Source organism: Clarias gariepinus, chromosome 19, assembly GCF_024256425.1.
Source record: "Clarias gariepinus isolate MV-2021 ecotype Netherlands chromosome 19, CGAR_prim_01v2, whole genome shotgun sequence".
Taxonomy (NCBI): Eukaryota; Metazoa; Chordata; class Actinopteri; order Siluriformes; family Clariidae; genus Clarias; species Clarias gariepinus.
In genome coordinates, this window is record NC_071118.1 from 6,204,282 (window position 1) to 6,335,469 (window position 131,188).

At 38.6% G+C, this 131,188-nt stretch overlaps 2 protein-coding genes across 2 annotated transcripts; one reads left to right on the forward strand and one right to left on the reverse strand.

Annotated features, from left to right (window-relative positions):
- Positions 1-5,996: 5,996 nt before the first annotated feature.
- slc8a4a (solute carrier family 8 member 4a) lies at positions 5,997-110,514 on the reverse strand. The gene is made up of 9 exons (XM_053478716.1): positions 110,057-110,514; positions 109,677-109,743; positions 72,756-74,158; positions 71,627-72,135; positions 20,227-20,333; positions 14,813-14,937; positions 13,656-13,755; positions 11,881-12,153; positions 5,997-7,404 (listed from the first exon to the last, which is right to left on the reverse strand). The coding sequence occupies exons 3-9, from the start codon at positions 74,073-74,075 to the stop codon at positions 7,025-7,027; spliced, it is 2,814 nt and encodes a 937-aa protein (XP_053334691.1). The 5' UTR covers positions 74,076-74,158; positions 109,677-109,743; positions 110,057-110,514; the 3' UTR covers positions 5,997-7,024.
- A 10,229-nt stretch (positions 110,515-120,743) lies between these two features.
- On the forward strand, positions 120,744-124,432 carry bada (BCL2 associated agonist of cell death a). Its single transcript, XM_053478717.1, has 4 exons — positions 120,744-121,292; positions 121,433-121,537; positions 122,853-123,085; positions 123,284-124,432. The coding sequence occupies exons 1-4, from the start codon at positions 121,151-121,153 to the stop codon at positions 123,386-123,388; spliced, it is 585 nt and encodes a 194-aa protein (XP_053334692.1). The 5' UTR covers positions 120,744-121,150; the 3' UTR covers positions 123,389-124,432.
- The last annotated feature ends 6,756 nt before the right edge of the window (positions 124,433-131,188 follow it).

Here is a 131,188-nt window from a genome sequence, read left to right on the forward strand (position 1 = left end):
ATTGGAGCCAACGGAAAGTTGTCCTCACATTGCAGTCGCTGAAAGACAGCGGGCCTACACCTAACACGGCCGAACACAACATCGCTTCTCACTCAGACAGCGAAGTGGTGCTGAAAGAACAGCGCCAGCCAGCACTTTCTTTGTAACATGCTACATTGGCACTCTGTGTCGGTGTTCTGCATGCTACGCTATTTCACGGTACGAGCTGCAAAAAAATATTTGCTTAGAGGGAAAAGACTTTGGTCTGTGTTGCTGAATTCTTGATAAATGCTAAAAAAGAATAAACAATGTAGAAGACCATGATCAATACATAAAGATCCCTTCTTTTGTACTACAGAAAACAGAAAAGGGTTTCAAGAGATCCTAGTCCTTTAATTGATTGTCCTACAAAGCAAAAAAAAAAAAAAAAAAAGCATAGTTCAAAAGCTCTTTAAGTTTAAAACTTAATTAGGTTCCTGTTGCACATTGGTTTCCAAACTCTGGGTCACCATTTTTGCTGTTCATGTCTGCGGTACACCTCTCGGATCTCTACCACTGTCATGGTTTTTGTCACAATTCTGGTTGCAGTTTACAGAGAGTAGGGGAAATAAAAGCAATCAGTCTGTGAATTCTGCCTACAGAATAAATGCATTTGTTTGGTATTACTTGTACAGTTTAGTTTTATTGTTGACTTTTAGGATGAACATGTTTTCAATAAGACACGTATATGAAGTTGCAATTTATTGATTATTTCTCAGAAATCGCTGGTTTACCATTAAAGATAATAAAGTGATGTGTAGATGCCAATTACAAATGATCAGGAATTAAATTTAAAAAAGTGACATACTGTATAAACTTTTCAAATGATTTTTAAATAATGCCTATTATTAAATTAAGTCCCTAGAAGGTGTTTTTTTTTTTGGAGGGGGGGGGGGGGGAACTGCTTTATCAGATCGTGTTGCATCCGGCGTTATCTTAGGATCTTAGGGCTTTTTTACACTAGGAACGATTGATTTGTATCATGCCCAGGAACGATTGCTCCTCCTTCCCCTCTTTCCCACTGGCCAGCGTTCACATAATTATGTTTTGTTGTACTCGGGGACACTTGCAGGTGTATCTACGTATGCACCTAGTTGGTTTACGAGCAACCATTTAATGGAAATTTAATAGACGGGAAGGAGAAGTCAACCTTTGCCCTATGCCAAATATTATTGACTTTTCGGAAAATTGTCAAGAGCAACACTCTCGCATACCTACCTGCCTTATCAGCTATGGCTGTTTGGGGCAGAGGATGAGATTGGTGTATTTTATGTGCACTGAGCATGCGGAGAGGACCGACGGCACTGACTGTGTTGCGTCCACTTCCGTTTTCGGGCTTCCATATCTGATTTAATCCACACTGCTGTATTGTTCTCGAGACCACCTTTTCCAGCAGTCTTGGGCACATTTCCAAACACACTGCTCTCACTGATTAAAATGAACCAGTATTTGAAGTCATGTGTTCTCTGAAATGATCTTAGGGCCTTAAAAATCCTGGGATTCTGTAAAAGCCACCTTAAATTGTTTTAAAACTCCTTCTTTTTCACTCCTTTTCCAAATCCGTAATTTCTGTGTCTATGTAAATGACCTCCTGCTGTAAATGACATCCTGCTGATGACCCCTCCGAACAGTGGAGTTGAGCACAATTTTGTAAAGCTGAAAAACTAACCGGGGGAGGGGCTTTTCGGGTCATCCGAGCATATACAGTATACAGTACATCTGACTGCTCATAAAATCGAAACGCAAACAAGAACACCTTGTGAATGACTAAAAAGTGAATTTTGCATAATACAGTAGGTCTTATTTAATAATGATGAGCTGTTCTAGGATTGGTAGATTGTGTGTATTAGTTTTGGGTCAGTTATTTACAGGGTTGGATCGGCAGCTCGATGCCCGATTGTGTCTGAGCACTTCTAAGGACCTTGCTCAAGAGTCCAACAGTGGCAACCCAGCGGCGCCGGGGCTCAAACCGGGGTCCTCCTGGTCTGCAGTCCAATCATTGCACGTTGTGCCGGAGCACATGTAGACGGAACCATCCATCAATCCATCCATTAGTTTTGGGGGTGGGCTGTAGAGAGAACGCTCCAAAGGAGTGGTGTATTTGTTTAAATTGAACAACAGCTAGCTAGTTAAGCTAAAGTAAAATTGGTCGCTATATATTTAACCTTTATCCCCTATAGCAACTGTGGAATGGTTATTACTAGGTGTGTATTTAGTGACAGGACAAAAAAAAAAAAAGATTTTCAAAGACAAAAAGAAGAACTCACTGTGGTTGTATAATATACAATTTAACTTTAATGTAATCTTCCATAAATAAGAAACCAGTGATTATGCACTACAAACAGACTCGTTCTCCGTTCACATTTACAGAATTGACACAAATTCACGCCGTCCTTGCTCACACACTTAATTACAGTGTTAATTGACATAAATTGTTCTTTTGTGATAATACCAATGCCTGTAGCGCTTCGTTATAATGCGTTTACTCAAAATATCTTTTTGTCTCTTTTGCAGTACCAATCGAACAGTAATATCGTATACTGAAATTAAGAACACTTGGAATTTAAAAAACGATGTCTCATAAAGCAGTAATTTATCAAATAGTAATACATTTAAAAAAAGAAAGAAAAAAATAACCAACACAAAACAATTGCCACTTTTTTGTAAATATTTCCATGTTGTGCTTAAAGTAATGAACCTAAATAGACGGACACGCACTCGCACACGTAGAAAAGACATGCTTTAGATTTGAGGATCACAACAGCACGTGTGACAGACCGAAGTACACACAGCATACATTAGCAAACTGACACACACACACGGCGATGAAACAAGCATGCAAGAAAAGGACAACACCTGTCCTTCTTGTACTCGAAGGATTCGTATGCATGTGTTTGGTAGTAAAGAGTATTTCTGTTAGCATGAGTGTGAAACCAGGAAACATGCTAAATAATGAGCATTGCTTTTTGTGCTTAGTCTATGTGTCGATACAAAACATGGCTTTAGGTCAGCGGCTGCAGCGTATGAAACGGAAAGGAAGAACAGGTTCGTTTTCGTATGTGCTCTATCTGTTATAATACCAGTCTTGATGCAGTGTAGAGAAAGTGTACTAATCTGTACGCGCCAGCGATCAGAGACGGCATATCTGCATAATTCTTTCATCTTCATGCTGTTAGTTCTAATTAGATGAAACTCATTTCCTGCCCTGAAGGAAGGAGGCATATTCTAAGAATAAAATCTGAAGACTACCAACTGTACCACCAGCTCATGCTGAAAACAAATGTTTGATAAAGAGGTCTAACTGAGACAACTTTTTTTTACAATTGAGGAAATGAAAGGAGCTGCACTGGCTTTATCATTCTACACAAATCAGTAACTATCCCACTTCCAATAGAAGCACCTGTGTGCTGATCTAGGATCTGTTTTTAGCGAGCTTAATGTTATGAACTGTTCGGAAGGATGATTGTTCTGAAGCTGATTCAGGATCAGTACTTTATTTGTGCCAAATCATGCTGGAACAGAATCAGATTTGGAGTGACTTCGTTCTTGACTTAAAATATTTTAACAAAAATATAATTTTAATGATGCCCAAATAGATATTACTTGCATTATCACTTAGATTCTTATGAAACTCTAATTTTGCTGTAATTTCTCAATGACCCAATTGGCCCATACTGCTTTATCCCGTATAAAGGAAATTGGGCATTATTCTGCAATATCTTTTGATGTAAATTGTTTACCTTAAATCCATTAACCACTCAAAAAAAAAAGTGAAATGTTGCTGTGTGTTCTAGTGCGCTGACATCAGACTGCATAAATGAAAGACAATGAATCTATGAGACATTGCCTAGCAACAAGAAGCGTTGAAGAATAATCACTCCTGATGCTTTTCTTTTTCTTTTTTGCCTGGCATCATGTACACACATTGTGCTAAAAGCACCAAACAAAGTTTAACCATTTTCATGTGACGCCTATTTCTCGAGCTTGCGAGACAGGAAGAGCACTTTCTGGGAATTCAGTAAATAAATAATGTTGGCTCTCTCTGTCTGTCTGTCGAAAAATGGGCGTCTGAGACAACCTAGCCCTTTTAAATCCACCTCATGTGGATGACGAAATAACAAGCTTTGTAAAATGCATAAATCTAAGGGTGCCGCAAAATGTCTGCAAGAAAGAAAGAAGCAGCGAAATGTCCCAGTCACCTGATGCGGTGAAAGTTTCCTGAATTACTGGAACCAAACCATGTCTCGGTACTTACGAAACAAATAGAAGTAACTAATTTAGAAACCAAAAATGATAATTTATTACAAATTAAATCCAAAATGCATTAAGCATCCGGATAAATCAAATGAAACAGCGGTGATGCAATCTGAAGGAACCAGTGCTTTGCCGTTCGCAAACAGGGTAGGATTAATGAGGGGAAGATCACAGCTCTACATTTCAAAGATTTAAATATTTCAGTCCCCAGCAAAAACTTCTTCACACTGGAATGGCTCCGGCATACTAAAAAAAACTTTCTAACTTAATAATATCCAAGCACTAATGAGACTGTGAGATAAGTGCATTAGTGTAGCAGGGAATTATATAGAAAAAATAAAGATAGTTGTTCTGTATTCTGTTACAAGTTCTGCACGATCAAAAGTCCCAGTTTGACTTGAACGTCACATTGTACTATCTGGAATACTCATGATGTGTTGGTGGGGGCGTATATAGAGCTCTTGCATGTAATGTCAGAACCGTTGTAAATCTAAGTCAGACAATATTTTGTCCAGGAATTAATCAAATGGCGCTTTATTGTACCGGACAGTTCTTGCGCATAGGGAACACTGCAACATACAGATACGGTCAAAATCCAATGGTGGAAGCCAATCCATCACAGGGCACACGCACTACAGTCAAATTGGGAACATCAACTAATCTGCTCTGCATGTCTTTGGATTGTGTGAGAAAAACAGAGTACCCGGAGGAAACTCACTAAGCACGGGGCGAACAAGCAACCTCCACGGAAACAAACCTAAGTCAGGAATCGAACCACCAGCCATTGTGAATGATTTTGGCAACTGGCGTGATGAGTCTTACATGCAGCTCAATGTTTCTTAAACCAAAAATATAATCATGACACAATATGATATGGTGGTCATGACACCATATTGATTAAAGGTCAGACTGTGGTGCAGGTCAACTTGTAAATATACCTGGGAACAATCATTGAGTCCAAACTTTGAATCTAACTGTAAAGCTGTTTGTAAGAACATTGTCTCAGGAAGCTGTCAGCTGTATCGAACTCTGATGTCCATGTTTTATCGAATCAATTTTATCTTAGAGTTTAGTTTCGAGGTTTGGGGGTATCTCTTTAAAAAAGAGGAATACTTTGAACCAGATTATTAAATTGGCAAGCAAGCTGATTGGACGGCAACAGTGGAACCTAGTGTCACTGTACACCAAACAATTATATTGACTAGGGAAGTATTATAAAGGATAACTTACATCCCTTGAATTAACATGTTCAGCTTTACCAATCTGGTCAGAGACTCTCTGTGGCCAAGTGAACAAAAAGGTACAGAAACAGTTTTGTTCCTGAAGCCATCAGTTTTCTAAATAAAGCGACTCTGAAGGCATTCACATTCAATTCAATTGTGAATGTTTGGATTCTGGATCACATGACTGCAAGAGCTTTGTACAGTATAAAAGCTTAGGTATAATTTTGCTGTCTAAATAATCCTATGCAACCCAACAGCATCATTTTCTGGCCCTAATATTTAAATTTGGGTTCAAAATCATTTAAGTATGTATAAAATTCAAGACAATTTATTGATTACTAGATTATGGGTAGACTTTTATGATATTTGTGGTTTATCTCCACCCTATAACCATTCATCTAGCCCCGTCCACTTAGGTAAAAATATATTTAGAGCTCATAAAATTAGGACCTTATATTTGCATGTATAAATTTTGACAGTCATGTGTATGTAGTTTATGAGTGTTTTTTTTTTTTTTTTTAGGTGTGTGTTAATAAGATTGACAATGTTGGTATCATTGTATCATGCTGGTACTAAACACACTGGTATCACTTGCTTTTTCTTCTAAATACTACATTCCTCATCTAACACATCCTCTCTCTCTCTCTAACACACAGATGCACCTGAACACATACTATACAGGCAAGGAGAATAAATAGAAGTTATAATCCATAATATATGAATAATACATAGGTACATCTATGGTAGTTGTATCACTACATCATCTATTTTGATCTCTTGTGCTATGCTAGTCATTTTAGTGGCACCTCTTTTAGGCAAAAATATCAAACACGGTCCGCCATTTAGTTTCTTTTCAGGAATGAGTCAAAAAAAGAAAAAAGAAAAAAGGAAGAACTTCCCCAACACTTGCACAAGACGGGCACATAACAGTAGAAGTTTAATAGAAATATAGAGTAGCTGGAGGGGTTGGAGGGAGATGATGCTGGTTTGCGCAGGTGGTTCTGTGGAGAAAAGATGAGGTCAAAGAGAAGCCTGGGAGGTCTGGGGACTCTAAGGAGCACATCTCAACTGCTGCTAAACCTGTAAAAGGGAGCAGGATGTGGTGGATGGTGAAAATACTAGTGTAAAGAGTGAGAAAGTGACTGGAGAAAAAGACAGACCCAATACTGAATAAGCTGAAGAGACTTCTCGAATTTAAGATTAGCAGGTGCTGGAACGAAGCCATGTAAACTGTGTAGGAAGCAATGTATCTGAGTTCCCTCCAGTTATTAAAAAGAATCTCAAGACCCTCCACAAGCACCGAGAATCCACTTCAGTGGGAGCTGGTCCCGTTCCAACCACACTAATTATGTGCAATAACAAATGTAAACATCAATTGGAACACTTTATAGATACAGTATGTCACAACAGTAGGGAGAATAATTAGGTGGTTGCACAGGAAGGAAATCTCTTTCTCTGTCTTGCTCTCTCTCTCTTTCTCTCTCTCTCTCTCTCTTTTTCTCCCTCCCTTGCCTTCTCTTTTGTGGCTCTCAGAAGCCAGGCACGTGGCAGTAGGCCTCTAGCGAAGCCAGCAGGATGTAGATGAGCCACAGGACGAGGAAGAACAGAACGGTGAGCAGCTTGGCGGTCCGCGGGCCCCCGAGCTCTCCTCCAGAGACTGAGGGCCGACGGCGATACAGCAGTGTGACCACAGTGCCCAGTGCCAGCATGGTGAAGAGCGTGACGGAGAAGGCCAGTGAGCCGGGTGGCACATGGAACTCCTGGCCTTTGCTTTGCCAATAGACAGCGGCGAGGGTCCACGCCACGCCGATACCCAGGAAGACGTTTACGGCATTGCTGCCCGTCACATTGCCGATGGAAGCGTCGGCGTATTGGTCCTGGATGGCCGCCACTTTACTGGCAAAGGTGTCTGGAAAACACATAGGAAATTAAGTTAGTGAAATGTTTTATCAGAGCAAAGAAATAATCATCACTGGTTTAGTCAGGTGACTAGTTAAATCAGTTTCAGATAACACGAGGAACACTGGATAGATTTAAATACATTAAAGCATACCGTATTAACTAATTTTACTATGTTTTTTTATTAATAATTGTATCATACATAATATTTTCTTATTATTAGTATTATTTTTTATTATTTTGCATTTGTCTTAGTCCTTAGAGCACTAGTAAAAAAAGTGCTTGACTTTCACTCTTGACATGGCTCAAACTAAATCACTGTGGCAGACTCCTATTAGCTCTTCCTAATCTCAGTTAGAATCGAGATTAGTTAGAATCTTTCATGTCATTCTATAGCTGCAGTAAAAAATTCACTTCTACATGACATTTTTTATGCATACAACACTTTCAGTAAACACAGAACATCTGCATATGCAACATACTGTAAAACCGATTTGCCCACTAGACAGAAATCAATGACATCCCTTTTAGGCAAAAAAAAAATCCTCTGGGAAGACGTCCATTGTAACCAATAAAATATTGGATTACCCAGATGCCATTTTTTATTTACATGAAACAGCTAACCAGTGACCTGTAACTCGGATCATCAGCAGAGTATCTTTGGGCACTGGGCAATTAGTGATCTATGAACTAGATTATTGGCAGACCGTCTTTAGGTTTCTGCGGCATGTGGATTTCCACCAGAATAGATGCACAGTAGTGGTTTAAGGGTTAAAATGCTACATAAATACAGTGGAATATGGTGTCAAATTACGGCCGCACACACATAATGGCAGGCTGAAACAGAGAAAGAGAAAATGGATCTTTAAACTCTCTAATAAAACTTTCTTTTGCTTTACACATGCGCACACACATGTGCTATAATAAACCGTACACGCCCGCTGTACGCACAGGAGTACAAACACAAAATAAAATATGTTTTACATACAGTACACACACGTGGTCACAGTGCTATGGTAAACAGTACACGCGTGGACGGACATTGATTAAACCAGTGAAAGACGCACACTATGACCCAGCAGGGGAGACAATTACCCACAATTCCACAGCGCAAAAACATTGGCTCAGTCACGTGACGCTCGGCGTCAAAACGAGAAGCTTATGCGTGATACATGATACTCGGTGCTCGTAAACCAGAACCTGTTCATTTTTTAAGTCAAAATCTTTGCTCGTCTTGCATAACACTCACAAACCGCGTTACTCGCAATCCAAGGTTTCACTGTAAGATTCAATTTACTTAGATTAAGTCACAGTTAATTTAATTAAGCATATAAATTAGTTTTGGACCCAAAAGAAAATAGTGGTAAACAAGAAAAACAATGGCATTGATTGGTATCTCGGTACTGCTAACAAATCTAGTCATACTTCTTACAAATCAGAAGCCCGAAACATCTTTAAAATATTCTTCAAACATAAAAGAAAACTACTGAAAATTTTCTTGATCCTGTTCAGACCAATTCTGCAATCTAATCAATGTATCTCAACCACTCGTTCATAAGTCATCAAGCTAACATACTGTACATCAGGTTGATACAACGGTTAACGACACAAAGATAGACAAAAAACTGAATTCATAATGCCTAAAAGTCATTGTTAGTGATTTGACATTTGGTTCTTTTCTATCTGTCGATAACTTTTTCAGTTTTAAAGGGGGAAAGGGTCATTTTGGATGGAAAAAAAATATCAAAAGCAGACATGAAGTTTATTTCCCTCCATAGTTCAGTTGCAACACCCTTAGTTCATGTCTGCAGTTTACCAAACCTTTTTTGTTGAATTGCTGGCTATTGACTGATAGCAGCACCTTTTTTCAGCCATAGCTTCCTTTGTGCCACTATATTGACTAATGATGAAAAAGTAGAAATGCTGCACTAGCAACTTGCAGAAGATGAGAATATCAGAGTCTGGGGAAAATCATGAATAATTCAAACACATACGTACTGTAGGTTTGAGATTGGTTTCTTCCAATCTAAGGGCAACAAGTTCCCAAACCTGAACACGCCATAGAACAATGCCAGGTTGTTTGAGAGTCACTTTTAAACATTTTCCTCTATGTTTAGTTGAGTTTTGCTGACAGCACTAAAACTTGTTTCTCCATGTCATTTGAAACGGATACAGAGATATGTTGCGGCTGTAAACATCAGAAGAGATCACAATGTTTGTTGCAATGCCTGTAACTCTCTAGCTAGCAGAGCAACCTTGCAGCTGATAGAAAATCAAGTCCAAGTGGTATCTTTTAAATGCAGTGTAAGAAAAGAACACTGCTTCTCATAGCCAAATTATTGACTTCAATGAACTTTTGTTGTTAGGATGCAAGCACGATGTCTTACATGATCGTCCATCTGTTTTTTTGCTTGTTTCCCCCACAAATTCTGCTGCTTAGAAAGCTATTAAGACTTACTTAGCATTACATAAAGTCATTTCTATGCAGCTGGTTGGCTTGGCCAGATTTCTTTGCTTACCAAATTGCACCAAGGTATTTTTTTCTGAAACAGAGTAAGATGGCGGTAGAAGAAAAACATTAAGAAGAGTGTGAATAAACAGAGTGACAGGATGTCCATGTAAACACAGACATGTAGTTTTCCAAATGACAATTGTACCTTTAACTACACCATATGGACAAAAGTATTTGGCCAAACTTGTTCATTATTGAATTCAGGTCTTTCAATTAGACCCCTTATCCCCAGATATGCTTAATGTTTCAGCATATCTTGAATAATGCTATCCTGGGCCTCCGAATTGCGCAGTGGTAAAGTGCTCGCCCAATCATCCGGCGATCGCTGGTTCGATCCCCAGGTGATGCAGTTACCCCTCACAGCCAGGGGCCCAGAGAGAGCTGATTGGCCGAGCTTCCTCAGAGGGGAGGGATAAGAGGTACTTAGCGCTCCCACATTAATCACGGCTTTACAGCCAATCAGGGGCGTTTGTGAGCTCGCGAAGGAAACACGTGATAGTCTTCGGCCCTCCCAGCTGAATGGTAGTAGTAGCCTTAATGTGGGAGCCCCCTAGTGACGGGGAGGAATTGGCCACGACTAAATTAGAAAAAAAAAAAAAAATGCTATCCTTCCAATTTTGTGGCAAAATTTTTTAAAAGGCCTTTTTCTACTGTGCACAGAGCCCTGACCTTAACCGCATTGAGCACCTTTGGGATGAACTATAACAGAGATTGTGAGCCAAGTCTTCTCATCCACTATCAGTGCCTGACTTTATAAATGCTCTACGAAATGAATGGTCATGACTTCCCACAGAAACACTCCAAAATCTTGTCTTGGAGACCCTTTGCCTTTAAAAAAAAGTGAAATTTGTTATAGCTGCAAAAAGGGGACTAACTCCATGTATTTGATACAATGTCATTGCAGGTTTTGCCAAATAATTTTGTCAATGTGTACAGTAAAACAACTAAGAGCTACGTGCAAAGTCAAGTCACAGCGTCTAACTTTCTGTCTACAATCAATAACACACACAAATGCTCCCATAACTTGGCTAGTCTTCCTAAATTTTTTTTTTCCTTTTTAAATTTTTTCTTTCCATGTACGATGTGACATCAAATAAACATGGCTGCTCACACTGTAAAGACTGTAAAGCTTCCTACTATTCAAATAGTTTATTACAGTATGTACCTCAGATCAATAAATATACGTACTGTACTGTACAGACACATTTATTGGTTAAGTCTATACCATTGACCATGCTAATTACTAGTCCAAGAAGGTATTAAAATTAAAATTATTATCAATGTTACTGCTAGTATGTTAGCTTGTTGCTAACACCTCTTGATATCTGGGTAAAAAAAATTTTTTCAATGAGTTTGAGATTCAATATTTATTACACAAAATATACAAAATAAACTTTTTTTCTAGCTCTTTTAGTCAGTGGTATAAGTGTGGGGATGAGTTAAAACAACAATTAGCAAGTTTTAATTCTGATGTTTTATTTAATGCTAGCAATATTTTGTCAGTTTAGATGTTGCTTTAGCATTTAGCATATTTGTTTACACACGTTTACCTGAAGCATCAACACAAGATATCATGGGACTCATTTCAAACCAAATTTTTTAGTTTATTGAAAAACTGACCTACTAAGTGATTAGTCCATATGAGAGTTTCCCTTTAAATAACTTACTGACTACTTAAACTAGCATGTTAGCAAGTCCGATACAAACTCCACGAGGTACTGTAGTTTTAGACAAATACGATGATTAAACAGCAATTAGGTAATTGTTAGCTAATTTAGCTAAACCAAGTAACTCTTGACATAACTCATTTAGTTTTACCGTGATCATATTCACTCTGAGGAAGTAAAGAAAGAGATAAAGAAGAGATAAATAAAGAGAAAAGAACAGACACTTACTCACCTCAATACTGAACTTATCATGACATTAAGACTTTCAGACCCATAAAAGAAGGCACACTCTGACACACACACTCACCAGGTACCGAGGTGCCGAGGGCCACGAACACCACAGCCGTGACCGAGTCTTTCAGGCCAATGGTGCAGCCGAAGTGGGAGGCCAGGTCTCCGGTGACGGCAGTCAAAACGCCGATGAGCAGAATGGACACGAAGAAGCAAGCCCAGCCGTTCCAGTACTCTGTGGGTGGAACGAAGGCGAACAGGACCTTCCAGAAGACGGTCAGGAAGTGCATGATGTAATCAAAGCAAGAGGGCAAGCGCTCTTCGCCACTTTCTTCTTCATCATCATCACCTAGGAGGGCCGGCAAAAGATATATATACAGTACAATATATATACAGTATATATAAAAAACGCTAGGTGAAAAAGGTGATAAAAGGTGTAGGGTCACATAGACATGCTGAATGCTGTATTGTATGGGGTTTATTACTTATGCAAGTAATTCAGATTCTAGCATTTTATTTTGTTATGAGATTTATTAAAACTTCAATAAAACCCCAATTAAACCACAGCACTGTTAAACTCTGTAATCTGTTTAGTCAGATGGTGTTGACTAATTTTTCTATAACAGCAGCTCTCACAGCTTTAATTTAAATCACAGGTTTATATTAATGAGCTCATTTTCACATGTTGTTGTATCTAAAGTAATGACTTACACAGCAATTTTCATGGCAGACAGTCCACATAATATAACCCTAATGAGAAATACATTTTTAAAAATGTTTTTATCCCAACAAAAATAATAATTTTTACCTAACATTTATGAAAGGAGTGTTATTGCTTTTCAGTAGCCTTCAGTAGGTTTTTCACCCTGGGAAAGTCTTTAGCGTGTAAGAGTTTGCACTTGCTAGCATAACATCCATAGAAAAAAATTTTCGCGAAGCTATACTGTAGCTGCTATAACATACCTGAATGCAGGAACCATCTTGTTTTTACAAACTTTGAACAACATTACATGTAGATATCACTCATCTTCTATACTGCTTTATCCTGTTTTCAGGGTCGCGAGGGCCAGGAGCCTATCCCAGGATACTTAGGGCATGAGGTAGGGTGCCAATCCATCGCAGGACATATATACATGCAGTACACACACTCATTAATGCACCGTGGGCAATTTGGAAACGCCTTTGAGCCGAGTACCAGGAGGAAACCTACCAACCACGGGGTTAACATGCAAACTCCATGCACAGAGACCCCGAGGCGGGAATCGAACCCAGACCCTGGAGGTGCAAGGCAACAGTGCTAATCACTAAACCACAGTGCTGCCTACATAAAGATATAAATATCTAAAAGGAACACACTGCTGTTCATGAATTAATTGGCAAATCATACTTGTTGTATTAGGGAAATAATCTACTTCTAGTAAATAGTAAAACTTTCTTTTTTGTCTTCCCAAAACTCCAATGTTGTGTATCTCAAACGCTCTGCATTCCCAGCGTTGAGTTAATCATGCGCTCATGTGGTGATAAACAGATGTGAACCAGATAATGAAGCAGATGTTTCTTTGAAATAAAAATGATATCTGAAGCAATTAAACATGGACGAAATTAATGCTAGGTGGACAGTAATGTGTGTCTCTAACAAATTAGTGTGTGTGTTATATTTGTAGACACAAAAAGGAACAAATGTCGTTATAATCATCTGGGGGAAAAATCAAGACTATCATATTAGGTAATTATGTTAGGGTTAGTTTTAGGATTAGTTTAGGTGTGTGTGTGTGTGTGTGTGTGTGTGTGTGTGTGTGTGTGTGTGTGTGTGTGCGCATGTATGTGTGTGTGTGTGTAAAAAATACTGACCTGCACTAACAGTGACAGCACTGACAAACTGCTCTCGCCAGCTACTACTGCCCACGACAAGCGCAAGGTTAGTCTTCTTTATCAATTTATCCACTGTGTTCTGAAACAGCAATTAGAAAAAAAACTCTCATTCTGAGATCTGAGTATCCATGACCTTGTCTCACATCTCTCCCAAGTCCCATGAGTTAGTCCAGTTGTAAGAGTTCTATTGAGTCCCATGAGTTCATCCAGTTGTACAAATGAAAACCAACTCAATCGTCAACAAAGAAAAAGTGACCATAGAGGTTTGGGCCTCAATTTTTGTCTGATATGTCACACACTTATACATCCAATCATATATGACTGGCAATTTGGAAACACCAATCAACCTAAACTGCACGTTTTTGGACTGTGGGAGGAAACCAGAGTACAAGGAGGTAACTCATCAAGCACAGGGAGAACATTAAAATTCTACGCACACAGACAAGACACAAATTACTAACCCCATTCCATTGTCTACATTAGACTAATGAGAAATCAACCGTATTGTACACCCAAAAGAAATGCTGCCAACATTGAAATCAAAGGTAAAAAAGTAAAATGTAGCTATACAGTACAATGCAGAGTTACCGCAGGGACCCCGCTCGGGTGCTTAGCCATCCATGAGGTTTTTCGAAGAATGATTGTTAAAGTTTTTTGCAAGCTGATCTGCGCTGGACAAACTAAAGGTCGAAAGTGCTGCTGCATTGCAGTCTTCGGGTAAAGATAAATTGAGGGCTAAAATCCCGCTGGAACTACAATCAGCAGATGTTTTGTAAGGTCATGTAGTATAGGAAACTGTTAACCAAAGTGAAAATAGTTCAACATGTTGATAAAAGACTTTCAAACTGAATTAGTCATTACAGAATAAAATCTTAAGTGCAATTGAAGATCACGATAATTGTGACCTGTCATATCAAATCGGGTATTAGGTCACACAGGTCAGCTTGCATTATGGTCAAAAAGTAGGTAAAACGTTTCAAATCAGAAAATATGTGAAACTCAAATCAGCCAAAATACAGGATGTTTAATTTGAAGGGTAAAATGAAGTGTAGCCATAGCGATATGTACTGTATGTCAATGCATATAATATATCTAATGTAAAGTAAAAACTGTCTTTTTTTTTAAAAAAAAGTTACCTTAAATTCATAGGACTCTTCAATCACCACTTCCAGCTTGATGTGCTCTCCCAGACTCGGGCAGCCCATCTTCGCCACCTCTTCCTCTCCGATCCCCACTGGTGGCTTGTTGTCATTAGAATCTCCTGTTGGCAAAATCATCATATAACGCGATGGGGTATTTTTAATAATACGTGTCAGCATGTCTCTTTTTTTCGCATTTAAAACTAATGAAAGTATTAAACCAGACCCAAGAGGTGCTTATTGCATAAAATGTCAAAAAAAGTGAGAACAGTAAGGAAATTGTCATTAAAACCAAAAAGAAGTCATCTGTAAAGTCACCCATTCTTTCATTATGAGGGTCTTGTACAGGGACGCACAGCTGTACTGGGTCTTCATATTTTACACTTTATAATGCACCACAAATTTTCAGTCGGAGTAGGCAGGGCAGTCTATCACCGTACTCTGTGTTTAGCAGCCATGCATGTGCAACCCAAGCAGAATGCGACTTATGTTGTCCTGCTGGAAACTATTGGGATGTCTCTGAAAAAGAGAGTGGCATATGTGGCTCCAAAAATACCATATTTTTCTGTATTAATGGTGCCCTCACAGATATGCAATTTACCCATGCCAGGGACACTGGCACACCCCCATACCATGAATGATGCTGGCTTTTGGATTTGACAATGATAACAGCTTGGCTGGTCTTTTTTCTCTTTAACCCTGAGATCCCGACAGCTGTTGTTTCCAAAAACTATTTAAAATGTGACTCATCGGACCATAAAAAACATGTTTCCAGTGTCCCACTGTCCATCTCAGATGATACAGAGCCCAGAGAAGTTTTTGATAGTACCAAAGTGTACTAAATTTACATTGACCTTATACATTATGTGACTGTGACCATACCTAACTATTATCCCGCCTCTGGACAGTATCGAAGTATGGCATTCTTAGTAAGTCTTGGGTTGCATTTGTAAATGCTGCGACAAATGGTGTTAATGGACAAAAGTTTACCAACATGTTCCTGAGCCTACATCATGTTATTCACTACAGAAGCATTATGGTTTTTAAGACAATGATACATGTCTAAGGGATTAGAGATCACGCCTATTCAGAAGAGTTTTTTCGGCCCTTTCTTTAAATTTCTTGATGATATCGTGTACTAACATTGTGAAATGTTAACCTGAAAGTATTAAATAGTTTGCTGGTGCATCTGTTGGTAAATCTATAACCCTCACCTCCTCCATGCTCTAGAAGGACTTGGCCTTTGTTTGAAAATCCTTGTACACTATAACATAAGTGGTTCAACAGCACTTGTTTCTCATCACCTTGTAATTTTTACTTGTCACATTGTTATTAGTCTTGAATTGTCCCTGTCCCATCTTTTTTTGGGGGCCGTTGCAGCTGCAAGATGTGAAATGAGTGCATATTTACAACACACTAATAAATTCACATGGTAAATCATCAAATAATGAGGTTGTTGTACTGTAGTGTTTCAATATAGTACAAGGTGAAGAGACTTTGTTTTCTTTTAATTGCCAATTTCCATACTGTCCCAACTTTTTTTGGAATTGTAGTTATAATTTAAAGGGATCGTCACTAAAGTTGTACACACATTGAATATTCATTTATAAGAGATCCCTTAACAGTAATATAATAATAGGCGGAGATCATGGTAATGAGCCGCCATTGCTTGTCATACACCTTGTCATTGTCTAGACTAACAATGTTTTTTTTAAATTATTATTATTATGCAAACATTGCGGCAGTAGTTGTTCCTCAGATGAGACACTGACAGCTAATATGACTGGGACAAAAGAGCTCTTTTAAACTGATTTGAGTTTAGTGAGCAATGAAGTGAATCATCTGCCAAGTCATATTATTATGTCTTTTATAAGAAAAGCCATAACCAGTCTTTGGAGCCCTAAACCTCAGGCTCAAACAGAATTACATAATATCTGCATTACCAAAACACTGTTTCAACAGTTGCTTTTATTTTTTTTTTGACTAGAATGATTTTTCTGGCAAATCTTTACTCTGAGATCCAAAAATACTTCTATGACGATAAGGTAATGCATAAGCGTATCATTAGCGCATTAGGGATATACTGAAGCATTGACCTCAACAGCCTTAAGGCATACATGAACAATGTTCTAAATAATAGTTACCTATTCTAGCATTCTGTTAATTTATACCTACAGTACGTATGACTTGCAGTATTAATAGAGTTTATTATTCAACAGGTAGTCCTGTCAAAGTAAATTGTTTGGATAAGAGACATTCCATGAGTGTCACATATTGCCCCACGTCACAGCTGTTCTAACAGTTGTTATCCCCTGATCTAGGGCACTACTTGTTATACGGAACAAGGGATTCTACAGCCTAGTTTTCCATATTATGCCATTTGGGATTTAACTCCATAACGGTTACTTAGATGAAGTTATTTAAAAGTGGAATGAGTGCAGACATAGAGAGAAATTTACAGGGCTGTCCACCACCTCCATAGTTCATTCTCTTCGGCTTTAGGTACGTGGTACTGACAATAATACTTCTTTATTCATAAAAATTTCAAGTTGCTAACCACAGCTGTTTTGGGTAGATGATTTTGTGTGTGCCCAAAAAATTGCAATTTTTCTGCAGTATACTGTCTCAATTCAAACAATAATAATTTCAAATGCAAATCATTCATATTTCATGATAAGTATGAATACTACAATTGGTGTAAGCTTCTAAAAGCATATGACTTGTATTGCTTAAATTAAAGCATTCTGGTAAAAGCTTAAAAAAAGCAAAAAAATCTGTGGTGCCTATAACCATGTCAGATTTTAGAATAATAAATTTTTTTAGGCTTATGTTTTTTCATAAATATTTCATTTGAATGACAATTAAGATCATTGGAAGATTTGAATTGCAAAAAGTTACAGGCACTTCATATTGTAAATGGCCATGAAATTGTATTTAGCAATGTGTTTTTTTTTCATCTGATAAAAATGTGTATGCATATTTACAAAAAAACGTTGGTGTTACATGATCCTATCAGAATCCGATCCTACCTAAGTTTACTTTTTCACCTATGTAAGGGAATACCAATACCATGCTTTGGCCGTATACATATATCTTATTCAGAAGTGAATTTAGAACAATGTAATAAAGCAAAATATACAATAAATAATTATTGTTCTTTTTTACTGCCTGAAGCTTTGAAGTGTCTACAACAAAAGACAGCAGTTCTAAAAAGACTTGGATGTATGAAATAAAGGTAAACATGCCTTTTTTAGCAATCAAAAGGCTAATCACTTAACCCCATCATCCAGTTTAAATTTAATCTTCTGTGCTTCCCTACACATGCTATAGCAAGTAATAACAGAAAAAGGAATTTAAGTTAAAAACAAAATCAAACAAAAAAAAACATCAGGAACAACGTTAACAGGATCCTACAACAACTTAATGAATTTAATAGCAAAGATGATTAAATTAGACCAGTATAATTAATATGCCGAAAGTGTCTGGAGATAATGATCCAACATGGCCATGTGTTCTGAGACCACGATTGCACTTACTGTTGGGACTGAATATTCATCAATCAATCTTCAACTCGGGTTTAATTTTTTTTTTTTAATTTATTATTAATTTTTTTTTTACATTTTATGTCTCATAGACATTCATGCTGGGGAAATTACTTCCTCTTACAAACCTTTGTTGAAATCTGGATTATTGGAACACAAAACCATTTTAGAAAATTAGCAATTGTAAATGTAATCAGTGGATTTATAATGTACAGTATGTACTGTAGATACAGTATAATAACCTTCCACTTAGAATTGGTTCAAGCTGGCAGAAAGGTTATTGTAACTCAGATAATAAGCAGATGGGTTATAACATTAGAAAATTAGAAGAAGTAAAAATCTCTAGATTTATATAACATGCCCAGTGTGTATCTACCTACTCCATCTATCAATCTAGGAACCTCTGTAGTCCAACTAGGAAGCAAAGCCAATGATGACTATTGTTTTTATACCCATTTTATGACAGTGATAGGACCTCTGGAAATTTGAAAACGCCAATTAACCTAACCTGCATGTCTTTGGACTGTGGGAGGAAGCTGGAGTACCTGTGGGAACCCACCAAGCACGAGGAGAACATGCAAACTCCATGCACACAGACCCCTGAGACGGGGACCAAACCCGGACCATTTATACCTGCCTATGCTGCCTATCTAAGTATTATCATATACTATAGCTACTGTACTGTACCTGCCAATATTATTATTAAATCTTTCTAAAGAGGTCCTGCAGTCCTAATTGCACCCACTAAGAACATGCTCTTTAACAGGATACACCAGTTGAGATAACTAAGAAAGAATAAAATATTTGTACAATCCTAATCTGGCATACGCGTAACTCATCCCATAACCTCATACTCCAGTACACCTATCCTGAATGGCAACTACGCTAATTCTCTCCATCTTTTCTGTATTTTTCTACCCATCCTGAGACATCTGGAGATTGTGCCAGCTTCAGTAGACAAAGGCCAACCCTGCGAGGTTTCTAAGGCATCTTGAGAAGGACCTGCTCCACCTAGATTCTGCTTTATGATGGCTGGAGCTACACATCCTGCTCCTGTGCTTCCAGTGATGCTGACCCCATCTGCCCTCTGCACCTACTGCTGAACTGAATCTACACAACTTCTGATATATTGAACTTTCACCTGCACAACACACTTGATGTTATTTCTATCTGTTATCACCCAGATGAGGATGGGTTCCCTGTTGAGTCTGGTTCCTCTCAAGGTTTCTTCCTATTGCCATCTCAGGGAGTTTTTCCTTGCCACTGTCGCCGTCACCCTTGGCTTGCTCATCAGAGACATTTCATTCATCATTCATTCATTTCATTATTATTTAGACACATTTTTCTCACACATACACACTTCCAAATATTTTCTTTTCTTTTCTAAAAAAAAAAAAATCTTTAATTTTTTTTTTTTTTTTTTTTTTTGTGAAGCTGCTTTGGGACAATGACCATTGTTAAAAGCGCTATATAAATAAAATTGAATTGAATTGAATTGAATTCAATACAAAATATACAATATATGAAAAATATACGAAAAATATAAGAAAAACCTAGCTGTACAGTATAGAAAATATAGAATTTGTGGAATTTTTGTATGGGAATAAAGTTGTATATAAATAGAAATGTCCTATTACTGAATCATCTTATTTTTGCTTGTGTTATTATGCATGCATCATACAAGTCAGTATAAGTAAACTAGCACCAAAATACATCAAATCTAGGTGGCATTTTATTATGCGTAATCACCTGACACAACTGTCACTACTGTCAATCTGAGTTAGACAGAAATCAGCCCCAGGCTCGATTCATCACGGCATTATTATTCAAGTTCATTCTTCATCTGATCAAAAGAAAACTCCTTCTTACCATGCTTCTGTCCAATCTCCAGCAGGATGGGCTCCCCCAGGTGGATGGTGAAAGTCTTGTTCTTCTCGTACTCCTCATCATCAATAATCTTCACCTCAAGAATCTTCCTGTACAGGACCGAAACAGAGTCATGAATGAGACAAACATCTTAACAGTGCCAGTTTGAAGTTTGGATTTAAATATAAAAAATATGAACAAAATTTAATAAAGATTTCAGCAGTTGTTTTTTTCTTTTTTTCTCCAGGACGAGGGTTAAATTAATAGATGTTGTCAGATCATTTAACATCACATTTCTTTACAAGAATCTCACTCACACAGCAAGGGCACGAGGCGGGCTACATCCTGGACAGGTGCCAATCCATCACAGGGCACACACATACTGTACACACACTTTCCTTTCTCATTCACACACTATGGACAATTTGAGAATGCCAGTTAGTTTAATCTGCAGATTTTTGAAGTGGAGTGGAAGGAAACCCACCAAGCACAGGGAGAACATACTGTACTGTAGAAACTCCATGCACACAGAGCGGTGGTGGGAATTGAACCCAGACCTTGGAGGTGCAAGGTGACAGTGCTAATTACTAAGCCAACGTGCGGCACGCCTCTTTACAAGGAACTGTAAAAGAAAATAACATTGGTGTGTGTATATTACTGTTGATTTCCCATTTGCTTTGAATTTTTTTCTTTGGATGGTCAAAATGATTTGCCGCTAAATATTTCGGAGTGAATACTGAATGCGTTCAATCTATATGGTAAGCAGCCAGCTGAGGTTTGTAAATTCTTTTTAAGCAGATTTATTTTCCTAATAACTTATGGTAGAGACAGTATTGTGTTACTTTAGATTACATTTGACTAAAATTGTTACAAGCAGCCGGTTCCTGCTCCCGTACAGCTCTAGTGTCCCTGGTTGGATCCTATGCTTGGGTTACTGAAGTGTCTCATGTTTTCTCAGTGTTTGGTGGGTTTTCTATGCGTTCTCCTGATTTGTTCAAATGCATGCACCTGTCTAGATTAAACTGCCAGCTATGAATATGTGTGCGTGTGTATGTGTGTGCATGGTGCCTTGCAAAGGACTCAGATTTGAAGTACTGTAAATTCTATCACAGTATTGGCAGGATAGACTCCAGACCTATCCACTGCCACCACGGCTAGGAGAAAGTGGTTACTGAAGATATATATATAAACAAAATTGCTTACAATAAGCAGTAAAAAGCAATACAGCCCAATTTCTAAGCACTGTATTGTTGCTGGTGGTGCTGCTTTAGTCACCCGCTAGCTGCACATTTGTTCTCTCAGGTGGTGCCTATTAACCTGCTAGAGTGTTACTCTGCTTCCCTCTTCCCTGGCATATGACAAGGCAGTCTACTTACTGGGCTTATCAGACAACGCGAAGCAATCCACAGCACTCTGAAGAAGGGCTGAACGATTTCATTGTGATTTTCATTTTTCTAATCAATATTGTGATTGCGATTGAAGTTGCAATTATAATAATAGTTCTATCCAATCCACATTTTGTTACTGGTTTACCCAAAGTGCCAGTCAAAAGTCCGAACACACCTTTTAATTAAATCATTTAGTTGAGTTGTACATTCTAGAAAAACTAATACATATGAAATACAAAATAAGGTCAGCTGGATGGATGGTTGAATGAATTACTTTAATAATTCCAATAAAACATTTAAAGGTTACTATCTCTAAAATAAGCGGAACGGTGGCATAGTGGTTGGCATTCTGGCCTCGCACGGGTTCGATTCCTGCCTCGGGTCTGTGTGCATGAAGTTTGCATGTTCTCCATGTGCTTGGTGGATTTTGTGTGTGTGTGTGTGTGTGTGTGTTTTATGTGCGAGCTCTGAAATGGATTGGTACCCTATCCAGGGTGTACCCCGCCTCATACCCAAAGTGTTCTGGGAAAGGCTCCGGGGCCCTGTACAGTACATGGTAAACAGGATAAAACATTTATATCTCTAAAATAGAAATACTGCTATTAATAATTGATAAACACTTTTGTTTCTGTTGCTCTCTCCCAATTTGTATTTTCAATAATTGATTATGAAAGTTTTAATGTTCAACTTTTAATGTGCTTTAACTGTTCTTTAACTGGTTGTAGAAGCTTCAAGATCTGGGGACGCTGACAATCTTTTTTTTTTTTTTTAAACAGAGGCCATATACAGTATGTTAATTATGTTTGATAATCATCATTTTTATCACTTTCTACATTGTAAAAAATACTGAAGTCGTGGAAAATATGCAAAATGGAATATGCAATACACGATATTCAATTAATGTTGAGATGTGTCTGCTACTTCATGTCTTCATGAGAGCCAGGTTTTTCACGGTGCGTGATGTTTTTTTTTTTTTTTGCAAATGCACCTGACAATACTGTTCTTGCAAGAAATATTCCAGAACTGCTGACCTTTATGTATTAAAATAACAATTTACTCTTCTTATCATTGTTTATTACCAAACTCCATATGTGCTATTTCATAGTTGAAAAATCTCCAGGATTGTTCTAGAATATAAAAAAAAAATAAACCACACACAAAAAAACCATTGAATTAGAAAGTGTGTTCAGACTTTTGACTGGTTCTGTATATACGCATGTATACACACACACACACACACACACACACCATACTGTACTGTCTTACTACTCTGTTTAAATATGATGACACTCTGCAAAAAGCTGGCAGAAGCTCACTCAAGTCCCCCCGTCAGGTCCACCTGGTAGGAGGTGAATTCCAGAACTGTCATTAAGCCATTCAAAGCACTCCTCACTTCCCATGCTATCAGTGCCTGAACACTGCCAGCTCTCCAGCAATCTGGACGCTGTCTACCCCCAGGTCTGTAAATATGCTTGAGGGCTATGCTTCCTGCTATTTGATCTGATCTGTGCATTTCATCTGAATCCCATTCACTGGAGCCACTGCCATCACCAAATCAACCTCAACATCACCTTTAAACCCATTTTAAAATTGGCACAAGCTTTTTTAAAGCAATGCTGATTATACCCTTCTCCCTATTTGAGTTTGTACCTTTCTCTCTTTAATCCCCTGCTTCAGTTCTATAGCTTTTATTCAGAGAACTCTGTGAGAATATATGACACCATACATATTGTACATCCTAAAGCTAACTCTCCTGTATTTCAAAGTGTTCACTGAAAAAAAGACTTTATTTTACAATCCTCCATGAAATTTCACACCAATTATAAGTAAAAAGATGATTTTCTTTTTTCAACTGGCGAAGTGGTTGAGATGCAAGCAGGCCTTCTCTTTGTTCTTGTTTCTGTCAAAAAAGACTAAAACAGGCCGCTCTTTATTTATTTTCTACACTAGTTTTACAGTCTTGGATAAGCTTCAGCGCTGTTACAAGGGAGGCATTTTGCCAAATCCATCCCCTTGGCAGTCAATTCACAGCTGGGGAGAACTAAAATTTTTTTTTAGTTCATTCAGAATCCTCATTTTGCTTTTTTGTCACCTTCATCAAAGAGAGTGTTTACAGAGAAAAGTGAATAATTGATTGATTCTTTCATCGCCAGTCACTGATTTATCCTAGTCAGGGTGGATCCGGAGCCCAACCTGGGAACACTGAGCATAGGGCGGGAATACAGCCTGGACTGGTGCCACGGTGCAACAGTACACACACTCATTCACAGCAAGGGCCAGTTTGGCAGAGCTGGTTCACCTACTGGCATTTTTGTTAGGTGGAAAAGAACACTTGTAGACCGGACAAAACCTGTGCCATTACCAGGAGAACAGAAACAGAAACGACACCTTCTGCCAGCTTCTTAATTTAATTCAGCTGTTGCAAAAAGAATGTAGCAAGAAAAAAAGAGAAGTAAGAGATGTGGAAAATTAAATAACAGAAGGAACTAAATAAGAAGTAAAAAGGAAAGAAAAAAGGGCAGAAGGTAAGGGAAAGAGGATGTAAAAAGAAGGAAATAGGGAATGAAGAAGAAATGAAAACAGGAAAGGAAGGAAGGATGGAAGAAAGCAAGGTAAGAAGAACATAAAAAAGAATTAATAACAAAAAAGGAAAAAATAAAGAAAAGAAGGAAAGTAAGATGAAAAAAAGGAGGAATGAAAAGGAAATACATGAATTAGAAGGCAAGAAAGAATGCAGAACAAAGAAATAAAGAAAGAACAAGAAAAAAATAGGAGAAAGTGAATAGTAAGAAAAAAAAAGGAATGGAAAGGGAAGGAAGACAGAAAGATAAAAAGTTAAGAAGGAAGAAGGGAGGAAACAAAGGAATAAGAAATGAAACAGAAAAAGAAACAATGTAAACAGAAAAAAGAATGAGGGATGAGGGAGGGATTAAAAGGAAAGGTGGGAAAAAAGAAACATTTATGCAAAAAGAAAATAGCAGAAGATATACTTTAAATGGCTAATTATTTTAACTGGTTTTAGTGGTTGAAGGAAGAAAGGAAAGAGAAAAAAGCAGGAGGTTAACTGGCAGGACAAAATGAATGGAAAAGGGAGGACTGAAAAAAAGAAAAGGAAGAAGGAATGGAGAAAAAAGGCAGAGAAATAAGAGAAGAAGGAAAAGAAAAACGCAGGGATAAAGAGAATAAAGGCAGAAGAAACATCTATGCAAAAACAATTATGCATTTACTCTGAGAGAAACAAAGCACTTTAATTACTAAAAATTTAATTGGATTCATTTTTAATCTAAGTTTTGAATTCAAAATATTCCTGCAGCAGAAAAAAAGCTCATGGCAGAACCACACACACACACACACACACACACACACACACACACACACACACACCATCTGCTGCATACACATACAGACGGAGAGGGAGAAGAAGAAATAAAGCAGGGATGGTCGCGAGACTACTCAATTGTGTAAGCGGTTAATGCAGCACATTTTCCCAGCATTCTGAGCTTAACATTAGGCTTAATTTCCTGAGATGACGCCTGGCCCTGGGTAATTTTCTAGCGCATTAACACTGTGCTTCCCTGAAAGGTAAAGCAGGTTCAGTCTAATTACATCCTCCTCATGAAGCCCATTAGCACAACTGCATCAGCACGATCAGGAGAACGGGCCATGTTTGAGTTCTGCAAAGTTTATTTTTGCTATATCTGCCAGCATGATCTCATGAGAAATGTGCAGGAATTCACACGTATCACAGTCGTTTGCTATGATTTGCTTTAATCTGATTGAAATCCTCTGAACATTAACCCCTAACTCTAATCTTTTTGACTTCCTGCGTGACTTGATTTGTGTGGACTGATAACAACTTACTGAGTTTGGGAGCAGACCGTAAGATGAGGATGATCATCTGTTGTTCAAGTTTTTATCCAAAATTCTGCTCCCAATTGCTTACATAACTCGAAAAGGACAAAAGTATGTGGAACCCTCAAAACAATATATAATCTTTCACCAAGTTGGACATGCAGTTCTCTAGAACATCTCTAAATGCTGCATTATCACGGGAACTAAGTGAACTTGATCCAATCTACTGCATCATGAAAGGTCCATAAACATATGGCTTCCTGAGGTTGGTGTGAAACAACTTGATTGTCCTTCACAGATCCCAGTCTTCAAGGCTGTTGACGCTTTGGGTTGCTGATCAGAGGGTGTGAGGTTCGAACCCCACAACGTTGCCACTATTGGGCCTTATTGGGTTAACCATTCGCCCAAGTCCCAAGCTGGATCAGAAAATGAGAGGGTTGCAACAATTATCTTAAATGTTTTACTTAAATTTCAGCATTTCTTTAGATTCAGTTTGTTCTCCTTCTTGCTTAACTTACTGCACTAGAGCTTCAGCTTATGGACTTCACAAGTCAGCATCAAAATCAAAATCATGATGTTAGAGCATTGTTATTGCACTTAAGCATCCTCTGAAAACATTCTTTGATGGAAGGGAACCAGAAGAACTCGAATAAATCAGACCTCTTGTACAAATTAGTTCAAATTGTCACTCCACAAACTTGTTAAACTTTCAATAGTGACCTAGAAATATGAAATCTATTAATTTTTTAAAGTCTGAAAACGTTCTATTTATTAACAGTTTTAAAAGGGAGAAAAAGGTTTTTTCGAATTCTCTGTTTGGTTTAGGATGTTTGGACACCACTGTGTTTGCATAGCATTCAGACAGAAGACTCAAGGCTAATACGTCCAGAGATGCGTATTCATCCATTCAAATCAGGGCATGTTTCCGTGTGAAATCTATTTTCATGTTTTAAATCAATAATGCTCTGTCAGTCTGATTACAACAATCAAGGCATTTATGGTGAATGGACTTACACTTCTATTGCATCAGTTCAATTGTAGACTGTTTATTACAGAAGATAAAAACTGTGGTGTGTGTGTGTGTGTGGGGGGGGGGTCATCAAATGCACAGGCATAAAATAAAACTGCAGTGTGGGAATGATGTCAGAGAGAAAGGGAGTGAGCAGAAAGAAAAGACAATGACACTGATGTCTATCTTTATTCAACAGCAATGCCACAGGAAAACGTGATTTCATGTGGATTCAACACACAATGCGACACATTTACACGTGTGTGGAGAGACACAGTCAGTCAGGAGGACACAAAATCTGGAAAATGTCAGAATTAGAGATGAGACTGAAGCAAGAAACGGGCTAATGAGCTGCAGAAACATGAATCTCGCCTGCATTTTCTTCCCAGTGCTAATTTAGTCTACTAGCTAACTCTCCCCTATAGCATGACAGTTACCAAACATGGAGGGGGAAGGGTAGACACATGCTTCCTCCAAGACACGTGAACACAGCATCCACATCTTTTCTAGCTGCTGCTCAATATTTCACATCACAATCAGTACATACACTCAGAGGAAAGTGTCTTCTTTAACATACATAAGCTCAGAGAGGCCCATGATTGGCTAGTGTCTGTATGATTGACAGAAGAAACCCCCCACCACCACCCAAAGACTGCAGCCAATTTGCTCCTATTGCTGTGGCTTTATTGGAACCATTGGACCACTCATGAACTCTTGCAGAAACAAAAGAAAGGAAGCAAGGGAAAAAATCTGTGTCTCTGCTCGTGCTCTTTTTTACTTTGAGAAGACAAAACTTCAAAGGGATAAAGAAGAATAAATGCCACATACGGGCACTACTTATAATTAGAGCCCATGATTAATGAAGAGCATTAGGGACACACCAGGCAGTGTGAGGAAACACCAAGGAAATCTGCTCATGTACTTAAGATGCACCCATCAACATAAACACTCTTCTTGACACAATTAAAATTGACACAAATCCTGTGTTTAAAATGAAGCCCTAATCTTAGTAGGGTCATTTCCTTTTCTTTTTAGCCTCACTCCCTAGAAAACCTTTGCCCAGGGCATGTGTAATTAAATGCAATACATGTTTCTCATTCATCACATGTCTACACTCTTCTATATCTCCAGATACCAAACTCTCTCTCTCTCTCTCACTCTCTCTCTCTCTTTTTTCTCCCCTCGGATTGTTCTGTAGCTCTTTGATGGCATTTCATTGACACAATTAATATCACGTCTACACTTTGTGTGACAGTGTTTCAGTCGTAGCTCCCAGCCTACTGTAGCTTGCTGACTAACGTGTTTATTTCCACTAAAAGAGGGAAAGAGAGAGAGAGAGAGAGAGAGAGAGAGAGAGAGAGAGAGAGAGAGAGAGAGAGAGGTGGGCTGGGGGTGGATTTTGCTGGAGTTTCCTGACCTCCTTCCCTTTAAAAATACTGTATCTGAAAACAGTCTTTCTGAACCCTTTTACCTTCTAAGACCTAAGGCACCATCTGAGAAAATCTTTATATATATTTTTTACTTTCTGATTTATTGCTTCATAATCAAGTAGGCTATATTATCTGATTCAGCACAAACTCAGCTTTGCAGCTCTGCCTGTTATTGAACTCAATTATTTACAATGCCATGCACTGGTGTCCTTTAGGGTGAAGTAAAGAAACAAAAAAAAAATTCATTCATATTACTGAAGACATGTAGCATGATAAATATCTTAGGTTTTAATATTACAGGTATTCGAACATTATCACAAGCAAAAATGGTAAGGAAAAAAAAACCTTCACTTATAATCAGGGATGAAAAATATGAGGGGTGTTCAAGAATCTCAAGTTTTAAAGAAGGCTGAATGACGAGGACGATTTAGGCTGAGGTGGCTCAGAGAACACCACCTTCTTGAAAACTGACAGATAACTTTTGCTGCCCCCTTACTGTGGGAACTAAATTCAGTTGCACTAAATATACATTCACATTATACATTGTTTGACTCTGACCATATCTACAGTAACTGCCATCTCTCCTCTTCTCCCTGTCTCTCTCTCTTTCCCTCTCCCTGTCTCTCTGTCGAGCTATACATGTCGCTTCTGAGCTGCCAGTGATCCAGACCCCCTCTGTCCTCGGCTGATGCAGACAGCTGTTCTCTGAGGACTCGATGGTTCAGGACTGGAGTTTCCTACAGTCTACCTGAGCCTCCAATAATGAACTGGACTCAGTTTTAACTAACACACATCTCCTATTGTACTAAACTTCCAGTCTCACAAAGTATGATGCTGATTAATCCCTGCTATCCGTTTCCCCCAAATGAGGATAGGTTCCCTGTTGAGTCCGGTTCCTCTCAAGGTTTCTTTCTATTACCATCTCAGAGAGTTTTTCCTTGCCACTGTCGCTGTTGTCCTCGGCTTGCTCATCAGAACCAGTCCTATTATTTTGATTCATTCACATTTCATACAAATTCTTTTGATTGTGTAACGCTGCTTTGCAACAATGTCAATTGTTAAAAGCGCTATACAAATACGGTGGTGTAGTGGTTAGAACTGTCGCCTTGCACCTCCAGGGTCTGGGAGTTTGCATGTTCTCCCCATGCTTGGTGAGTTTCAAAAACATGTAGGTTAGGCTGATTGGCGTTCCCAAATTGCCCGTAGTGTGTGTATGTGTGTGTGCCCTGCAATGGATTGGCACCCTGTCCAGGGTGTACCCCGCCTCGTGCCCTAAGCCTCCTGGGATAGGCTCCAGGTTCTCCGCAACCCTGAATACAGAATAAAGGGGTATAGAAGGTGAGTGAACTGTAGGCACAATCACACGCACACCACTTGGCTGAGGGTTATTGTCACACCCCCCATACAGTTCTGACCTCGGTCTAAGCCATTACCATATGTGTGGGCCAGTAGAAGAGTTCCTGGGAGGCCTGTGTTTCTGACGTGAAGCAGGCAGTCTTATCATGGCTCTGGTGTACTGAAAAACTTTTTACCTTGATGGTATTCGATCATTGGGATAAGTGCATTAGTGTAGCAGGGGATTATATAGAGACATTAAGGCAATTTTTACTCTCATAACTGTGTTCTGTATAATCAAAAGTATGATTGACTGTATTGTGTACTTTTAATTGTGGAGAATAAATACTACATTTACCTTCTTTTTCTTTTCTATTTGGCTTTCAAAGTTCTTGCTATATGTCTTTTTTTCTTAGTAAAATTAATTACCTGCCTTTAAAATTAAAAATAAAATCTAAACAGGTTTCCTGAATTAACGTTACATTCGTTAAACTGGCTTGTTCAGCTTTGTAAATTAGCTTGCTAACCTTCAGTAGCTAACAGCAGGCTAGCTACATTTTGTTTTTATTTTTAATATGCCTTAGTAATTATCCTTGAAATGTCAATAAAGATTAGACAAGATTAAACAAGCTAAATTCAGCTAAATTCTAAGCTAGCAGTATATTTTCCTTATGACTTAGCGAACTAGCTAATTTTGCAGGATCAGGTAAGATAATTCAATTAAATTTCAATTCCATTTTATTTATACAGCGCTTTTAACAATGGTCAATGTCTCTAAACAGCTTCACAAAATGAAAAGAATATTTTTGGAAGTGTGTATGAGTGAGAAAAAAATGTGTTTAGATAATAATGAGATTGTGAGATTATCCCTAGATAAGCTTGTGGTCAGAGGCAGTTCGAAACATTTAAATATTTAATTCTTAAATATTGAAGTAGCTTTAAATGTCAATACTTTTACGTTGACTTATAATAAGTAATATTTTTTGACTCCATGCTCCTATTTTCAATTTTTGACACATCATCTATAATTTTACTGACATGCCGTTTTACCTACCGTATCCATCCCTTCTTATAACAGAATATCCTGCCAGGATATAACTCCAATCTCTTTCGTATTTTTTTAATAGCCTTTGAGTCCTGTAAGCTTTAAATTTTTTCTGTCCTTAATCTGCTGAATCTGCAAACTTCGAACACTACCAGCAATAAGAAGAAGAATGATCCACACCACCCAACTTTATAATTCACTTTAAATCTTGTAAAATTTGCAACATTTTCATTTTATTTCTTGACAGTTTTTGTGCTGTCATGTCTTTAGGATCGATTATTTTTGGATTGGTTTTAGTCAGACTAAAGGTTTTTAAAGTGTACAGTATATTGGTGCCAATTGTTACTAAGACTTCTTGATAGATCTTGGGAACACCAGGCAGACATAGGAAATACACAATAGATAGATTTTGGTTAATTGCAAAACACCATATATACTGTAAACATTCGCAACTAAACTAATGCATCTTAGCCAATCCATCTACCCATCCAATGTCTATATTGCTACGTATCTGAAGCCTATCCCAGGAAATTTAGGCCGCAAGGCAGGGTACATCCAGCATAGAGCATTGTAGTGTCAAACTCATAGCAGGCGACATGCACACATCCTTAATTATAAACTATGGCTAAATTAAAAATGCCAATCAACCTTGCATGTCTTCGAACTGTGGAAGTAAACTTGAGTCACTGGAGGAAACCCACCAAGCACTGGGAGAACATGCATACTACAAGCACCCAGAGTGGACAGGAGATGTGCTAACCACGAAACCACCATGCCACCATAAACAATCTACTGGAATGTTTTCAGGAGCTGAAATGAGAACCAAGAAGAAATGGGCATGAATGTGGAAAAGTAATTTATTTATGTGGAAAAGCTGCTGATCGAATTAGAGATTTCAGTTCCACATGACTTTCCTAAAATGTTAGTAGTATTAAGGGTTGCGTCAGGAAGGACATTCGGCGTAAAAACCTGTCTTAAGTTTTGCGGATGGGATGGTCCACTTTATTGATTTCAATCAGACAGTGAGGTTTTTAGATTGGTGCCAATTGTCACTAAACAATTTATCTTGATGGATCTTGGAAACAGTGGGTGACATACCATAGGAACAGATAATAATAATAATAATAATAATAATAATAATTATTATTATTATTATTATAAGAATAATAATAAACATCTTAAGCAAATGAAGGAATGGAAGTAGGAAAACCAATTAAACATGGGAGAGCAGGCTGGCAGATTTGTACCAGCTGATTAAACAGGTGTTTATACTTCACATAGTGACCCTCAGTGAGCAGACAATACAGTGCTCCCTGGAGGTGCACGGCAGATCAGACACATGGATTTTACACAAACGTATGTAATTGGGGCCAAAATCCACAACTTTCGTTCCGTGTAATGCTTAATTCCAATTTTCAGTTTAGACTCACATGAAGCTTCTAAATTGAGTTGAAATGTTTTGGTGTATTTAGTACAAATTGAACTCTTTTCTGCCCCCTGAAACTACCCTTATGGCTAACAGAAATAATAACAACAATGCATCTTAGTATGGTTAAACAGAACTAACCGTATTGCTAACTAAAAGTAGCCGAATGAGAAAAAAATATATTAAAATTTGTTTTAAATACACCGTAACTTGATTTAAAACCCAAACTTGCTGCATCTTGCTGTGGAAGATGTTAATGTATTATAATCTAGCACTAAGATACAGTCCACCACCATAGCCCTATACCGGACCAGTGTGAGACAGGTTTAAAAGCCTATATGTTTTTTTTTTTTGTTTGTTTTTTTTAAATAAATAAATAAATAAATAAATAAATATAAATACTCTAAAATTTGCTAACCCTGAAAGGTCAGTACAGTATAAATATTCCATAAATATGTCAGTTTTTTAGTGTTAATAAGCATTTTCAGATGAATGAGAACACGGCTAGAGACATAACTGAGATAAGGGGAAATGAAGGTGATGATCAGAAAGCACAAAAACAATTAAGCTTTGGAGTAGTCAGAGAGATTCATGCCAGGTGTTCCAACCTCTTGCTGTGACCCTCATTTATTCATTTTATTTATTTATTCAACAACGTAAATGCTGAACACCCATTTTTAAAATATGTATGTATGTATGTGTGTGTGTGTTATACTGTATATAAAAATATAAAAATAGTCTGACCCTAATTTATTTACACTAATTGTGTGTGTGTTTCAGAGAATGATTTCATAAATGGCATTTTAGGCAAGCTGAGGAAGGAAACAGAATGTAAATCAGGTTTTTGAGTGTGATAATTACTCTTGATGATCTTATGATGAGTACAGATGTCAACAAGACTCCCAGGAGAGGAAGCAGGAAACTAAAACCTTCCATAAGCCCACTATAGCACGGATTAAAACTGGCGAGGCATGTTTAAAAAGTGTGTAGAATACAATATGAACGAAAAATACAAGAGTGTGAGAATTAATATTGCATTCAAGTGTTAGATCCGTGCAACTGCAATGCCATTTTTAAATATTTTTAGTTAAATAAATTGCATTGAGTTGTAAATTAATCTGACTATACTGACACTACTGTGTAAAAGTTTCTTAGACTGTATGGTCATTAAAGCAAACATGCAAAACAAACAAAATTACCATTAAGTTTAAAAGACACAAACCATTTTTTAAATGAACGTGCACATTAAAGTTATTTACATGTTGTTGTTGTTTTGCACAGGTAGAAAAACCTGTAAGCATTCCAAGCCATATGTGTGAACATACATACAGTAGTATATTTCAGCATAAGTAATAACTACTGTATATGCAGAGACCCCACAGAGATGCACTGCTCTGGGCAATATTCAAAATGAAAAAAAATTATGGGGTTGGCATGGCAACAGGTAGCAAGCAAGCACATAAGGAATGAGAAAGACAGAGTTAGATAGATAGAGTGAGAGGAAGATAAGATATAATATATGGTTACTGCATGGTACAGTAAGGTGTGCATTATATTAAATATGTAGAACAGAATGAGAGTAGAAGACAAAAGGGAGCAGGATAATAAAAGAAGCGGAGTGAATCCGAGCCCCAGATCAATGTTCCTCCCCTCTACAGATCTCTCCCTGACGCCCCCTCATTTCTGGCGTTTATAATAAATTCATGACCCTGACGAGGCGAGAGGGAAAGGGTGAGACAGAAGCGGTATTAGAGTAACAAACTTCGGAGTGGTACATCAGAGACGGGGATGAAGGCAGACGTGGTACAGCTGGAGGAAATAAACACAGAGAGCGAGTGAGAAAACATGAGAGCTTAGATCTGAGGTTGCATCTGGTGGACGTACCCATTTAGTCTTGAGTTTCAATACCAGCTGAGTTATGGGTGGTCACTGAGGAAAAGAGCACGCATAAACAACAAAGATGATGTTTCATACCTCCAGCTAAACATGCAGCTTAGGCACTCCCTAAAAATGGAAAACTCAAATTGTGCTTACAGTATCTAAGCCCTCTGCTATAAGAAAAATCAATTTAATGTAATAAATTCTGGAAATCCCTGCAACACAAGAAATAAAGTACTTCTGTTTTTGTTTCATACTGGCTAAATCCTTCTTATCGATCGGTTGTCTGCTATCATACAACAGCTACAAAATGGTGAGGGTGAAGGCTAACACATGCTTCCTTTGAGACGTGTGTATCAGCCATGTGCATGCTGCGTATACTGTGTATAACACATTTGGCCGAAGGTGCTTTTTACCCTCTTCCACATATATGTGTTCATATGATTCGCCCATGATTGGCTCTCACAAGTCTCGCCAGCCGACTTTCAGATACAGATACAGTTCCAGATAGAAAATTAACTCTGACCAAGTAATCTGATTGGATGAGAAGCATTTCATGAGTGGTGATAGCAGACAATAACAGCACTGGGATGTTTATTAACTATATGTATCATTCTCATCCCAGGTGTTATAATAACTGTTAATTATACAGTAAAAACCAGAGGAGGAACAGTTTGTACTCAAGTAAAAGTACTGTTACTTTAGTGAACTTTTACTGAAGTACAAGTAAAGTTACCCTCATAAAAATCTACTCAAGTAAAAATTAGCTCATTAAAAATTTACTCACTTTACTGAGTTACTTTTTTTTCTTTTCTTTTTTTTTTAACAGCGGGGGTGGGATGGAGGATGGAACAGCCTTGTATAATAACCCTGTTCCCTTTGTTGTGCTTGAAATCAAAGTGGTCGCTTAAATATGACCAGGGTTCGCTTCAAAAGAATTTATTGGCATTTCACTTTCAGTTGTGTCTGCATCACTGGAATCAGTTTTGTCCATCTCCATGGTTCTTGTGAATTTAGTGCGTTTGTTCTCCACGCCAATCAATCAAACCAGTGGTTTCCAGGGTGCATTTTTTTTCCTTCCCAGTTGTATTATTTGTATAATTTTTTATTTTCATTCATTTATTTTTACTCAGTAGCAAAACATATGTTTTAAACAAAACATACTTAAGTAAAAGTAAAATGACAGATTTAAAAAACTACTTTAAAAAGTAGAAGTACACAAAAAATCTCCTCAATTACAGTAATGCGGGTAAATGTAATTCATTACTTTCCACCTCTGGTAATAACTCCCGGTTGCAGCATGGATGAAAGTAGGTCTGCACTCTACAAAGTACAAAAGCGAGGGCAACTGCCAAAACCTGCAGTCAAAACCAGTCCAGGTAGAACTTTCAGCAAGAAAATACATTTGTCATCTTAAACAAGACTTTGTCTCCTTCTAAGTCATTGTGTGTTGTTGTTTTTTTTTTTCTGCACATGGCACAAAGATACCTAGCTAACACAGGGCTGCATCTCAAATCCCTTACTAACCCCCAATTAAGGGCACTAATGTATGGGACAAGGGATTCCATACCTTGGTACACTATCTTTCCATTAATGCTATTTCGGATTTAACCTTAAAACCTGGAAGTGGAATAAGTGGAAATGTAGAGATAAACTTTAAAGGACTGTCCACCATCTCCATGGTTTATTCTCTTCACCAACTGGCCAAAATTTGAAAAACTACTTTCACTCCTGTTGATTACACTTTAAACTGTTGGTCGCCAGCTCCACCAGTCGAAGTTAGTTAGTTTCGCCAATTGTGGACGGAAATGTGTTGGCAGAACAAAATACCTGGTTAAATAAATAAACCAATCACTACTACCACTTGTACTGAAAATCGTGTACTGAAAAGTGATGGTGTCGTGGGCACGAGAGCGCATTACACCCATGTTTAAAAAGTTTCAGTTTTCAGTTTTATGGTCATATGCACAGTAAAAAAACATGTTTTCCCTGTACGGTAAAATTCTTCCTTTGCTGTTCCCCAATGAATGCTATTAAAAAAGTAAGAAATAAACATAAAATAGAAAAAAATTTAAATAAAGATATGTATAAACAGAATACGTATATAAAAAAGGATATATATTAAACATAGATTTAAAGGCAGAACATGAACATGTGAAGAAATATGAAATGAGTATTAAAATATATACAAAGTGTGCAAATTACGCAAGTTTACAGAAAAGTCTGCAGTATGTTTGAGAAAAAAAAGTCCAGAGTGTGTTTGCAGAGCTGTAATGATTATTGTGCAGATGATTGCGCAAAGTCCACAATGAATGTCCTAAGATCTCAGTAGTCAAAAACAGTTGAACGACCATGATTGTACAGTAAATGAATCTGTTTCTCTATAAAAGCATGACAGCCGTGCTGATATTCATCACAACTACACTTTCATGTGATACTGCTAAAATATACCTGTTCTAAAAATCCAGCACTTTTTAAAATCATGAACCCATGGCTGTGCTTTAAGGATCTATGGTCTGAAAACCCCTGCCTTATGAGGTTCAATTAATCAGCCAACTTAAACTTGTCTTGGTGCTTAATGATTACCACAATTAGGTCGAAGCCCAATTGGTTTTATAATGGATTCCCTACATACTACACTTACTTCATAGGGAATAAATACTCTAATGCTATTGTAGAAAATTATTAACTCAAAAAAAAAAAAAAATGCATTTGAAACCACATCCTATTATTCTTACATCTAATAGGTCCATTTGGAATATTTTTGTCTGGGTTTCTTAAATTTAATTTTAAAAAAATGTTTAAAAAAGGTATTCCATAATTAACCCACATTTCAGACAACTCTAGCGGATACAGAAGTCTCACATGTAAAAAAAAAAAAAAAAAAAACACCACCCTCCATTCATTATCCTTTGCAGCTTTTGTGCATTAGTTGTTCCTTTGTCTCTAAAAGGAAGCACTTTCTGTGCATGCGGTTAAAGACTTCTCTGGTCTGCGGTGTCTGAGATGCAAACAAAGAAGTTAATGAAGAAAAATCTGTCAGTCGCAGCTACACAGTAAATCCATTATCTGCTACCGAGGGGGAAATGGAGAAAATGAATACATAATACTTACCAAAAAAATAAATAAATAAAAGCAAGATGCTGATCCTAGACCAGGCAGATCACTGAAAGATTCTTTAAATAGACTTGGAGAATTTGGGTTGGGGAAAAGCTGTTCCCAGCTAATATGAGATAATTAATCCACAATGACTACAAATAAACCATTTCTGCAATCGCCATCTTGCACATAAATAAGTCATTACTCATCTGAACTGTCATAGTGAGAGCTGCTTAGATGGAGTGCCAGGCACTAACAGGAGATTATAGGAAACTGCCTAAGCTCGGGAAATGCTTGGGTTGGACTTGTGGCCTTCCCAAATGTGGTAAGGGCTCACCATAGCTCTCTCTTTGGTATCACAGAGCAGTGGGTGTGAAATCGGTTTAAGCTTAGGTGAAAGTAGGCTGGTACGGTTTGGTACTGCATACCGCTAAAAGATTCAGCGCCGCTCTGCAGCTGTCTGCCAAAACCCACATACAAAACCAGCCATTGAAGCATTTTCAGCATCTAATTACGTTATGGAATCTTACACAAACTTTTGTCTCTTTTGTATTGCTTGTAAGTCATTCCAAATTGCCTCTGAACCTTCTGTTTTGTGTTTCAAACTTTCATCACTGCTAGATAACATGATGGCGAGTTTACGCCAATGTGCTGACAGGTTTATGACTCACCCTATTGCTACAATACTAAAAAGCTTCTAACACAAAGCTAAATCCCAAATCCCTCTCACTACTTGGTGTCAGGAACAAAGGATGGTACACCATAGCGCACTAACTTTTATGAGGCGCCGTATATAACTTCACTCAGGGACACACATATGAAACACTTGCATACACATACTGTATATGAAACACTCACACATACATATATACTACTAACTGCTTAAACAACTACATATGAAATGCACACACACATACATACTTTCCGCACACACACATACATACTTTCTGCACACACACATACATACTTTCCGTGCACACACACACACATACATACTTTCCGCACGCACACACACACACATACATACTTTCCGCACACACACATACATACTTTCCGCACACACACACACTTTCCGCACACACACATACATACTTTCCGCACACACTAACACATACATACTTTCCGTGCACGCACACCTATGAGACGAGGAAATAAATAATTTCCTATAAGTCATTACGTATCGCTGGAGTATAAAAGAATGATATATTTATTAAAATTATTATCGAGGACGACATCATATAAATAGGACACAATAATTTACATTTTAATTTATTTAAATGGGCTATTAATCTGTAAAAAATTAATAAATAAATACATCTCCGTACATCATGTTACTTAATCAAATAATTTATTCGTAAGTTATAAACATTTCAATACGTTATATATTTTTTGATGGTATCAGTTTTTGTTTTAATAAATATTCTATATTTAATGTCCGTAGCGTGAAATTTCCACAGCAGCAGCGACAGGTACCCGAGGTGCTTGTGTTACCATGGTAACGCAAGGAGGAAGTGATGTTGCATGGTGTTCTGAATGGTGGAATTTTGTAGAGTGAAGTTCCCTTATCAGACATTTCCTGCGCAGGAAGTAGGGTGTAGGGTGTAGGGAGTAGGGAGTAGTAATTTCAATGTATATGAACTTCATTCTCCCTGATTAGGAGCGTTTCTTAAATAGACTGTTAATGGACAGTTTAGAAGACAACGAGTGATTCTAAATTTCTCGAAGATTCCGTGCTTCAATTTTCTTTCTGCAAATCATCACCTGCGTTTTCTGCCGCTGCAATATTCAGACATTATGTGGACAGTTCTGAATACGCCATGTGATTGAGCAGTGATGATCATTATACTGTCCTACTCCGTCTTCTGAACTGTCCAACAGCAGGCTGTTTACAAACCTGTACCACCATTCAGGGAGAATAAAGCGAAACTGAAAATGCCTTTCTTTTACACTGAAATGCCTTCTGGTTACACTAAGAATCTCATAGGTGAATGTGCGAGAAGAGTTTGTATGTGTGTGCGTGCGCGAAAAGTATGTACTGTATGTGTGTGTGTGTGTGTGTGTGTGTGTGTGTGTGTGTGTGTGTGTGTGCGCATGCGTGCATTTCATATGTAGTTGTTTGAGAGTTAGTGTATGTATGTGTGAGTGTTTCATATGTGTGTGCATAAGTAAAGTTTGATTTAAGCCCTATACGGCGCCTCATAAACTTTCTATTTTATGCTATTTTTGGTTAAACCCTGGACCAGTTAGTTTAGTTAGTATAGTTAGTAGTTTATGTTCTTAAATTAAACAAATGAAGACATAAAGAGAAATGTATAAGATTCACAGGATTGGTCACAACATCCATGGTTAATTCTACACTGAAAAAAGGAAAACTGCTGTGTCATTGATACAAAGTATGTTTCTACATTGATCTGATGGAAATTTTTGATTTCCTATACGAAACTGATATTTTTACGTTGCTAAAAAAAAAAGGATCGAAGCCCCTGTTTAAACTGAAATGTATCCGTTCACTCAACGGACATTTGCTTCAAACCAAAAGTTTGCCGTGTCACGTGACCTCATGACGTCATATTATCGCGGCCATAGTTTTCAAAGAAAACAACAGGTAAGAAAACAAACTCATGGCATTTTTATGTTAAATGTATCTCTTCCATGAGCAAATTTATAATTTATGTAAGGAACAACTACTTTGTAGATTGAGTTTTGCATCTCTGTTTACTAGCTAAAAACACCTATATGACCTACAGTAGCATTAGCTAACTAACGCGGTTATTTTCAAAAACACCGGTGTTTCTACGCTAAGTCGGCTGTGCCAAATAAAATGAAATTAATTATAGGAAAGTAACCTAAACACAGAACAAGCCAGTTTGAAGTGAGTGATGTTTGTAGTGTACTTATAGTTATGTCTAAAACCTTCTGGACTTGCTAACGTGTAAGTAACGTAGTATCGCTAAAACTATATTCCCTCGTATGAAACGGGGCATTAGCACATGTCCCTGACATACTGGTAACACTTTATGACACATTTTTAAGGTTATTAGTATATAAACACTGGCAGCAATTTTTGACACGTTGATTTAACGTTACTACAAGTACAACAGGCCAACCGATTAAATTAACCATGTAAATTAAATGTGAAATAAAACTCAAAACAGTTAATTATTTATATATACAATTATATAAAAACTTCCAATTAGGTTGGATTGATGGGCGGAGCACTGTCCCACTTTCAGCTAGTGTTTACACAGACCAACAAGCTGAGGTTAGCCATTACTGTGTCATAAAGTTTAAAAGGAAACATGAAATCTTTATTAACTTTTGTGTTTAGAGGTTTTTAGCTTTTCTGAAAGGGCATTACTTTACCCATACTGCAGAAATTAAGTCCTAAAATGCACAAATAAAAACATTATTTGATTAAATTTTTAAATGGAAATGATACAATAGAATTGCCGTGAATTTAGTAAATGTCAGTGTAATCTAAATATCCTAAAATAAACTCCCTGAAAATGACGAAGCACTGAAAATTAGTAGTTGAAGTATCTGATAATATCGGAGAATAATTTCAATTATCCTGCGAAACTGAATTATGTTCATGGGTTTATTGTATTATCAGTAGTGAGCACAAAGCAACAGAATGCAGTTATTTTAAAGGTGAGGCATCCAAATCACGTTGGCTGTGACGCACTAAATTACTAGCAGAATAAAACATTTTAGTTTAACTTGTTCCCTTTCAAAGGCTACACTCGATGCTGCGTGAAAACGCTATGGGAATATCTTTTCATGTTGCCGGTTGTGAAGCATGTGTGTACCAAACACGCCAAATTTTTGGCTTATATAACCTCGGTCAGGTGACGTCATCTGATTAGATGCACCTGCAGGTTATAAATAGGAGTGAGCCGGCAACATTCCTCAGATCTTTTTCTTCACCGCATTGTGCGCGTGTGTGTGTCAGCAAGCATAAAAAAAATAAGCAGAATTAAATCTATAAAACTCACCAGTTATTATGGCAGAGTTTAGAACTAGATGTCCCCCTCCTTGTGAAAATTTCCTTTCGGGGGGCGATATGCACACATTCTGCTTCGAATGTTTGGGTGAAAAGCACGCTCTCGAAGGGCTTAATGGAGAGTGTGAGCACTGTGATCTTCTCCCCATGAAGCTGCTTCGCGCGCGTCTCGCATTCTTTACGAGTTATCTCGTTCTTGGAGAAATCCTTTTTCTTACCGTATTTTTGTACAATCGACTTCGTTTTATTCGAACATCGTTGATGCAAAAGCACAAGGTTATGTGGTGATGCCCCAGATAGAAGAGACGCTTGCGGGCTATCTCTCTCCTGGAACATCATCCTCATTAAAGAAACCAACACTTCCCTCCAAGCCGTGTAGAACTTCTTCTACCCAGATAGGGAAAGCGTTCCAAGCAGCAGGTCAGGCCGGCGCTTCCTTGCACACCATGGCGGTTTTGCAGGCGTATCAGGCTGATCTGCTGAAAGATTTAAGCACGAGCGGCACACTGAATCATGACGCATTCAATGAATTACACTTGGCTACTGATTTATCCCTGCGTGCGACTAAACAGACAGCCCGTGCAATCGGCCGTTCCATGGCCTCCTTGGTGACCGCTGAAAGGCACCTGTGGTTAAACCTGACAGGCATCAAGGACAAGGATAGAACATTCCTCCTTGATGCCCCTGTCTCACCTTCCGGCCTATTTGGCGACGCTGTGAATTCCGTCGCCACTAGGTTCCGAGAAGCTAAATTGTATGAACAGGCTTTTGGGAAATTTCTCCCACGCCGTGCTCAAGAGTCGAGGCCCTCGGCCACCCAGCCTCGGCCAGATCTGAATCTCACCAGGCGAGAGGCACAGAAAGAGAGCGTCAGCAGCCGGGCACCCCCCCGTAAGGACTGGGGTACGGCTCGTCGCCCCCAACAGGCTGCCTCCAAAAGATCAGATCGCCGCACTGTCTTCTTTTCAAAGACTAAGTCCTGAAGCCTACATGCCCAGGACTGTGGGGGTGATCCCCCCCGGGGAACGGCACTCAACTCTCTTTCCCATAAGAGCATGCCCCCCCGGACACCCCCAGGGGGTCGGTGTTCAGTTTCCGCCGCCTCTGGTGTTTCGGACCTCACCGACCTCCAGAGATATGTTAGTGCCTCGGTTTTATCCTGCTATATTCCAGGATGCCGAACCACTAACACCCCCCCGCGCACTAAAACTTGTACCCCTTTCGGAGAAACTGGCAGCGTAGAAGCTACTGCCAGGCATATCTCCCTGGGTGCTAAAGACTGTAGAGAAAGGCTACAGGATTCAGTTTGCTCATCGCCCTCCGCGTTTTAACGGCGTGGTCTACACTTCCGTGATACCGGAGAGAGCGCATCTGCTAAACTCCGAACTCCAGGTGTTGTTGGAGAAGGGAGCCATAGAACAGGTTCCTCCTCCAGACAGGGAGTCAGGCTACTACAGTCGCTACTTTCTGGTTCCCAAGAAAGGCGGGGGCTGCGTCCGATTTTGGATCTTCACGGGTTGAACCGCTATCTCAAAAAGTACAGATTCAAGATGTTAACCATCAATATGATTGTCTCGCAAATCCAACCAGAAGATTGGTTCGTGACGATAGATTTAAAGGACGCATACTTCCACATAAAAGTTTTGCCACAACACAGGAAGTTCCTGAGGTTCGCTTTCGGGGGAGAAGCTTACCAGTATCAGGTCCTTCCATTCGGTCTAGCTCTGTCACCCCGCACATATACAAAATGTATGGATGCTGTCCTGGCTCCCTTGCGACTCCAGGGCATCCGTATTCTCAATTACATAGACGACTGGCTAATCCTGGCCCATCGCGATGTCGTCCTAGCTCATCTTCATTCGCTGGGATTGAGACTCAACGCTACCAAAAGCGTTCTCGTTCCGGCTCAGAGGACAACATACTTGGGTGTCAGATGGGATTCGATCACTATGCGGGCACAATTGTCTCCCGCTCGTGTCGAATCCATCCTCAGCGCCCTCAAGGAAATCAGACTAGACCAGGAAGTGACTATTTATCACTTTCAAAAATGTTTAGGCCTCATGGCAGCTGCATCCACGGTGATACCTTTGGGCCTTCTGCACATGAGAGCTTTTCAGTTGTGGCTAAGAGCCAGGGGATTTCATACAAGGGCCAATCCCCGAAGGCGAATAAGGGTTACGCTCGAAGGACGTCGTACCCTTTCTATGTGGTTCAGACCCCAGTTTCTCACCTTGGGTCCCACTCTAGGTCCGTCTTGTCGTCGCAAAATGCTAACGACAGACGCTTCCCTTACCGGCTGGGGTGCGGTCTTGGATGGCCGTCCAGCTCAAGGGCGCTGGAGAGGTCATCTCCTTGCATGGCACATCAATTGCCTCGAAATGATGGCTTTATTTTTGGCCCTACAGCACTTCCTCCAGCAGCTGAGAGGCTACCATGTTCTAGTGCGGGTGGACAATACATCGGTAGTCTCCTACATAAATCGCCAGGGCGGACTGCACTCGCGCCGCTTGAACGAGCTAGCGCATCAGGTTCTGCTCTGGGCACAGGACAAGTTCCTGTCCCTCAGGGCGATTTACATTCCAGGGCACATAAATGTGGGAGCAGATTTACTGTCCAGACAAGCTGTGACAAACAGGGAATGGAAACTCCACCCCGACATAGTCAGCCAAATCTGGGAAAGATTCTTTACAGCAGCGGTGGACCTCTTTGCCTCCCAAGAGACAGCACAATGTCCTCCCTACTACTCTCTGACTCATCCAGCTCCCCTGGGTCTGGACGCGATGGCCCATACGTGGCCCAATTTACGCCTTTATGCGTTTCCACCAATATCTCTGCTCCCGGGAGTCCTGGCGAGGGTCCGTCAACACGGTTTGCGCCTCTTACTGATAGCGCCCCGTTGGCCGGCCAGAGTATGGTTCTCGGATCTAATATCTCTCCTCGATGGCTCACCTTGGATGATTCCAGTGAGGAGGGATCTTCTGTCTCAGGCGCAGGGGACAATATTTCATCCCCGACCGGAGCTTTGGAACCTTCACGTTTGGCCCCTGAACGGGACCAACTAAGTCAAGCTGGTCTCCCAGCCAGCGTTATTGACACTATTCTAGCCGCTAGAGCTCCCTCCATTAGAAAAGCTTATGCCCGGAAATGGAATGTTTTTGAAAGTTGGTGCATGACGAAGCAGGTAGACCCAGTCCACTGCCAAATTGTTTCAGTGCTGAAGTTCCTGCAAGATAAGTTGTCCTCTGTGGCTTGTGCCCTAGTACCCTTAGGACGTACGTGGCCGCTATCTCAGCCTGCCACGTTCCAATCGAGGGGATTACTGTGGGAAAACACCCTTTAGTTGCCCGTTGTATTCGTGGAGCTAAACGGTTGAGGCCACCCACTAGAGCCACGACCCCTTCATGGGATTTATCTATCGTGCTCGAAGGTCTAATTGACACTCCTTTCGAACCACTAGAGTCAGCGCCGGACAGGCTTCTGACTCTTAAGATGGTTTTTCTTATGGCCATTACCTTTCTCAAGAGGATTGGGGATCTGCGCGCCTTGTCAGTCTCCCCATCCTGCCTGGACTTTGCCCCTGGGCTAGTCAAGGCCATTCTGCATCCTCACCCGAACTATCTTCCGAAAGTTCCATTTTCAAACATGCACCCTGTTGTTCTTGAAGCCTTCTGTCCTCCGCCTTTTACAGCTTCGAAGCAGGAGAAACTTCACCTATTATGTTCAGTACGTGCTCTTCAGATTTACGTCCACCGCACCTGCCAGTGGCGTAGATCAGAGCAGCTCTTTATTTGCTATGGAGGCCGCAACCGGGGGGCGGCCGCCACTACGCAGACCATGTCACATTGGGTGAGAGATGCTATTGCTCTCTCCTATGAGGCGCGTGGGCTCACTTCGCCTCTAGGAATCAGGGCTCATTCAACCAGGGGGATTGCTTCATCTATTGCACTAGCAAGAGGTATTCCCCTGCAACAAGTGTGTGACGCGGCGGGCTGGTCCTCTCCGCACACATTTATTAGATTTTATAGTCTGGATGTTCCTGTCACTCCGGGCTCACGAGTCCTCGAGTCAGCTTCCCAGACATAGTTCTGAGACCTCTCAGCCTTGTGCGCACACGCTACACAATGCGGGGTCCAGACACTCGCAGTGCGGCGACGTTGGTACTCTCGTTTCCATAGCGTTTTCACGCAGCATCGAGTGTAGCCTTTGAAAGGGAACGTCTCGGGTTACTTTGTTGTAACCCTGTTCCCTGAAAAGGCGGGAACGAGATGCTGCGTCCCAATGCCGCACTGCCCACGTGACCGGACGTCCGTTTAGACAATCAATCTGAGGAATGTTGCCGGCTCACTCCTATTTATAACCTGCAGGTGCATCTAATCAGATGACGTCACCTGACCGAGGTTATATAAGCCAAAAATTTGGCGTGTTTGGTACACACATGCTTCACAACCGGCAACACGAAAAGATATTCCCATAGCGTTTTTACGCAGCATCTCGTTCCCGCCTTTTCAGGGAACAGGGTTACAACAAAGTAACCCGAGACGTTCACAGGTTAGTGTATGCTGTCTGAATACAGGTTTCAATGTCTGCCATGTTAATTTTATCACGCTTCACAAGCCTAACATAACCAACAATACTATGTTTGTTTTTACATGCCTAGAGCCTGGAGGTGAATGTATGAAGAGAGAATCTCCTGAAATGTCTTATGGTGTATTTAGTGGAAGATGTGGATCAACTGATTAAGCACTTCAATCTTAGAACTAAAAAATATTACTGAATTGATAAATTAGCCTTGCTCTAAGGTCCAGGTGGCAGCTTTGGTGGTGCTCAGGTTTGAACCTGTGAGCTTTCAATCAGTATACTTTTTACAATTAGTAGGTTTTTTTTGCACTTATATGGAGCATTAATTTATTTTTACATGCATACATCAGACACTGTTCTGCCAAGTAGAGCAACTTGTTTAACAAATGTCTTTTCTTTTATTATGTTCTTCAGAAAGATGACGCTCAGGCAGAAATAACCCTGTTTGTCCTCAGGGAGGAAGAAGACTGTCTTCAGCCACCACATGAAATCGGGATTGTGACTTAAGTTTCTATTAGTCGCACATGAATGTTCCATGTTGTTTGGCCTCATCTATGCGCTAAACTTGAGCTATCTTGGTAAACTCAAACACACTTTTGTGGCCCTGTAGAAAATATTTAGGGAACGTATAGCTTATTGACAGTAAAATATAAAATTTTGGTCACTTCATTTGTCAAACAATTGTCAGATTTTTACATGGTTGGCAAATAGGTTTATACAGTTCTTAAGATTAAGTTATTAAAAATGCATTGTTTTATTTATTTAATTTTTGTTTTCTGTCTTTTAATTGAAGAAATAATAGTACAACAAAAAGACAAGGTAATGTATTGTTTCAAGGATGGTAATAAATGTTTTTGTAGGAGAACTTGTGTGTTCATTATCTTAATTTTTAAACGCATTTTTTTTAAAAGGTTGCTTACTTCACTTATAAATGTAACTTCCCTAAATAAATGATTTTTTTTATTTCAGAAAAAGACTATATATTGTATAATTCATAAAATTAAGTTTGTACGTAATCATATTTTTAACTTGAGAATAATGAAAAAGATTACTACTATAACTCACTCCTACATGAATGTAAGTTGTTTCTTTCAAGGTAAACACTAAACTTTAATATAATGTTAAATCTTAGGTTTTTCTAAAGTGATATAATCAAGTTGTTAGAAAGTAGAAAAATAAGTTTGACTGGCCTAAGGCATTGTAATAACTTTTGTTTCTGATTTGGATGGATGAATTTCTTTTGCTTTGGGAAAACTTAAAAATCTATTTATATTTAATCAAAATTAAACCTTAAATAATATTCAAACGTTTGATTTGAGGGGAAAAAAAATAGCTTGTAACAACTTGAAAATTTTTTTTTAAGTTAATCCAAAGTATCATTTTTTCAGTGTACTTCTAAAGTGAAAATCAAGTTGTTACAAAGTCGAAAAATTTGTTTTGCTGGCCTAAGGCGTTGTAACAACTTTTGTTTTTGATTTGGATGAATTGAATTTATTTTTGCTTTGGGGAAACTTAAAAAATATATTAAAATTAAATAAAAATTAAACCTTAAATAAACTTATGACATTTGGTTTGAGAGACAGTAAAAAAATTGCTTAAACAAATTGAATTTTTTAAAGTTGATTCAAAGTGTCATTTTTTTTCAGTGTAATCACCTTCTGGTTACATAGTATTTTTCGTATTTTGCTCTTTCCATGTACTGTACCATCCAGCACATGATGTGACAAATACTCCCCGACCTGAAGATATACCTGTCGTTTCTGTGCCAGTTACTTAAGAGGTCCGGTTGCCAGCTCGACAACCGATTGTCATTCACACACTAAGGGTAATTTGGGAACACCAATTAGCCTAATCTGCATGCCTTGGAAACCCACCAAGCACAGGGAGTACATGTAGATTCAACACACACAGAACCGAGTAGAGATTCGAACCCTTGACCCTGGAGGTATAAGATGACACGCTAACTGTGCTGCCGGCAACTTAGTACTAATAAGGATTTAAAACTTCTTTTACCCCAAGTTTGAAGTTTTACGGTTCTTTTAATACTCACATTTAATTTACAAGCTGTTACTGTGTTACTGGTTTAGTTCTTTCCAGCTTACTATTGTTTTTTACCCAACACCTTAGTCTTTATCCGCTTTGCCTTGTTGGTCTAATTGCCGTATCTATTCTGCTAATTAGTCAGCTATTGATTTTATCTGGCTCATTAAACTTACTGTAATTCTTTGCCGACATTAGTATTAACGATGCAAACTGTCCTTAGGTTCGATCCGTCATGTTTTTCATTAACGTAAATGACAAAAAAATGCAGAAAATACATTAAAGGAACATTTCAGCATCTTGTCAGCATCCGATGCATATGTACTCTATTTATCTCATCTGGATGATTACCATAATTATTATTATACTTTTTTTTTGCAGGCTCAGAAGCTGTGAAGCGGCACTGAATTGATATCGGGTGTGTTTTTACTCTCACACTTCCTTCAGATAGGTCTAAACACAGGATTTGTGATTGTTTAAATAAAAGTGAACAAGTGTAGTTGAAGGTTCGAAGATACAAAAAGAGGCAAAGCTATAATTGGACTGATGAACACAAATATAAAGGTAAACCTGGATGCATGACCTAATTGCAATTAGTTTTAAATTAATAAGGTTTTATATTCTGGCAGTTACTTAAGAGTTCAGGTTGCCAGCTAGACACCCGATTGTCATTCACACACTACGGAAAATTTGGGAACACCAATTAGCCTAACGTGCAAGTCTTTGGACGGTGTGAGGAAACCGGAATACCCAGAGGAAACACACCAAGCGCGGTGGAGGTGAAAGATGACAGTGCTAACCACTAAGCCACTGTGCCGCCAGCTACATAGTACTGATAAGGGTTTAAAACTACCTTCACCCCCAGTTTTAAGTTTTTAGGGTCTTCTGATTGCATATTCACATTAAAAGCTGTTACTGTCCTAAAAGCTTATCAAAGCTGGTATAGTTCTTTCCAGCGTTTTATTATTTTTTCCCAACACCTTAGTCTTTACCCGCTTCGCCTTGTTGGACTATTTCCAGCGTTCTATAATTTTTTCCCAACACCTTAGTCTTTACCCGCTTTGCCTTGTTGGACTATTTACTGTATCTATTTTGTTCATTAATCAGCTATTGATTTTATCTGGCTCATTAAGCTTACTGTAATTATTTGCCGACATTAGTATGAGGATAATTGAATGAGTTTTTTTTATTTTGTTTTATCTTTGACTACATTTCTCCCGACCTTATTTCTAACCAGTGAATGAAGGAAATTTATGAAAATGGTTTCACAACCCGAAACCAGTGTGGTTTGTTGTTTGCTTTTTGGTTTGTTAATTAGGTACACTCTGTTCCAAAGCTAACAGGAAATTAACCAAAAGTATAAATAGTAGCTCAGCAAATAGTCTTAAAAAAAGTTAAACTGTTATTGAGCATCCGAGGAGGAAAAGTAGCACCTACAAAATATGTTTTTCCATATAATAAAAAATCTCCCCCTATCCTAGTAACCCAGTCAAGTGTAAGGATCTATCCAATGACAGAAACTTCAAAGCACTTTTGTGAGTTGCTCTGAGGCATCTACCAAATGCCTAAATGTAAATGTTCACATTACAAGCCAAATTGCATTTTCTGGTCAGCGCGGATATTTTATTGTCATAAAAGTTCATGTCAGACTTTTATCTGTATACAACAATTTTTCGTAATTAACTAGTTATGTACTGTACCACATATTCTGTATGAAAAAAAGGTATTCCAAACAAATCTTTTATGAGCTGTGTCACTCAGTGTTACTAAAACATCTCAGCCTCTTCTGCGCGTTTCTGCCTGAACACTATTTCCTTACTACTCCTAACCAGTTAGGACACCTCTGGAGCTCACTTACATTTTAGTGGAGATAGGAGTGATTTCCTATTTTAAGAATGTTGATAAATTGCTCTTACTCCTACTCCTAAAATTAAGATCAAAATGACATCACTTTTGGCTACTTAGGGGCGGTTTTCTTCCTTTGAGGTGCTTAGTTAATACAGGGCCTAATCTACAGTACAAACAACAACAATTATACAGCCATTAAAAAGAACTGTGTCACATTTGGGTAAATAATCTGATTTGAGTCACTTGGTAATGTAGCCTTTGACTTAAGGTTAAATGGATTATGTGGTCATTTTCTCAGAACAGTGAACCATCAAAATTAATGTCAGGGATAATTCACAACTACAAATGCAGCAAATTGAAATTATGTTAAAAAACTGTGGCTGCATTCCTTGGCTGTATGAGTATTTATAAGGTTACTAATTATAAGTGATTAGCGATGACAGCTGTTGGAGACTGCCTAAGGGCCAAGAAAGAAATTCCATGCAATTCTACACATCATTAGGACTCTCCCGGGAATATTTTATTGGCGTGGAAGATAACATTACAACAAAGGTAATTTACAGTATGGGTGTCACAGCAGCTTGGTGGTTAAGACTGTCACCTTGCACCTCTAGGGTCCATGCTCAATTCCTCTTCTTGGCGTTACCAAATTACCCGTAGTATTCGAATGCTAACCGGAGGAAATTAATACATTGGTCACCATTGGCCTCGGATGGTCATCATTGGCCTCCACAATCCCAGAGGTTTCTAGATGGACGGATGAAAGTCAATTTACTCTATCAGACTTTTTTTTTATGTCGGTTCAAGAAACACTACCAAATACTGCATGTGTACAGTGTACATTAGGATCCCTGAGATGCTTCAGTTTTGTCAGCCAAATCTCCCAAGCTGAGATCAATGGCCTTACCTACCACACAGCGCCTTTCACATCTTTTCTCGAGTCTTACTTCATCATCTTTTTGCTCAAGAATCTGTCCCTATCAGTTTGTCAATTTAAAGACAAATTCTCTATTACATAGAGAGTAAACACAGCAAGCCTGGTTTAAAGGTAACCCACTGAGGAGGCTCTGTCTCTGGTGGTCATATTTGTACATGCAGATGATGTCTGCCATTTAGGGAAAGCTGAAAATCCACCGCCTGCTACAAAAAAAAGCCATTTTCTAATTTTTATATACATAAAAATTCAAATATGTCTTTTTCTCTGTATTCAGTATTCAGCTTGGAACTTTCACCCCCAGAGAATTGGCAAGACTTCACAATGAACTGTTGAAAACTGTGTGAGCGGAGTCTCATGAGGCTGCAAAATGTTGGTCAAACATGTTTGCTTTTTTTTTTTTTTTTTTTAGGTAATTCTGATGTCGAATCGCCTGTGCTTAATGTTGGGTTGCATGAAAGGGTCAGCTATTCTGAAGTTTTTACTGAAAATGGTGAAATGTTGCACTTAGTTTAAGCAACAGTTTTAACAGAAGTGCATAACGCTGTCCAAAACTATGCGCAAGGTAACCACGACTTTGTCACTCAGGGAATGTCATGCTTGCATCAATGAGTGGGATAACTATGTTTCATGCTATGTGACAATATATAGTACTATACAAAAATCTTGAGCTTGTTTTTTGTTTGTTAATCCACACAGTGCCCTATGAAACATTTACACACACAAAAAACATCTACTCTGAAGCATTAACCAGTGAGAAACAGGTACAGATGATGACAGATGATCAGGCCAGTGATTAGTAAACTGGTGATGCTGAGCGCTGAATAGTTGGAACAGACGAGGGGGGAAATGAGGTTGCCGCTTTTTAAATTGTATCCTTGGGCACTTTACAGCCTGTCGCAGTAAAAAAATTGTTCTCGTTTATTTTATTTCATCTACATCATTTAATTCAATTTAGGAGATTAAGGAATCAGAAATGGCTCAAGACTTTTGCATGGTACTGTACATAAGCTTAATGCATCATTCTCCACCTTTTAGGCGCAACAATATATATAGTAGAAAATGTCAATTATGTGCATGGATCCCCCGGGCTGTCACCACAGATATCTTATTTAGACTATATTGGCTGTACCTGCCACACTTCTGTCAAATGCTGACACCATACTGGAGGGAGCTAAAGCTGTAGTGCATCATTAACAATGAACTGAAATATCGGCTGAGATTGAGACTGATCAGCAATATGAGTCATTTTTTTAGGATATTAAAAGTCTTTCAAAGTAAAACCAACAGCACTTGGCTCTTTCTATCTGTAGCATACAAAAATACATACATATGCTACCTACGGTTTAAAAAGAATCTATTTCCAATAAATTCTGCCTACTGTGTTATGATTGGTTCTAAGAATTTTGCCTCATCTATGATTGGTTAGATCCCCACAGACAAATGAATCCTAACGCACAATGCTGGGTCGCAAAGGCGGGACCTTAATGCAGCATATTCTAAACACCATATGAGAGAAATTTCGATTAAGTAACAGTGTACTGTTAGGCTACAAATAATATCATACTAAGAGTAACATGGATTGTTTTATGATGATAAAAAAATATATCATAACTCGACAGGAAACGATTTTCCTGTCTACATTTTCTCACTCAAACTGCATGTGTTCCTGGGAATGTATTATCTTTTCCTTGCCTTTTTGGTTCATCCACGTGTGACGGATACTTACAGTATTTAGGAATATTACATATCTTTGGCCCATTGAAGGAAACCGGAGTACCCAGAGGAAACCCACCAAGCATGGAAAGAAAATGCACACACCCCGAGGCGAGAATAGAACCCCAACCCTGGAGGTGCAACGCGACAGTGCTAAGCACATTATCTAGAAATCAGAAAGAAAAAAGAAAAAAACAAGAGCTATTTTCTGCTGTCCTTATCACAAGTGCCAAAAATAATACCGTATAACACTGCAAGCCTTTTGAATTTTTAAACTGATGCATTGGCAATGGCTTCACTTCTGGTGGAGGTAACTCCCTCCAGTATGGCAGCACAGTCTTAATGCGAAACACTGAGTGTGACCAATTGAGTCTGAACAAGCTAGCTGCGTTTTGATCAGCAAATAGTTAACTCCGAAATGGACTGCCTATTCACGACATGTTAAGTGCGACTTCAAACCGCAGGGAGCGAAACTGCTGGGTTTAAAGAAACTGTGAACAATGTAAAGAACAAGTGAACAAAGGAATTTAACTCTGTCGGGAGTGGAATGCAAAATTTCCCATCAGTCAATGCGTTTCACTGGAGCGTGGAAGAAAAAGGAGCTCGACAAGTGATTTATATATTTATTATTATTCTTATCAGGGACCACATAATATTAATATGACACAATAAGAATTAGTAATTAATGTTATATTTTCATTTATTTAATAAAAATCTATTTCATCAGTGAATCCTTGTAATCTGTTTCATGGATGGAATTTCTTGGGAAATTCTGCTATCCCTGCAAAGGGGGTTAGGGAGTAGGAAGCATGCTTTAAAGTACACTGTTCAATAGGAGGCAGCCGATATCTAAGGGGTGCAACACATTAATATAGAAGGTGCGTTCCGATCGGCCTGAAGTACCCTGCGAAGTGTAGTACACAGTGTGTTTAGCTATTATAAATGTGATTGCAAACTGCAGGGAGCGAAAACGTCCAGTTCAAAGGGAACTGCGAATGGTGTAGTGAACGAGTGAACATCACTGGAAAATGGAATGGAATAAATTCCCATCAGTCTTTGCATCTCGCTGGACCATGAAAAAAATGGAGCTTGAAAAAGGATTTATATATTTATTATCATCATTATCGAGGACAAGATCATATTAAAAGCACACAAAAATTTACATTTTAATTTAATCTGGAAATCCTTAGTATTATATAAAAAATAATTTTTATTATAAATTTAATGTCATATTTAATGTCTGTAGTGTGAATTTTTTTATCTGAATTTTTTTTATGTCACCATGGTAACGCACAGAGGAAGTGACATCTGCGCTGGTGACTTCGCAGGATGTTCCGAAGTATACTTCGGAATGGAACGCAGCCGAAATTTGGATGTGAACAAGAAATTCAGGTCAAAGGTTGCACAAGAACTCATGCCAGAGTGACATCTGCTGGTGGGGAGGAGCAACTGAGCTTGCATTACAAAATTTACGAAGAGCTACTGTATTGAAAGTCAAAAAAACACAAGCAAGAAGACACAAAGGGATGCATTGCTTTTCATAAACAAAGTCTGTGATCCATGTGAAGCCCATATTTGGTCTAACAACCGCACGTAAAAGAAAGAGGAAATAGAAAGAGAAGTATGGTCGTGCACTGGGCTTTGGAGACTTTCTCGGTTACAGAGAAGCCGTGTAATTACAGACAAGCCTGTATAAGAGATCTGAGGTATTATAAGACGAAGAATGTAATTAATTTCACCACAGCTCTCTTTCCCGGACCTGGAAGCATACACTTCTGTCATCCCTAATTGTTTAACTTAAACCTAATAGGCTTGTGCTGGAGTGGGAGAAAGAGAGAAAATGAAAGTACAGGGCCTAAAGGTATAACTATTAATAGCAACATCAGAGCTCTTGCTATCCACCTACCAGACTATAGTTTGCTATTTCAATTTTGTCAAACTCTTAATCTCGAGACCTTTTGCCTACTGCCGAATCGAGGGCTGACGCAAAGATTAGTAATATCCTCTCAAAATGGGCGGATATAAATCGCTTGCTTTATAGCGTGCATACTGTAGCTGAGTATTAGATAGGCGTAATGTATTAGCATAGAAAAAAAAACAGTACAATTTTCTCCCACTGACTCATATAATACAATGGGCATGTGTGCAAATATCATATCCTGCTGTACAACGCAGGTGCTTTGAACAGAACATCACAGTCAAAAATATTACATAAGCTTATACAGTTATCCTTAATGTACCTTTATATCGCTTGCCATTTATTTGCGTATAAGATTTTTTGTGAAATAACATGATATACGGAGCAATCATCATTCTTACTTAGTTTTTGTACCTCTGGGGTTAAACACTACAGACAACATTCATATGGTTATCTCTGAGAAGATATACGATTTTTCAATTCTGTGACAAGAATCGGCTACAGTATGTACAGTAAGTGGATTTTAATGCTTTATTCACAGCATGATGCACTTGTATCTAGTATCTTCTCAACATTAGCCAAGAGCCTAAGAAGTCAGGAACCTCTGCATACAGTAGCAGACCTTAATATACACAAATTACTCAAGTATAAGGTCCAGTGTGGCACTTATGATATTATTACCTCGATCTAAACTATACAAACAAATCTTATTGGTTAAAATATACATTTTATTATTATTATTTTTTTGTTTTAAACAATTTTATATACTTGCAAAAGTTCAACAGAAGTTCTGAAGCATTTCTCTCTGGGATCTTTTATGTGCGGTTAATAAAGTTCTTTAAATCTTGAAACACTGGCCTCCCAGGAACTCCACAAAACTGGTGGAAATGACTTCAATGACTACTGTAATGTACAAGTAGTCCACATCTACAAAAAACTGAATGCCTCTGGTGATTAAACCAGGCTGTTTTTTCCATTAGAGGACAGGGTTTTTAAAAAGAGCTCATGGGAGGCCAGTGTTTTCAAATGTGAAGCAAGCCCTCCGATCATGGCTTCTTTCTACCTTGATAGTGTCCAAGCACTAGTGAAACCCTGTGATAAGTTCAGTAGTGTAGCAGGGGATTATATAGAGAAATAAAGGTAATTTTTACTATTAGAACTGTTCTGTTATTCTGCAATACCAAAACCCCTGGATTAGCTTGAATGCACACAGTGTATTTATGCATTAAATTTAATGTAATACATGTTTACAGTAACTATTTTACTTGCATCTGTATTTTGGACCCATCACATAATCTAAAAATATATGGTTATTTAATAGTGGAAAATGTATAATTGCTTGTACAACAAAACTTAGCAATGTAAATGAACAGCTTTGATGGAAGCAATCTTCTAGGCCACAAGTACTAACAAAATAAAAGCTTTTCCTCTACGAGAAAGTCCTTAAGATAGTGGATTTTGTATCAGACATACCTAAAAAGTATGTTTTGTCACAGTACACTGAAAAAAGGTTGATCAAAACTAAATGATGGTAAATAATGGTAAAATTGGGATGTTAATGTTAAACTCATTAAATAAAGTTAAGCACATTAACAAACTTGATAACCATAATATCAATTTGTAAATGCTGCACAAGGCCAAAATCATTTTTTAAAAGGTCACCAGCTTTTTTTTTAGCACACATCCTGTTATGCATTTTTTCCCTAATTCATAATATATCTGTCATACATCATAACAGACTGAGGCTCAATGAGAACCAAAACGTGATGTAACAGTAAACACACTGCTACCCCTCACATATTAACATCACAAATGGTCATGTGATAACAATTATAATTGCCTGTAATATGCCTAATTATGTTCTTCTGAGCCAAGCTGATTGCCAGTTTTACACACACAAATCAGTGTGCTTTGTTCTGGCATAGATCACCTATAAATGTATATATTTATAGCAAATTTTTAAGTTTTGGTTTCTGTCTTTTTATACCAGGCATAAAAAGTTTTACAATTAATGTTATTTGTTTTATATATATATATATATATATATATATATATATATATATATATATATATATATATATATATATATATATATATATATTGTTCTATTAAAAGAAAGACTTGGCTACAATAAAGTATTTTCCCATTATTTTATCATTTTATCTAGCATTAATTCTTTTTATTAAAGTTCTTCCTATTTTTAAATCCAAAGAGGGCTCAAATGCACTACTAATATTTGCATAGTATAATAACATAAATTATGCAACAGTTAGCTCTGACTGAGTAACCGGAGAGAAACTCTGTCTAACTGGTCATTGCATTAACTGTCAGTCACCAGCGTCGACAGTCGCGGTTAGTTAATTCCGCCACGCATGGAAGGATATGTATTAGTGGGTCAAAATAAACAAATCATAATCCGTTAATAATGAATGGTGTTTATGGTACTATTGTATAAAAGCAATATCATGCTGGAAGCTGTGCTGTTATACTGAATATCAGCATGGCTGACATACCTGTTAAGTATCTTCAACATTCAGGCTGCACCCTTGTGCCTACGTCTGATATTCAGCACAATGCTTAAATATATGTTTAACTATAACACACACTATAAACAATATTTAAAAACAATATAAAAAAAAAAACATAAATAATTCATTTAAGAATCCAGCACTTGCTTTATGTCCCCAGCTTATACGTTTTCTTTTTTCCTACTTATGGACATCATTACATTTTACTCAAAATAGTGCCACCAGAAGTCAGAAGTAAATACTGTAATGCATGGATATATTGAAAAAGTTATTCTGCATGTTAAGTGTGTAAAAGCAACCCAAGCTTATTGCATCCACCTAATAATACATGACAGCACATTTGTTATCATGTAGCACGCAGTACCCTTTGTGGTTTAGAGCTCAGCTGTGGACTTGGGGGGATGCCTCAGACAGAACATTAGTCCCTGGTTCCTCATTATGAGTTGCTGTGAACTGAGTCGAAGCCGTTCTGCACAATGCTTTATTTCAGCGCCACATGTTTATGTGCACTGGGCATGCAGAGCCAGCTACAGGGGAATACTAATATTCGTGAATAAATAACTCTTCCGAATCAGTAGACTAGGATTTTGAGTGTGTTTCGAGTGTGCACGTGGATGTGGTGCCATGAAGTGCAGAATCCTGTTGCAGGCAGCATGCCACATACACCACTGAGATCACAGGGAAAAAAAAAAATCAAGTCCCAGATACATTCTGTCTTTTTGAGATTCTCAATCGTTGCAGCAAATGTCATAGCATGACTTTTATACAGGCTCTAGTTTTGTAATGTTTTTTTAACTGAAACTTGTTGAACTGAAACAATACCATATATTTGTGAAAAATGAAATACACTATTGGGAAATATGTTCAGCCTAGTCTTTTTGCTGTTGGATGAAAGCAAATCAAAAAAAAAAAAAAAATCCATAAAGCTGTGTACAGTGGTGGCATTTTAAAAGCAATTTTTTTTGTCAAAACAAAACTCAAAACCCACAAAAAATATTGATAGTTGAAGTAAACAGTCTGCTTCGTACTTTATGTTACCTCCAATTTTTTGACAATAGAAACATAAATTGTCCACCTGTAGTTAAACAATATCATTCAGAAGGGAGTACTGTTACACTGAATAACAGGATGGCTGTGATGCGGATGTAGTCATGAGGGTGGGAACGAAGTACCTAAGATATCACAACCATGCTGATATTCAGTATAACAGCACAGTTCCACAAACATCATTTATTATTAAAAGATTACAATTCGGTTGTTTATTTAACACGTTATTTTGCTCCACTGACACACATCCTTCCTCGCCTGTCAGAACTAACTAATTGCGACTGGCAGACTGGTGTACGACAGTTTGTGTAATTAACAGGGGTGAAAGTCCAGTCCCCTAAAGTCCCCTAAATACAATTATTACAGTTACAAACTTTTTAAGATACAAACAAACATGCGTTCGTGCATGTGCAATCGAAGAAGTTAGATCACATGTCATGTTCGTCAATGTGTACACGTAGATGTACAATGTCACGTGTATGAAGCGTGCATCTCCAGATGTTCGGAAGCAAGCGTAAAAGCAGTGGTGATAAAACAACTGGCAGGATTTTAAAGAACACTAAACTGTAATATACTGCGTATAGCCAGTTGTGTTAGTCTAGTACAGTATCTGGACAATGTTTGTTGGACTTACGAACAAATTGGACTTACGAACAAGCTCTCGGAACGCAACTTGTTCGTATGTTGGGGACTTACTGTAGCTTTGAATGTAGCCACAGGGTGAGGAGAATCAATCATGGAGATGGTGGGCAGTCCTGTAAATCTCTCAAGTTTCTCTTTATATTTCAACTTATTACACTTCAAAATATCAGCTCCATTCATTTCTGGGTTCCAGAGTAAAATCTCAAATAGCGTTAAAGCTAGTACACTACGGTGTACAATAATCGGGGATTAGAGAGGGATTTGGGATTCAGCCTTGTGTTAGAAGCTAGGTAGCTTTGTAGCTCATGTTAGCTTGTATTAAAACAACACAGATGGTTCAAAGGCAATTCGGAACGACTTAGAAGCAAATGAAGCATCATTAGTGTTAAAGTCTTAAATTGTTGTTTAAGATGACATAACATTAACTAACTTGTTGAAAGTGTTTCCATGACTGGTTTTGAATATGCGCTTTGGCAGGCACTCTTTCCACTACTGCGGAGCGTACAGACCTACTTTCACCCACGTTGCAACCGACAGTTAGTGTAATTAACGATTATAAGAATCAGGTTCCTCTGTCGTACTGTTGTATAATTATCTTAAATCACTGGTACTGACTGGGCAGACAGATTATGCCACCTCTTTTACCTCCAGTAGCCAGTACGGCATGTACTGTGCTCTCTTGGTCTCCTGGCCTTGGACCACAGTGACATAGTCAGGATTTGAACTCGTTATCTCTTAATAATACATTTACCCGTTGCATCTGTGAAGATGGGACGCCATGGGGATAAAATTTTATCTTAAACATAAATTATTTAAATTATATATTTTTTATTTACCCAGAGCAAATCATGTTCTTTGTTTACATCAATTTTTCATTTCTTTGCAGGTAATGAATTACATAAAATTGAATGCACCGAGGTATAACATTTATAGCACCCACAGCAGTAATTCCCAAATGGCTACATGAACAATACTTGGAAAATAGCATACTGTATTTGCATATATACATTACGTGCAAATATGCTTCATAGTCCACTGTACATGTAGAAGCTCTGCACGGTAAATAGCGCATATGCTCTTGTTCTCCCACTTTGTTAGCAAACCTGTATATAATAATATACATATTGTGCATCACAGAAATCAAAAACCAAGTATTATGATATGATATTTTTGTTCTTTCACCCACTTCTAGGCATAAATTGGCCAGAAATGCCCTGAGTGCATAAAGAATAAGACTCTGTGAGTGTTACGCTGTATCCACCCTCCTCTGCACTCGCTCACACTCTCCCTCTAACAATCTGTGGGTGGATGGGCGGGTGCCTATTTCTGTCTGTACACATCTATCGCAAGCAGGCATAGATGTGACTATCAAAATCCTTTCAAGCTCAGTTTAATACCATGACTCCCTGAACAAACAAGTACATTAACCTACAGTTGATACTGACCTTCCCAAAGCATCACTCATATACAGCTGTGTGTGCTGTGTGTGCATGTTCTAGCATGCATGAGCACCATATAGAAAAATAAGTACAAGCAGATCAATAGATTCATTAAATGTAAAGAGAGACATGATGTGAAAAGTGGGTTTAAGGAAGACCAGAAACATGGGAGCACATTTAGTGAAAATGTCAGTAGGTTTGGTAACATTTTAGACTCTGTTTTTTAAATCAGAGTGACAAATCTGGTAATTCAGCATGATATGGCTCTCCAGTTTAAATCACAGCTGCTGGTTTTATTATTCGAGAGAGAATGATCGGTCAACTTAACATCGGTGTGTAAAGCTGGAACAAGTTTATGTTCTCAACACCCAATCAATATGCAACCATTTTTCCCAGTTAAAAATCACTGATCACTAATGGTTCCAATGATTGATTGCAGATCACCATTTTCCCAATGACCAAACACTAATCACCATCATTCTCAACAGCCAATCACTGATCACCATTTTTTTCAACAACCAATTACTGATCACCATTTTTTCAACAACCAATCACTAATCCACAATGTTTCCAAATGGCCAATTACTAATCACAATTTTTCGCATGTATCAATCACTCATTGCTATTTTTCCTGCAGTAATTACCAGTACTCTGTCATTGGGGAAAGTGATGATCAGTGATTAGTTTGTTGGAAATAATGGGCATCACAGTGATTGGTAATTAGGAACAATAGCAATCAACCAGTATTCTCAACAAACCAATCACGGATCATCACTTTCCCCAATGACCGAGTACTCTTCACTACTTGTTCCCTAAATCCAAATCTTAATCACCAATGTTCCCAATGACGAATCACTGATCACCAATTGTCCCAATAACCAATCACTAATCACATATGTTCCCAATGTCCAATCACTAATCACCAAACCTCCCAATGAACAATCCATAATCACTAATGTTCCCAGTGACCAATCACTAACCACCAAACTGACCAATCATTAATCAACACTATTCCTAACAACTGATCATTAATCATCAATGTTCCCAACAACCATCACTTATAAAAAAAAAAATTCTAACTAACAATCACTGATGAAGAAATTTACCAATGATTAATCCCCACCACTCCTAACAAATAATCACTGATCTCCAATGTTCCCAACCTTGGATGCATACTTGCCATTAAATTCTTTGTTTTTATAGTTTACTTTTTCAACAAGCCAAAATAAAATCTAAAGTTTATAACAGTTCCTGAACTAGAAGTGTATCAAATATGCAAAATTATGCAAATATGCAAACTCACACCCACGCTCCCTCATATCCTCCTTTATAAGCACATCCACTAACTCAGACACTGAGGGGAGTGCAAATGTCTTCGGCAATGCCTGTGGAACATGTAGTCACTATATTAGAAAATGTCCGTGGCATCCAGGATAAACATTTTGGAACAAACTTTTCCATACCTGGAAAATAGCTAGTCTTCCAAAAACATCTCTATAATCCTGAGAATTATCCCAAAATATGCATGAAATCTGTTTGGTAATCTTGTTTTCTCCAAGGAATGATTACAAAATGAATCACACATGCAACGTTTACAGTTCTGATCACATCCCCAGTGCAATACAAGATGGCAGGCTAATCAAGGTATGCCAAATCATTATCTGAAAAAAATCGGACAAATCCGGGACACGTGTCTCATGCATGAAGGATGAAAAAGGAGCAGTTCGTCCAGCGGCAGTTGGACTGGTTACTGTAACTTCATGCCTTCAAAGCAGCAGTGTTAAATTAATATCATATTAATGTTGTGAAGCCCTTTTAGGAGGCTGTGTTTTAATTCATAATTCAGACTTGGGAAAGGAAAGAGGGATGGATGTGAGTGATAGAGATGATAAGTAGGACAAAGAGAGAGAGAAAGAGAGAGATTGTCCAACTGAGAGGTCTCCTGGTGTTGTTGTATGCAGAGTTTCCCATTCACTCCATTCACACAGCGCCATTCAGTCCAATCACATGCCTTTGTTCATACAGAAAACAGATCATAACACACACCATCGAATCAATGCAAGTCAAACGGATAGTAGATCCAAACTACTTCCTCATCAACGTGTTTCTTTTTTTTTTTTTTTTTTTTGATGAATCTATGCACAGCTTGCAGGAAGGGCTGGACGTTATGAGATTAAACTAGATATTAAATGTTGTAGAAGCAGCTGATTCCTGTTTTCTGTGCTTGATGTACTGTAGGACTAAATTCTCAGGAAACTCTGACTAAATTTAAAAAACTATTTGATTAAAAGAAATTGCATTTCACTTTATGTTTAATTCATGGGAATGTTAACTCCATCACTCAGTAATTCAAAATTAATATTCATATTATAAACAATTAAAAATACTAACATTTAGTTGTTCTGATATACAATTTGTTTTTTTAATTACCTTAAGTCTAAGTTTACATTACGAGAATGAAGTAAACAAATCAAAAAAGATTTTCTGCCTTAATGAAACACAGTTATTTTTTTCCCTAGGATGTTCTGCTCAAAAAAATCTTTCTGAATCAAATCTGAGTCATTTTATATTGTATGTATGTGGTCTTAGATCAGATATATGGCCATACATTCACTTAGTCACTCATCGTCCATAGCACTTTATCCTGTATACAGGGACACGAGGCGGAGTACAACTTGGACAGGGTGCCAATCCATCGCAGGGCGCACACACACATACACACTCATTCACACACTACAGGCAATTTAAAAAAGCCAAGTAGCCTAATCATGTAAGCATGTCTTTGGACTGTTGGAGAAAACCAGAAACTAAAACATAGTGCAAACTACATGCACACAAAGACGAGAATCGAGCCTGGCTGGGAATCGAACCTGGAACCAAGAGGTGCAAGGCGACAGTGCTAACCACTACACCACCATGCCGCCATGTGGCCATATAATATATATTAAATTTTTAGATTATAATTAATTATGTGGGCTTTTCCCCAATGTACTTTTGCATATTAGTCATTATCAATACAGCAAAACAACAACATGGAGCAGCAACCCCAGTGGATATACACACAGAAGAAGAGGCAAGTTAGTCCTAGATATTAAGGGGATGGATTGAGGAAAAATAGGATGAACTAAACAAAACCGAGTAGTGTAGTGAAACAATTGGCCAACAAATGCGATGTGTGCATGCGGGGGAATTTCAGCGGACAGATGCGATCTCACAGGGGACAGATATGGGTCACCAGTGTCATGACTCTTACCATTAAGACAGAAAGATAAAAGAAGAAGAAAAAAAGAAAAGAAACTTTTAATGTGACCTAGCTCAAATCATTTGGCCGACCCACCATGCAGAATCAGATGGATGTGCCTTGGAGTAGGCTCCTTTCGGAGTGCTATAACGTTGAAAATGCAAAACAATAAAGACTTCTTTGTCACTAAACCTGAATGGCTGTTTTGCACGATTTCCTTCAATCGTCCTTTCCCCCCCTCTCTAAAAATAGAGAATGGCTTTGCGCCTGCTTTGCTATTCATGCCTTCGTTCACATTCTTTTCCCATCTTTCCTTCTTATTGATTTCTGTCTTTCCCTGGTTTCCGTCTGTGCAGGCTGTGTGAAATTAAACAGCTCGCCAGCCCCGGACTCAGGGCCATAAACCACTGCAGGTGCCTGACGATAAGAAGGGATTGATGAAAAACAATGGCCCGGCAGGCTAGGCCTCTGAGAAATGAGACTGAAAATGGGGTGAGAGCTATGAGGGGGGCGCTTGGGGGTTGTGGGGAGGGGGTGGGGGGCTACTAGGAGGAGGGAGAGTAAGAAAAATGTCCTATACCTGGTTTTACCCAGGGGTGGTGAATTGCCAACACTTTATTTCAATAGTCCATGGCAGACACTCTATAAACAGTCAAGACACCATTTACAGGCCATTCATCAAACCATTACTCATCCAGTTAGTCCCTGTTAACTAATATTAAAACAATAAGTCAAGAGTTCATGGTCAGTGGAAAATCTCTACACACTCGAAGAGACTACCGTTCTTTATATTTTGTACGTTCTGATTCATCTCCCTTGATGTGTAGTAGATCATCTACAGAATGTTAATCTGTCAATTTAAGTTATTACAGATTCTGATCATGATTTCTTGTTGAAAGCCAGATAAATGTTACACTGCCTAAAAAAAAAAGTGTTTCAAAAGGGTCAAATTGGTGTCATGAATCAAGCAAAAAAAAAAAAAAAAAAAACATAGGGAAATTGCTAAAATTACCGAAATTGGTTTATGAACTGTCCAACACATTATTAAAATATGTACTGAACTGTCAACTGCACAGACGAAAAGTGGTCGGAATAAAATAAATCATGCATGACTGTGTGTGAAGACAGAGTAAATGCTTAGTTACATAGAAATTATAGCCGTGTTTGATAGTAACAGTTAGAGCATTTCCACACATTAAAGGTGATCAGACCTTTAGGACTAAACAGCTGTGTGACCGGAAGACAACCATTTGTTAGTGAGACTAGATAGTAAGCATTTAATTTAGAACAAGGGAAAAAGGTCATGTGGTCTGATGAGGCCAGATTGACCCTATTCCGGTGCACGTCAGGGTAAGAAGGGAAGCGCATGAAGAGATGCACCCATCATGCATAGTGGCCACTATACAAGCCTCTGGAGACAGTGTTATGACCTGGGGTCACTTTGATTGCTCAGGTCTAGACTCAGCAGCTTTATGTGGCAATAAAAGTCAGCTGATGACCTGAATGTACTGAATGACCAGGTTATCACATCTGTAAGTTTTTCTTCCCTGATGGCACGGGTGTATTCCAGGTTGAAAATTGTGAAAGTGTGCTTCTGGGAGTTTTTTTTTTACGGGGACTTTTTGACACACTGTTGCCTTTTTTATTTATTTATTTTTTTACAATATTTACATACTAAAGGATGTTTTTAAAGTGTTTAAAGTTAAATTAAAAGAAATTTTAAATTGTCTTGGTGAAGATAGCATGGTGATTTTATAGAGCAAGGTGGGTTTGCTAAAAAGTTTTTTTTTTTTTTTTTTGTACCGTATAAGTGTACATCATACACATTTCAACAGCATTTTATATAAATAAATGATACACGCCGGCATCTTATTTTGATGCAACGATACAAGACATAAGCTTACAGTATATTATCCGCTATAAAGGGACAACGGTTTCCTGTTTATTTGCAAGGATCACGCACAATGGAACTGACAAATTGTGATGATTCCAATTTGGATGTTGAGTACATTATTCACGCTAATCATGTTGTACATTGCTAGTCACCCAACCACTGTACACCATTCATTTTCTCAATTGCCTTACCATTAGACATCTCAATTTGTTTCCTCATTACTGAGCAAAGGCATTTCTTTGGTGTTCTGCCAGCGTAACTACCCAGAAAACTCAAGTGTTCTTATTAAATATGACAAAACTGGAAGAGGAGGGGGAGAAAAAAAATCTCTGTTTTTGATAATGAATTAGTCGAATGTAAAGCAGCAGTTCATGGCAGCAGCATTAGGTGCAAGGCTCTAACACTGCCTTAGGAGGGCTATCATACCATGTTGGTGTGTGTGTGTGTGTATGTGGGTACTGTACTGTATGTGTGCATGCTCACACAGAGGAGCAGAGCATGGCATGTGTGGGAGCCGGAGTTTTCGGCAGTCTGCTAATCAGTTCTGTCACTCCACAGGAAAGATTTGCTCCATTCAATCTCTTATTTCCATTTTAGGAGAAAAAAAAATGTGTTTTGTCTTCATCTATGTTGACAGAGAGAGGGTGTGCATGTTTGATAGGTTTCTTTTCTTGGCAATAAGACTTGTCAGCAGCCACATGGGTATGAATGTGTGTTTTTCGCAGCAGTGTATATACCCTTTATCCACTGCCATGTTTGCAAATGAGTATCTGTGCAAGCAAATCTTCACTATATTCCCTAGATTAGGCTTAGCAAAACATAATTCCTGCTCCAGCATGCTTATACCCATGCCTACTGTCCCTTAACCAAATATAGCTCTTCTGTGAGTTGAGCCTCATAGTCCTGCTCATCCAAACCAACCTACATGCAAAGCTTTCAGCCGCGAATTCAAGGAAAGGAAGGAGGAATGGAGCGACGATGCAAGGGTGAAAAACTGGAGAAAGGGGGAGTGGCTCACTAGGTAAACCTTTCCCTATTACCCGGTTATATTCTTTATTTTGAGGGCTTTCCAACATTCCTGAATTTGATCCCATACCTGTGCAATCTCAAGATAATACTAGTAATAGAGTTTCGTTTGAAATCTTTGGCATTAAAATTTTTTTTTAATTGAAGATTAGTAATTGGAAAATCCATAAATATGCCAAAAAGTATGCCTTGATTACTGTTGAAGTGGAAAGTCTCATAGTCTCATAGTCCTTTGAGCTGTCACTACTGGAGGGCTCTTAAAACGCTCTCTTACAGTGGGTGGAGTGAACTCTCCAAAAAAAAAAAAATCCCAACTACTCAGTACTATGCCCTAAAAGATATTATACAACAGTTTGTTCCGACCGAGGAATCTGATTGGACAAGAGGTATTCCATGAGTGCTGATATAGAGCATAACAGCACTGGGATGCTTAACTATACATTATGTATCACTCAACCTCACAGGTGTGCTAACAATTCTGAAAGTACGTCTGTACTGTCCGCAGTACTAGAAAGAGAGGAGAGCAGCTGCCTGCCAAAACCCACATTTAAAACCGTCATAGAAGAACTTTCAGCAAGAAAACACATCTGATAACATTATGTCATCTCAAGCAACTTAGTTTCCTTGTAGAAACTTGTAGAAACTGTTTCTAAGTCATTTACACCACCCGTGTTGTTTGGTTACGGCTAACACAAGCTAGGTTCTTACACAAACCTGAATCCCAAATCCTTCTCTAAACTTTGATGAAAGGCATACCTCTAGTTAACTTTTAAGCCAGCGATGGTGATCTTGGGAACACAGATTCCATGCTCGACACAAACGCACTGTAAAACATCAAACACAACAGCACTGTACTGCGTTGTTAATTTTGCCTTCCGCGTTATCCCAATGTCTCAGTCAAAACATTAAGACACTAACACTGGTTAGCAGATATACAGTACAACAGTAATCTGGTGACAGGAGTATGGGCACCTAAGGCTCATTAATGCCACAGAAAAAAATGTCGACTTAAATCGACTGCTGGACAGAATTTTATAGAACTTTTGCAGTACTTGGATATCTGCCTGAAGTTTAACCTGCACCATAAGTGGAATCATACTAGTGAGTTAAAGTGATCTTATAAACAATTATGTTCCAGATGCAATAATCTACTTTAAAATAAACTAATAATAAGCTACTTGCTCAATGTAAACACACACCTGCACCAATTACATATTAATTAGAAAAGCTAATTGTTAATATTTTTAACACTGAAATATCAATTTTATTAATAGGAGTGACTGAACCGGTTCTGGTGCTGCTCAAACTCTGCACCGTATTGATGAATAAACTGTCAGATATGCACCATTTTTTTGGTTCAGTCTCAAGGACTTTTCCACAAAAGATATATTTTTTGCTTGATGTTGCCAGATTTCAAGGTCTAGGACATAATTTGGGAGAGGGCCAGTGTCAGCTTTCATCTTTTCTTAGCAATAACACACAATAACCATAGTGACAACACGACGGAAATACTAAATTCACTATCTGTGACCTTGTTGCATTTCTGGGTTCCATATTAGGCCAGTTGCATTTAAAAACTCATTCAAAGGGTAAAAACTTGATGGCTAATGAATACTCTCTCTCTCATACTCATTCTCTATACCACTTTTCCTGCACAGTCCTTTTGTCCCAGGGGACTCGGGGCGGGAGGGCATGAGGCGGGGTACACCGTGGCAATCCATCCCAACGCACACAAGCACACTCACCCACACATGGGTTCGATTCCCAGCCAGGCTCGATTCCCCTCACTAATGGCAATTTTGAAACACCAATTAGTAATTAGTAACTAATCTGCATGTCTTTGGACTGTGGGAGGGAACTGGAGCGCCCTGATGAGACACACCAAGCATGGGGAGAACATGCAAACTTCATGCACACAGACCCAGAGGAGGTACTCGAATCCTCGACCCTGTGCCACAGTGAGAATAGACTAAATAAAAAGTTGCCTTGTTTAATTCATTATGGATCACATGACATAAGGAATATAATGAAAATAAATAAATGGAAAGTAAGGAAACAAGCAGTTGAAACTACTGTAAGTAAGTAATAATGCTAGCATCGAGCACAGCAACAACAAAGCGAACCTCCCATGGCTTTGCGAGCAGTTCTCCTGGCTTTATCATTCCTAGAAAGCATTTGAGCAGCCCATTGCATGTTGAGTCCATTTTTACAGAAGGTGGTTACAAACTTTTAGTTGGTCATGCCCACCCATGAATGACACCCCCCCCGCCCCCTGGCGTACGCGGTTCTTTTGTTACAGCCCAGTAAAGTGTGGGTGCCGACATGAAACTGGGGGGCGGTGCTTTGGCTCCTGAAAACAAAGAACCATTTGCTCCAAATCAACTCTTATTATTTAAAATATTTACTGAGGGAATTCAAGATTTGCTCGCATCTCATGTGAGCCCTTAGAGCAAAAGTGGGCCATGTCCATTATACAGTAGTAACACCAAGGGCATTCACCCAGTCAATCCTGGACTGTGCTCTATTGTTATGCACAGTCAAAAGTCCCGGTTTGGCACGAACGCCCTTCTTATTACTATAATACACATGAGCCACTTTGACACAAGGACTTAAGTGTGCCTGTGAGCAAACACGTTTTAGTAAGATGTATCATAGTCATGCCCTAGATGCCGGATTTTGAGATTAAGGTGAAAACGCTGGTGTGCTGATTTAAGGAGCGCTTGCCGTGAGCATTTCCATGTTTCACAATGCAGAATAAAATGAGCTCGCTCAACCCAATCCCACACACTGCAAAAACCTTCAGCCCATTAAATGTAGATCGAGTGTGTCAGAACGCAAGGGTCACCATCGATCCGTAGTTTCCAGGCGAGCACACAGTCTTACTCATGTAGCGTCTCTTCTGAACTCGTTCTAGTCATGTCTTAAAACGCGTCTTACGTAAGCGTCCCCCTTTTCCCCACTCCTTCGCCGGTCTTATCCAGCTTTCCAGCTTGGCTTGGGTACAGAAGCCTTCTGGAGGAGAACAATCACGGATTACAGTCGCACGTACAGTGCACAGATATGAATGTAGCGTGTATACAAAGGCATGCATTAACACTCACACACACACACACTACAGGAGAGTGTTGCTTGGGGTATTTACTAAATGTCAAGATTAAGAAGAGTGAAATTTACATCCTTTTTTACTGTCATGTACCTTTTATCTGAAATAATGCTCTTCCCTACACACACCCACACACACACACACACACACACACACACACAGCCAGAATTCCCCAGACACTAGTAATCTAGTGTCAGCTCTTTTGAACCGCAGCTGCCAGGGGAATAAGTAACTTCAGGTAAATCCTGTTCTTTTTTTAGGGGTTTCCGCCGTGTACATATAGCAAATATACTCTCGCTGGCCACTTTATTAGAAACGCCCCTTCATTTATGGAATTGTGCAATCAGCCATTTATGTACTGTAGCAGCAGCACATTGCTCAAAATAATGCAAATTTACGCACTCACACACACACATACACACACACACACACACACACACACACATGATCTCAGTGATGCACTGGCCTGGTCGTTTGTGGCACTCACGCTTTTTTAACCTTCGTCGCTCAATTCTGAATCGCTAAGACTGCTCGTTGTTCTGACTTGGTTGTATATGATTTTTCTTCTGCGGTCTAAATAACCTGCGATGCCACAGAGGCGGAGATTGTTTCCACTGAGCAGATTTTTATCTAAGCTTTTTTGCAATGTGGTGACCCGGTACATCAAACGTTATAAAAAGAACACCGACCCGCACTTTTGACTCTGCCATTTTGCATCGTATGTCCATTTCTAAGAGCCGTGGGCAGGTACGGATCAAAGAAAGCTGACCCAGGCCGCACTGATGAACACATACTGCTGAGGTTTCGCACATCATACACATATACTAGCAGAATCATTTCTCCGCTTACAGACTCCCAGGCTTATCCACTCAATCCGCCCACCCTCACACGCACTTCAATCGAGCCCTCATCTAACACACACACACACACACACACACACACACACACACAAACACACACACACACAGTCAGCAGTAGCTGTACACATTGACGCACCGATTTAGCAAACGCATAAATTCAGTGCTACACTAAACAGCAGACAGCACACATGGCGCCTTTTTCCTTTGCACGATTAATAATAGCATTTTCATCACAGTACATATGTGGCGTGCACACACACACACACACAGTCCCACACAGCCTCACTCACTCTCATCTCAACCACTCTCATCTGTCAACCAACGCTGCTCAAACACATAAATAACACTATTTCTCTCTCTCTCAAACACACACACACACACACACACACACACACTTATCCCTCCTCTCTTCCCTACCTTTCCTCCCACCTCTATACCTGCCTCTCACCTCTTCTCTCCATTTAATCCTCAGTTTACCCACGCAACTGCACTTCATCCCATCACAATGCTCTGTCACTCCTGTAGAACCATCCATCCTTCTCTCAAACATCTGTCCAACGATCTCTTTACATCCCTTCCTTTATTCCCGTGTAATTTCTCTCTCATAGTCATCATTGATCATAAGGCTAGGTTAACTCACGTCAAATCTCTTCACCACCAGGGTGAGTGGATAAAACTTAAAAAATAAAAAACCTCCACTTCCTGAAAGGTCACATGACTAAATTCTGGTGGTGATAACTACAGTACAGTATCCCTCTCATGGTCAATACCTGTATGCTCTTTATAAAGCGGCTAAATAGTTTTAATTAAGAGTCATGATTTCGGGAATGTGGCATTTAGCAAAGCAAGCAAGACAACATTGAAACTGGACTTCTCCACGTGTTCAAGATGGGTTTTTTTTTAAATGCACAGGTCAAGCCTGATTCTTAACTATGAGTCTCCTCCAGCTTTCATCTCTCACTCTCTTTTAGGATGGCTCTTTATCTTAGGAAAATACTGTAATCTTCCACTATCCTGCTACATCTTCTGAGACAATGGTGGCCCAAATGGATAAGGCTCTGGGTTACCGAGCAAGCCCCAGCGCCGATGTGTTGCCATCGCTCAGCCTTTAAGCAAGGTCCTTAACCCTGTCTGCTTCAGGGATGTTGTATCCTGCTCTCTGACCCCAGCCTCCTAACTGAGATATGTGGGAAAAATATTCAAACCAAATCAAATAACTTCACTGTGCCGTAAGGTACATGTGACAAATAATTAAGTCTTAATTGTCTCTATAATGCCAATCAAAGACACCAAAAATCCCGATCACTATAACGTCAAAAGTGACAAAAGTGCATCTTCAAGGGATGGTACAGTATGGCAGAATTGGATGGACCTTCCGGAGGTGTCAAAATATCATGTCCAGAAGGTTTATACGTAGTATGAAGACCAATATACCTTTTCTTATATCAACCTCCTGGCTTGAAGCTGTATGATGATGTGGAATAGTAAAATATATCAATATGTTCTTTGTAGTTCTTGATTACAAAAATGTGTCGAATTGTTGTCAGAGGTTTTCATCATGACATCATGACAAGAGCAGGCACAAAGTAAGTGAAGATGTAGACAGGTTGTTAAATCTCAAACAAAAACAAAACAGTAATGAGAACCGGCACAAACCAAGGTTCAAGACCTTATACAATTGATATGTAACACATTTCCGTTATGCTAAACAATATTTAAACTCAACCCAAACTAGATTCATGCAAGACAAAAAATTGAGAACTTTAATACCACTACTGATGGAACAACTGTGAACAATGAGCTTGCATCTAAAGATAAGAGTCACAAGGCCTAGAAGATAAGACGTCCTATGAGGCACGACACGTTCTTAATGTCAGTACTGTTTATATCGACACTGCATGCTTAAATTTGGTTTAATTAAAGAAAGTCTATCAAGCCTTAAAACATTATGTTATGAATTATATAACATTTTACCTACTTGCGCTCTTACAGGATCTACATACATAACCTGTGAGAGCGCATATTTCAGAAAGAACAGGAAATATGAATCCAAAATTTTTTGTAGTTGTTAAAAAACAAGCTGAACTGCTTTATAACAACTGAAACAACGCTTTAGAAACTTACATGGTCTCATCGTTGAGGAATTCCAGTTTTCCCGCCACCTCCTCGTAGTCCTCTCCAGCCTTGGCGGTCCCCTCACTGGTATGGAACGGCACTGCCACTTTTCCGCGTGCTCCAGACGTTCTGTGCACCTTCACCTGCATGAGGCCCACGCTCTCACTCACACGCATCGACGCGCACTCGAATGTGAAGATCCCCGCATGGTCGTCATCGTAGATGGTCACCGTGGCGGTATGAGCGGAACCCAGTGCAGCTTTTGGCTGAATGGGGACAGCGCCTAAAAGACTATTGCCTGGAGCGTTGGGATCGAGAATGGAGACCTCAGCTCGATGAACGACACGTGGGTTACTGAGGTGCACGTAGAAATGCTCGTCTTCCTCGAAGATGTCATCGTCAATTACGCCGACTGTCAGCTCCTTTATGGTCTCACCTGGTTTGAAGACCAGCGTCCCCTCAGCAAACTCATAATCAGAGCCAGCGTTAGCCGTGCCATCCTCAGTGCGATAGTCCACCTGGGGAAAGACACAGCACAGGATTTTGTAGTCAGAGAACCTTTATACAGGATGAAGGCTAGGAATCAGGGATGACGTAGGATTTTCAAGGATTATGCATTGCAATGTTCACGGGAACAACTCCAGTGGGCTCTAAGACACCTCGGCCGGATCATCATTCACCTCTCATGATGTACGGCCCTCTTTAAAACATTTGCACCATTGAAACTTTTTACTGCGGATAGGAGTCTCACCACCGCACTGCGCATTTTACGCCATCATTCAGAAAAAAAAAATCATCAAGTCCCAGTTTGACATGAACGCCCCTCTTAAAAACGGCAATTGGAATCCACTTATATGAGCTTATTTTCATGAAATTTTTTTAAACCTCTCAATATTTGGTGGTTTGTAAGTAAAACACCTGAAACATAATTCACTTTGAGAATTACAAATGATGCTAAGTGGCTATAATAAAATTCATCTCCATAATTGTTCATTAAAATTCAGTGATCCTCTAATAGCTGAGAGTCCATTCCTGCCATCAGAGCGCTTCTGTGGATTTCAGGGCCAATATTCTCTTAACAGTCATTAAATAGAGCATGGCAGATTTTTATTAATGCTTTCCTGATGTTAATTCTCACCTTTACAGTGCAGCCACTGTCTCCTCCATGTCTGCCAACGGCCAGTTTAAGGGAACCACAATTCTCGAAGCACTGGTAGTGAGAGGGCTCAAACTCCAAGTAGATGGTGTGAGGATCCTCTTCCTGAGCGTTGGCCTCATGGCAGCTGATTACTTTCCTGGCCTGGTCCGCAGCATGCTTCTTCAGGATGTTCCCTGCACCGATCATCATGCGTGTGGCCTGGATGCGGTAGAACGCCCTGCTCTTCTGTTGCTGAACCAACACCTGGTAGTTGGCCATTTCGATCAGCTGCTCCATGTCCTTCTCAGGGTGTCTTTGCTTCAGTTCCTTCAGCGTACGAGCCATTTCCCTTCGCGCCTCTTCTTCTTCTCCACCACCTCCTCCTGCTCCTCCGCCTCCTCCCTCCTCCACACCAGCAAGCATGCCATCCAGAACCTCCTTGTGGTGAGAGTTGGTGCCCTGCCCATCCATCTCCATGTCCATCTTTGTGAACATACCATCACCCTCCGTTTCGATGATGATGCCACGATTCTTGTCGGCACGGTACCGCTTATGAACGTACTTGTAGAATAGCAAGCGGCGGTCTGCGATCCAGGCTTGGAGCACACAAATGGGAAAGAAGAGAAACGTCAACACAGCTTCCCAGACCTCCACTACACCAGGAGAAAATACCGAGAGAATCAGGTAGAGCCAGATGTAGGCGAACACACTCCAAGCTGCTGTCACAAAAAAGACCCTCAGGTGTTTTATCTTTCTCACTTCACCATCCGGGACCACATAGACACAGATAGCGATGATGATAAACATGTTAAAGGCAGCACTGCCGACTATGGTACTCGGACCGAGGTGGCCCGCTTCAAACTTGTGCCCACACACTTCAATCACAGACAGCAGGATCTCAGGTGCTGAAGAACCCAACGCCATTAAGGTCAGGTTGGACACCGTCTCGTTCCAGATGCGGACTGTGGCAGTGGTAGTTTCACCATTGGGTTTCTTAATGGTGATTTCCTTTTCTTGTGAGGTGATGACCTCGATGGAGGACATGAAGCGATCTGCAATGATGGACATTCCCAGGAACATGTAGATGAGGGCTACGAAATAGACGATGGCACGTGCCACCTTATCTCCCACTGATGGGTTCTGAGGATTCCATACAGGAAGTACCACGCCCTCAGAGCAGCTGTACTCTCCAGAACAGTTTCCCGGACTACTGTGGGATGCATCAGTGGTGGCCTGGGAAAGCTGGACAACACTCAGGATGATGAGGAGGAAAGCAGACAGACATTGAGTGGAGGTATGCAGAGGACGGAGGTGAGGCATGGTGTTGCTGTGCTGATAAGGGAATCCAGCCAAAGCAGAATTCAGCTCCTAAAGTCTGGTAATCAGCCACACTGTGTCCACCTCTGAAATGCACAAGAACAGAAAATGGCACACTTTTAAACTCAGTGACATATTGTACCATAGAAAACTTGACATATTTGTTGCAGTTCTTAGCCTTGCTTAAGGTACAAATCAAATTCTTATCTTGGTCTCCGAGCGCATATAAAAGTCTTTATTAATTTGCTCATTGGCAATATGTTTATTATACTTAATATATTTGTAATTATCATCCACCAGCAAAGATCTGACCTTTCCCAATCTGTTGACGCAACATAAGAAGCACGCTATTGTCTAGAATGTCTTTGTAACCTGTAGTATGAATATTTCCTGCAGTGGAAACCAAACATACTGTAGTTCTGCCAAAGCCGATGTGAACACAACAATTATGGAGGTTGATGTAAAGGAACCTGAGTGACCTGCACAGAGCCCCTTACCTCAACCCCAATGAACGCCTTTTGTAAGAAAAAGTTGTTATAGCAGCCAAATGGAAGACAAAATCACTATGTTGGAAAAGTGGATTCTCAGTATATAACATATTACGATATTAAATAACAAATGGTACACCAAATGTAAGATTATTAAACCCACTTCTTAACATCATTAAAATTTTGTTGCCAAATGTCAATAAAATACAAAGAAAATACTATTTTAAATAGTCTTAAATTGTTTGATCTAGATACATTGAAATAGGTTTGAAATGCATTTGTATGTAACATTTATAAAACATCTAATAAATATTTTTTTTCCTGTTCTGTTCAAGCCCTCTCATGATGCTAGAGCGATGACTGCTTGCTTAATGTACTTTTCAGAAATATAATTTTACTAGGATGGGATGAAATGCTCAGCATGTAGCTGGGTGCAGTATTCCTTGATTTGCAAATTCATAATGAACGTTCAAGATTTTACAGTTTATATTATAAGAAAAAAATATAGAAAGTTATTTATTTTTGATGTTTTGGGTAAAGGGTATTTATACATATATATCATATTTAAATTTATGCATATTCATATTTCAAAGTCATACACTCTAATAACTCATTCTCTTCTTACCATAACATCCCCATCACGCTGAAACAGGGTAAATTTGGACTCATCGGACCACATTACCTTTTCCTAAACATCGTTTTGTGTTTTATTTTTGTTTTTCACAATTTGATTTTCTTCTTCTTCTTCTTCAATTTTATCCTAGTGTTTCACTAGTGCTTGGATACCATCAGAAAGTTTTCTCAGTACCCCAGAGCCATGATTGGGTAACCTGCTTGACATCTGAAACTCCGGCCTCCCAGGAACCCCTTTAATGGCCCAAACATGTCTAAATGGCTTGAATCAAGGCCAGGACTGTATAGAGGATGGGGCAATAACTCCCAGCCAAGTTCCTGTGACTTGTACAAGTGGTGCTGGTGAATGATGTGTGAACAGTTCCCACAGATAGATGCATCTCTTCCACAAATTGGCAACAAGTTATCTGTCGATTTTCAAGGATCAGGCGCTTCACTCGCTGAATGTTAACGAGAATGAGTGCAGAGGGCTCCAACCGACCTCACCAGGATCATCATTCACAGATGTACTGAAATGTTTTACTGCAGCCACAGTAAGAGTCTCATCACCGTACTGTGCTTGACATCTTCTGTAAATGTCAACACCTTCATTCAGGAGAAATGTCATCACAAGTCCCAGTTTGATTTGAACACCCCTCGTAAATCATAGGCATATCCTTATGAAAAGCTTATCTCAGTAATCACTGAAGAATCATCATCTCAGAGTAAACATAGTCAAATTATACATCGTTAAAGTACCCGTGATAAAGTCGTCATTTTTATATGCTGATTCCAGAAAACTAATTAGGAAATCCACTCGGCATACACATATGCAGCTTTTATTACTTGTCACAATGTAGAGGAAATCAATATTGCATAAACATCCCATCAATATTAGATGGCATTTTTGTTATTGCTCCCGTTCCAACGGCTCATGACTAAACCAGGGAAACATTTTTTTCTGCGCTAGGTGGTGTGCAACTATTGATCTCTCAAAGAATGTTATTTTAAATGCATCTTTGAAAACAAGAACTGGTCCAATAGATTACAGTGCCTGCAAAAAAAATTAGATTTCGTCAGCAGTATGCTGAAAGAAAAAAAAGGATGTATACGGTGGGTTATTTTTATATTTAGGGAAACATATTACAAAGAGGATACACAAAAAATAACTTTTCTAATGAAATTGTGATTTAAATGCTTGTTTTATGGAAGTTTAACGAAATCAAGGTTCGATCCCCTGCTTGGAGGAGCATACAGTTTTTTTTGTTTTTTTTTAAATGTTAATCTAACGTGATGTGTGAATTTGATTTCAATTATTGAATATAATTTAAAATGTTCAGTGTGCACACAAAATCGAAGTAATTGCATTATTATCAGTTTAATTTCAGCTGATTGACAAAAAAAACAACAACAACAGTATTTTAAGTTCATGCTGTGGTCCACTGGTCAGCAGAATGCCACCGACCCCTACTGAAATGGCGACCTGCACAAAAGACATACCTTGGGAGAAATATTACTGTGGTATTCTTATATAAGAGTCTGAATCACGTATGAATGTCCGATGCAGTTGTGTGTTTGACTCATACAGTACATACACAGCACACCTCCATCCTAACCTCTCTGCCCCTAGCACTACGTGATTTCTGAGTTCCTGCCTTACCTATCCTGCGGTGTAGTGAGTCAGGCTTGTTGCTCAGTGATCCAGAACGTTTCTTTTTATCCATCATGCCATAGTCATCACCAAATCAGGCAATCACGCACAAAGCGGCCCTCATTAATCAGACCTGCACAATAATAACCAGCTCAGAGCCTGATCTTCTATTCTGTTCCATAAAACATGTAATCGACACTATGCAGTTCGGTTAGTGTGCAGACACCATATTACAGTGCAGCACGGTCGACACCAAACAAAGGGTGATGGGTTACTCTAGTGGTTGGCGGTGTCACCTTGAACCTCTAGGGTCTGAGTTCAATTCCCGGCTTGGGTCTGTGTGCATGGAGGTTGCATGGGTTCTCCCTGTGAGATAATGTAAGATTTTGTTGTATTTGCAATGCTGTTGTTCATTCCAATGCCATTCTATTAAAGTCATTCTAATTTTCTAAAACGACACTGTTCCGATCTTGAGGTTTGGATAGACGACAATGCAAACTACTTACAAGGTCTCTTAAGGTCTTACTTTCCATTGCCTCCATGCACTTAAAACGACCCCCTCATTGCGCTTCCGGATTCCTTATATGGTAACACTTCTTACTTCTCACTTCTCCGTGTTTATATGAATATACATACAAACAGCTTGTGTCTGCTGGAACTGTTTTGTTTAAGAGGAAAATGCAAATGTATTTCCTATTGTCTGTCTGTCTCCGGGTCTCTCTGTCTGGTTCCTTTGATGTACGGGATGTACGTGACACAGGGCACCTGGCTAAAAGCTTAAATATGCTCTCTGCTGATAATAAACAGAAATCTTCAGACATCATGCATGCGTACGTGTTTGCCCCGTCTCTCCGGGTTGTTCGGACTCAGCTGTTAAGTGTGTCGAACTGTGGTGAACACAACAAAGCAATAATTCTTCTTCTTTTCATCCATCTTAACAATTCGGATGCTCTCTTCTTAAATTCAACAACTATATTGCAATGTCACACAACGTTAGGTTTTCTGCTGGTAGGCTTGAGCGATATAATGATTTAATCATCCACAATTTTACACTATCAGAAAATGTTTTGCACGGGTGTTAAGCACTCTTGAACATTTAGTTAGAATGAGGTCTTTAATGTAAAACAAAATAAGTTTATGTATTTTTGACTTGTAGGATATAACAGATTGACAGCCGTTAACTGTATTAATTGGTGAGGTTGACAAAAAATGCAGCTGGAAATGGTTGAAATGTTCATCCATCCATCTACTCTATCCATGAACCTCTGTAGTCCAACTAGGGACCATGAAGGCCAATGGTGACCATTGTATTTATTCCTATTTTTATAGCATTCACACACTACAGGCAATTTGGGAACACCAATTAGCCTAACCTGCCTGTCTTTGGACTGTGGGAGGAAACTCACCAAGCAGGGGCAAAACATGCAAACTCCCTGCACCCCGAGGCGGGATTCGAACCCAGACCCTGGAGGTGCAAGGTGGCAGTGCAAACCACTAATCCACTGTCCAGCCAGTCAAATAGTCACACCACACAAAAAGTCAAAAGAGTAAAAATGGTAGCGTGATTTGACTTGAAATATTAAATAAGCCTATAATAAAGAATCAGATCAATTATAATCATAAGTGATTTTATATGTTTTTTGGTTGTGCTTCAAGTTGCAAGATGAGGCCTCCATGGATCAGACTTGTTTTTCCAGCACATCCTATGGATGCTCAATGGGATTGAGAGCTCGGGAATTAAAAGGCCAGATCGGCAATCTTGAACTCTTTGCCTACTAAGCCCCAAGCACAGCAAGCTAAAATGCATTCGGTATTCTAATACCTTTCTATCGCAGTCTGCTTTGACATTTTTAAGCAGTTAGTGCTACATTTCCTTTCCTGTGTGATTGGATCAAACAGGGTGGGACAGTGGCTTAGTGGTTAGCACTGTCGCCTTGCACCTCCAGGGTCCCGGTTTGATTCCCCGCAAGGTTAGATTCCTGACTCAGTGTGCATGGAGATTACCTGTTCTCCGCATGCTTGGTGGGTTTCCTCTCACAGTCCGAAGATATGCAGGTAAGGCCTGTTGAGCGATATAATGATTTAATCATCCACAATTTTACACTATCAGAAAATGTTTTGCACGGGTGTTAAGCACTCTTGAACATTTCCTGTGAGTGTGAGTGTATTTGTGTGTGTGTGCCCTGCAATGGATTGGCACCCTGTCCAGGGTTGATAATTGATAATCATCATCAATTATATTCACCTGGCGGCGTTGTTAGTGTTGTAGCTGATCACTCTATATTATATGGAAAGTTTGCCTATTATTATATGGAAAGCTCTAATCTGAGCTTTTTACTGTACGTACTAAAAGAAATGAATGCCTCCACAACGCTAACTGCAGGTACGACTGGAAAACACTAAAGTTCAGCCGAAGTTTTTAAAAAGCTTCAGGGACAGAAACAGAGCGCGCTTCCATAATTGTGATACATGATAGCATTCGTTCAGTAAAACGCAAAGTATTACAGGACAAATTAGACCATTTTTCCTCAGTTTAAACACTACTAACTTTGTTTAAAGTTTTTTTTTATTATTATTTTTTAGACATCTGGTATGGGAGCTTATTATTACTTGCTATTTGCAGCAACATCGGACACGGGCGCTCTAACTTCACTGAAACTTGATTTTCTCCACTCAATTAATTTCCCCGGATCTTGGATAACAGTACCCAAGTAAATACGTTTCCGTTTACTGGCTGTTGATGACAAAACCAGCATGCTTTGTGTTAATTAGAGTTGATTAGACGGGTTTGAGGGGTAATGGGGTGTGTTGTATGCTTACATTTAAACGACGGGAGCTTGCATTTATGATGCTCATTCTTTGGGATGAAATCCCCTCTAGTTTTGACAGACACTTTGGTGAGCTGCACAGAGATCCCTTCAAACGCACTCGATTCTACGCGGCTTTGATGGAGATGTGCCAGTTTGAAGGGATTAAACCCTAAACCACTGACACATCATCATGAGCTGATTATGTTTGATGTCCGCTTGAAATCCTTATCAGAGTTTCTCTCAACATTCTCAAAGCCCCTTCTGTTAAGTACTGTTTGTATTTTTCCTTCTTCATTTCTCCCTTTTGATCTCCAGAACGGCGTATACAGTCAGGGCGAACCGTGCTCCTCCGCTCCTGCTGTGCATGAGACTAACGCTATTTATAGCAATGGCAGGACTGCTCCCAGCGTCTCTGGCACCAGTGCTGAGTGAGTGTGCCCGTCAAGGACCTAGGCGTGTCTTATTTAACATCCAACTGCGAGTTTATGAATCTCCCAGAAATCCTGTTCCGGCCTCCTAAGCGGGGTTCCTTGAGTCAGCTTCCTGTAAACCGACCATAGATACCGAACTTAACTACGGAAATACAACCGTAAGGCACTGTTTATTATCTTCAGCGTCTCCTGGAAGGTGTGTACTGCTCCTCATGGTGCCATTGAAGCCTTATGAAAGCATCTATCAGGCAGCCTATTGCTTTAATGATCGCTTAATTGGCGGAGCTGGAGCAGACTGGTCGCAGCAGTGGAGGCAGCTGCACATCTGAAAACAATGTCCCTTAGGCTTCGTTCACACAGACGAGCGAATCTGATTTATTCCCTAAATCAGATTTTTTTTTTTTTTTAGACAGAGTATCCTCATTACATCGGTTGTTATAGTTACAAAGCAGATGGGCATACACTGAGGAGTGCTGAGGCGGGAAAAGTTATCTAGTTACCTTGCTACCAGCGGCGAGATTATTTAGTTTCAGCTAAAGCATAAAAGATACATCATGCCTGAACTCCTGCAATCTGATTTATAAAATGATGTCTGGATATTTGGTTGGAATTGTTGCATCATCAGTGCAACAACCAATCAAATTCGTTACTGTTCACGTCAAATATTAGGACATCAGAATGGGGGAAAGGTGATCTCACTGACGTAAAGGGCGGGTGGTGTAGTTCAGGGACTGTTCAAGTGGAATGGTCTCACATTACAGTATTACCTCAGTATATAATCACTCTGTACAACCATGATGAGCAGAAAAGCATCTCAGTACACTGATAACACCAAACCTAGACCAAGCAGAACAGAAGTATACTTCAATATTTTAATTTAATGGTATTGGATATCTTAATTTTGGAGCTTGTGGAGATTGTACAAACTCTAAAGTGTTCTAATGGCAGAAAGGAATATGATTCGTCCAAAGTGTGGGCCAATGAAATCACACTGAGTCATAACACAATAGGCAGGACGAATCACTACCCAGAGAAAGCATTCCCGAACTTAAGTACTTAAGAACAAAAGTAATGCATTAGATGCATATATATATTTGGATCATTTAAATTCAGATGAATGCTATTTATATAGCACTTTTACCAGTGATCATCGTCGCAAAGCAGCTTTACAGAATAAAAAGAAATATGGAATTTTGTTGAAACTTGTGACGAATATGCATAATTCAAAATGATCAGTTTGTCCCTGATGAGCGATCCGTTGATTCTTACACAACACTGCAGCTGTACTCATTTTCATTTGAGTACCATTTCACATAACAAGCTATCCTTTTGTCAAAGTAATCCAACAGTAATAATATTTTACTTTAGATAGTAACTAGTAGAGATTGAGAAAAAAAACTAATTTATATACTTTTCATCACTAATTCACCACTAAATAATTTAGTTTGCATTTAAATTGGTAAATTGCAGTTCCTCTATGATCCAACAGGGGGCTTTAAACTTTTTGCACATTGGAAGGCAGCACAGCACAGGATACAGTATATACAGTTTGGGGAAAAAAATAAATGACCACTGCAGTTTACTCCAAAAAACTTCTGAAATGTCATTAAGAGGAAGATGCATGGTCACAAACCATTAAGCAAAGCTGAGCTGTTGCAAAAATCATGGTACAAAATAACCAGCAATATGAAAAACTTGTGGAAAGCCAAAACGCATGAAAGCTATAACTGCACTCTACCAAATACTGATTTCTTAATGTTATTTAGCCAAAGCATTAACTCAATATGTTTACACATTATTTGCATTTTGTTTTATTTGAGTTATTAAATCTCTGCAAATACAGCCAGATCTTGGGTTATTTTGATGTGTTGTGATGTTGACATTTCCTTTAAATATACCCTCTAAATAACAATAGTTATATTTTAAATTTAGGAGAAATATTATCAGCATTTCACGAAGAAAAAAAAAACTGCAGCTGTAAAAAAAAAAAAATAAAAATAATAATAATAATAATAATAATTAACTCAAAACTGATTATTTTGCAGTGGTCTCCTATTTTTACTTTTACTCTTATTATTACTAGTGCAATGCTAATAACAAAAAATATAAGAAGCATATAAATAAAGCATATAAATGACAAAAAAATAGTAAAAAAATACTCGTAGAAGAATTTTTAAGTAATACGTATAACATGTATAATAGTAATATTGCTGTTATAGAAAAGTAATATGTAATATAATATATGTATGTATGTTATATATTAATTTTACTGCAAAGTAACTTATTACTTTTATGATTAATCGGCACAACACGGACCGTAATAGTAGTGCAGGGATAGCACACATCAGCTTATTTTACATTGCATATATTGCTTGTTATGGGATCATAAATTACTGTGATGTCCTCAGAGCAGTAATTGTACTGCATAAATGTTAACTAGATTTGTTCTGCTCATGCTTACAGTGCCATAACGGGACGCTTTTCTTAGAATCCTTTTTTTTTTTTTTTTACAACACAAGTGCATTTGAGCTCTACTTTAGTAAAATGCGTAGTGTATTTTGGGTTTCTTTCTTTTCTATCCGTGCTTGGTTTTGAAGCCTACTGCAAGCTTTCCATCTACTGACACAGTATTGCACATCTTGTGTAAATTAGAGTGTTTCATGTAAATGTTCTGCATGTGGTGCTACATCAGGGCATGTGGTATGAGTATGATATGTAAATAAGGCGACGCTAGATGAGATCTTGTTAGTGCATGACTCTGAATTTGATTCATTAGTTCTATTCAATTTTGCTGCCATGAGAGAGTTTCATGATCAGTGCCTAAGAGTTTGGATGCGATTTCCAAGCTTTAATGAATCGGGGTTGATTCACAGGAAATACCAAGCTCCTGCTTTTAAAATGGAACATTAGACATTAAAAAAAAAAAAAAGCTCCCAAGAAAGAATCTTCACATCTGAAGAGGAAATTTAGTTTGCTTGTGTTTTGGTGATATAGTCTAATAGTTTTGAATCAAATGTGATCTGATTTAAGCCTGAAGGATTAGGAATTAGCAGCATTATACAGGATCATACTGAAAGATCTGTGATCTGCTGGAGATTTAGTGAATGTAATACACATAATCTCTTGTCAATTATATGACTTAGAGTAAGGCTGGAAAAAATATGATTAGATTAATGCACACACACACACACACACACACACTATTGCAAAGTTTTAACTCAGCACTGTTATTCAACACTCAGCACAAATGCATCTCATTAACTGTCAACACAATGATACCAGTGATGTGCCAATTTTGTGTGCATGCTCAATTGCATGTGTGTGTTTTTGTGCATGCATTAAAGTGCATTCACCCTCACTGTAATAGCAGCGTTTATATTCTCTGGTTATACAGTAATTCTCCGTTGGAGTCTCCCCTCAATTAGTGAGTCTGGCTGCTAGCCATTACAATCCAGTCCCTGAGGAGTCATCCCCCCCCCCCTCCTTACACACACACACTTACACAGATAGCTTGCTACTGACTGCCCTGCAACTAACACCAATATAACGCAAAACACAATGTAATGTGTTAATTCTGCTCTACAGTCGCTAACTGGAAAGCAGAAAATAACACGTGTAACACATTGTTTTTTGATTTGTAAGTAAGATATCTTAAATTTTATAGACTCATTTTTCATTTCAGCATGAACTCAGAACTACTTCATTAAAGTTAATGTACTTGTTCCACAGAGACATAATCATTCGCAGTATGAACCCTCAATCTTATATCCACCATAGCCACAGAGGGTGAAGTGTACTTCTACACATTCGGGTTAACACATCATTCCAGAACATATGGCAAGACGACTCATCCTGTTCATCCTGTCTGCTACTCAAGTTACTTAGTTTTTCAATCCTTTATTCATACCATAAGATGCCATGATATGACAGGGGATGCAAAAGGATGTCCTTTATACTTAACATGACCATATCTCAAAGTGATTGGAGATATCTGAACATGACGGTTGCATGTACGTCCGGGACCGATCAAAACTTGTTTACATCAGTGTAAAGACAAGCAAAGCAAGGTCACTTTTTTTTTGTGCAAAACTTGAAGACTAGTGAAGACATAGCACCATGGGTTCCAAGTACAAGGACGGAAGCAAGAAGGAATCAAAAAAAGGAATCATAAACTAAGGTTAAATGAGGTTAAATGTCTATTCATTTCATATTTTCTCTTATTTTCATGTCTTTTTCTAAATGTTTTGATTGTTTTTATGTGGCAAACATAATTATAGTATTGGTAATATTGATAATATTTTTGGGATGGCTGGAATGAACTATATTTATTTCCATTATTTCCTATGGGAAAATGCTTTTCACAATATAAAAGTTCTTCTTAAGAACTCGCCCCCAGGAACGGATTAAATTTTTATGCTGAGGTGCTACTGTTGCCCCGCATCTGAGTGGTTCGTGGGTTTTGTTCATGTATACCAGTCTCCCCATCGTAAAAAACAAGTAATGTTGGCTTTTCCAAATTGCCCATCTGGTTTGGTGGTGTTGTGTGTGACTTAGATTGTGGTCCTCAGCTAAGTCATTTCCCTAATTTCTACAACAATGACTACTGGATTAAAATCATAGGTCATAGCAGGCATTGCTAAGAGATGTTAGGTTTCATGGATGGATGGATGGATGGATGGATGGTTGGACCTGAAGCTACAGTAGCAGGTTGATTAACAAGAAAAATATGAGCAAAAACAGTTTGATGGCAGATCGATTCAGAATTTGTACTTAAAAATATTTGTGTTAAATAACAGACAAGACGTGATGTTTAACCACAAGACATCTAATTGATGGCCAGATGGTTGTGTTCACATACGTTCTGTTGCATACTGTGGAGTTAACACGGCCATATTGCATTGCTCTGGCACAACCAGTGAATCCATGGCAACAGGCATTAAATTAAACATTCGACCGTTTACTGGCAACCCGTGTAGAGTGGTTTGCTGTTGCCAGTGTGAAACCTGGATGAATAACTTCACCAGCTGCCAAAAATTGTGGTTTCAGGAATTCTATTTCAAATTAAAGGAGTCTAGCTTTATGTTTTCTGTCACGTGAAAGCATGTGTGATGGATCGCTTAGCAGTTCCAGGCAAAGGCTCATCACCCAGTCATTGACTGTCTTCTTATATACCAGCTACATCTACCACTTTAATAGCAACATCTTAATCAGTTCACCGGTTCATGTTGTAAGCACCATCCATAATAATAGTGTTATACTCAGCACCTTTTCGCTAAGCAAATCATATATCAGTGTTTAATGCCAAAGCTTAGTAATTTTCTATGTTCAATCACAGTTAGCCATGGCTATGCTAGTTTCAGGCAAGTCAGCTATTGTATTTTCAATACTGTAAGTATGTTAGCGCTAGGTTATTGGAGGTGTCTTCATAACTTTTGGAGTAAGAAATGATCAAATTACAATGATGCAACCTCTGTAGTCCAACTAGGGACTATGACGGACAATAGTGACCATTGTATTAATTTTCATTTTTACTGTACCACTCAGATTAACACATCATGGGCAACTTGGGAACGCCAATTAGCATACAGTAATCTGCATGCCTTTGGAGTGTGGGAGGAAACCAGAGTACCTGGAAAAAACATGGGGAGACCATGTCATGTCCGTCATGCCACGTCCGGAGAGAGCAAACCAGACGACAATTCTAACCACTAAGCCACCGTGATGCAATATAGGCCTATGTATACTGGTGTGCTAATAACATCATAGCACCTTATAATAGTATAATATGTCACATTCATTAGGATTTAAATTTACTTTGTTCGGTTCTTACATCATTACACACACACACAGTTCAGAAAACATGAAAAAAGCATTAGTGTTTGGGGTTACACGCTGTGCAAAAACATGTACACCATTATCATGAATCAGATTAGGTATGGTTCCCTGCAGTGGGAGCTGACATATTCTCACTCACTCTCATTCACACACACACGCACGCATGCACGCACACACACACACACACACACACAAGCATGCATGCAATCAGAGCATCTTGACCTCCATGACATGCTTTATACCTTCGCACAGGATATGCAGCTCGTGTTATTCACTTTGAGATATATTAAGTAGGCATTTTGTAAAAGACAGAATGACTAACTTCGTCCATCAAAGGAATATTATTTCTCGAGGAAACAGGGTTCAAAATGTTATACTCATCATCTCATAGCTTAGCTACAGTTAGATGGTTTTCAATCCATGCTGTCAATACCCAGGGCTATTATTTCAAGACCAAATTAAATGAACAAATCCCTTGAAATCTACTTGAACTCGTAACACTTAAATCGATTTCCAAGCTAATGTTTTAAACATAAATTTTAAATTATTATAAAAATCTGTGTAATAATTTGGAATCTCCAATAAAGCAATGTTTTAAATTGCTACATGTGCATATCTTCATAAGAAGGGGGGCCAAGACTCAATGATAAAACCATCCTTCCCAGCTGATTGTATGGCTGCGGTAGGCCGTAATCCCAACTGGCCTTCAGTCTTTTTTCGTCTATCTACCAATAATGCAATAGCATTTATGTTGATTCTGTCTCTGATATTTCTATAACGTACCACAGAACTCAATTAACGAATTATACCAGCTTTTATTTAGCAAATATTTACAATATTTTGAGAAACTGACAAATGGCCACTTTAATAGTATAGCCAGTTATGCAATCAGCTAATCTTGTGGCAGAGGCATGGTGCAAAAAAATTATGCAACAGCCAATATCGGATTAAAATCTATATCAGGGTCTATATATCCATTGCATTGTTGAGATGTCAATATGTACATAATGTATATATGCACAAATGGAACATCATGTTAACACCATGAATGGGAATGCCTTTATTTCCAAGAAGTCTAAAATATACTTCAAATATACTACTGCAGCTATACTATTTTAAACATTTCGACATGCTGTGACCTTGATCAAAATCTGTTTGGATCAAAATCTAAGCCTAATCCTTTAACCCTAGTTCATCTGTTAGTTGCGATGATAATTACACATAAATCCAGATGTCCAAGATGACTTCAAACCAGAAAATGGGCCATGAGTTCCAAAATATGAATGTGTAAGTGGTATGTTTGTGTAGCCTACAGGAGAGAAAAAACTCAGACATTTGACCTTGCTGCGACTTTAATCCTGTTTGGATTAATGTCAAAATCTAATCAGCTCTGATTGCAATAATAATTCTACAAGAGGCGTTCAGGTCAAACCGGGACTATTCAATGTGCACAATAACAGAAAACAGTTATGAGAGTAAAACCTCTTTCTCTATATAATCCTCTGCTACTGTACACTAATGCGCTTACTTGGACACTGTCAAGGTAGAAAGTTTTCTCAGTATGCCGGAGCAATAAGCACTGCCTGCTTCATGTATGCTTGAATACCATTATGGTATAACATATTAAAATGCTAAAACACTGGCCTCCCAGGAACTCCTGTAATGGCCCAAACATATGGAAATGGCTTGGAGTGAAGTCACGACTGTACGAGGGATGTGGCATTAACTCCCTGCCAAGTTCCTGTAATATGCAAGTGGTGTTGGTGAATGATTTAGGTGTGCAACAGACAAATTTTCTAGCTTTATCAGAAATATTATATACAATTTGCAAAAAATAAACAGATATGGGGAAACAAGCTTTGTAAATGATTTGGAAAGTCTAGCATGGACTTAATGGGTTATACATTTCCTGTTAGAAAATAATGAGTTTTATTGAAACAAGGCTTTTAAATGTTATTAACACACATGAACATAGTTATTGAGGATGCATAAAAGGCATGCATGCATGGGATATAGTTTCAGATAAAAGAATACAATTTTCCGAATCAGTTCCTTTCATCAATACATTGCTGGGAAAAAAAAAGATTAGATGTTGTTTTAAGTTTTGAAACCAATATGGAATTCAATCTGGCTATGATTATGAATGCATCATATTTGTGTCACTTTTTAGTTTGATTAATGGCTTTGTGAGCAGTATTTGTATTACTGAAAGAGAGAGAGAGAGAGAGAGAGAGAGAGAGAGAGAGCGAGAGAGAGAGAGAGAGCGTTCTTCCTACATCTGTTTGGTGCTGGATGTTGGTCAGTTGGCTGAATGCTACAGTTATTAGTATCAAATTCAGCTTCTTTATCAGCAAGATGGCTGATGATTGTATTCTGCCTTACTTGTATGTTGGGTTGCATAAACGCCTGCCAAATGAATAAATACAGTACATGCAGACCTGCTTAATGCCCTGCTGAACAATTTCACACCTCTCTTCATCAGTAACAGCCAGTGTGAGTTTTAAACAAATAAGTCCTAATAGAGTTTCATTCTTAACCTAACTGCTTTGAAAAGTGTAATTATGAATGTGTTCTTGTGTATTTGTTATATGGACAGGAGAAGTGTGTGCTTTTGTGTGCTTGGATCAAGATGAAGAAAATAAAGAGAATTACTGAGAGGGCAAGTACAAATTAGCAAAATGGGGGAAAAAAGAATAAGAGACGTTAGGATGCTGTAATGATTAAGTGGACTATAGAATAAAGCAATTCATTAGGAAGCTTGTGTCTTGACTAATTTACATTTAAATAATTTACAATAGGATCTGCACTAATGTGTACTGAGGATCTGAATATCGGTATCTGTATAACAAATGATCTGATCTCTTTCCTGCACTTGTTTATATTGTACTTTTTATTAATTGTAGGAAATATATCAAATTATACAAAATATAAACCTGAGCATTTGGCGATGTCCATGTGTTTTGAACTTCATACAGATATTCACTAAGGACTTTAGTGAATAACTACTATACAAGTTTTTACATTTTTACAAGTATGATTACTACTTTTAATATTAGCCTAAGCACCTGTCATTGACATGTTAACAGTTTATAAAACTAGTTTATAGGTTAAAGCTAAAAATAACATGATCAGCATCCAGCACATAACTGCTCATGATGCAAAGTTCAGTTTTCATAATGTACGTACCATTTTTTTTTTTTGGAATAGTTTAGCATGGACATGATAAGTCGCGCTGTGATGTGTGTTTCTGTGTCTCCTCCATCCTCTTTGTACATGCAGTAAACTATCGTGATAATTGGCTCTGTTGAGTGACGAAATCAAAATGTTGAGTGAAATGGAAGTTATGAATAAACTGTGGGTGTGTCCTAAATCAATCACTGGACAGAATTTATTGAAACATTTGCATTACTTAATATTTTCGCCGCTGAAATAACAGCGCTGAAGTGGTATTTTTGAACAAAAACGACAAACTCCATATCAACGACGGGTACTTCAGCTAGTATAGTATATTCATGGCTTCATGAAGCAAACAAAGTAAAAGCCACATTGATATCCGATGGTTTCTTCTACACCACCATTCATTTATTTACTTTGTAATTTTTAATAATGTTAAAATGGGTTGTCTTTAATTGGCTATTTGAACAAGACATGTTTTCCAATGTGGAAAAACAGAATGGAATAATTTGGATGTTGCCGTGTCTATTAGATAATGTAATCTTCTTACCATGTGTATGTTGCAAACCCACAGAGAATATCAAGCCATGGTTTTATAATACTATGAGTCACATAAAGAATAAATAAATAAATAATTCGGCAGCTTCTAAGCTGAACTCCATGTAGAGAATAAATGCTAAACCTTCGGTGTTCATTTTTTTAAAACAATACCCATATGAATATTCCTTATTGGGATATTTAGGTACCAAAAATGGTTTAAATTTACCTTCTTGCTAGTGAGAACCCCCCAAAAAATGAAGCCAAACTGTTTGCCATAATGACAGAAGCTACTGAAAATGACTGCGGTGAATTGCTCGCTATGGATTCATCTACCAACATAAAGACATTTCATTTCCTGCTGGCACCAGCGATAAGATTCATCTGGGGAGTTCTCCTGCCACAAGGTTTTTCTTGATGTTTTTTGGGGATCATTTGACTTAATTATAGCTGTAGGTGTAAAACGTCCAACCTAATGTCAGACTGATGTGAACACAGTGTTCGGATTACATATACACCTGCCAAGGTTTCGAAAGATGGGATGACTGGCTCTACTTTTCACCTAGCCGATGTACAATAGGGGAGAACTCCCTAATGGGGGGAAATTGGTAATGACTGAAAGAAAGTCGGGGTGAAAAATCAAGCTCGCACTTATAATTAACTTTCCTTCCCTATCATCCAAAATAAAACCATTTTTACCTGACATAAACCGAAAGGCACAGACACACACACACACACTTGCATGCTTTTATTTAAATCCAAATGGATGATTATAATATACTGCAAGTTGGATCAGCATGTCAGCATGGGATAGTTCTCCCTGTGCACAAAACAGATGATGTCACTAATTAGTTCGAGCCTATCTGGCTAAAGAGTTGTGCTAATTAGAATCAGCCGATTTAGTTAATGGATGGAACAAATATGTACTTCCTGAAACTACAGTACGTTGGTGTCCACCTCTGCATGAAAATGACTAAAACTAGGGAATTTTCAAGTGAATTGTGAACGTCTGCGACAGACAAATTTTTGTACACGATGTTCAGCAAGCAATTCACCAGGCATGGATTGAGCGAGTAAGACCAGAGTACTCCATCCTAAGGTTTTGAAGTCCAGTCTCAATCATTTTGGTCACCATTATACATCTTGATTACTATTGGTTCAAAAGAAGCAGTCTTGGATTTCCCGAGCTTCCCATTAGAACATGGCTTTTGTTTGACTGCCACTCTTTCAAATTGTTGACTAGATCTCTACCTATTCTTCCATCTTTAAGGACTTTCAATTTACACCTTCTTGATTCTCCAAACTGGATAAAACACAAGTGTTCTTGTAGACAAGTTCAATCGGTATCCCTTCTTAAGTCCAAGCTTCTAACTTAAACTCCAGCCTTTTAATAGACATTCTGTGATACATGACTATGTGTTATTGTCTATAGGTATAGATCAGTAGAGCAGTAATTAGGCTTTTTGTTGTTCTTCTTTTTTTTTTAACACATAATGCAACTTGTATAGCTCTTGTTCAGAAAACAGCTTTTTAAATTTGCTTTTTTAAACAAAACTCACATTTTTAACAGCGGTGGCTCGAATCAGGCTTCTCATAAGAACTCTGTGAGTTTAAATCCCAGCATAGGAAAGCTAACACTGTTAATCCTCAACTGCCCTAAATAGCCCACGTCATGGTTCTGACCCGGCATGCTGACCCCAGGTTTATAACAAGTCCTGGTTTATAAAAAAAAACTATATCATGTCAGCTGAATGACCCCATGCTCTGTCATGTAACCAATGTAATGTGTCTACTGAGGACGGGTCCACTTGAACATTGCTTTGGACTGCATTTGATTTGATTATATTTTGTACGTTTCCAGCAGAAAACAGTTAACCTAAACAAATGGGATTTATGTTATGGGCTTTCTTCCTTTTAACATCTCAGGGAGTGTTTCCCTGTCACCGTCACCTTTGGTTTGCTCAATTGGGATGAATTTGTAAAGCTAAAAACAACATCCATTGCTAAAAGTGTTATACACATATGAGGGGTGTTTAAATCAACACAGGACTTTTTATTGTACAGAATAGCAGAACACAGTTATGAGTGTAAAAAATACCTTTATTTCTTTATTCTTAATTTCCCCTGCTACACTAATGCACTTATTTGAGGTTTTCACTTTTGCTTGGATACCCTCAAAGTAGAAACATTTTAAATGGTGAAACTCTGGCCTCCCAGGAACTCCTTTAATGATACGAGGGCTGTGGCAATAACTACTAGCTGAGGTCCTGTAACATGCAAGTGTTGTTGGTGAATGAATATGTGGACAGTTCCCACAGACAGATGCGTATCTTCCGCAAGTTATCTGTTGATTTTCCTTTAAAACATTTTCACCACTCAAAGCGCCTCATCACTGAAAGTCTTTTTACGCCTTCATTCATGAAAAATGTCATCACTAGTAAGATTTTAAAAAATTGGATTCATTGTCCGCATACTTACAGTCTCCTGATTACAAATCCTGATCAGTTATAATCAGTACACGCCTTTTAAAACATTCCTTGTGTAGTCCTTTTGTTTTGACTGCGCTGGTCTACAGCCATGGCCAAAAGTTTAGAGAATAACACAAATACGAATCGTCACAAAGTCTGCTGCTTTAGTGGTTTTAGATCTTTTTGTCAGATGTTACTATATCAATATTTGCAGTTTCAAAGCGCTCGCCTTTATACCTTTCAAAAAGGGAAGCAAAAAAAGTCACTTCGCTCCAGGAAAAAGGGACAGGGACAGACTGATATTCTGCGAAAGTTACAGATTGGACTGCTGAGAACTGCGGTAAAGTCATTTTCTCTGAATCCCCTTTCCGGCTGTTTGGGGCACCCGGAAAAAAAGCTTGCCCGGGGAAAAAAAAAGTCGAGCACTACAATCAGTCCGGTGTCATGCCAACAGTAAAGCATCCTGCGCCCATTCATGTGTGAGTTTGTATCTCATCCAAGGGAGTGGGCTCACTTACAATTTTGCCTAGGAACACAAGGAATGGTACAAAAACATACTCAGAGAGCAACCTCTCCCAACGCTCCAAGAATAGTTTGGTGGCAAACAATGCCTTTTCCAGCATGATGGAGCACTTTGCTATAGGGCACAAGTGATAACTAAGTGGCTTGGGGAACAAAACATCAAAAGTTTGCGTACATGGCCAGGAACCCCCCAGACCTTAATCTCATTGAGAACTTGAGCTCAATCCTCAAAAGGCGGGTGGAGAAACAAAAACCCACAAATTCTGACAAACTCCAAACATTGATTATGCAAGAATGGGTCAGGATCAGTCAGGATGTGGACTGGATGTTGATTGACAGCATGTCAGGGCGAATTGCAGAGGTCTTGAAAAAGAAGGGACAACACTGCAAGTATTGATTCTTTGCATAAATCTTTATGTAATTGTCAATAAAGGCCTTCGTTACTTATGAAATGCTTGTAATTATACTTCAGTAAACCATAGTAATGTATGACAAAAAGATATAAAAACACTAAAGCAGCAAACTTTTTGACCTGAAAATTAATATTTGTGTCTGAGAGTTATGACTTCCTTCTTAGTATCAACTTACTTGCTCACCCAACCTCAGTGTTCCAGAGTTTAAAATATGTTTAATTAAAAATGGTATTCTCTGGAACCATGGAACCAGTTCTCCATATTTTCACTCCATGCCTGCTGACTACTTTTTGATTTAACAAATAAAACCTAATACTGGGATGATTCTACCTAGATAGCAAAACTGATTAATCTCATTAGCATGGACTGATGATACACAACTGACACCTTGTCTAGGATCTCAGGCGCACTGAAAAGAGAAGATTAAAGTCAGCTCTCCTGGAACTGGAGCGAGTCCCGAGCGATGGTCCCATAAACAGCCTCTCACCCTCAGAGACTTTGATCCTGTGGTTCCACCATTACCTCATTCCTCATCATCACAACAGCTGGCTGGATTTCACAATTATCATCTTGTCATGATTTTTGAATACCTTTCAGCATTTTCCCTATATTTGTCTTTGCTGAGGATTAAATGCGTACAAAAAAAAAAAAAGATTGTGTTTCTTGGCTGTGGAGTGTAGATGGAAGCCGACATAGACCTAAAGTACACTTGTGTAAGCTAGCTCAGGGAAAGTGACAAGTTAAATAAATTGAAAAATGTCATATCAAGTCCCTAAATGATTACTAACTGAAACTCAGCCCTGACAGGCCTGATAGTATTTCTGAAAAATGCCTGCTATAAAATCTGCTACTCTAGACTTCATGCAACGTCCACTTTCCTGCTACTGTTAAGTGTCTTCTCGCACTCTTCACCGTTCTGAAAAACCGTTCTCAACATCTTCTCAATTTACATTTACAAAAATACAATAAAGCATCCCACACACTTTCGCTGAAGCAAAGTGATACCGCCTGTCCCATACCAGGCTGAAATGTCTCAAAACAGACATTTTGATTTTTGATTGTTGAGAGAACATTTTCAGAAAGCGCAGCCAATATTTATAGCACCTCCAATAACCCCAATCCCTTTTTATCCTCCGGCAGTCAATATTTGTGTGCCGTTCCTTTACTCTTAATTGATCTCCCTCTGCACACACATACCCGAGAGCTGAGTTTAACCAGGAGTTAAGTTTAAGAGGAAGAAAAACATGTCTTTTTATCCCCTCTGGCTGTGTCACCAAGGCCAGATAAACCATCTGTCAGTCTGAAGGTCTCTACTAAAACAGCACTTTTTGTGTTATACTTTTTCCTATTCATAACAAGAGTGCAGGTATAAAAAAATAAAAATTAAAAAAAAGCAGGCTGTTTGTTACTTTGGACTAGAATTACCCACGCAAGCTTAATAATAATAAAGTATTAAGGCGAGTAAAGGCGATCAATGGATTAACACTGTGGTGTAAGATAATACACACAGACACACCGACACAGCACAACCTGCTAGAGCCATTTAATAAAACATCTGAGGCAGGTCAACAAACAGAGGAGAAGCCCGTTCCAACTGGCCGGATCTCTATATTAGGGACAAAAAAGAAAACATTTTTCTTATCGGTGCTTTCCATCAGTTGGCTGTGACTCAACAGCAGCCCCTCATCAGTATCCCTCTGTAATTGCTGTGGAAGGAAGCCAGGCTTTTCTAATGGCACTTCAATGTGCCGCACATTATATTTCATCATTAAGGGTGTATTCATTTACCATGTTAAGATCAGATAATGGGGAACTTCCGTATCCTTCATACGCACACTAATCTGGAAATAGGAAGATGAAGCCAGGATGGGTACCCGGAGAGGAAAGAGCCGAATAAAATGACAGGTCATTTTGTAAAGCACAATGCATCTGAAGGGTTATTGTCAATACTCAGAGAAGGGGAGGACTGACATACTGATCTCGCAGCATTAGTAGACCAGACCGTTCTTGAATAATCCCACACGGAAAAAACCTATATAAAACATATATGTTTTAATATAGGTTTGATATAGGTTTTTAATATATGTGACATATATAAAATTGGCCGTTTTCCTATATTATATGTACATATATGTACATATATGCGTGCGTGCATATATGCGTGCATATATGTACCTATAGACATATATGTGACATATATAAAATTGGCCGTTTTCCTATATTATATGTGCATATATGCGTTGCATATATGCGTGCATATATGTACCTATAGACATATATGTGACATATATAAAATTGGCCGTTTTCCTATATTATATGTGCATATATGTGTACATATATACGTGCATATATGTACCTATGTGCATATATGCACCTATATTTTTACCTAGATATTAGTAAAATTATTAAAATCCATAGCTGTTAGACAACATAAATAAAAGCCCAAAATGTAGAAATTTAATTATTTTTATTTTTTTAAGAACAATCAAATAGTAAAAGAACAAAAATATGACAAAAAAACTCAACAGGAAGAAAACATATATATATTTTGAGGACCTTCTCAGCTTCGTGAGCTTTGAATTGATAGATGTGCCTGTCTGCCCCCGGGTGGCTGCCGGCCACTTCTTCAATGTAGCATCTAGAAAAGACAAAAATAATAAGACAGTATAATAATAATAAATGATTATTTATTAAAACGTTTATAAACATCTGTAAACTCCATAAGGCATTAGCTTAGCCACCGGGAAATATCATGTTTGTGCTACATGCAGAAAGGCAGCATGTTAGCATGATTTACCTAAACTATGTAAATGGCATTGAAAGCCAATGTGTCACACAAGCTGACAAGAGCTAGCTGAAGTGAGGAAAATATTTACTAATATTAGTTTAATATTATCAGAATAAGAGTTATATAAGACTTAATAACTTACCCAGTGTGTCCTCCTGGATTCTCTCTTCAAAATGCTCCCCGTTCGTCGTCAGGGCCACACAGTCTTCTTCTGAGGTAAATGTAAACTCCTCCCACTTTCCAGAACATTCTGAAGAGTTTCCTTGTCCGGGGGCGTGGCCTAGTATGTAAATTAGCCGGACTGATTTCCGTGTGATTGGCGTGTGGGCGTGTCCTGCCTCGGGTCATTAGCAGATAATGTGACAGAAATTCTAAAATGTGTTTTTTATTTAGTTAGTTCTTAGTTATTGCCTTGATAATAGAAAATATGAGCGCATCATGTATGACAGTTGCCAAAGTGAGATATGAGCTAAAATGACCAGATCCTGCCATGAGCTATATAGGAGACATATCTTGTATGTACATATAGGGCTTATATGTGGATATAAAGAAGCAATACAGGAGACGTATATGGCCTGTATATGCACATATATGCACCTCAATTTTGTCTATATGCAGCATATATATTATTATATATATGCATATATACTGCATATAGGCTTCATGTATGCGCATATATCCCCATATAGGTGAGGATAAATGCGCATATATACTGCATATAGGTGAAGATATATGCGCATATATCCCCATATAGGTGAGGATAAATGCGCATATATACTGCATATAGGTGAAGATATATGCGCATATATCCTCATATAGGTCAGGATATATGTGCATATATACTGCATATAGGTGAAGATATATGCGCATATATCCCCATATAGGTGAGGATAAATGCGCATATATACTGCATATAGGTGAAGATATATGCGCATATATCCTCATATAGGTCAGGATATATGTGCATATATACTGCATATAGGTGAAGATATATGCGCATATATCCTCATATAGGTGAGGATATATGTGCATATATACTGCATATAGGTGAAGATATATGCGCATATATCCTCATATAGGTCAGGATATATGTGCATATATACTGCATATAGGTGAAGATATATGCGCATATATCCTCATATAGGTGAGGATATATGTGCATATATACTGCATATAGGTGAAGATATATGTGCATATATCCTCATATAGGTGAGGATATATGTGCATATATACTGCATATAGGTTTCATATATGCGCATATATCCTCATATAGGTTCTTTCCATGTGGGATCTGTCAGTGGACTTCTAATATGCAGAGCATGCAGTTTGTCAAGATAATAAGAACTGAACATTTTATGGGATTGTGTCATATTTGTGACTCGGATGTTTCCATTATTGTGAATAATAAGAAAATCTATTATTGTGAGGTGACATCTGTTTGTAGTGACGTCCCTCTGTTCAATATTGTCTGGTTGACATTGTTTTAAATCGCTGTGTACATTAATAAGTGCTATAGAGTCTGAGGGATGGCTTTGGCAAAGAAAACTGACTAAATGTAATCTTTATTTGCTCTTAGTTTGTACGCTTAGGATGAGGAGAGGATGAGAAGAACTAAACAAGGGGATTTAGAGATGGAGAGGAAATGAGGATGTAAGTATTGCACAGAGCACAATAAGGCTTACACCCATAGAATATATCTATAAATAGGCATATTTATTGAAACTAGGATGTTAAATATGAGGAAATGTTTTTTCGCCCCTAAACCTTAACTTTTAATTTTTTGAGAGCTTGTAGGTTCATTTTTCTGTAATTTGCTAACAGCAGTGGAATCTGATGTTCCCTTGTTCTGTTGTGGCCTGCACCATGGTTGTAAGGACTGATATATATCAATATAAATAAATATACAGACATTGTTGGTCTGTATGCAGGCTGGATTAACGCACAGGCTGGCTCCAAAGCTGCAACATAGGGGCCCCACAGCTACAGCTATAGTTTGTTGATTTGGGGGATCTGAGGATCAGGGTTCGAGCTCCACTGCCCAGCCATTGCATGCAGTGCCGGTCCCAAACCCAGATAAAATGGGAGGGTTGCATCAGGAAGGGCATCCGGTGTAATACCTGTGCCAGATTGTGTACGGATTGGATAGTACGCTGTGGCAACTCGTTTACGGGAGCATCCGGAGGGAAGAAAGAAATTTATTTAAAAGAAAACGGCCCTCTTACTCCTATTGACTCCTATTGGGCCACAAAAAACATACAGTGGTACGTAGACATACGAATGCCCCACTTTAACGACTGACGTTTTGCAAAAAATTCGCCTCGCATGTGAACCATTTTCGGCATACGAGTGACCAAACTGAGCACCGGTTTGCTCCTACACTGTGCATACATCCAGCTTGTGTCTATGTTGCATGTGCACAGTTGCGTGTACGTCTGGTAGCCGTTCAAAACTTGTTTGAGTCAGTGGAAAGCCAAGCGGAGCAAGTTTACATAGTTTTTTTTTTTTTTGCATTTTGTGCAGGAAGCAATGACAATGTTGCTTGAAGAAAACAAAGCCACTTTTATTTTTTACTTTTATTTTAGTTTTTAAAGCAAGGGTGGCGTATGCGTAGCACACAAGGGGTAGCCTAGGGGCCTATAATTACCCTAATCCGACACTATATACAAATAGTTAATATAGCATTTTGCGAGACAAGCTAAATTTCAAAATAAATTTTAACTTGATAAATGAGTGAGGTCTTGCCATACGAGTAGGACACATGCGCTTTGTCTGCCAAGCATCACATGATCACAACTGAGCCAATGGTTCTTCTCTCCCGCGCAGTGTGGGATTGTGGGTAATCCTCTCTTATGCTCAGTCTTAACGTGTGTGCATCAGTATCGTATCGTATACATAATATTGTGACCACATGTGTGCGTGTAAAGCATTTTCTTTAAATTTTTTGTAAATACGGCAAAATAAAGTCATCAGAGAGGTTCCCTGTTATAGAAGTTTGCTGACGGAGCAGTTATTTCGTTGCGTGTGTGTGTGTGTGTGTGTGTGTGTGTGTGTGTGTGTGTGTGCGCATGTATATGTAAAAGTCATCCTACATAGTAGCCCCCCCCCCTTCTCTCGCATCTTACCCAGGCCACGATTCTTTTCAAAGATAAAGTTCAGGGTAATTTTTTAAATATATATTTTGTATTAATTATTTTTATATTAATATTTTTGTGCTATGGAATAAATCATCTGGATTATTTCTCATGGGGGAAATTCGCTTTGATATACGACTGATTTGATATACAAGCACCCTCCTGGGATGAATTATGCTCATCCACGATTTGACTGTATATATAAAATATGACTAACAACAATGTGTTACAGCTGATCATTGTATATACATTACACACACACACATATATAAAAATTTATATTTTATATTATATATTTTATATTATATTATATATTTATTATACAAATAAAAACAATAGAAGCAATTCCTACCACCAATTCTCCACTGCCTGACAATCATACATTATTGTTCACAGGACATGCTAAACATTAGCATCTAACACTACCGAACCCAACAACCTTAAAGAGATGTGCCTCACAGCTTTCTCCCAGCCTGTGTGCTTTACTCGAATGACTGACTCATTCAGAAGGTAAATGGTCAACACTCTCTAGGCAGCATTCATAGACAGGAAGTTACCAGCTTCTAAATCTTGCAACAGACTGTTGTTTTGTTGAACATGCAAATAGCTGGGCTTTAGAACCACGCTATTGAGCTGACTGTTAGACCACCTTGCACTTTCATTTCCTCCGGCTGTGATGAGTTCTAGGTGGCAAGCCTGCTTTAGCTCCTCCATTCACAGCTTTAGTAAAATATTATGCACTTGCAAAACCAATTGCAAGACTGTGTAATAACGGTGGCACATTATTGCCGGGGTGTTGCTGTGAGATATGAGAAAAGGGGCTTTGTGAACTGCTTAATAAATGTTCGGCTCAGGCGGGCTTTAATGACACAGCTGTCTCCGTTCAGAATACTCCCAACAAGAACTGTGAGTGTTAAGTGAGTTTCCTCGATAGGCAAATTTTCCACCACATACTCATTTTCATAATCATCGTCATCATATTAGGAGCACAGTCAAGGCCGTTATCGAGAAGGCATTTCCGTAGTCGGATGAAAAAAAGATAAGCTAAATTGAACCAGCGCGAAATCAGTCCCTTCCAAGCCCCTGTTTTCTGGTGGCAAATGCTTTTGTCCTCATTATAACCGGAATGCCTGAGCACCAGCTGGTCACCAAAAGGCTGGGCTGAGCACTTTTGGAAAAGGTTACCTGCTGCTTGCCTTCAACTGGCTGCATGTGGCATTTGCCAGCCAAAAATAACACCTGTTTCTCGCTATTTTCCCCCTCAAATTCAACTTCTTGCAGCATGGTGACATTTGCCCTAAGCATTTACTCTGCTATTCCCTATTCAGCTCACTGTCTGTCTGTGTGTGTGTGTGTGTGTGTGTGTGTACACAAGTGGCTGTCTGATCAAAAACACCACCAGGCAATCGGTTAACCATTACAAGCTTTTAAATTAAGTGCAGTCAATTTATTCACACACACATAAACTTGCCACTGTTTCCAGACCAAACTCCACACCAGGGCTACATGCCCAGTTATCTCCTTTAGCATAATTCACTGTTATCAAATTTAATCAGCTAATTTGCAGACTGGCTTTATTTCAAATGACTATTTAGTCATTTTGAGCTAACAGAAATAGCCTTTTTCATTAAAACCCATATTCTGTCACATGCATAAACCTTTAAAAAGCTGAATAGGAACCAACATAAATATAAAGCAAATAAAAAGCAATCAAATTTTTTGTTAAGATAAAAGAAGTGAAAAAAGTGCTGTTTTATTCTGTGAATTTTCAAAGAATTAAAAAAAAAAAATTTGGATCACAATTAAAATATTGCCTCCAAAAGATCTTGTTTATATCTTACTGATGCCACTGAGTCAGTCATGTGACCGAGAGTTCAAGACAGAAATAAAGCTGGAAGGAGTCATTAAGAGGGCCAACATGTGGACACAATCTGGACAATGGTTGATGTCAAATCGACAAACCATTGACAAGATGGAGCACTTTAGTTTCAGCATATCATATATAATGTGCAATAAATAGCTAAGCAAATCTACAACTGAACCACCAGGTGGCGCTCTTCCAAACTGCAATGTATGGCAAACCGCACAAAGAAGCAAACTGCAACCGTGGCACTAGCTGAACGGACAAAAAAATTCATGTGCACCCCCATGAGTAATAAGAAGAAAAAACACCACTTCCAGTTTAGACATTTTGCCGCCATGTTTGTTTGTGCACCATAAAAAATAAAGTGAAAATTTTTATGAGACTTAATCTATTTATACTGTATGTGTGAAATCTGGTACATTTTGAACAAAGTTTGAAGATGGAAATGTGAATAGACTGTTGTGTACCCATTCCAAGATGGCGGAATGATGAGATGGAAAACAACATGGCTGCCAGAAGACCAATGTCTAAGGGATAAAAGATAAAGACATTTTTGTTCCAAATTTAGTACAGTAAACCAGCACAAAGATATGTTTGTTTGAAAATCCAATATTCAGGTTTGGGTTTTGGGTGGAAATTAAACCCGGGCGTTCCGCATGGCAGGTGAGAAACCTACCACTGAGCCACTAATGCTCATATTTCTATGTACGGAACCACGGCAACAACATATTTTGACAAAGCATTTTTCACGTTCGATTCCTAGTTAGGATCATGAAACTGAAGCTGCACATATTTTCACTATACTTGTTGTGCAGGCTCAGTTTTATGGTCCTACCTGGAAATTGAACATGAGAAATTCTAAGTCACAATATGCTATAAACCATAATCATCTCAATTATGACAAATCACGGCTTGAACTATCTTGCTCTGCATGTTTAGAGTCTATCTCATATACGTATTAGTTTCACCTTTTAAACTGCATTCCTGAAATACTTCCTATCTCGGACCACAAAGGTGACCCAAAGTTAATCTAATAAACATCAGATTTGTGCATTCAGACAGCCCTTTAAAAATCACATCTTTTTCACAGTAGTGTAAAAGAGTGGATTTGAGTCACTTCAGGTTGATGTGAATATGGTCTCCAGCAGAGTCACCTCTTCAGCCAGATTTTAAACTCTTTCTGCTCGGCCCCCTATTAATTGTTCCTAGTGTGAAGAATAGCATTATAATTTCCTTCCAACCCTGCCAATCAGAGCAGCACTAGCCAATCATGGGAGGTCATGCAGAAGAGGTCAATTAATGCTTTCCTCTGAGTGTGTTCAGCTGTGCAGCCTTGAGATGTAGCATGAGCAGCGATTCAAAAAGCAGCACTAGCAGAGGAAGCACACTGCCTAGAGGGTAGATGTCACTCACTAGGTAAGAACTGGGTAGTGAGAAGGGGAATAACCGATTTAGGAGAACTGTCTTAGATAAAGCATTAAGTAAAGAAACTAAAGATTAGTTGTTAAACCCCATTTTATTTACCAAACCCCACCCATATATTTTAACAGCTAATAGAAAGAAAAACAAAGTTATCAGAGAGAACACCATTCCCCCTACCATGAATGCACAGCAGTTTTGCTCTCTTATGCACCTACCCGTGGATAGTCATGGCACAATCAGGAATTGAACTTCCAATCTCCCAGCAGTAGTGCAGATTTTGTTGTTGTGCCACTTTGAAGCCCACTAAAATGTGATTAATTGCATTTCCTGTACTCTATTCAATGCATCTCCAGTTCTCTATCTGCATCAGTGACATTGTTTGAATCTGCATTTTTTTACGTTGTGCAATTACAAATGCGCAGCCATGCTTAGCTAAGCAAGAAGCCATTCGATGGTGGAGATTTTCATTGGCCCAAGGCTATATGCTTTCTCAGCTACTGGATCTTCATTAAGGTGATAAAGCATAAAACGATAACACTCATCTGTTGTGAATAGAGTAATGTCATTTTTAAGACTGAAAGGTTCATTAGTTCATGCATCCATTAATTAATGCATTCAATCATGCTATAGCTTGGTCATCGTCATGGTAACGCCAAAGTCTCTCCCAGGAACACTGGACGCCAACGTGGGAATAAACTCTGGGTGGGGGTGTAGATGAATACGCCACAATCTGAGAAACACTGTGACTAAGCTAGGTGCCATACAGTATATCCTGCTGCAGAAAACTGTGAAGTGCATTGAGACATAAATAAACTGGATCTCTCGGTCATTAACGAAAATTTATTGCTGATACACAAAGTTTGTATGGTTTAGAAGTTTACAGAATGGAGCAGCAATATTTTGGGCGACTCTGGCATAAGACCCACTAAGATTGCCCAGCTAAGTGTGAAAACACTCCCAGAACTGTATCCCACATCCGACGGAGAGAGGGCCAACAAAAAGAACACGTAGCACTTCTTTCCTAATTTACATTCAGGAGGAGTAAGAGACAGGAGCAAAGCCAGACAAATGCTGCACATATTGCATCTGTTAACCTCAAGGAAGAGAGAGAGAGAGAGAGAGAGAGAGAGAATGATATATAAAGATAAGAAGCCAGTGGTGAAAGGCATTGTCTCTTCCTTAAGTATGCCTTGTACAATTAGGACTTCTCATTCCGTCTTGCACTCAAGGTGTCGTGACGAGATCAACATCCTGACATTTTCAAATTCCCACTTCCGAGCTGACCAAGTGCTTAACAAACACAGATCTACGTGAATGTATTAACTGATCAGCCCTGGTGACTAGATCATTATGCAGATTGGCTATGCTCCCAGTCTGTAGTGGGACCACGACTATCACGCTTACACTAAAACCACAATACAGTTTGTACAAATTTGAACAATGTGGAAAAAAAAGTTTTGTCTTTTTCCGGTTCTCAAATGGCAAATCAAAAGCAATCTGAGATGCTTTTTGGCACACCGCAGTGGTAATGAGTGGTTATGCGAGTTTCCATCGACCTCCTGTCAACTCGAACCATTCTCATCAATCTGCTCTGACCTCGCTCAAAGTTTATTCCCACTGCTCACTACATGTTGTGTGTAAAATCTAGAGACTGTTGTGTTTGAAAATCCCCAGACCAGTAGAAGCCCCTATTTCTCACATATACATTACAGCAGAGGGAAATTCTGTTCTTCCTTTTCCTTTTCAGCTTGTAATGAAGGCTGTTGTCAGAGCACAGGGTCAGCCATGGTGCAGCATCCCTGGAGCACAGAGCACAGCTTGCCTTCTGATCCTTAACCACTGAGACACCATACCAACAAACAGGCCATGGCCAGTGTCAAATAAGATCAAATATATTCCCATTTTAAAGTGTAATGCCAAAACATTAACTCAAGCTTTTGTCTAAGGGAACATACTCCTTGATTGCTCCATGATTATGTTGGTCTTGTGGGTGTATAATATGGAGTATACATTAAAAAAATAGACAGCGAATCCACCTATCAGCATGTTTGTGCACAAACCCAAAGGACCTCCATGTAGACAGGGCGTGAAACTACAATTTTAACAATTCCAAGAGGAAATCCATTTAGACATGGGTAGAACAGGTGAAATACCTCCATGCATACAATACAGTACATCACCCACAATACACATCACTTTAACACAATACACCTTTACTCCGTGAAGGTGAATATTTTGTACTTTTACTCAAGTACACACCTAAATAGAGAACTTCTACATTTACTTCAGTAATATTAGACCTAGGGAATCTCAACTTTTACGTAAGTACAGGAGTTGTGTACTTTGCCCACTTCTGAAACTAACAATGTCTCATGCTGTGATCAATCCACACTTTGATATGTTTGTGAACCTTTTAAATTCTCTCTGCTTGCACCAATGTACTTAAGGGATGTTGGATGTTAAATATTAAGAACAGCCTGAACAGCTCATAAGTAGAACCCAAGTGGTATTTTTTTTTCATTCAAAATTTCATTAAAGATAGATATAGACATGTTTAATATTTTACACTAGTTTCCATGGAACTTCTACCTATCTCATGTTGATTCATAACCTTGAATAGCAACCAGAAGAATTTATGCATGCCGTGTATAAACCCATGACCACCCCCCTGCTTTTTTGCTTTTGTGGTGCCGCTCATATTTTGGATCAGCAAATGTCCTCCCTGCAAGTACTGCTCCTTTTTACACATTCAGAATTTTCAATTTAGCACCTTATGTGAGGAGCAGATTTGGTATTATTATTACCAGATGCCAAGCTGTTTCTCAGCACAGCAAATATTGTTTATGCCACTGCCCTTCTAGCCTAGAGGAATGCTCCTAGGCATAAGCAGGCCGTGTTTATGATGGTTTAAAATCGGAGAACAAAGTGAGTCACTTGTAGAGGATAAAAGGGTCAAGCTGTTCTCTGCCCCTCTGTGCGTCGGCTGAGGAGCACCCGGCTTTGACAGATAGTATGCAATAACTGTGCTGTGTTAAGATGAAACACCAGCGATTGTTTGATCCTGTAGGTCCTTAAAACAATAAGCAACTAATTTTTTTAATTCATTTTATTTATTCTAAGTGGCCCACTGTGGCATTTATTAATACGAGGCACGTTCAAATCATACCAGGAGTTTTTCGATTGTGCAGAATAAAAGAACACATAGTTATGAAAGTAAAAATCCCTTTATACAATCCCCTACTACATAAATGCACTTATCCCAGCTTTTTAACTTGGTGCTTGGATAGCGTCAAGATAGAGAACACGATACAGATTCAAGCACCAATCAACTGCAAATGAGTGGAAATTGGATGAAGACAGTGGAATTTTCACTAGGTCCATGCTCTACTTCATATCCAATGCTACCAGTAAGCAGCATGCAGATATTAAACCATGGAAACAAGCGAGCTAATCCAATTCAGTGTTGCTGGACTGTATTGTAATATAGAGCTACAGTATGCTACACTGCACTGGTTCTTAAAGTGAACACAAATGCACTAGGTTTTAAAACTGCAAAATGTACGGATATGTCATATGATTGTTCGGCTTTTGTTCTTGGTGCCAAATTTGAAAGAGAAAAAAAAGAATGATATTTTTTATTTAAAAACAGCAATTATCCAGAGCACCACTTGAATGATAGCACTATTTTGGTCTAGACTGATTTTAATTGCAGTCAGTGGCTCAGTTGACTAGACTTTATGAGGCTAGAATGTCAAATGGGCAGATAGGTCTTTAAACAAAGCTTAGAAGTGAAATATGGCGGTTTGGGTGTCAAGCTATAGACCAAAAATGCTGACAGAGCTGATGTAAGCTGATGCAGTAAGTGGCGTGTCCTTAGATAAAGACACTCTATTAGACAAAAGAGATGGAAAAAAGGCAGCTGTATATACTGTATCCACCAACAGCCATAACATTAAAACCATTAACATTATGCCTTGTGCCACTGTTGCGGCTCTGGCCCCTTGGAGCGTGACTCCACAGGGTCTCAGGGGGTGTGCTGTGGTGTCTGGCACCGGGATGTTGGAAATGGATACGTACGTTGGAAATGGGTTGCTGGTGGGTCTCTCTGGATCAGACTTGCTTGTCTAGTCCATCCCATGGGTACTTGATCACATTGGGATCTGGCACTCATGGGGCCTACTCGGCCCCAAGCGTGGCAGGCTGTGGTAGGCTGGATGTTCTGGTGCCTTTATATCGTGGCTGGCATTGACTTTTCCGCCTAATTATATGAACAAAACGCAAAGCGCGCAAAGTGCATGCGCACATGTTCACTCGCAGAAGTTGGATCACTTGTCAGGCTTACATCACAGGTTGTCTGGAAGCAAGCGTAAAAGGAGCGGCTATGAAGCTGGTACTGCTAAGAAGCACCAAAAAGTAACGATGAAAACAAAAGTGAAAATCAATAAGACAATAGAGCGAGGTGAAAAGATGTCAGACATTGCTCGTTGTTTTAACATGAATCAGTCAACTATCGGCATGATTCTAAAGAACAAGGACAGGATCATGGAACATGTTAGTTTTATACTGTGTAAAGCCAATTATGTAAGTATCCTAGTACCCCGACAATGATTGTGGCACTTATGAACAAATTGGACTTATGAACAAGATCTCGGAACAGAACTTGTTCGTAAGTTGGGGACGGGACGTACTGTACTTATCACATGACCAGTGGGACAAACAAATTCTTCCTCCAAAGGCACGTGAAGCCAAATTATTTATCCTTTAGAACTGCCGCTAATGCAGTGTCACAATGCAGAGTAAAAAACACATGAAAGAAAGCTTTATTTTGCATGCATAAGCTCAGAAATACCCGAATATTGGCTGGTGTCACTATGATTGATAGAGGAAGAGAGAGTATGCCATCCGTCCCACCCAAAAAGCATGGCCAATATTGCTTTTGATCTCGCAATCTCATGATGATAGAGCCAGTGTTTGTAAATGCGTCCTTTGGACGTTACCATAAGACACTACAATATCAACAATATCCAGCTTTCCGAACACTGGCTCATCCCTTAATATCTCGAGAACTCCTTTATGTTATACTGTGAAAGGTGAAGGACACAGACTGAACGGCCTTACACTGTGCATGATAAAAATCTGAAATACTTCCCGCTGGCAGTAAATCCACACACACACCAGATCCCCTAGGCTTAACATCTCAAGCACAACGGTTCCTTTTTTTTTCCAGTGTAAAAATGTCTAGGTACCATACTAGAATCTATCTCTTTTTTCTTTCTGAGCTCCACATTAGCTCTGTTATCCATGCCGCCTACTTGCACAGAATTTTCAGACACTGACCCTCTCTATGTCCTGGTGTAGTAGTGTTCATGTATCATTCCAAGATCTATCTATCTAGCAAACATCCCAATCAGGTCGTCTCAAAATTCACTTGCCATTAAATCTATGCATAATTTCTTTACAAGATTTTTTCCCTCACCTTGAATGCAGTGTGTATAAAACATATTTACAATGTGTCGTTGCAAATAGAAAATAGAATGGAGCTTTCTCAAGTAATGCACTGTGCAAAATAATTTCGATCCATACATTAAAGAGGCAGTAGAAAGAACTGAGACGGCACTCCATGAAAGCAGCGGTGTTGGAAATGAACCGCTTCTTGAATTCTGCCCACAGCAAAACTGTCATTATTTTCCGTCTGCTAAAAAACTGTAAGATTAGCTCAAGCTGTGAGTAATGGTACTGAACATTAAGGATGACATGAAGCCTGCAAAGCTATGAGTTCGAACATTAAGGGACCACCTTTACAAGAACAACTTGTAAAACATATAACTTGGATAACATAACAATAAAATAAGAATACTCAGACCTCTGTTTTTTTTTTTGTGATCTGTCTGAATGGTCTGTCTTCTTTAAAGTCACTTTAAACATGTCAGAGGCATGGTGGGAGCTGTTTCTCTTTCCTCACCTGCCTAACTGGTGATGTCTTAATGGACGATCACAGCTTGACTAATTTACAGTAACTTATATTAGAAAAGAATAGCTCAAGTCATTCCATAGCTGAAAACGGAAGACTGAATATTTGATTTAATAAAGTGCATCTTTACATTCATGACCGTATGACTACATAATTCTAGGAACATTTGTCTCTAAGATCATTCAGTTTTCTGTAAATAAATATATTTAAAAAATTATAAACGTTCCTACAACATGGCTGCCGCAGATTGTTCTCATCAGAACATTAAGACATACCTGTACTTTACCATTAGTTTATGTTTATAAAGAACGCTTTGATGCCACGTTTGCAGGAATTAAATTTTGCATTTCAGCTTATAAAGTTTTAAATCCGATTGGTTAGAAGTTTTTTCTATACCATCAGCTCTGACGATAATATCGGCTGTATTTTAGCTCACAGGTTTCTATTAATGTACTCGTTATAATATCCTGTTTCTATAGTAACAGCTAATTCACAGGGACTTGTACGGAGGATGCTCCACATCATCTAAGGCTAATAATAAACAGACTTTTCAAATTGTGGTGTCGTTTATAATAGTTGATACGGTTAAGCTTTCTGTAATAAGGTTTATTATAAGATGTCTGTGGCATCAAGTCCAAAAATGTTTGCATTTCCTGTTTTAAAAAGTGACAAGTTTAGTTTTTTTTTTATCTTATGAATTAATATTTACTATTAAGAATGAGCAAAGAATGAGTAGCTGGTGCTGGAAAGACTGTTTCTAGCTGCTATAAGGTAAGAGATTACAAGAATTAATAATTAATATATCTTTATATATAAAGATAATAATCTTGCCGTTTCATTTATTAATAAAACTGAAACAAGTACGACATTTCCGAATTACATAGTGTAAAACGAATGGCTATATAAAATATACAGTTATCGGAATAGGATCCACTTCTCTGCTTCACATCACACTATTCTAACGTTCATTATTTTTCTATCACATCACACAGCATTGTGTTCAGCCTAACCTTCAAAGAACTTCTGGAATGCATGCCCAATTGTTCGGATGATGTTCACCGAGGATGCTCGCAAATGTCTTTCCCCTCTGTACCCGAACCATGCACCGCTGGTATTTGGTGACACATAAACCATACGCAGAATCACTGTCAGTAGATATCTAACAGTGTGCTGGTGTATCTTTATCATCTGAATGCGTTCATGTGAAACAGGTGGGCTGTTTCTATAGTGGGAGTACAGGAGCGTTTCCATGAGAACCGTGCCTGTGTGTGCCTAAGTGCACATAGCCACTTTTGAAATGCCACAGGCTTCATAAAGTAGGGAATGCATACAGTAGATGCATAGCTTGTATTAAAAAAGAAAACAAACAAAGCTTTTTAGATAGTTATATATAAAACATGCATTAAAGATACAATTATTTTTACAACCAAGTGATGCGTGTGCAACAGCTCACAACTCCAAGATGATGATGATGATGATGATGTTACCTGGAGAGATGGGATGTTTCTTAATATCAGAGGGTCATCTCATGTACTGTGGATTGGAGGAAAGATCCTGTAAACACACAAAAAAAATGCATTATGAATTTATTAGAGAAAAAAAAGAGGTGTTGATACAGTATGTTAAATGTAACACACATACACACACACACACACACACACACACACACACATATATATATATATATATATAAAGCTGTAAGCTCGGGAAGCATGCACATCTCTAAAGTTCAAGCATGTCAGCTTAGTGGATGACACGTGAACGCGTAAATGCGCATCCTTTGCACCAAAGCGTTGCGTTTAGTACGATCTCGTAACCAGAACAATAACACGAGCATGTGATGTGATGTGATGGCAGGTTTACTCACGGGCTCGAGATGATGCAGCTCGCGTGCAGTGGCTTGCGAAGCGCACAGTGATGTGGATTCTCCGCGTGCAGTCAGTCAGTCAGGAGGCAGAAACGCAAATCGCGGCTGCGCAACGTCTCGAGAGCCAGGCTTTTTCCCGCGTTAACAGAGCTTACAGGAAAGTCATGCACATCTCCAAAATGTAGCTGGAGGGCTCGGGGGGGAGGGAAGGTAGAGATGGAGTGAGTGCCTCAGCTAAGACATGGAGGTGACTGGAACAGAAATAAATCTTCAACACCACTAGAGAGCCTGCCCACGCTAAACCTGCCTCTCTCTCTCTGAATCAATTCTCTGAGATTTTGCTCACTGAAGTTGCTGTTGGATGTTTGGAGACACCAAGCGAGCCAGGCATCCCCAAACCATCTCAGTAGGGGGAAAGATTCAACAGCAGTTCTTTTGCAGTAACAACAAAGAATGCGCTGTCCGTCTAAACCCTGTTTCTCTGAGAGAGAGAGAGAGAGAGAGGGAGAGGTGTGTGTGTGTGTGTGTGTGTGTGTGACGCGCCAGGCAGTCGGTCGGAGGACGCGCTCTGAATGCTGAAGGTGCGCTCCGGTGAGCATCACCCGCCGATGCGCGCACTTTCCATTAACATGACGGACTCTGGAAAGATAACTGGAAAGCCAGGGATTTAAAATGGCAGCTCTGGGTTTTTTTTTCTTCTTTTCTCCCCCTCACTGCTCGCTGTAGTGTGGAAAGGGAAGAGAGCGGAGAAGCACAGGAACGCCGTTAGTCAGCAACGAGACTGCAGAGACAGGGGAAGGGAGGGGACACAATCCGGCATCGCGCCCGTGACCCTCACTAACAACCACAGCACATCAGCATCATTACATTACATTAACGACATTATCGGACATTAAGGTTTTAATTAAACCTTATCCAGGAACCTTATTCCTTATCCAGAGCAACTTACATTTTTATTTCAATATACATCTGAGCATTAAAGGGTTAAGGGCCTTGCTCAAGGGCCCAACAGAAGCAACTTGATGTTGGTGGGATTCGAACCTGGGACCATTCAGTACCTTACGTTTACATTTAGGCATTCAGCAAACGTCCTTATCCAGAGCGACTTACATTTTTATCAAATTTTACATCTGAGCAGTAAAGGGTTAAGGGCCTTGCTCAAGGGCCCAACAGAAGCAACTTGATGGTGTTGGGGTTTGATCCTGGGACCTTCCAATACCTTACGTTTACATTTAGGCATTCAGCAAACTTCCTTATCCAGGGCGACTTACATTTTTAATAAATTTTACATCTGAGCATTAAAGGGTTAAGGGCCTTGCTCAAGGACCCAACAGAAGCAACTTGATGTTGGTGGGGTTTGAGCCTGGGATCTTCCAACGCATCCAATGCCTTACGTTTACATTTAGGCATTTGGTAGATGCCCTTATATAGAGTGACTTACCTTTATATCTCAATATACATCTGAGCATTAAAGGGTTAAGGGCCTTGCTCAAGTGCCCAACAGAAGCAACTTGATGTTGGTGGGGTTTGAGCCTGGGATCTTCCAACGCATCCAATGCCTTACGTTTACATTTAGGCATTTGGTAGATGCCCTTATATAGAGTGACTTACCTTTATATCTCAATATACATCTGAGCAATAAAGGGTTAAGGGCCTTGCTAAAGGACCCAACAGAAGCAACTTGGTGGTGTTGGGGTTTGATCCTGGGACCATCCCATACCTTACGTTTACATTTAGACATTTGGCAGACGTCCTTATACAGAGTGACTTACATTTTTATCAAAATTTACATCTGAGCAGTTAAGGGTTAAGGGCCTTGCTCAAGGGCCCAACAGAAGCCACCTGATAATGTTGAGGTTTGATCCTGGGACCTTCCAATACCTTACGTTTACATTTAGGCATTTGGCTGATGTCCTTATACAGAGCGACTTACATTTTAATCTCATTATACATCTGAGCAGTTAAGGGCCTTGCTCAAGGGCCAAACAGGGGCAATTCGATGTTGGTGGGGCTCAAACCTGGGACATTCCAATACCTTACATTAACATTTAGGTGGGGTACACCCTGGACAGGGTGTTAATCCATCGCAGTGCACACACATTTAGACTCTCACACACTCATTCACACACTACAGGCATATTTTTGGGGACGCCATTTAACACCATCTGCATGTCTTTGCACTGGAGGAAACCGGAGTACCTGGAAAAAAACCACAAAGCACAGAGAGAACATGCAAATCTATCGGAATGTTTAGTCATGTTTTAGAACATTCTGCTGTGGGGTTATTATTGTAAATGTATTTTACGGTTTCCCCTGTTGGTGGCACTATCGGGTTTGAGTGGGATACACCAAAATTGCTGTTAAGGTAAGTAAGGCTGTCGACTATCACTTTGCCAAATTTCCTAAAAAAGCGTACATAGTTCTGAGGGCTGCCACTGAGTCCCTTGTGGAAGTGTAAGAATAAACTGAGGAAAACAAGCAATCCCAATAGTGTGCCTACGCATATTCTGTGCTTTGCCTCTTTAAAACGTCTAATCATTTGTTTTGTAATGATATACATGGTTATACAGTCAATTATTTATTATTAAATTTTCATTATTCTTATTATCCACATTATCCTGGTGAGCGTCATGGTTGTTACAGAGCCTATCACAGGGCATGAGACAGGAGTGAGACAGGAATATGCTGGATAAGATACCAGGCCATTGCTGCGCACCATGCACAAACACACACACACACACACACACACACACACATTTAAGAGTAATTTAGTAATTTAAAATAAGCACAAGATGAAACCGAGGATCCAGGATCTATGAGGCAGCAATGCCACTACTGCACCATTGTGCCCTCAGTTTGTCCCTTGTGTCAACCCAAATTTATGACCCTGTGTGTGTGTTTGTGGCCAGTCCATTAAAACACAGTCTTATTCAGGGGTGGAGAAAGTACTGAGTATTCCTACCTAAGTAGAAGCACAGATTATATGTTAAAATAAATTTTTTAGATATATTCAGTAAAAACAGAAAGAAAACAAGAACTGCTTTACAAGTTCTAAGTGTACTCCACATTTAAAATGTGTAAAAAAAAATAAAAATAAAAAGTCAACGTGTATAACTGATGAAATTAATTAAATTTCATGATTTCATGCAAAAGTTATTTTTATAACTGCAAATATATATATATATATTCATTTTATTTAATTCTATCCCTGTAAGTTGTATAGTCATATGCCTGACTAATACTATGTAATTTGCTGAATAATTAATCAGTAATAATGTCTCACATAACCAATTTGTGTTAACGGCTGGAAACGATGCTAGTCTATCATGACATTATGAAAAAACACAGTTAGTTAAATATCGCCTATTCGTGTTAATGAATTGGTGAGAATGCCATCATCACCTCTTTATTGATTACCTGCAATGATGTATGACATCATGCCAACAGCCATTGCTCTAAAGGGAAGATACCAATCGGCAGACAAAAAGAAAGTGGTGAAAACCTGAGTACCTGGAGTAACCCATGCACACTGAGTGAAGAAGAGAATTGGACCCACAACACTAAACACTAAGCCACCTTTCTGTCTAGATCAGCATGTCTTCCCCAATTACATGGAGTTCATTCTTGCTTGGAAGGTAAAGCAGATGTCTTTTTTCTCCCAGGATTTAAAAACATTCTACCGAGGTAAGGCTTGAGTACTCATCCTTACGCTCAACACTAAAGTCTGGTGGCTTGACCATATACAAATGTACATAGAACCCTATAGTGCTAAGTGCGCTGTATAGCATGTTAACGTCACTGCTGATGGCATTGTTTCATATGTTGTTTTCACATAATTGAACTTTATTGGATGCTAAAGTAAAATGAAATACTGTAAACTAAGTCCCTTTATATCTTGTTGTTAAGTTCCACAACTTTAAGATTTTTAAATTTGATGGTACTGAAATACAAAAGTAAAGATGAAAGGTTTATTTTCTTTATTGAAGAGCTAATAAATGAATACCTCTGCAAATAACCAAATAATTAATAAATTCTAATAAGTATAAATATACAAAAAATTATATTTAAGTATAGTAACCAATGTATGTTAGGTTTATTTAAAATATATAGTATATTATTAGCTATCAGCCTTTTTTTTTTTTTTTTTTTGCTTTATTCTACCCCCATCTTTTATGTTCAACCAGACAGTCATGCATCAGTTGTTTAGGTTCTGGACTGTTGATCAGAAGTCGGAGAGTTTAAATAATAGCAACACCAAGGTGCCACCCTCTAGAAATGCCCTTAATCCTCATTTCCCCAGGGATGCCATACCACGCATGACACTGTATCCCATTTTCCTTTAGTTTTAACAAATATTCTGTCCTCTGACTGCGGAAGCCAAACAAGCCTTAAGGCCGATGATGACATTATAAAATTGTCTTGCACATGAACATTTTTACAATGCAGGCATTAACAAGGTAAAGAGTAAAGCTTAAGGACATGCTTAGCATTTTATTTATTTCTACGGCATACAGAGAAACCCTGTAACCTCAATGATTTGAGGTTCATCAGCATGTATTTTGCCAAACACTCTGGATGCACGCTGGGTTGTTTTTCTTCAGACGTCTGTTTTATTGCTATCTGAACTTTCTTCGTAGTGATTTTCATGGATGTTGCTTTCCAAGAAAATCTATTTATTCGATTCCGTATGGTTCAATAAAATATGCATTTGTACGAAAAAGGATGCATTTTTCCATAACACTAAACTAAAACGCATACAAATAGTATAGTTAGACTATATAGACAGACTAGGGGGTGCTCAAATCAAACCGGGACTTTTGTTTGTGCAGAATAACAGAACACAGTTATGAGAGTTAAAACTTCCTTTATTACTTTCTCTTTATAATCCCCTGCTACACTAATTCACATAACCCAGTACCATCAAGGTAGAAAGTTTTCTCAGTACGCCAGAGCCATGACAGGACTACCTGCTTCACATCTGCAATTCTGGCCTCCCAGGAACTCCCTTTCTCAGTGGCTTAAACATGTTGAAATTCCTTGCAGGGGTGTCAGGACTGTACGGGGGATAGTGACAATAACATTTCAAATGAATTTCTGTGAATGAGTGCATGTACAGCATATTTTCCATAAGTTATTAATCGATTTGTAAGGATCAGGTGTTCTACTCACTAAATGTTTACAGGAACAACTGCAGCCCCCTTGACCGGCCTCTTTAAAATTTTGTACCATTCAGATGGAGTCTCATCTCCGTTCTTTGTTTAAAGTCTTCTGTAAAGGTCAATGAGATTTATGCCTTTATTCAGGAGAAATTTTTATAACAAGCTATCCCAGTTTAGCGTGAATATCCATTGTAATACTCTTAATACTTTAGCACTTACCTAGCTGTTTAATAATTAGTCCTACAGTGTTAGCCATTTTAATGCCTTAAAGGGTTCCTAAGTGGAGCAACATAGGAACATTCCCCATGTTATCAGGAAATTATGATTTCGAAGTCCAACAGGGACACAGTCATGCATGACTGGTAGCCAAAGAAGCAAATTTGACCGTACTTGTGGGAGACATGGTGTATTATCTGGCAACACTAATTAATCGTGGGCAGCACATGTATGCAAAATAGGGCAGAAAGCATGCTCCTCTGAGTGTGTTACACTGAGCTCTGAAGCGGCATGAGCAGCATTTTCAGAAGATGCAGGTGGCTCGCTTTACGTATCTCAGAGGAAGCACATGTTAGCTTTAATGCTCCCTAGTTGAAAGCTTTTTTATGGGTGGGGAAATCTGTTGGCAGGGAATACTCATTGTTACACTTACAATCTTAGGTATGTTTAATACAGAGTTATCAACATAACCTTTAACATTGCAAGTGTGAATGCAAGCATGCATCCTGGTAACATAGTTTTTAAAGAACAAAAACGTTAATAAAGTATAATACGAATATTACCCGTATAAATACAACAATCATCATGAAACCGTAACAAGAAGGTGGCAGACCCAGAACAAGTAGGTGAAGCTGAGAGTGTACAAAAGTACAGAAATACAACACAAAAGAAAAAATGAAAATATTTTTTTACATCCTGAAAAGGACACAAGTGCATGTTCTACTGGCTCAAGAACTGCAGTGAACCATGGAGAATTTAAGTGCCACAGCAGAAGATTTGTAGATTTCATTAAACTGTGTTCAGATGTCTAGTAACACTACACAGGGGGTTCTTGAAATAATACAGTGTTATCTTATACGTATATTGTGGAGGAAGTGCCTATATTTGTACACTTATTCTATCATTTATTTAGCTGGCAGTGTTTTTTTTTTTTCTTTTCCCATGAAAAATAAGTTCACAGAATTTTTCAGTTACACCAAATATAATCAGCCAAGGCGGTTATGTAACTAGGATCTTATGAGGGCCAGAAATACAGAAATTTATCCGAGTGTATTGAATGTGATGTGCTTTGGGCTTGGAAAAATCATCCAAGCTAGTTTTCATATCCAAACAAATAAATAGCCAACCCAAGTCCTTGCTGTTTATACTCTTCAGGTGGGTCTTTTTTTTTCTTTTTTTTACATCAATAGCTTAATGTTAACAGGATTTCACTTACTTGTTTGGATTGCGAATAATCTTATGTGATCGTCTGACATTTTGCTTTTAAAATAACTAGAACGCATATACACAGGTTACAGACCGTGGGTTTTCCTGCTGACCCATGTTTGTATTTATCAGAAGCTAGAGACCTGCTCCTCAGCCACTCCAGTGTTGGTTAAGACCTAGATCTTGACAAATTCCCAAGAATAAAAAATAAAAATAATATAAAAACTCCTGGTGATGGCAATAGGCAGAAACCTTGAGAGGAACCTGATTCGGCAGGGAACCCATCCTTATATGGGTTATATCAGGTAGATACAGCAGGGATTGATTTGCAGTCATACCGTGTGCTATGAGGCTGAGAGTTCAGTACAAATAGAAAGGTTGGAGACGCTGTACTCGGGTACAAGACAAACTGTTTGATGGAATTTTAGTTCTAAACTACTGAGGGACTGCAGTCACAAGCCATCAGAGAAAACCTGCCTGCATATGTCTGATATACACGCCAACAAATTACCATTACCATTTTATACATTCAATAATAAGGGTCAATCTTTATTTTACAAAGAATTATCGACCTATTTTTTTAAAGCCAAACTTAAAAGGTTACGCTTTATTTCCCATCCTTGCTGCATGTAGATGGTACATGCTCACTATGTCAAGAACCGTGTACGTGATTGTTAATATCGAGTTTGTTTCGATCCCTCTGCTGAAGCACTCCTTGCCGTCTCATCAATAAATCTGCATGTGTGAGAAGGAAACATGACACATCCTATTCATCATGGAAATGTGTCGCTTGTTACAGACTAAATGCAGAAATGACGTTAATGACAACACTGGTATTTCAAAATGTAAAACTAATATGCACATTCACACATAACTGACATAATACCATGCCTTTAAAACATTCACCAGACTTGTGAAAAAACTGAAAGTAATTAATCAAAAACAGTGATTTTCCCCTCACCCTGGAGATAAATCTGTCGTTTCTGTGGCAGTTACTGAAGGGCTGGGAATCCAACTCGGACCCTGGAGGTGTGAGACGACAGTGATGATCACTAAGCCACCGTGCCGCCAAAAACAGTAATATTAACTGCTAAAAGAAACAGTACCTTAAAACGATGTTCTGCAGTATGTGTGTGAGGTGAGGGCTGATAGGTGCCATTTGTCCTAGTTGCAATTCTTCTCATCTCATTGTCTATACTGCTTTATTCTTTATACAGGGTGTGGGGGTCTAAAGCCTATCCCAGAAGACTTAGGGCACAAAACGGGTTACACCCTGGACAGGGTTCTATTGCAGGACACACACGCACACAGCTCAGCACCCGGAGGAAACCCACCAAGCACAAGGAGAATATGCATACTCCAAGCACACAGAAATGGGAATCGAACCTGGCCGGGAATCGAACCCAGACCCTGAAGGTGCAAGACGACAGTGCTAACCACTAAGCCATCGGTGCCGCCAAAAACTGCAATATTAACTGCTAAAAGAAACTGTACCTTAAAACGATGTTCTGTAGTGTGTGTGAGGCGAGAGCGGACTTTTTCCACACACACAACCACACACACACCCTGATCATGCAGGACTGAAAGGTGCATTTGTCCTAGTTGCAATTCATGCCTGGAAAAATAAACCAAAACTGCTTTTATAGCAAGTCCTAGGATGTAACGTTGAAGAAGAGGAGAGTCTCCATGAGAAGTATTCATGCAAAATTACAATCAAAATATTATACATTATAAGAAATAAAACACAACAAAGCTGCTGTTTAAAAATAAATAATCAATGCCAGGTGGTGTAATGTGACCCAGCACGAAGCAGAGTTATTGTTATCACCATAAAGATGATTATTGTCCAATAACTGCACATTAGGAAGGTTTAAGTTTCTCTTACACCACTAACCAACCCTTGCAACCATTTTCTGTTTAATAAACGTCACATCATACTCTTAATATTCATATATACGTCTGTGAAGTTAGTTCCTGTTATCACTTCCATGACAGCAATTATAAACATTTCCTTATCAGCTTCTATTTTTAATGATGCTTTCACCATGCAAGTCCATCTGACTGACTAATTATTTAAGAATCAATAGCGTATTAGAACGAGTGCATCATTAGAACCCTATGACTTGGCATGCAGCTGGTATTTAATCAAAGGTTTGATGAAAAAATAAAACAAGAATCGATGAAATGATAAGTGTAGGGTTTTAAGCAAATCATCTATTCATTTATCTTTAGTAACTATTTTATCATGGTCAAGGTTGCAGTGAATCTGGAGTCTTTCCGACAAATATCGTGTTTAAGGTTGGAATAATACAGTACCGCAGATGGAAAAACAATCCATTGCAAGGCGCCATGCATGCACACATTCACACCTAGAGGCAAGTTGGAATAGTCAGTTCACCTTCTTGCATGATTTATAGACTGTGCAGGAAAAGCATAGAACCTGGAGCAAGGCCATGTCAAATGGACAAAAAAAAAAAAAAACGTTACCAGAGTTCAGGATCAAACCAGGGATCATCCTGTTCCACACGGTTTTCATCAAATCCCCTGAGTTTTATTAACTAGACAACTTAGAAGCCAATATAGTATATACGGGCATATACAGTATGTGTATATGAGACGGCACAGTGGCATAGTGGTTAGCACTATGGCCTCGCACCTACAGTGTTAGGGTTTGAGTCCCGCCTTCAGTCTGTGTGTGTAGAGTTTGCATGTTCTCCCCTTGCTTGGGGGGTTTCCTTCATATCCTTCAGTTTCCTCCCACAGTCCAAAGACAAGCAGGTTAGGCTAATTGGCATTTCGAAACTGCCTGTAGTGTGAATGACAACTGGGTGTCAAGCTGGCAACCCGTCTCCTTAAGTAACTGCTACAGAAACAACATATATATCCCCAGGGTAAGGAGTAACCGTGGACCAACCAAAAATACCAAATTGAAAAATGCATATAGATGTATGTATATGTATGTATAGACGGAGTGGTTAGCACTGTGGCCTCGCCTGGGGTCTGTGAGCGTGTTTCATTTTCTCCCTGTGTTTGGTGGGTTTCCTCTGGGTACTCCAGTTTTTTCCCACCGTCTAAGGCTAATTGGCGCTTACAAATTTTAAAAAGTGTGTGCCTAAAGTCTCTTGGGATAAGCTTCCCTTTGTGACACTGTACATGATAAGCAGTGTAGAAGATGAATGATAAATGAATGTGTATATGAGCATATACATGACTGTCCTGCTGCACCAAGGAATAAATAGACTATATGGCGCAAAGTTTGGGTCGTCTCTTTGCAACTTCTTTAGGGAAGTTTCCCATTAATTTTTTGGGAGTGCAGCTGTGGGAACTTCTGCTGAAATACTCAGTGATGTTGCCTGAGAAGGCCTGGTGCAGGGTCAAAAGAGTTCAGTGGGATTGAGGTCAGGGCTCTGTTCAAACCACTGTAGTCACTGTTCAAACACACTGTAGAACACGTTTGAGGTTCTCATTCCCAGGAAAGACTTTAAAGACATTATACACCCCATTGGTCCTTTCGCCTTTGGAAATCGTTTACTCAGGTGTTCACATACTTTGGGAATTTAAGTTTTACATAAATGAGCAGAGTTGGGGAAATGTGTGCCATTGTCTTCGCTTTGTTGGCATGGTGGTTTGGCACCTCCAGGTTCCCTGGTTGACTCCTGCCTCAGGGCCGACTCTGTATACTGGATAAAGCGGTATAGATGATGAATGAATGTGTGAGTTGTAGAAGAATTAAAATTCAACAATGTCCTTTGGCGCCATCTAGAGACGGAACGAGAGATTTTTTTTTACTCCTGTATAAGTTCCACCACAGGCGTGTTACAGGTTTGTACTTAAAAAATTGTCATTTCGTTCATGGTGTGTAAAATAATGTTTAGGGGGGGTAAAAACAAGTTAAATTTTAAGTAAATGAAAGACATGAAAGAAAGTAAAATTTGAGGGAATTTGAATAGTGAAAAAATACGCCTTTTTTTTTCAAATTAATTTCGAATAATTTTATTAAACAATACAAACATGACGAGTGTCATTCTTTTACTTCCATTATTTTATGTATTTATATATTCTTTCTTTTTATTCTTGCCGTCGTGTGTTTCATAAGCTCAGGAAGTAAACAGCGTTCTGGGTAACGGGTGAAGCCCTATCGCAACAGCGACGTCATACAGAATACAAAAAAGCAGCCTAGCAGCGAGCTCTGATTGGCTGAGGCGGAAAGGCTCGTCGCAGCTGATTGGCTGAAAGGTACCACTGTACCCTACTGTACACAGACAACAACAATAAACCCGAGGTGATATGAGATCATCGTACACGCTGGATGAGAAATTAGACCGCGGTGGAGTTCAGACAATCGGCGAAGACAATCACTCGGACTAGATGACGCGGGAGCCGCTGTGTTTTTCTCTTTATATTGTTCCAGTGATGTCGTTATTAGAAATCCTGAGAATCGCGTCGATGGCTTTAAAACTTGCTGATTAGACACAGGCATGGTAGCTTTTGTTATTTGGGTGTGTCGTGTGCCATGAGCAATCAATACCTACTGAGATTAAGGAAAGCTCATTATAATTTCGACACGGAGGGATATACTAAATTACTAAACACCAGAATAGGATCTGAAGGAGGATCTCTGAATCAGTTCTTCTGGAATTCATCAAGACCTCCAGGTAAGTCTTTTCCTACATCATTTTAAGCTTTCGACTAAGTTCAGTCCTCATGCGTGCTGGACAGATGGTGGACATCTTCATGTCTTCACTGTCTCTTAAATATTTGACATGACTAACATGGAACAATTCACTGTCACCAGCTTCCACAATGGATGAGACACCGCACAGTGGAGGAGAAGACGTCAGTCCTCTGGATGACAATGAATCAAGATGGTCAGAGACAATCAAGAATATTAACCCTCCAAGTAAGACGTCGTGAAGTGTGCATTACACACTGAAAGTCCTAAAGACTCTATGAAGTGTAGATGTTAAAGCGTTCTGTCTATCCATCCATCCATCCATCCATCCATCTAGGAACATCTGTAGTCCAAGTAGAGACCGACCGTGGAGACCAGTGGTGATTACCGGTTGTATTTATTCTCATATACAATATACCTAGGAACCTCTAGGGAGGTTAGGGACCGTGGAAACCAAGGACCGTTTTACAACCGTGTGTAGGACCTCAGGTCAACATTCACACACTACAGGCAATTTGGGAACACTGATGTCTTGGGACTGTGGGAGGAAACCTACCAAGCACAGGGAGAACTTGAAAACTTGGGAAAGGCGGGAATCGAACCCAGACCCTAGAGGTGCAAGCAACCGTGCCGCCATACCCAGTATGACATGCAGTGAAATGCTTATACAACTGTTTGTGACCCAAAAATGAAAGATATGATGGAATAGAAAGATTCTGCAATAGGAAAAAATAGGATAAAGAGAAATATAAAATTTTGAATTTGAAATAAAACTGCAAAAATTGTACCTAACATATATAGTTATGTTTTCCGTAAGGTTAGGATTATGAAGGAGTCTCGTTTTATGTTTTTCACATTCAATTTATCAGAGGAGCGATATCTCAGTTTGCTTTTTTTTGTCTTATTAATAAGATTAAAAAAAAAAACAATTGAAAAAGGACTATGGAGGAGTCTTTAGTGTGAGTAACATGAGACTGGCTCATTTCATGTTTTCCAATTCCCCACAACAAAGCAGTGGTATCTTAGTATCATTTTTTCATTATTAATAAGTTTTGAAAAAAATCTGTTAGCTTTCATTTTCAAATTACTGTAAGTGCTCGCCCTATCACCCGAAGATCGCTAGTTCAATTCCCCGGTTATGCTGTAACCTCTCAGAGCCGGGGGCCTGAAGAGAGCTGATTGCTCTCTCAGAGGGGAGGGATTAAAGGTCACATCAATCAGTGGCGTCTCTATGAGAGAGCAGTTTGAAAAGATGTGGCTGGCAGACGTCACATGGTTCAAAGGAAAACGTGAGAGTCTTCGGCCATCCCTGACTGGTAGTAGTAGCCTTGGTGGGAGAACGCACTAATGATGGATGGGAATTGGATACGACTTAATTAGGGATTAATCTCCGCCAAAATTACTGTAGTAGAAGATAAATAAATATATAGATTTTTAAATTGCAATATTTCAAAGTTTTAGTTGTTAATAGTAGAATTAAATGTTAAAACCTATGCTTTATGCTTTTAATCCTAATCTCTCTGTCACTCTTGTGTGGTTTCAGGAGTCGGAGGTCGAGTGCGACTCTACTCTGAGTCCCAGGTGCACACGGTAAGCCGCTGGGAAGATGCCGAGCTCCAGGATGGAATTTCAGCTGAGGAGAGCGGAGGAAGTTCGGACGGAGCCCCGTTCCGAGGTCGATCCCAATCTGCTCCTGCTGCACTGTGGAAAGCGAAGAAGTACGGACGACAGCTGAGAAGGATGAGTGATGAATTTGACACCTGGCTGGACAGAGGGGTGAGGACTTTCAGTACTTATCATCGATATTAATGATGCATGACCTGCATGGGCACTGGGAAGAAATGAAACCATATGAAACCAAATGAAACCATATATCATACTTGTACAACCGCCGGACTTTAGCAAGGCTGTGTTTTTTTGTTTGTTTTTTTGTCCCTCTGTGTTCATTAATTTTTCATGTCTTGGTTTTGTCAGGACATAAGGAGAGCAAGCAGTCCTGGGAAAGCGTCGCAGAAGCAATCCAGCCGTGGGTGGTTCTCCTTCATTTGGGGATCTCGAGAGGAGGAGGGAAGAGAATAAGATGCCACACAGTTGAAACACAGAGAAGTGAAGCTACAATCGTCAAAAACGAAGGCTGGTCATTGTTTGTCACCAGTATGGCCTTTTCATCAAGTGCTCGATCAAACTCCAATTCAGATTTTTTTTTTTTATGTCACTGAAAATTAAGGTGCAAGGTGCTAAAACATTTGACCATTGCAATACCTGACAAGTTGTTTTTAGAAGAAGATTTGACAATCTTACCTGACAATCTGTGATCTTTATGGACAATCTCACACATACTGATAAATTCAACCCCTAAATATTTACAAATTGTTTATTAATTGTATTCTATAAAAGAATATTTGATAAGAAATGTGAAATATTGTTATATGATGTCTTTTATAAATGGATATAATATATATATGTTATGTTTTAAGCGTTTGTCTTACTGAAGGATTTCAAGAAAATTGTTGGTGAAATGTAAATATATTTTAAAGACTTTAAAAGTCTCTGAAGCAGCCTGTGAAAATCGTGTGTAATGGTGGTTAATAATGATGCGGGTAATGGTCTTATTCAGTCAGGTTCGTCTCAGGGTTGGTTTTTACTTTTGTATTATTTTGTTTTTGTTACCGTTTCCATTTTAATAAAACATCAACTTGGAGACCTGAGTGCATAATGTGTTCATGAAATGCTTTTGAATTTCACACCATTTCTTGTACATATTTCCGAATCGAAAGACTGCTGGATGTCTTTGGCCTTTATATACACGACGCACTGGACTTTAGCAGCTTGGGTTCATTTGCCCTGTATGCAAAAGAACAGAAAGTCCCTGCCAAACCTGTGGTTAAGCAAATCCTTACAGATGGACACCCCAAATGCTGTGCAAGCTGAAGCTGGTCTTGAATCTATCAGGCATTTTGTTGATGCCTTACTTGAAATGGTGTTTCTATTAGTCTTTTTCACAAACCCTTGGCAAGAATTTATACAGCATTACATATATTGTGATGAGACTGTTTGTATAAGGCTTTGTTCTATTTGTATTATTGTTTAATTTATTATTTGTGATCAGAAATAAAATTTTGAATTCCATACATTTCAGCTTTTGTTTTATCAGGTATCAGCACATTTTACATGGTTTAAAACTTAAACTTTACAAATTACAAAAGATTAATAGACCCACAGTAGAAAACTGCAGGGAATTTTGCTTCTTTCAAGAAATATATTCCTTAAACAAACAAAATTACCTGCCAATAGAACATGGTTTTTGTGCTCATAATTTTAGCAAAATTTAATTAGAAATAAGTTTAATAATATTACATTTGCTTTGTTGTACTGTAATTGTATTTTAAGAAAGTGTAGATAATTGTAACTGAACAGATAAATGAGCAGGAGTTCCCTGATGACTTGCCCTAGATTACATTCATTATGAATGCTAAAGTCGTACTAAAGACATGATAACCTGCATCAATTGCAGCACTGGGGCACTTGTACAACTCCAAGAGGGGAATCTGTGTACCAGAATTAAGCGTTCACTGTGGATTGTACCTGAAAATAAGTTCATTTGAGGTCAATCCTCTATTCAGTCGTTTAATGACAACTACAATCAATTAAGATTTGGTTTACATGAACACATTAGTTCCATGACAGTATTTAGAGTATGATTTGGCTAAAACCTGTTTAATTCTAGGTAATTTTAGCCTTGAATTCAGTCTTAGAATGGTGATAGCTCTGTAACTAACCTATCAATTAGTAACATTTAAATAGTAATATTATTCATGTGTTATTAATCAATACATAAGATTGATATTTTTTCCATCTTAAAATAAATCTGCCAAATTCAGCTATCATGATAGATAGATAGATAGATAGATAGATAGATAGATTTAGGGACATTTTGCAGTCATAACGATAATAAATTTAAAGGGTTATTATCTGTACTTCCTCAGTTTTGTTTGACCAGCAGGTGGCTAATATCAACTAACATGAGCAGACAGTACTGTATGTGGAAACTCACCACCACAGATGGAAATAAACAATAGCCATACAAGTTAAATGTTTAAATGTTATATCTTTTGCTATTGACTTTTTTTTTTTTTTTTACCATTTCAACCTTTGTCTTAAATTGAAGGTTAGTAACCTACCAACATTTCTGGCTAATGTAACTAACAATAAAACAATAACACCTGTCTAAAAAATAGTGTAAAATAATCAGGTAATTAAATTTCCTTATTCTACTTAAGAACTCAAGTTTGCACTTTAATCATGTACAGTATTATTTAAATTTGATACTTTTCCTAATGTACATTTACAAGAGAAAGAGGCTGACATAATTTTATCCTAGCCTGTAAAGAACTTAAAAATATCACATACTGTATCATGGTGTTTTTTATTTTATTGAAATCCTGTAGAATAGTTTGAGATTTCACTTCCTCCAATTTGCTGCTTTAAGACTTCCAATCAAACCCCAACTATCTTTAAACTTGGACCACCACTAATCATGTTTACAGATGGCAGCATTTTACATCCCAGTGTAAAGGTGCTGTTAAAAAGAGAACAACAGACCATCTGTCAGTATATTCAGTTAAATTATTAGGTGTATTATTAGCACTGTGGTGGGTGGTGATTAACAACTAACACAATATAACACTTGTACACACTTGAAGTACACATACTAGCCAAGAAAGCACTAAAATCACACAGAAATTCTGTTGAGTAAGACTGAGTTCTATTGCATTATTATCCTCACTCACTCATCATCTATACCTCTTCAGGGTCTCAGAGGTCTGGAGACTTAGGGCACAAACAAGGGGTTAACTCTTACGCTCATTCAAACCTTGCAAGCAATTTGGGAACACCAATCTGCATGTCTTTGGACTGTGGGAGGAAATTAGTACTCAGAGGAAACCCACCAAGCAGCGGGAGAAGTTGACACTGCACACTGACGAGGCAGGAATTGAACCCAGACTAGGGGGCTACAGTGCTAAACACTAATCCACTGTGCCGCCCACATTATTATAGTTTTCATTTTTAATTCACTGTGTGCATGCGTGTGGGGCAGAGTTCACGATTTACCAAAAACAATGGTTGACTGTCCAGTCTAGGGCCCCTAATGGAAGTTAGAATAATATATAAATATATACATTTAGAATGTTTTTGTATTTTAATAAGGTCACTGCTGATTCTGTAGGCAAGTAAATCAATTTCTATATGGACAAAAAAAATTATGGAATTTACCTAGTGCTTTTCATATACTCTATGAGTGGAGATGCGCATCAATGATAATCTTGAAACACAAACTCTATTATATTTTCTATGAGTGTAAAGTTTAAAGTAGTCCTTTATAACTATCTGACTATTGAACAACCACAAATGTGACACCAGTGCATAAAAAGCAAAAAAAAAAAAAAAGGAATAATCACACACAAACTTACACCAGAACTGCCAAGCCACCTAAAATAACTAGTGAATTTGTGAACTTTCCACCATTATTTTAAGGGTGCAAAAACCCATTTAATAAGGTGACCCAAAGAAGTTAACAAAAAAGAAAAAAATACATATATACAAAAAAAAAAAAAAAATCATATATACTAAAGGCTACACTTGGCGTGCACACTCAACATATATGAGGAAACTTTATTCTATCTAACAAAAATTACAATGCTAACTTTTTAAATGTAATTTAATCGGGCCTGTCAGGGTCCTTTCTCATTATATTATATCTTAAGGAACATAAAAGTTAATGTCCTAACTGATATTATTAATGAGATTTTTAAATTACATTTCACAGCATTTTGCCGACATCCTTTTTTAAAGTGACTTACAGAAGTCTGCATGAATAAATACTGGATCAGTAGGTTGCTAGCTAAGAGTACAATTCGTCTAAATTTTTGTTTCATCATTATAATTTTTGGGGGGAGTCCAAGAGGCACAAATTTTCAGAATGGGACCCCTTAGTACTGATGCACAGGGGACTTGAAACACTTTAAGCCAAACTGGCTATCAGGAAATATAGGTTTTCAAATGGAACCACACATACAAGTACAATAGGAGTCAAAGCTTTCAACTACAATGATAAAAAAAAGCTCACTGCTATTAAAATACAGTGCCAACAGAAGTTCCCCCTTTAATAAAAAAAAATACAAAAGACATCCAGAACGTACAGTAATAGAACAGTCTTTATTTACGGTTTATACTTAAACATAGAAACACTGAATTTACAGGAGGGATTTTAAAGACATGTTGGTTTACTGAAGACATAAAAGAAATGTATCCACTCAACCCACCTTTTATTTATTTATTTTTATAAAATTGCTCTTGGTAAAATTTTGCAATTTATATTGCCTTTTGTTCATCACCTAGTAATCAAATAACTTGGCGTGGAATGTCAGTTAATTTGCATTGCACTGCTTAAAATCAGAACAGATTGTGAAATTCAGTCAAATGTTTTCAGGCTTTTATTTAGATAAATCCCTTTAAATTTTGTAGGGAAAATCCCTAATGTCAAGCAACTTACCTTTTTTTTTTACCTTACCATTTAATTAATATAGGTGTAATACACCACTGTTTGTGATCACCCCATTAGAAAATGTGACTGTAAAAGATCATATCAAATGGATAGCAATCAATGAGCGCTCTTCAGGGCAAGGAACAAATGTAATCATTGTGTTTTTACACAATTGTTTTCTGGATTGGCTAGTATGTGCCAGTGAAATGAATAAAAGATTTATTATAAAAACTATTTTTTTATAGTGTACCTGTTCACTGGCAGAAAGAAATTTATATTAGGTAACAGATTCATCAAGTATTATTCTTAAAACAACAATTTACACAATTTTCCATTAACTCCAAATACAATCAGCCAAAGCATCTTCGGTGTCCAAAGTTGTTCTCTTCATTTTCGTACTCAAATACAACTGGTAATTAATGAGAATTTGTTTCACTCCATCCCGAAACTTTATAAATCTTTAATAACTGGCTTCAAAGAATATTTTACAAGCTACATCACTAAACACAGGCTTCTAAAAGATCACATATCTGCTATAGCACCATTATATTTTTCAATTTCTAAAAGTATTTTCACCTTGAAAGTAGCATTGCTTATGTATCTTAAAGCCTATTTAAAATGCCACCAAGAGAAACTATGGTAAATAACTGCTAAAAATCAAAATTGCATGTTTATCTCAAACAAAATCATGTCTTACAATTTTCAAAATCATGTCTCATTTTTTTTGTCTACAAACAAACATAAATAGGAAATTTGTGTTCAAATTCAGTTGTGACTTTTGTTTTGTTCTGTGATTTACTTTAAATTTGAGAACGCATAGGCCAAAATCTTAGTCATTCATCAACATGGGGAGAATTAGAGAGAAAAAAAAAGAAAAACGATAAAGTATGTTGACTTTCGCAACGAGTATAAAAATAATTACAGGCCTGAAAATACCCATATAAACTGTCAGAGTTATTTAAGGTCAAAAACGAACAGAGCTGCAATGATCTTGCTTAGAAGAAGATGCAACTGTATTTAACCTCTGACAAACAGTGACGAGACTGCTTACGGTTCTATTTAGAAAGAGGGATCACGACTAGAAGTCTGAGATGATGTAAGCATTGTAGGGTCACCAAATCTCCAAATTAGACACCACCTCCATGACAACATAATATTGGGAAAGCAACCACAGTAAAGCATTTTCTTTCATCTAACCACGAATAGAAAAAAGTGCCCAGAGTTCAGTAGATACTAATGGAACTTTTAATGGAAATGGGGAGAATGGTCAGCATGAACAAAAATGAGAGTTTTCTGGGAAATCTCAATGTGGGTTTGAAGTAAAAAAAAATTAAAATAAACGTTATTTTAAAGACTGGTTATACATAAATCTCTGCTGTTAAGGGCAACCATGTTAAGACACACATTATAAAACTTAATGAAATATATTTAGATGAAAAGTTTGGGGGAAAAAAAAAAACTTGCAACTTGGTCACAGTTTCATCTTACAATAGGACAATAAGTTGTAACATTGTCCAAATCTGAACAAAAATTATTCAACAAACACAGAATAGATTTTTTGACAAGACTTGCCTGTTCCTGGAGCTACACTCTATTTGTAGGCTGAGCCAAAAAGGAGCGTCCATGAGCAACAAGACCATGGAGGATCCAGAAAGATTCTGTATTTAAAGATCACTTTCAAGATTTCTCCAATCTTATTAAGCAGTAGAGGTGACGACTAGCAAAAAATAAATTAATCAATAAAGAAATAAGGAAAGAATTATGCTTTTTTTATCCTCCTGAAATTAAATGTTAGATTTCTCTTTAGTGAGATCAAGGTAATTAAACTTTTGTTTGATGACCCCCAGGAAAATTTAATTTTCTATTATAGAACTGTAAACTGGTGACAGGATCTTGGGCACCCAAAGCTCATTTATGCCTGTGAAGAGAAAAGGCAAATCTGTCCAGCCCAATCCCACAAAATGCTAATGCAGCACAAATTTCTGAAATAGTTAATACTGCCCATGACACAAATTAATTTGAACACTCAGTGCATTACAGTTTGAGCCAGCAAAGAATTCAAGGTTGCAGATTCAACCTTCAAATTCCCCAGAACTAAATCCAATCAAGCATCCATAGGATGTGCTGGATAAATAAATCTGATCCATGGAGGCCTCAACTTGCAACTTAAAGCATCTTTTGCTAATATCCTGGTGCCAGACACCACAGCAGGCCTCAAGGGGCCAGAGCTGTTTTGGTGGCACATGGGGATCCTAAAACCTAGGTCGATTTAATGCTATGATGGATCAGTATACAGTATGTACATGACCTTGATTTACAGGATTATAATTCAAACCATTTATCTATGATGTTTCTGCCAACACTGTAGTGTATCCACAGTTTTGTAATTTCTAAACTTTTAAACAAAAAAGTACTATTTTTCTTTTTTATTCATGTTGTTACTGTAAAGGATTCGATATACAAGACAATCATTGCTGATATTCAGTTATGAAATGAGATTGTTAAAAGCTCTTTGGAGCAGCTGTCATTTTAACATTGCCAAGCAGGGTCAAGTGGTGTGAGCATGAACAATCGGCGGTACTGCATTATTTACCTAGTGGAGTGATTTTTGTTCTTTTGTTTTTACAGACTGAAGTGCTGTTCATCAGCAAGTGTGAGTCATCAAGTAAAGATAGCAGGGTTTTTCTATACTTTCTTTTACATGCCTGGCCAAAAAAAAAAAAAAATACACTTAAAGATTTTTGTTCACCAGTCTTTGCTTATCTTAAACAACAAAGTACTGGGCAACTCCTGTGAAAATTATTCCTCATGCTCCCAGAAACACACTTTCACAATTTAAGGTAAGAGAAACTCCAAAAATGTGATAACCTGGTCATTCGGTACATTCAGGTAATCAGCTGACTTCATTTTATTGCCACATAACGTTGCTAAACCTTGACCTGACCAACTGAAGCAACCCCAGATCATGGACACTGTTTCCAGAGGCTTGTACAGCGAGCACTAGGCATGATGGTTGCATTGCTTCATACGCTTTCCTTTTCACTCTGACACGCCCACTAATAACCCTGATTAGTGTTAACTTATTTTTAAATAGCCGCACAGGTGTTTAGTCTCAATCATGTAAATTCTCACCAGTGTCTGTGCAAGGAAACACTCATACAATACCTACTTATGTGTTTATGCTGCAACCTCACCGAATGTTTAAGTGATCTTCGATCTTTTTTCTTTCTTAATGACCACATTTCTTCTATGACTATGAGTGGTTACCTAAATTGCAGATATTGTATATTTGGCAAAAAATGGAAAATTGTGCAAATTTTCTATTTTCACTCCAA

Excerpts from the sequence above, each read along its gene's own strand:
- slc8a4a (XM_053478716.1), bottom strand. The coding sequence starts at position 74,075 with ATGCCTCACCTCCGTCCTCTGCATACCTCCACTCAATGTCTGTCTGCT. Across the intron at positions 72,136-72,755 it reads ACAGTGGCTGCACTGTAAAG|GTGGACTATCGCACTGAGGA; the intron begins GTGAGAATTAAC and ends GTCTTTCCCCAG. Across the intron at positions 13,756-14,812 it reads AAGAGTCCTATGAATTTAAG|AACACAGTGGATAAATTGAT; the intron begins GTAACTTTTTTT and ends TTGCTGTTTCAG.
- bada (XM_053478717.1), top strand. The coding sequence starts at position 121,151 with ATGAGCAATCAATACCTACTGAGATTAAGGAAAGCTCATTATAATTTC. Across the intron at positions 121,293-121,432 it reads GAATTCATCAAGACCTCCAG|CTTCCACAATGGATGAGACA; the intron begins GTAAGTCTTTTC and ends CACTGTCACCAG. Across the intron at positions 123,086-123,283 it reads ACACCTGGCTGGACAGAGGG|GACATAAGGAGAGCAAGCAG; the intron begins GTGAGGACTTTC and ends TGGTTTTGTCAG.